This window comes from Gobius niger (genome assembly GCF_951799975.1).
Source record: "Gobius niger genome assembly, chromosome: 4".
Lineage (NCBI taxonomy): Eukaryota > Metazoa > Chordata > Actinopteri > Gobiiformes > Gobiidae > Gobius > Gobius niger.
This window is the reverse complement of record NC_136855.1, coordinates 35,415,359-35,559,537: the sequence shown is the minus strand read 5'-3', so window position 1 is coordinate 35,559,537 and position 144,179 is coordinate 35,415,359. Positions and strand designations below refer to the sequence as shown.

Sequence of the window (144,179 nt, the reverse complement as noted above, 5' to 3'; positions counted from 1 at the left end):
CCAGGGTATGTACATGTTGAGTTGAATTGTGCACAGGAAACTGCATAATGTTTCATCACGTATCGGATCTTGCCCATTTTTTCCCGAATCGCAGATGCCTATTCACAAGTTATCACAGGACTTCGGAGTTCAGCAAAACACAGGAGGTAATTCGCAGGGAATTTTTACTTTACAAAACACTGACGGGGCCGATTCGCATGGGATCTCACAGACATTCTCCGCAATTATTACAAATTGCATGTGGTCCCTTGGCACAACTAAAGATGTGCTAGCGGCTCGAAACACGACTGCAGGTCTGTTTTTGATAGGAGAACAAAACTGCAACAAGGTAAAAAAAAAAAGAAAAGTATATTGTGCACAGTATCTCAACCGTTAAATAGGCTAGGTCCTCATGCAAATCCATTCTTTGATTACCCACTGCAAAAGTAGCATTTTCTGTGTCTGGCTGGTCACTAGGAGCATGTTGCTGGCAGCAGAATAATCCAAAATGTTACGCAGTGTGCTTTTACGAAAAGTAACAGGCTTACATAGTCTGTACCTTTCTGCCTCGTGAGCAATGGATGGAATTTACCACAAGCCTGAACTTTTTGCATATAGAAAAAAATAAATAAATGAAGTTTGTGTATTATGTAACCGCTACTTAATAAAACAGACAGAACAAAAGGGGTCTGAAACTTTCCGAACCCTTTGTTGTGCATCATACAGACCCCTTGTCCAGACTCAAATCTGCCTTTTACAATTGAAATGCGTCCCTGCGATCTCCCTCCTGCTGACACAGCCTACGTAAGGCATTATAAAACACAGTCACAAAGCTCTGATGTGATGCTGGGCTGACGGCCAGTGAACGCAGCAGGAGCAGCAGTTAGGACCGACGAACAGAGCGCCCCCTGCTGGACTACAAACGCTCCCTGACCGCAGAGAGCTAATTATCCCAGCCACCGCTCCACGGTTTTAGATGTGTTCAAACTGACCGACGCTTTTAACTGCCTGTAAATGCAACACCAAAGAGGAGTTTACTTGTGTTTATGTGTTAAGGAAGGACACCTTTCCTCAGCACAGACTTACACAAGGAAGAGAGATAATAGACAAAGTTTAGAGCTAAGAGGAGACACGGCAGGCAAGGCTGTCTTTTCTTTTCAAGTTTCAGGTTTTGGCCCGGTTTGCTTTATAAATATTCACCTTAAATTATTGCACAGTCACCGTTTCTCCATATTTACATGAGAAATATATGGCAGGGTATTCAGGACACACCACTGTGGATCATGTGACCAGCGGGCATGAGTGTAGTTCGGCAGTAAGTTTGGTCAGTTCAGGGCGAGAGCAGCAAGTGAAGTTGTGCACTCGGGGATTTCGTCTATACGTGACGTCCGGGTCTCCATCACCTCCCGCTGTGAACATGCAGCACACTTTTATTGTACTCACCGCAGTCGCTGATAGCAATCCGGTTCGGGCTCACGCTTCCAAAGCCAGTGTGAGGCAGTCAGAGTGGTCCCCTCCTGACCTAGAGCAGTGTACATGGGACATGGGGCTTTGCTTCCTTAAACATCCCGGTGTCCACTGGAAGTGATGCGTAAAAGGCTGTGTTGGTGTCCATGTGTGCTTTACACGCTGTGGTCTCCTCTGTGTTATCCGCATAGACTTAATAATATTCAGCACATGTGTGGGAGGCGGGACCTGACATGTTTTGATCTGACCTCCCGCAATATTTATTTCCCAGGATGGAAAAGATCAGTCACTCTCTGAATGGCCAGTCGCCCACATCAGCAGCCATAAGTAGAGCTTCACATCAGCTCCACAAGACAAGGCTATTTTAAACTAATCCAAACTCACCATATACCTGACCCTAACCCTAAGGACAGTGAAGTGTAAAAAAGCCGTCTTGCAGGCGTGACCACAGATCTGACCAATCAGGGAGTCGATATGCAAATGTGGCCTTTCCCATCATGTGAAAAGAATGTTTGTCTCCTGCCCGAGGCTGTGTGAATCCTGCCCGATCCCGCGAGATTAGTGGCGGCTCCTGCAAGTCCCGAGGGAGTTCCTGCCCGTTGCAGGTCTCTATCTGGAGAGCCATTTTCTAAAAATGCATTTTTCTCACGTTGTGGCGATAACATGCACTTAAAGTGGGTTTACAGTATCATGCACATGGGGCCCAGAAACAGACTTAAAATTATATTGGGTTCATCAGCACTCAAAGACGCTCTTCACAGAAATAAAGTCACACATACAAACAGCACTAACTGGACATTAAAAACCTTTTTAAATAGGCGTGTTTTGAGTAAATGGGAAATAAGCACCGAAAAAAAAAGTGTTTTTGGGGCAATCTTGTCCCTCAGCACCCCATTACCAAAATGTGTTCCCACTGCTCTGCTCAAAACTTCATGAAATTATGTAAAAAAAACTACTCCAGGTATGTTTTTGACGAGGAACGACGTTATAATAAGGTTTCCAGCAGATTTTGCATGAGAGGTCTCCTTTAATATAGCACATGAACATTTCCAGTTTTGTACTTTTGATTTTAACGGATTTTCAGAATGTTTTTGCAATATCTACTTCCAAGCTTGATTTATTCGGCTTTGATCCCCCCTCAAAACAAAGTGAAATGTGCAAGATATCAAAAACTCCTTCTGACAAAACTCCTTTGTGCTATGTAATGACGCGAGGAGAGTTTATTTATAGAGCACAATTTGTACACAAGGCAATTCAAAGTGACAGAAAAGTACAAGACTTACACACAACTGCAAGAAACAAGATTAAACCTGGCTCTATTCATTATTCAGATTTAGATTTGCCGACAATATTGGCAGGTTTCCATCTGTCATCAGAAGGCAGAACTCGGATCAGGGAAGGCACTTGACTTTACGTTCCAGTTGTCAGGTTGGAAGCTACACATAGCTGGGGAAGTCAGACAAAATATGAACGGTAATAATTATTGTGGCAAATCAAGAGCAAAATTGGCATCCATTTTGAAATTCACAGGACTGAACTATGAAAATGGGACTTCCGGGGACAGTCAGGACAAATCACAGGACTCTGGTGGCGGTGAAGGAAAGACATCAAGTGGCCGAGGGTGAAAACAAATTTGTTGTAAAGGTCCGATTCATGTCAGTTTCTCCATGCAACAGTCGATTTCCTGTGTCTGTGTTTTAGTTTGTTTCCCCCACACACGTATTGATAATGTCTCTGGAGCCCCAAGCAGTTTTTTCGTATCGATTTGCTCGAGGACCTTGCAGCAACTGTGTGTTTTTCTCTGTTTGCAACATGTTCGACCTGGGCGCACAAATGCTGGCTGAACATCGCATTGATCTGTGTACAGTATTTGCTCGTGTTGAAAACAGGAGGAAAATTCAACCAAGATTTCTTTGGAATCAGAACAGGGTCACCTACCAGCCTACCACCAACCAACCAAATACTACCAACACTCCTTGGCTGGAGAGAGAGAAGGTCAGTTTAGGGAACAAAGGGCGCAGAGTTTCATGAAAAGCACTTTTGTCCAACTGCTTCATGGGTGCGGATCGATCATCCTTTGGGTTCGTGTCGCAGCCAGTGGCACAGGGAACATTAAAGGGCAGAAAGAAGAATGGATTCATGTAAATCTCTACAAATTCCAGAGGTAAACAGAATACCATCTGTGAAAAAGCTCATGTTAAAATACAGATGGCTTCTACGGATGGATAATGATCGTAAACAGGTGCAGTCTGAAGGTTTTGCCGTGGCCTTCCCAGTCTCTTGACTTAAACTGAAGATCTGTGGACCTTCAAAGATCAGTGCGTGTGTGGTGGTCAACCAATCACTGCTAGATCCAATTCTATAATAGGGGCGCATTTCACCTTCATCTACTGCCAAATACGTCATTCAGTTGCACAATGTGTAAGGCAGCGCTTTTCGCTCATTGATTAAGTAGGGACCGGTCTGTCCTCCTGTTTGTATCATGTTGGCGTCTTCTCTGATCTCACGCCTCTGCCGTATATCTGCTCTATACCTCCTGTACCCGTGGGCTGTGGCAGGTATAGAACACCCTGCTGTGTGTAAAGCTCTGCAAAGCGGTTAATCAACGGTATGTTTCCGCAGTGTTTCCATTGAACTCATTTGTGAGTGCCCATTCCTCTCGGTCATAAACCTTTGGCCGGGGTCATTTTTCGTACATTCTTTTTTCATTGTGGTGTCATTTGGAGGGAGCAGGCCACAGGTGGCTTCACACGGCCGCTGACTATGGGTGGTGGAGGACTTTTTCTGTTGTCTTTTATATATATATATAAAATAAAAAAAAACTCTTCCTCACCCTCCGCGGGCGGTCTCTTTTTTCCTCCCGCTCGGGTCCTCTACCAGAGGCCTGGGAGCTTGAGGGTTCTGCGCAGTATCTTTGCTGTTCCTAGAACTGCACTTTTCTGGACCGAGATGTCTGATGTATTTCCTGGGATCTGCTGGAGCCACTCCTCCAGTTTGGGGGTCACTGCCCCGAGTGCCCCAACGACCACGGGCACCACTGATGCCTTCACCCTCCAGGTTTTCTCCAGCTCTTGGGTTCCTGTACCCAAGCGTGTCCTGGTCTGATGAACTGATTCCTCCTCAATCACAAGTTAAGATATTGGCCAATAGTTTGGCCTCATCAAGTATCAAAAATGTCTTGTATTTTATCTATTGCTTGAGTGACTGCTGGGGCAAGGCCGTGGGAACCCAGGGTGCTGAAGGTGCTGGAGCACCTCCTGGTCAGTAGTGTGTACATTGCAAACAAAAAAATAACAGGGACTAAGCTCTAAAAAGGTGTTTTTGGGGGCAATCATACTCTTCAGCACCCCCTAAACCATATGTTCCCACAGCTCTGTGCTGGGGTGGTGCATAAACTTTAATAGATTTTAAAGTAGAATAACTCAAATTCAAAATATATATATTTTTTTTTATGAAAGCTGTTTGACCTTTCCAGCGTGGGACAAACTATAACTTGGGCCAAAATCCAAGGCACCATTGTCGATTAATAATTCAGTTGTGAAAATTGTGGGTTAATAACGCCTCGGCTGCGACTCTTCGTTCTGGAAGACATTTGTGAAGAACAAATCTATCAGACTAGAATTGAAAGACTCTTAGCTGCCTCGGAAAGAAAAGTGTTTCAGGCGGGGCTACGCATTAACTCTGCAGGGCGCCCAAAGTTTAGTTGTGTTTTTTTTCTTAGTATGTTCTTTTGTAAATGCAAAAGATGAAAATTAAACCAGATTTTATTTGAAAAAGACATTTTTAAATGTCATCTGTAACTTTTTGGAGATCATTCCTTCTTCCCGTTGCTTCTTTGTTCACATTAATAGAAATTTTGGTCCAGGCTGCCTAAACCTTTGCACCACTATATAAGTTCAGATGACGCTCAGAAGAAGACTTCTACCCACCTTCCTACCTACTTAGCTACTTATCTACCCACTACTTACCATGTACTGCCGACCTCCTGACTCCTTCCTACCTACATAGCGTTGAGCTGCGTGCTCATTTGCTCAGCGTCTTTGTTGCCTCCTCGATGTGTCATTTCTGCAGGAGAAAACTAGAACATAGAGCCATTTCTAACATTTTCCTTGATTGTTTTTGACTTGCTTTCTTGGGAGCTCTCAGACACAGGCTCAACATACTCATCCTCGCAAGCGCCTTCTATTTTCCTCTTAAGAAGATGCAAATAGGTGCTGGAAGCTTATTCTTTTAACCCCAGTAAAACTCTGGCAGCTCTGTCCTCACGTGAACCTCCTCACAGCAGCTCCCTCAGAGCGCTGCACATGTATCACTGCTGTGCGTGATGGATTATGCATTAGCCAAGCAGCTAGGCGCCTCTGGAAACACAGATAGGGACGAATTATTGACATCCGTCCAACCACAGATGTCTCTATTGTCCCAAAAGATTTGTCTCACCAGTGCATAATGTTTGGGCCCCAGACGGAGCTCCCCACTGCATCTCCGGCTGGTGCGAAACCGCTGGCCAGCCCCGCGTGTGTCCACCAGATGAACGCGCTCTGAATTAGACACAAACAAGTTGGGGCAAGCTTCAAAGTCTTATTTTGTGTAATAATACGCTCATTCTCATCCTCACTCTCAAAGCAATTTGAAATGGCTACTGCTATGCTGCTACTTTACTGAGGAAATTAAATCCAGCCTCACCAAGGAGATGTGGTGGGCGTTCCTTGACCTCTGCAAGGCTTTTGACACAGTCAGCCATGATGTTCTTCTCAACACAATGAGAAACTGTCATCTCTATCAAACAATAAACCCGATCAAGTCGTACCACAGTGGCAGACAACAGTGTGTGAGAATGAAGAACACCCTTTCCCCACCTAAAGATGACACCATGGGAGTGCCGCAGGGCTTCATCTTGGGACCTTTGCTTTTTAGTATGTACATCAATGACCTCCCTCGGTCTAACTGCCAATGTCATCACGTACGCAAACGATACAATGTTGTTTGTTCATTGAAAACATAACAGTGATGTGGCAACAAAATTACCTGATGCAAAAAGTTATATTTAGTTAAGTTATATTTGCCTGGATTCACCTGAACTTTTAATTGTCATATTTATTGCTCTGTTTATTGCCTTAATGTTTGTTGCAGCCCTGTGAGGCGACTTCTGTTGTGATATTGGGCTATACAAAACCATTAAACTTGAAACTTGAACTTGAAAAGTATGTGACTGGCTGTGTGAGAACTGTCTGACATTAAATGCTGACACAATAGTTGCAATGTACTTTACAAATGTGTGTATTTAACAAAAAAATGGCTGAAAATCAAACTTGCACTCATGATCAGTAACGGCGTCATGAGGGAGCCGCCGTTCACCTGGAGAACGGATTGGTGGAAAATGTTATTGTCTAATTTTGAATGATAATGTTTCAAACACATCTAAATTAGATGTATGGCAATGATGAATGATGATGTTAAAATGTATAAAGCCATGGCCACATACTCATTTAGAAACAGTTTTTGTACAATAACATCAACCTAACCAGGGACTACAGGTGTAAATGATCATTTTTGCAATAACCTGGTACAATGCATGTTTCCTTTTGGTCAGTCTGAAATTGTGCACTGTTCCTGTCTAAATAATTACCATACCATAGACAGACACATTTTCCAGACCTTTTGATAAAACCCTAGTGTGACCAGGCAGGACAGCCTCAGGTCCCACTGAAGCGTGTTCCAGCTGGAGGGAGAAAGGCCTTTTTCCTCCGCTGGTGCTGGGTGCAGAGGCTGCGATGGCTCGCTCTGCGTGTAAAGTAACATAGTAACAAGTATGATGGCGCTAGATGGAGAATAGATTTTGTGGAGAAGCTGCCCAAGACCCCTCCTGGAAGCGCCACCTTAACCTGGTGGAGGGGTTTGAGCGCCTGAATGATCCTGGAGCTCTGTTGTCGGGGACTTCGTGCCCCTGGTAGGGTCTCCCATGGCAAACAGGTCCTGGGTGACGGGTCAGACAAAGAGCGGTTCAGAAGCCCCTTATGAGAGATCAACAGGCCTGAGAATCGTGAGGCCGTCCTTCTGTGGACCCACCACCTGCAGGAGGAGCCATAAGGGGCTGGTGCAATGTGATTTGGGCAACTCCAACAGCTGCCCCCACGACCCGGCAACGGAAAAGTGGAAGAAGGAAGATGGATGGATGGATGGATGGATGGATGGATGGATGGATGCCCGAGAGTGATCAAAATGGGCAGGCACTCGACAAAGAGTAAAGTTCTGTTGTTTCTAGAGCAGTGTTTTTCAACCTTTGTTGAGCCATGGCACACATTTTTTTCATTGAAATAATCACGAGGCACACCACCAGCAGAAAATGTTCTCATCAAAGTGTCTTGGCTAGGAACAGCGTATAGTCAATGTCAATGTCAATTTTATTTATAAAGCACATTTAAAAACAACCATTGTCGACCAAAGTGCTGTACAAGAACAGCAACAATATGTACAATAAACACAATAAAAGTTAAACACAGGTCATATAAAGGCACAAACTGTGTCTGGTCTACATGGAACCGAAGGCCAAAGCAAAAATATGAGTTTTTAATTTGGTTTTAAACTCCTCTACAGACTGAGCCGAGCGCACATGTAGAGGAAGGCTGTTCCAAAGTTTAGGTTCCACCACTGAGAAGGCTCGGTCACCTCTGGACACACGCTTGGATTTAGGAACAGACAAAAGGAGCTGGTCTGCAGACCTTAGAGCTCTGGAAGGACGGTAGAGTTGCAGCAGTTCTGACAGATACTTAGTCTCACTAGCCACAATGCCTCAATACATCACTAATTCTCTTGTCTCAAGGAAATTAACTACCTGATATGGAAGAGTATAATATGGTTACTCTGCCGAACACTAGACAGCATAGACACACGAAAACGGTACATTATTTGTGGATAATAATGCATTTGTTTAAAAAAAAAAAAAACAACTAGGTGAGATTGGATAATTTCCCAAGGCACACCAGACAATATCTCACGGCACACTAGTGTGCCACGGCACAGTGCTTGAAAAACACTGTTCTAGAGTACTTGCACTGGAGAAAAATGTCCGAAGCACCTCTAGTAATGGAGCTCATGTTTCCATTCGGTTCGCACTGAACCTGAAGTTAGTTCCACAGACCGCTCCCCGTACTCTCACCAATCCGACTGCAGGATGGCAGAACCTTGTGCCACAGACTCACTGTCCAACGGCAGTTTGCTAGGTCATGGACCCACATGGTTTCCGGATCCTTGCACACAGCTACAATGTACAGCACTGACTTTGACTGCTCCAACTGCACACTGCTACAGAGGACCATCTCTCGGTTCCTTCACTCTGCATCACGGTTTCCTGATCACTCCATCATGGACACAGACCCCATACACACTGCATTGCCGTACTTCACGTGCCTCCCGTTGGTCCTTGGAATACGGATCTTCTGATTCAGCACACAGTTCCTTTTGCCTGGTTTCCATCTTCTCTGCCTCCCACAGGCCTGGATCCCACCGCTGCCACCACAAGCTGATCACTCATGGCCAGCTTCCCCACAGATTTGCACATAAACAAACCCCAGTGCAAGAGCCTGCGCACGTGTAATGAGGGCCACTTTACCAGCGCGTACAGGGTGCAGTGATGAGTCGGGTTTTTACTGTCTGTGATAAATCTTGGCGCTCCATGGTACACAGCATCCATCATACGCAAAGAGCTGAGTAATTTATGTAGCCAACATCTCCATAGTCTAAAACGCTTATGAAGGTGGCAGACACCAACTGTTTTCTGGCTGGAAACCAAGTTTTTTCAGCAGGCTATCAATGTGTCCCTTGAAGGCCAAATTATCATCAATACGAATGCAGATGTCCTTTTGGGATGTTTCAAAATCAATAGGCTGTCCTTGTTTTGCGACAATTTTAGGTAGAGGTGAGGGGACCATCTTTCTGCTAGCAAAAAACATACCTTTAGTCTTGCCCGCAAACAGCGACCCAAGTTATGAAAGTCGGGACTGAATGCTGTCGAAGGAAGACACCAGGTATATACAGTTCATGAGGAACCGGAAACCAAGACCCTTTGAATGAGCTGTTTTTCTTATTTTTCTGAACAGCAACATGTTAGTGATGTATTTGAAATGATTACCAAATTCCAGTAAACGCATAACACTCTCATATTAAACTGCTTTTCTTCAGGCCATGTGCTCTCTGCAGGCAATAATAACATTTCTGGGATCAGTTGCACGTCCTAATAATACAATAAAATAGTGGGGTTGTCGCTCTTGTTAAAGTGTTTTGGCACTAGATCCAGGTATTTAGAAACACAGCAGTTGAAGTTCCACTGCTCTCTTGTTTGAATTGTTATTTCGTTGTCAATACGAGCGATCGCTGTTAGTGTTTACTTTAATTTTCGCCGGATGTTTGGTAGGCAGCTGATGCATACAGGCCTCTAACTCGGTTTTATAAAATGATAGATCTGTCACAGCGCAAGAGAAGCAATGCCCTGTTTATGGACATTGTTTTTGCTGATTATAGGATTTTAATAAAATGTTTATCAAATATGAAAATGTAAAATGCCTGCCACGGCCAACGGATGTGACGACATCACGATCGCTCGTATTGCAAAGGCTTTTCCCCCATGACATTATAACATTTGATCACAATAATTGCAGCCTAAATGATGATCTTTCGAGTTAAGCAACACTGAATGCCGAGGTGCACATAATGTACAAGCTTCACTGATGTTTAAATACGACTGCTCTTATTTAAAACCTTCACATGCCTTCCTCAGATTTCTCGGAGTGTGGATGGGCTCGGGGTTTTAAAAATTCATTCCAGCGTCTATCTTCCCACCTCGCGTCTGTCTTTCCCTCTTACAGCACTTGTTGCTAGGCAACAGTTCTGTCCGCATTAGAATATTAATTGTTACTTAAAAACAATAGTGAGCGCTGAACGGTCTAATGTGCTCTGTGATGAAGGTGCTGGGATCCTGCTCTTGAGACCTATTGATCTGCGCTGATGTTTTCCTGCCCTCGTTCAGCCTGTTTGGATGGTAAATATGGAATGACACCGCGGGTTCAGAAAGAGACACCGCTTAGATTTAACAATGCACATCAGCCTCCCATTGAAAGAACTGGCCTGCCCAACCAGAATACACCCTTTACCTATTCTTCACAAAGACGTGGGTCTGGGATCAGGGGGGATTTCTTTGAACTCACGATGGGCGTGATTGACAGGCGCATTGACCAATCAGAGAAGAGCTGCATATGGCAACATCAGGCGTGTTCGAGATGCAGTTGCTGCTCGCCTGGATGATCGGCGAGAGTAGCCGGCGCAACGGAAGCGGAGAACAAAAGTCTGAAGACCATCCGACCGCTCCACATGCAGAGAACAGCGAGAGCGGCCTCAGATCACAGCGTGATCGCAGCGTCTCGTTCAGATATCGTGTTAATTTAGAGTTTATCCTAAATAAAAGTAATTTGCCTCCTGCTCTGTTTCCTTTACTCCAGAGACATCATTCTTCTTCAGAGAAAACGTGTTTGTTTGTTCAAGTTCGTGAGATAAAATATTTCCTTTTAAGTCATGAGTTTGTTCTGAAAAGCATCAAACATGAGCTCTATTTTAGGGGGCGATACATAACTATAATAGTTTCAGTCATAGTTTATTTGTTCAGCTCTGAAGAGGAGAGAGGAGGGGGCGAGGAGCACGTCTCTGATCACAGCAGACTCGTATCCGATCACCTGAGCGTGAGCCGCGGACAGGTGGGCGTTTTCCCATCATGCACGGGGCCGTGGAGCCGCTGCAGGACCTTTGGAGAGATGCAGCGGCTGATCCAGTCGGCTGCTCTCGTTGGGGTCTCACGATCTTTCCGTCCCCCACGTGCCCGTGACATCAGAGCCTCTGGAGCAAGTCGGACAGAAATCTAACCGGCACCGAGAGTCTGCAGTCGGCTGTAAAAACTGCGTCCGTCTGGCTCATCTCGAACACACCTAACACCTATTTCCATCAATCAAATCTAAATCAAATCGTTGTGTCCTTGGGCAACACACTTCCCCCACATGGCCTCCAGTGTCTGCGTACATTGGTGCATGAATGAGGGTGTACACAGGAGAGTTGTTCTTTGCTGTAAAGCGCTTTAGGCCTGATGTAGAAAAGTTCTATATAATGCCTTAACTCCTACTAATTTGAACTAGATCATTGATTTGCGCATTTTTCACACAAAACACCGCCCACTGAAGTATTGAAAGAGCTTCACTGCAAAAGCAGATAATTAAGTTTTTTCAACTTTGACCTTTTTGCTACTGGACAAGTTACACTCTGAAAGCTGGTGTGGATTTAATTAAGAACAGAGTGTCTGTCTATTTCTGTCCCACCACTGTTCTTAATGACCACCCACCACTATGGTCATGATGAACAGTGGAGCAAGAACAAAGGAAAAAACGGAGGGAGTTGTTACATTTGGAGCTCTGAGATTAACAGGGCTGAAACTAGATCTATAACTGGACTTAGATTTACATTGCACAACATTAAAGCACAAATAACTGTCAATAGCATTAGTCACATTTTTAACATTAGATTAACAATGACCATTTCAAATTTAGCAGATGGCTTCCGGAAACAAACCATCACAGAATACTAATAAACCTATGCTACGATATTAGTGGTAGATGTACCACTGTTTGAGAAAGACGATCGATGCCATTTCCATTTTAGAATCTGCCTTTTCCTTCAAGGAAGAAAAACATCCAGTGATGGAATGACCTTGTTATCAGCTGACCTTAGCATTAACAATTCCCATCTTCTAATACAACAATAATAAGATATCTTGGATCATGTTTGCAGAGCTTGTTATAAAATGAAATAATATAACTATTCAAGCATGTCAGTATGACTTTCAGGTGGAGACTTGAACGGTCAGACTAGACTCTTCGCTATTCTCATATTCACGTCTCCTGATCCCGCACTGATTTGTCCTCTTTCCTCTCGGACATGTGTGTGTTCAGTTGGCAAATGGCCGTATAATAAGCGGGATAATGTATAGAACGTGTCATGTCTGGTGTTGGTTAAGTTCTTTTTTGTGCTATTTGGTCATTCTGTTTTATTTTGAAATCTTGCCTTGTTTCTCATTCAGATTTCCTTCCTGCCCTTCCCTGTTTCCCCGCCTGTGTGATTACCTGCCTCTCCATTAATGTGTGACACCTGTTGTCTTTGGCCTCCCCGCCCCTTTAGTATATATTGTCTGAGTCTCCGGCTCCTTCCGAAACCCTCAGATTGCTAAGAGCTCTTACGCCAAACCGGATGTGCGTCAGCGTCCGCCATGGCAAGTTGCTTCCGAATTGGTCTGTCAGTTAGGAAGTAGTTAGGAAAAGGAGCCTTGATGCTAACTATCATGGCCACTTTAGCATAGGGACCTCTGATGCTAACTAACCGGTGATTAGGAGCTATGTGCCATCCCACAAGCCACTGCGCCAATCCCCCCCACCCCCCTCGCCCCCACCCTCGAGTGATTCATGCGCAACCACTGTTGATTGACAGGAGCACATTTAATAATAAAAATAATAATAATTAAAAAGTAAGATTCTGCACAAGCCAAACTTTATAAAAGTGATAAATCCATGTTGTCGTCTCCACAGCTCAGTCACATGTCAGTGTTAAAGAGTAAACTCAGGAAACAGATTAAATGCTTTTATTTTCATTTAGTAGAAACTTAAGCCACATGGATCATTTGCATAATGTAGCTTTATGAAACAGCTGTTGAGATCAAATAACACTAAAGGGAAATGTTTGGATCATTTGGATTTATTTTTCTCCTTAAATGTCTTTGTTTGGACACTATGTTGTTGTTGGACACTGTACAGTAGGGGGCGACATGCACTTTTGTTTGGCCTCACTCCACCAATAACTTTAAATAAGAAGAAAAGCAGCTGTTGGTGATGTCACTTCCCCTTTCCCCTGTTTAAGGATGGGCGGATTGTGCAAATTCTGCTGAAGGTCTAGTTCACTAACTGCATAGAGGTCTAACAGTTGACCCCATGAAAGGTTAAGGAGTTAGTTGCTAGTGTTAGTGCTTAGAGGCTACAATTTGATGGTTTCGGATTGAGCCTCCCCCTTTGTCTTTGTCCTTATGCAGGTAATCATGTCATTTTGTTCTTGTATGTTTTACGTTTTTGACTGTTCTGTTTTTGGTCTTTGTCCTTGTGCAGATCTTGTGGGAATTCTTTGTTATATCTCCTTGTTTTTGACCACATTAAATAAAAGATTCTGAGCCACGCATTTGGGTCTTCTGTGCTGAGCGTGATAGAACGCCGGTCATTATCGGGAAAATAAGAAACTTCAGGGCGACACGACACCCTTTTGCTTCGCGTCGGGGTCCGGTTCTATACATTATCCCATAAGTAGCCGATTACTCGCGATTTAACTCCAGGCTGAGTAAATGACCCCCTTAGTGGCAGAGGATTAGCATTATACAGAACTGCAGCCTGCGCGATCTGCTAATTGTGTGACCATTACAAGAGCCAACTCTGCAGGTGACGTCACGCATTACATCACCAAACTAGACAAACTGCACGTGCACATGTATGAGCTGACTTACCTTCAGGTGACGGGTATCATACGCGATTTCATTGTCACTTAGAAGAGCTGTGGGATCTTGTAATGATGAGCCTCGTCGTGGCTTAGATCTGTTAACCCCTTAACTCCCACCTGAACCGAGCACATTTTCTACCCCAGTCCAAAAGCTCCTGGAAAAAAGCTGAGACGAAAACAATGATGGAAATGGGACAAAAAAGTGAGAAAACATTGACAAAATAGTGACGAAAAATTGACGGAAAAGTGGCAAAAATATCACAAGAAATTGACAAAAAATTGACGAAAAAATGACAAAAAATGACAAAAATATGACAAAAAACAAAACAAAAATGTGACAAAAAAATTGACAAAAATGTGATAAAAATGTGACAAAAAAATGACAAAAATGTGACAAAAAATGACAAAAATGTGACAAAAAATGACAAAAATGTGATAAAAATGTGACAAAAAAATGACAAAAATGTGACAAAAAATGACAAAAATGTGACAAAAAATGACAAAAATGTGACAAAAAATTGACAAAAATGTGATAAAAATGTGACCAAAAAATGACAAAAATGTGACAAAAAATGACAAAAATGTGATAAAAATTTAACAAAAAAATGACAAAAATGTGATAAAAATATGACAAAAAATTACAAAAAATTGATAAAAAATTTGACAAAAATGTGACAAAAAAATCACAAAAAATGTGATAAAAATATGACAAAAAATTACAAAAAATTGATAAAAAATTGACGAAATAATGACAAAAATGTGACAAAAAAATTTAAAAAATGTGACAAAAAATTACAAAAATGTGACAAAAAATTACAAAAATGTGACAAAAATTGATGAAAAAATGACAAAAAAAGATACAAAAATGAGTTGAATACCCAACAAAAAAATGATGGAAAAAAAATGTGATGACGTGAGGAAAAAGATCCTCTCGGTTCAGGCGGGAGTAAAGAGGTTAAAAGCCTTTTTTGACCTTTGTTTGGTTGAGATGTTCAGCCGGGTCTTCTCATTTACATCATTGTTTCTGCCTCAATGACTCCACATCTGAGAGCGCTGCCAGTATCGGCTCGTCATCCTCAGACGTAGAGACGTTTCCCCCCAACAAATACAAGTGCCCTTTATCTGCTCCATGCGAAAGTCGCTCGTCCACATAAATATTTTCTTGTTCGTTTTTTTTTCTTCCCCCCATTCTCTTCCCAATAAGCGAATTGCACATCTCGGGCCGGGCGGTGCACAATAAAAAAGGTACATGTTTTAGCTTCCAAACAACCCTATTCACAGATAGCGAAAAGCAGTGAAGAGAGCTATGATTTGTTCCATTTCAATCGCTGGAAAGTTGATGATTATTTTTCTAGTCTCCAGGAGTTTTCCTGTTAAAACCAGCACTGCGCGAAAAGAAAGTCAGAAACGGATATAACGAAGAGAGATGTTCTACCTGTCCTTGTTCATAGTTGGAGATAGACACATTTGAAACACTTGAAGGCGACTGATCGGATGTTGGATGCATAATTGTAATAATTGTAACTGTATAATTTTGACCTGAACTATTTCGAACACGGTCTAAAGCTTGATGGAAAAGATGGCGTTATGTCTGCTGCTGTCATGTTGGATCGTCAATAAACATTTTTTTAATCCGTAAACAAACTACAAGCTTCCGTATGTCTTGCCTCGTTCTGTGATTGGTCCCAAATCCATGCGAAGAGTTCGGCCATGGGCCCCTGGCGGCTGGGCAGATAGAAATGATTTGTAGGAATACCCAGCGCAGCATGGGTCGTCCCCAATGGCCGCTGGCTGCTCTGCTTTTTGACAACGACACTAGGGGCCGCCATTGCTGTAGTACCTCTATATGGCCGCTAGTTCTCCATTGGAATGCATTGGACTTTAGGCACGTTAAAAACAACTTTAAAGCCTGGTCCCAATTTTTTTTTTGAACTATCTAGAGCTAGATATTCCTTCTGTGATAACACTGGTTTAGTTACAATTAAAGAGACCAGGCTGGTTTTTGTAAGAACATTTTTTGAAATCTTTACTAATGAGGGTCGGACAGTTAGCATTGGAGCTGTGCGAGCTACACGTCACGCAATTGCCCAGTCTACAGTGAAGATCCCGTCCTCATGCCCTTTTTAGGAACATGCCTCGTCAGAGCTGGGTAGAGGGAGTCCGTAAACCTGCCATGATTTCCCCATCGAGCGTGGTCATTGCGGTAAACGGGGAGGAGCGAGCAGGAGACGTCCATTATATTTACAGTCTATGGTGTTCCCAGGCTACCTATGATTATTCTCTTGTGGAAACTCAGCACAGAGCCGGTGTCTCGTACCGGAGTACATCATCTTTATTTATCTACTGCCAACTGAGCTACTGTTATTTACGAATAATTAAACAATCACCTTTAAATCATACGTGTTTTGTCCGTCCAGGCGCAGCTTCAGTGAGGACGTTCTGAGTCTGTGCTATGTGAAGTCAAGTGTCTCGTGCGCGTTGCCGCTCCCCCCAGTCCGCCATTTATCAGGTCTGCACTCGGCGGAACGGAGATCAATACAGTTTCTACATGTTAGCGTGCAACATTCCTTACGGAGAGCTCTTATTATTCATTTCCTTGAAGAACGGCTTGAATGGAGCTTATTCGTAAGAGGCAAGGCAAGGTTATTCACAGAGCACAATTAGCTCACAGTTCTGAAGTCAAAGTGCTTAACAGAACAGGAATGTATTTAAAGTAGGTTTAAAGTATAGGCTACATAAATTACAACAAGGTGATAAAACACTCTCAGTTCCCATATGCACAGTTAAAGAGAAGCATTTTCAGCCTGGATTCGAACTGTCAGAGATTAGCTCATGTCACATCTTCAGGAAGACAGTTTAAGCTGTGTAAAGCTGAAACACAGCCTCATCGTGTTTAGTCCTGACTCTGGGACCAGCAGGAGATGTCTCAGTTCATATGGCTCTAACATGTCAGAGATGCACTTTGGCCATAGACAGACTTACACAGACGCAGAACTGATTTATAGTCTATCTGCGCTTCAGGAAGCCGGTGCAGAGGCCTGAGCACTGGACTAATATGGTCCAAATTCCTGGTTCTAGTTGTGACAGGAGACAAACCGAAAGAATTTTCCTTTGAAGTTGAGTTTAGACACTACTCTGTACGCTATATTCTAATTTTTTTTCCTCTAGATCCACAGCATGCGTATGACATGGTGACATCACGGCCTCAGTGTTCGGGCAGACGTCCATGTTTTGGTCAGATATTTTTGCAAATATATCCTTTGATGTGTGAGGAGGAGTTTCAGGGGATGTCCACAAAGGCAGCGCGGCAGTACAAGGATTGAACGACCTCACTTACTTAGAATGACCGTGTTAATCCGAGCTCACGCAGGACAGTGGCTACTGCTGCGGCTGTACTGAGAACTCTGCCATTAGATCTTACAGAAAGGGGATGTTTGAGTTGTGACGTGAATAAAAAATGAATGGGAGTGAGTGGACTGGGGAAATGAGTTGTGAGGTTGGAGTGGGCTGAGATGACAGATGTGTGACAGCGCAGTTGTCACAACGCATCCCACTGAAGTAACACACCGTGGCAGACCACCGACCAGCAGTCAGTACAGTGAAACATTCAAACGTGCACAAATCAGAGGTTCTAACATAACCACAGCTTTATTGTGGCTCAATAGCCTCACATATATTGCCTCACACTAAAATGTTATTAAAGTTTTAACTGTGTGGAACTATGAAACAGTAAAAACATTACATTTCTGGCAATAGATGCAGACGGCACCTCGTCATAGAAGGGGGCGTGGCCTCACCAAGGGGAAAAATAGAATATTTTGGGAAACACAATTTTTCACTCTTTTTAGCCATTTTCTGGCAAAATACACTTATTTATCACATACAAATAAAGTCAAGTCTAAATCGGACCCATTTGGATATTTTCTCACAGCAGATTGTTCAGTAGAAGTAAAAAAAACGGCAGTTGTAGCCACCGCTAGCTAGCCGTTAGCATTAGCACGATGCTAACATGAAGCTTCCTGTTAGCATTCTCCATTATTTATGTATTTATGGGCTGTTGAACCACTTTGCTCCTCTCCATGTCTTTGCATCTTTATTTAGTAGAAAACTATATTCATAATTCAGCATTTGTTAAAGTAGTTTCCTCCCACGGAGCCTGAGGGCCCGTCGGCCGCGCTTTGGGGCGCCTCTGCACAATACTTTTGATTCTGGCAATGTTTTTTTTTATGTCAAAAAGCTGCTGATTTATAGACTAGAAAGAGCGAGAATGTTTTGGTGTGATTTGTTTTACACAGAAGCAAAAGAGTCTAAGACTATAGAAATGGCTTAAAGGGACTATACAGAGTTCAAAAATGTTAAAATTAAGTATTTTCCTCCCCCTACATGTTTCAACAATGTCCTAAGGTGTAGAATGAGCCCAGACCTGTTCACCACAACTGCCTCTAAAATCCTGCACTGTCACTCAAATAGGTGTTAATTTGGGTCTGAAGTGCCGTCATGCACAAGCGTAATATAGAAGGTGCAGCTACACGTATGACCTGAGGTGGCAGTAGTGAGTATCAAATGGCTAATTTGCATCTAGCCCCTAACTGGAAACACAAGAGAAAGATTCCTTCATTTACTTTTCAGTTTAGTTTGTTTTGCTATTGTTTTAATATTCTTTTCAGCCTCGTTTTGACAGCATTTGATGAAGAAAAAAAAAAAAAAAGACTCACACAGACCCAGCAAAAAAAAAAAAAAAAAAACAGCTGACAAGACTGCACTGCACACTAGTGGGCTGAGGGGGGTGAGGAGGGACTGTGGCAGCCCAGCCGTGAGCAGATCTGAGCGGCTGCCAGCCCGGCTCACAGCCTGGAGAGCGGAGCATGAGGAGAACATGAGAAGAGGAGCCAAGCAGCCTGTCACAGCCACTATAACACCTGTTCAGAGGGACAGGTGTGGACACGGGCCAACGCTGCCACCGCGGCGGAGATGGAAAACAAGCGAAGAACGTCTAATCCAAAGTAAACAGGGGCTGCCAGGTATCAAGAGATGAGGAGGCGACCGAGCACATGAAACCAGTTACGTACAAGCACCACTTTAGGTGTAAAAATACACAGAGTTCATCCCCCCATTGATCCCTATGTGTTGAGGTTTTATACTTCAGTTTTTTTTTCAATCGATGACACTTAAAGAGGGGCTTTATGCTCTTTGCAGGTATTTGGGGATAATCTCAAGTACATCTCGATCACTATTTTACATTTTACATGTCATATTGATCTAAAACTGCTTACACAAAGTAAGCCCCTTCCCAGAAGTACTTGTTTTAAGTAGAAGTACTGATCTACTCTGGTAAAAGTACTGCTGTAACTCATTTACTTAACCCTCCTGTTATGTTCATTTTTGAGGAACATCAATGGTGTGTGACCCGGTACATGTTTAATGATCCAAAAGATGTCTGAAACCAAAGAAATCCCAACAAGCAATCTCATTACAAACTCCATTACTAAATATTTAATCAATTATTATTGAATCTGGCATGACCAGCTCAAAAGCTGACTTGATGTCAGTCACACGACTCACTGCCATCCGAGCAGCGCCGGCTCCAAAACAAACTGACTGAGGGTGTGTTTGAGTTCCACAAAGCTGCAACTATCATGCAGATTTATGCCATTAAAATATATTGTGATGACACTAAAACTGAGGGTGCAATCATTTCAAAGTGAGGTTGCAATGCACCTTTTATTACCCCTGCATCCTGGTGGGCCCTGGCACCATGTCTTTATTATGTTTTTTTGCAGACAGTTATGCCTGACGCACATCTGGGGATGAAGACCACTGTATTTCACCATTTTGGTGCCCATGTGTTTGTTTGGAGTGAAATATGTTGAAATATGAACTTTTTGACACCCTTTTACCCCCAGTTTGACTGCTGGGTCAAATTGACCCAAACAGTATCTATGTGATATAAACATGCAGGGGGTGGTTACAAATATGTGAGATGAACCATTTTCATATTATCTGTTTATTACACTAAATAAGGCAAGCAAAAAAGTTTCATACTGAAAAAAGACTTTTAACAATTTTTCCTAGATCTTCAAACTTTAAAACGGGTCAATTTGACCCATAACAAAACAGTAAAGTACAAGTACTTCATCATAAATGTACTTGGTAAATGGTCTCAACTTATATAGCGCTTTTCCACCTACATATAGGCACTCAAAGCACTTTACAGCAAGGATCCACTCACCCATTCATACACCAATATACGCAGACACTGGGGGCAATGTGGGTGAAGTGTCTTGCCCAAGGACACAACAACTGTGTGCACTATCAGGAGGTGGGATTCGAACCCCCGACCCTCCGATCCTGAGACGACCCGCTCTACCATCTGCGCCGCTGTCGCCCACTTAAGTAAAAACAGTCAACGCTGTGACTTGATTAAAAACATTTCTAATTAAATCTGGGCTTTGTATTGAACTATTGTAAATGAATCTGACTTTTATTTTAATGCATTATACACTTTTATTTATATATTACTCGTCGTAGCTTGTTCTTTAGAGCTGATTTAAACAAAGTGAAAACAGCAGCCTCTGTACTATTATAGTGTTTAGGTCGATTTTTCCTGCCCTTAGGTTTGGCACATGCTTTTCAAACCTTGATTCTTAAAAAGCTGTGCTTCTGAGCCCGATGTGGGGGTTGTTGTTAAGAATCGTTGATATCAGCCCATGGCCTGTATTCGTAAACAGCCTTTGATTCATATTTGCAGAGATGGAAAAGGCAGATTAAGTCCCAGAGCAGCTGTGATCTCACTCTTAACATCGCAGCAGATCACAGTCATGTAATGTTCATGTACGTGTGAACAGCAACACTCTTTATGTCTGTGGTCATGAAGTTAAGGTGGTTATTTCAGCGGCGAGGCTTCAGTCACTAAACCGAAACCAAAGCCCTGGCATGAGACGGACACACACTCCACAGAACATCGATTTTGCATTGAACTCCCTCTAACCCTAACCCTAACCTGTCAAATATGTCTCTTGAACACAATTCATGGTGTGCACATAGTTCCCAAATCTCTCTTTCACATCACTGGGCGCATTTTCACCTCTTTGAACACTTTCGTCACGAAACTCCAGACACAAAAAGTTAAAGAGGGGGTATTATGCTTTTTTCAATCACATAGCACCAGTCTATATCACACTACAATGATGACCAAACCTTCTGTTGGTCTGTAAATGCAGTAAATTAGAATAACTGCCTTGTATAAAATTGCTCTCTCAAAATGGCTGTAGTGAATGTCTTGAAATAGGTCTCTGTCTCTTTAAGAACCTCTGACCCTTTCCGACACGCCCCCTCCACAGCTGTCTGTGGCATCAGTGGGGAGGGGGTTCTGAGGAGCAGTGGTTGGTTACTCGGCTGGTGACGAAAGCTCGGAGGCGTCTCCAGGAGGTGGGGGCGTTCCTAGGAGGACTCAGGCAAACCTATCCCTAAAATGGCCGCCATCAGAGTTTTTACAGATTACTCAAAGATACGTGAATGTGCCAAGGCAACACTTCAGGCATGTTTTTAATGAGGGAATGACATAATAACATGATGTAAAGCTTGAAAAAGTCGATTTTGCATAACACCCCCCCTTTAAGAAATTGCTGACAAAAATTCTCTGGACACAAAGATGGACCAGTGTTCTGTGTGTTAAATCTCCCGTGAGTGCAGATCGTGACAACAGCGTTCACGCTTTTAGAACAAAATGCGCTTTTGACTCTCGCTCTTGAAGCAGCACTTCAGAAGGAGATCAAGACGTGCCTCCTACATGTGTTTGGTGTTCAAGTGTGTCACGTACTGTTAACACTCCGCACCAACACCTCTGACAATCCTCGACTGCCTTTGAATGAAGAAAACAGCAGCTCTTAGAAGTCCCGCAGAACCAAAGTCGGAAAAACTTGTTCTTTGTTCGTTTCTTCCAACATTTCTTAAAGGGCTCATTATATTCTAAATCGGGTCCTTTTCGCCACCTTGGAGCTTTTAAGACGACTCTCACTTCCTTTGCTGGTAGACTGTAACTTATATAAGAGGACAAAATGTATTAGTAGTCTATATTTTCAGTGACTAAGTGTAAATAATGGATTGAATCAGGTTTTATTTTGTTGATATTAGTCAGTTCAGCATCATGTTTAGTTTTTAGAGCTTTTAGCTAGGGATACACCGACACCAATATCAGGTATCGGGCCAATACAACATGCTTGTACTCATACTCGTACTCATTCATCAGGTCCTGATACCAGAAACTGATACCACTTGACGTGTGGCCGGCGCTCCTACAGGGCGCACCTACGCTAAGGAGAGAAAATAGCAACAAACTGGAGAATTCTTTAGTGGAAATACAATATTCCACATAGAGCTGACTTTATTACAGACGACACTCCCTAAATCAGAGTCTGTGCTGGATTAAACCAGAGCTAAATGTTGCCAATGTTGCTAACTAGCCGCTAACTCGCAGCTAACACTTCTGGCCGTTTTATGCCCAAGAGTTTATTCATCTGAAAAACTAACCCAGTGACTAAAAAGTACTTGGAAAATCCAGCTTAAAGAGATACAGCATGTTTATATTGAGTGAAAATGAGCTGCAGCAAAACAATCAAAATGCTGTCGCAACTCGCGAAGTTGCTTTAAACACACGAGAAAATCCACACAGAGCTGAAGGAGAAAAGAGACCATTTAGCTGCAGTAATAAGAAACTATCTCAATACTGTTGTTAAATAAGAAATAGATACATGAATAAAACACAAGCATTGAAGAGCTTTTGGACATGAGCAGTTCTGTCTATGATGGACAGTGCAATACAAATTAAAAATAATATTGAATGAAAAATATCTGTACAAATCAGATATGACTTCTCTTAAAAGTGTAGTCTATACTTTACTCAAGTAAATGAGTAAATTAACTAATTACTAACCAATCTGCTGTGAAAAAGTCAGTCTATAAACCGTCTTTTCACTTCAAAAAGTATGTTGAAGAAAATGCCTTGTACTCGTATCGGTATTCGGTATCGGCAAGTCAATCAAAGTACTCGTACTCGTATCGGTTTTAGAAAAAGTGGCATTGGTGCATCTCTACTTTTAGCTGTTTAAAAGTGAAATAAAGGCAACTACTAAAGTGGAGATTGCAAGAGAATGAGGAAAATCTTTATTTGAAAAGGTTTTTTGCACATGCCCAAGTACATCTCTGTCCCCCATCACCTTATTTGGATTACTCAGTCGTCTCGATCGCCTTATGCCCCGCATGGATAGCAAACGTGTCAATATTTCTGTGAATGGATCCTCGTGGGAAAGACAAAAGGCGCTGTTGTAGTGATTGTAGTGAAACACCAGCTTGTGAGCCAACTAAACATCTTAAAAGCATCATAAAGAGTGAGAGGATTATGTTTTCACCGTCTCTTCTGGAGAGAAGGAGCCGCTTGTGGGCACTAGTGTTTTCTCGGGGATGTTGGTAAATTATCTTGTAAATTATTGCTTAGTTTCTCCAATATAATGTTCACTGCAATCTTCTTTTCTGCAGGCGAATCACAGGACGTGGTGAAAGGGGGAAAACACAAATCCAGGAACAGGTTGTTGATGAAAAAAGCAACATTATAAAATAGTTAAAAGCTAAACATGTTGATTTGTTTCGTGAACAGCCTCTCTGTTGTTGTGGATGCGGCCGCTTGTGTTTTATTCACAGCAGTTAGCTTTAACCACGGCCCTCATGTGATGGATGATCTAATAACCAGCAGATTAATTACAGCTAACAGAGTCGCATCTGCTACTCTCATAACCATGTGCACACGGACACGCTTGTACACACTAATGCAGTGTTTTGTTACACTTTTATTTATTAAGGGATGATTACATAAAGACCATCATCATTATCATCATCCGTGTTAACAGGCTCAAGGGCCTTATAAAGAAAGACGGGTTTCAATCAGTTTTCCCCATGTGGAACGTACGTTATTCATGATCAACAACTGGTTTGGAAACTTTGGTCAAATAAAACCCCTAAAAGTCTAGTTAAGACTTATAAGGGTCTTTTCTGGATTAATAAAACACTAGATTCCAGTGACTGCACCAAACGAATTGAACATGTTTCATTTTTCATCAAAACGTTGAACACTATACGAGCGGTTGCGATGTCGTCACATCTGTTGGCCGTGGTGGGCATTTTGCATTTTCATATTTGATAAAAATGTGATAACAATCCTATGATCGGCAAAAGCAATGTCCATAAACAGGGCGTTGCTTCTCTTGCGCTGGAAAAGATCTATCATTTTATAAAACCGAGTTAGAGACCTGGATGCATCAGCTGTTGCCGACCATTCACCAAAACATCCGGCGAAAATTGCGGAAGTAAACAATAACAGCGATCGCTCGTATTCATGAAGCCTAGGCGTTAATTCAACCTGGGAGACTAATTTCAGCATCACACACCTCCAGCCAATGATCGCTTCCGAGAGGGCCACACCTCCACCTCAGCCGTCAGTGTAAGAGCCGGACCTCCATAGCAGCCAATCATCGCCCTCAGTCGCGCTTTGTTTGTTCGTTTGTTGGTTTGTTCGCTTCCCAGCTGCGTTGCGACCCGCCTCCGCCCCATCTCCGCCCCATCTCCGCCTCTTCCGTCCACGGCTTCTCCTTGCTGCATCTTCACGGGTCTTTCATACCACCACCAGTGTCCAGGCTCCGAGGAAGACATCCCTAACTCCAAGCTGTTCATCCATACTGACTTTCATACATCGACGTCTACCCCCGGGGTCTGATTACCAAAACCAATATACATGTCAATTAATCTTCCTAATCGCTGCATTTGTCTGTTTGCAAACCATTTCAACCTGGATAGACTCAAACAGTTCTCAAAACTTCCACTATATCTTTGCTATTGCACTGGGCACATGTTTGCTCTTTCGAATGGAGATTCTTAATCTCTGTGGATCGTTCCTGGCTGAAAAAAGGTCAGATAAATGTTTATCATTCACATCACAGGTAATGGAGAGAAAAAGTCAGCAGTATTTAAAAACAATAAATAATGTGCAGTGTTTGGGAAATGTTGTGTGCTGTGTCAGTTATGTCATAGACAGACGAGCTGTAAAACAAGTTGCTTTTTGCACATTTCTCTAAACAATTCATACAAAGAGCAAAACACAATGTATTAATGAATGTATTCAAAGTATTGTTTTGAACATTGCCATTAAAATGCTTTCTTTTCATTGTATAAGAGACACCTCTAGCTACTATTACTTGATTGCACATTTCCTGTCTATTTTGCCCCCCCTGGGTGTTTCTTAAGAGCTGACGGAACAAGTGAATGTCTCCATTGTGAGATCAATAAAGTCTTATCTATTTACTGACACCATTTTACTGAACTATTATCAGTCTCAGCTTATGCTTTGCTGTAGCAGATCTGGAAAATACCATCTGTCATTCTCCTGATGAAGCAAATAGGTTACTGTAGTTCACTTTTACTATATATAACAACTATAATGACAGTAATGGACTAATGCTACAGACCCTTCTTGCAACAAACCTGAAACATGCAAACTATGGACAATCTCAAATGGCATTTTCATTACAGAAACGCACAGCTGCAGGAATAAAAGAGCATCTAAAACAATCAGCACCTCGGCACCAACCTCTGCTTTTGAATTCACTCAAAATACTATGTAGTGGAGGATCCTGGAGGGACAGAATAGTTCGTAATTTGGTTTCCGGCCTTTTGTCCGTGATAATGTCCACTGAGTCCAGGCTCAGGATCACGGAGCCAGCTTTTTTAATCAGTTTGTTCACACTGTTCTTGTCCTCCACAGCGATGCTCCCGCCCAACACAGAACCACAGACCAACACGCTGGACACTGTGCCTTGATAAAACACATTTATAGGAGCGTCAAAAGATCAAAGCTTCCTCAATCTGGACTGGACTTTTTCAAACACTGTTCCTCTTACAGTTCAGTTTGTTGTCCAGATGTAAATTACACCTACGTACTTGCATGTTTCCACAATCGGCTGATCTTTGATGACCACTGGAGAGACTGATTGTTTTTTCCTTCTAAAATTAATAATTAGCTCCTGTGTTTTTCCCACATTGAGCCAACAAGAGCCAATTTGGTCTCTATCTGCTTTGTCATCACCCTGAAGAATTAGGCCCAGAAGGCGTTGTCTTTGGCCCCGTCTACACGTAGCAGGGTATCTCACAAACTGAAGATATTCTCCTACGATCTGATAAAAACGAAGGTTTCTAAAAACTCAATAACCGGAGTATTCGACCACGTCACTCTCAGCGTGCTGCGCATGGCCTGTGTTTACATCAGAAACAGCATGGACGCCTCCAAACTGTGTTGGCTTTAACGCTTTTTGCTAAAGCTCAAGTCCTGCTTCATGTCAAAGCGCAGGTGAAGGAGCGCTTTACAGTCAGTTATTTTACGCCAAATAACCGTCCCACGTCCGACATGTTCCTCAAAGACATAACAACGGGGGTGCATTTCTCGGCAGTCATGCAGTTTGCGGCGTAACACCGGACTTCTGCAGGGGAACTTTGAGATAACGTTGTCCTCCCGGAGGAGACGGTGAGACGAATAACACAGTCCTCGCTGCTGCCGTTGTTGGAGTTATTACGTGTCAGGTCAGTCTGTCAGAGATCAGGGCTGAGTCTGATCAAGAAAGTTACTCGCTGTACTAGCCTATTTAAAAAAAAAAATGGCAAATGCCTTTGTATATGTCGTCCCACAATTGTTAGGCAGGTCTGTGAAGCTATAACGGTGAATACAGCTGCATAAAAAATTATGTATGTGCCGTGCAGAAACTTGTGGAGCGATTTGAACAATTTATGATGAAAAAATGCATATACGCGATTAAAGCACTACTAAGTAACTCTTGCCCCTAGAGGCCATAAGCACAACTGCAGGTATCGTAGCAAGTTACGATTTTTTTAACTTATTGATTGTCTTGGAGAGTATACTTCGCTGACAGGAAAAGCGAAGGGAGAGAGGGATATTGTGCATCCAATTATACAATGGAAATAACTTTTTTCACTCAAACTTGCTGTAAATACTATTTAAAGTGACGTTAGCCCGCAGTTAGCTTTGCCCGTTAGCATGTTAGCTTCTTCTTCGTAATTCCATTAGTGTGTATTGGTGGCTCCGGACCAGTGGCAGTCAAGTTGCAAACATGGTTTTCTGGCCAGAGACAGAAATGAGATGAAAGACCCTCCAATCATCCCATAAACACTTGTATTACCCCCAGAGGGACTACGGAAAGGATTTATTAAGGTAAACATGTTACTTAGTACTGCTTTAAGTGTGGATGCTGTTTTTTTTTTTTAAACCAAGGCTGTGTGGACTAAAATGTTTTTCTAGGCGGATTTATAAATGCTCTGCCTCGTGTGGACTCGGCCTTAAGAAAAGAACAGTAGTCAGCCATGTACAATGTGAATAGTAAAAGGGATAAAACAGTTCCTTGTGGAGTTCTAGTCAAGATCATTTCAGAACATTTGTTACCAAGTCTTTCTCCAGATATTGTAAGGAGATGGACTGTATTGTTTGGCATCCTCCTCCAAAGTCCTCTCCTACAATCTCAATACTTGTTATATGTTATCCCGTAATACTATAATGAAATAAATGTCAAAACACCACATGCCTCACATTACATGACACTTGAAGCAAAACCTAATTGTTTTGATTGGTCCATTTAGCTGAAAGTAGCTGTAAAAAACACCAGAACATTGACAGAATCATTTGAGACAATGCACCATTTGTTTTCTTTTTTAGCAAAACAGAACAAGTAAATGACTTTTTGATCTGCAAAAAAGCAACACAATCATTTGGAAGTTGAACAATTACACTTGAAAGAAATGTGCCAAAGCGATTGAGAACAACTGCGCACATTAGTTAAAACTACCCTGAGTGGGATTACTGTTCCAAATTCGAGACATTTGGAGTAAAACAGATCCCATGCCTGTCTCTCCCCGGGCCCTTCCATTTTGTCCCAGAAATGATGTGTGCGTCCCGGGCCCCGGCAGACAGAGATGTGGACCAGCCGCGTGTTGACAGAGAGGCATTTTATTGCATCATTTGTTCAACATCTCTCCATCTGTGTCCGCCAATTTGTCTGACGCTCTTCAAAGCTCCAGACGGGCTTTTCTTCTCACAGAAATAAAGCGGCGCTGCGGACATTCCAGCTTCCCTTTGACTGTCACTTTGATTGTAAAGGACTGTGTCGATGGGAAAAATGTGTGTCACTCCGACCGTCGATGTTTGTTAGTTTTATTTTAAAGACGTTATTATAAAGTGTCAAACTGTGGCGAAACAACAAAGTGCTGAACTAATTGGATATTCAGTCGAGAAAATGTCATTTCTAAGTTATGTTATAGTTCCCGCTTGGCAGAGATGGTCAGCAACAAAGTATATTTACGGATGTACTTTCTACTCCATTACTTCTATAAAGGCTCTAAAGTAAACAGGTACGGCAAGACGCTGCAGGTGAATAGGGAAAATAATAAAATTTTGTGATATCAATTTGAAACTGCTGTGATTTACTGACATAAATATGAGGAAAAAATATATTGCAAGTTTCCTGTACATTTATGTTTTCATATAAAATGGTCAAAATTGCCTATATTGTCAGTGACGAAATCTAAATAATGGATAGACCCAAGTTTCAATAGTTCTATTGTGTTTGTATATTAGTTAGTTATTAAGTTACTAAGATTTTTTTTTTCCTTGTTTAGTTTTTGAATAAGCTATTCATAGTGTCAATGTGTCAATCAAATTTCGCCTTGTTTTTTTGTGCTCAAAGCTTCATAAATCAGGGTAGGAATTCGATATTAAAAAATCCCTCTGAAAACTCATTCAAAATATTGTTAAGTCCAAGACTGGAAACTTTGGAGTTCTAATGTGGCTCGTTGCATGAGTGGAACCAAAACCTAATTTTGAGAAAACCAGGCTGAAAATCTTGTAACGTGTGCACATGTGAGGTTCTCTCAGGAAGGAAATGACCATATATGGATTATAGCGTCATCTCGGGGACCCTTCGTTGGACACGTGGCTATGAAATATGTCAATATTTGTGAATAAATGTGCTGGGAAGAGAAGTGATATTGTAGCTATACTTCCCGGAGATCTCTGCCTCGTCATAAAATAAGCATTGTGTGGGGTAAGTTGTGTCTTTTTTACTCTCTGATGTAAAGGGAGAAAAGTAGCTAAAAATGTGAACATTGACCACTGTGTGAAAAATCGATGTTTTGACCTGCCGTGTCTCGCCTTAATTTGCCCATGTGTTTTGTCCATTTTAAAAGCCTCATAATGCACTCTCCGGAGCAGTAGGTGGCGCTGTGCAGGTATACTGTCAAATGCCACTGTCTCACAACAAGGAAGAAGTTTTGTCCCCGTCGCGTTGCCATACAGACGGGCGCAAATTTCACGTTTTAAGCAGCTAAAACAATAAGTCATTTGTGGCAACGTACAATATAAGGTTATTTCATGATATTAAAATTATTACGTTATTTCGTGATGCCAATTCATTTTTTTAATTATGATTTCATAATGAAAAAAATTCAGGTTATTTCATGAGACCATGATGCCGAGGTAGCAGTTGTGTCTTAGCCAGTTCTGGCTTTCTTGAGGCACAGCTGACTGGCTGGCGCCCCGGCTGTTCTTGCCCAGAATGAGCCATACACATTAAATCAAGTGTTTATTGTAAGTGTCAGTAATCCGGCAGTAAAATCATTACTGGACCTGAAGTGGACACGCGGTGTCTGCCCCACAACAATCACAACAGGTGCGGGCAGCGGCCAGAACCTGCTGTGGCGTGATGCGGTGCATCCTCTGGCCTAATAACAAACAAACAGCGAGTTAGCCACAAGTTTTGGAATAGATACTTGGTTTGATTTCATTCTGCAGTTTGTCATTGTTGATTGAACGTAAAAAGTGCAGAAGAAGTCTACAACGAAAAGAGAATTTGTCTGTATTAAATGATCCTGTCCGCTCGGCAGGCACTCACTGGTGTCACTATAGAATCATCACATCCACTTTAAAACATTAGGCCAGAGTCCTGAAAGAGGTTTCAGACTTCAGTTTAGTGTCACAGCCCTGTGTCAGTGAGAGGACAAAGGGCCAGAGCACAGGCTGCAGAGGACCAGGGGCTGCGCCTCCACTGAGAACCACAAACACTGGATACAGGTTTTTATTACTATTGTTCCTGATGATTGACTTGATCATATTATATTTGTATGAAAATAAAGATTTCATTTGTTGCATCGGTGACACAATAAGAGGGAGATATTCATACAGCTCTCACTCACTCATGACCCTTCTGCACAGTAGGAAAGCAAAATAAATAGTTATAACTGTCATATGCTTTGAAATACAATTATGCCACAATCTGATTAGCATATTATAAATTGACATAACAAATAATCTCTCATCTTGAATGTAATTTTACAATTATGTTGCAATGTAATTAGTTCCTCTAAATTGCATCAAATTACAGGAAATTGCACAATTTTCTGAGTGAGAACCCCTCGCCCTCCCCCTTATATATTTATTTATATATTTTTTGGTACTATTTTCTACAGCAGTGGTTCCCAAAGTGGGGTCTGAGGCCTACAAGGAGCCCTCAAAACGTGTTCCTAATACTAGTACATTGAAAAAAATATATATTGAGAAAGAAAAAAAAGGCGTTTGCTAAAATGTACGACTTTAACCCAGTATTTGGCCTAAAGTCATAACTCACTGTTGCTTTTTATGTCATTTTAGCTGTAAAATCATAACAAATTCCTTTGAATAGAGCAGATATATTATAATTGGGGGGGCCCCGAGAGAATTTCGAATCGATAAGGGGCTGCAGCAAATACTTCACTACTTTCATTTCATAACTTGCCAGAGCAACATGTACTTTGAGCTGTAGTGTCTGTACTTTTACTCAAGTACTGAATGTGAGTGACCGCTGTCTCTTGGTTTGTGTTGATTTGCTAATTACCATGTGGAGGAGTGGAGACTCCGAGGTCACCAAATGAAAAGAGTCTTTTATCACTGATTAGAGTTTCGCAGCGCCAGCCTCTCAAAAGCGAAACATTCATCATTGGTTTTGAAAAATATCACTTTTCCATTTTGCTGCCGGTAATGTCGGGCACTTTTCTTGCAATTATGCACCGACGACGACAGCAGCAACTGACGGGAAACTCATGCAAATAGCCGCGTTTAACCAAAAAGCTCATGATTAACGTTGTGTTCCAGAGCGTTCATGTGTCTTTTTCCACTGAGACAACGTTTCCCTCGGTTTCTGAGCTGGATCACATGAACGCAGCAAACGCGAGCGGCAACATTGCCATGGAAACGAGCTGATGATGTCCCCGCTCCGGGCAAAACTTCAGGTCAGCCAGGTCTGAAGGGAGGAAGGGATTATGTTTTTGTGCTATTTTCCACCAATAAAAGCACCCCTAATGAGTTAAATGTTATTGTTTACTGGTTAAATGTTCCGCAACGTGGCTTTACCCCCCGCCTTAACCGAGAACACTGTCTCTAAAAGCTTCTCAGCTGGAGCTGACAGCCTATAGGCCAGAGCAACACCTCATTTGAAAGCTAAGACCTACAAAACTGATAGTAACTTTTTGTTGCATTGTCACTGAGTTCATCTCTTTTTTGTAGTGATGGGCGAGTGAAGCCTTGTAACACTTTGAGGTTTTCCTGCAAAAAAGTGTTGTAGCTTTGAAGTCTCTGAGCCGTTTCATTCTGTTTGAACACTGACCTCTTGTGGACAAACGTTGTTATTGTGACTTCTCACAAACACGACTGAAGCACCAACACAATCATGTGGAAGAGAAGTTTCAAACAGACGTGTGGCAGTTTTATTATTTGCAGCCTGATATTGATGTTTCAATGATCAAATCAATCATAGGCTGATAAATAAGAGTCATTTTCTTTGTAGCGTGGTCTGTGCTTCATGGAGCTCCAGTAGGCGGGGCCTCAGTGGGCGGGGCCTCAGTCACCTGCAACTGCTGCTAAAGGCAGAACATCAATCCGCAATCTTTTTACTTCATTCAGTCAGAGCTAATTTTGGCACTATTTGCTGTAGATGGAGCTCTTTACGTTTCCCTCGCCTGATCAGCCCCACACCAAGCAGGACTTTGTAAAGAATAAGAAAATATGGTTACGCTTTAGAATACAGCCCGCAAGTTCCAGGTGGAAGTACGTGTAACAAGAAAGTAATTGCACATGTAAGTACAGGTACTCTTACTAAGTGTCACCAAGGGGAACAATGTGTAACTTTGTACTTCCTTGTTACACACTTTTCCCCCTTGTTATACCATGGTCTGGGTAAATACTCGATTCTGATTGGCTGGTGGGTGCTAACAAGCGTGCATTATTTTCGTATAACCGCACACGTAGTCCGGTAGTTAAATCACTGGGATATCACTCCGCTGTGGCGTCGCCATAGCAACGCATGACACAGCTGAATCAGAGAAACACGTAATTAGTGACTGACAGGAACGTGTGAGATGGATTTTGTTTAATTTCAACGTTTTTGGCCAAAACAAAATGTTTGATAAATGGGAAGTAGAGGAGAGTGAGCAGCTAGGTTAGCTACTGTTAATAAAATATGAGCTTTCCATTTCTATTGAAAACGGTTAAGGCACTATTCATGATTTTCAGGCGTACATAAAATGATCTTGCATTTAAACATATTTGGCAGATTAGTAAAGTCAATCATAAAAGTTTCAGTTCGTGGGGCCCAGGTGTGAGCGACTCCACCGCAGCTGTTTCCATAAACAGTTGAGCTGGTTGAGCTAGCTAGCTAGCTTCAGGTTAAACAGCGTAAAAGTGAAATAACTCCTGCCCACGAGTGCCGCACATCGGTGTTTACTTCCACGGAAAAGTGCCGGGTTAGTCCTGTTGTGTTGTGATTCTGGCGATGCAGCGTGTGCTTATGTTGTTTTGTTGCATCTGACTGAGATCTTGACTCCGCGTCGTGCATTATAACCGTCGAATGCACGGCTCCTCGTTGTTTAATCCTTACTTATACGTTGTAAGAGTACCTGTACTTACATGTATAATTACTTTCTTGTTACCCGTGCTTACACCTGGAACTCACGGGCTGTATTCAAAAGCGTTATATATTTTCCATAACATATAAAATGGCTCACGGCCACTTTCTCCACATGAACATGGTTAAATGGGAAATGGGTGAAATACATCACATTTATTTATCTATCACTAATGATTTGCATCACTATATGGATGAGGAAACATTCGCTTTTTAATTCTGTTATTGTTGCTTTTCTGGTCCGTTTTTGTCGCACTTTTGTGGCTAATTTTTTTAGTAGTGAGGTGCGGTGGCTAAGCCTCGGGGAAGTTTGAAGCCGGTGCCGACCATCAGGGCCGAGTCGTGACGAGAGAGTGCGTCGATGTTAAGATGTTAAGCGGAGTTGGCCAGGTCCCTAAGTCTTGGATGGCGAGCTGTAGATAGGCCTTGAGCCCGAGCCCAAAGATCTCCACCTCTCAACATCTGATCTCGACCTGCTCTGGTGGGGCTGGTAGGTGGCTCACAACAACTCTGCGGCCCTTGCATTATCCCATACACAGCATTTCCACAAACTGAACTCTCACTATGAACTGTTAAACAAACCCTCACCCGTGTGGCCGTACGAACTGTGACTGTTACAGATGAACTGTGACAGGTTTTATGAACTTTTCCATGAACTCTCGACTGTATGAATTACATACTAATGGACTATCGAAGTAATGAACTCAACCAGCATCTTTTTGTTGACTTTTCTTATTTGTCTTTGTCTATTTGATTGGCCATTCCCGTGCTGTTTTTGTCCAATTGTCTACTTGTTTTATGTCCACTGTAAATAATGACACCAGTAACATTTATAAGTGATTGGTGGTCTCTGTCCTACCTCTCCGAGAGTCGTAATCGAGACTTCTGATTAGCCCAATAATAAGAACTATACTAGCTTAAGTACCTGTTCCATAATGCATTGGTTTTATATAGCGCTTTTCTGGAGAGTCAAAGACACACTCGGTGGTGGTAAGCTACTATTGGAGCTACAGCTGCCCTGGGGTAGACTAACGGAAGCGAGGCAACCAGTCTGCGCCATCGACCACCACCAACCACTCACTCACTCACTCACTCACTCACTCACTCAATACATTCACTAGACTTCCTGGTGTTCCCAACAGGTCTCCCATCCAAGTCCTACCAGGCCCTTCCCTGCTTAGCTTCCAAGGTCTGACGGGATCGGGCAGAGCAAAGGCGGTCTGACTTCTTCATCACTTTTTAATTGTGTTTTTGACGCTCTTTTGCTGTATTTGTAATCCCACTTTTCGTCACTGTTTTAACGCTTTGTTCAAGCTTTTATATGTTAGGTTAATGCCGCACTGGAGAAAATGTGTTTCCTTTCAGGTGACGGTTGAGAGGTATGGAGTCCACGCTGTGAGTTGGGAACAGATCTGCCGCCTTACCTCACGCCTCGCCGTGTATTTTTAACTTCTGCGCAGGAGAAAAACCAAGAATTAAAATTCATATTTCATCAAAGCGGCCACAAACTGCTGATCAGAGGGAAGCTATGAACTGTTTCATGTTTGCTAATGAAAAAGAGTCGGAGGGAAGAGAGCGCACGGGAGGAAGAGTGCGCACGAACAAGGGGAGAGTCCGCACAAGCGAAAGAGTCGACATGCAGGGAACAGACGGAGCTGTGTGGACATGGGGATGAGTGTCCACGGGAGAAGAGTTGGGGCCATTGGGGGAAAAGAATTCACAAAGGGAAGTGAGCTCATAGAGATGACTGTGTGTGAACGGAAGAGTGCGCAAAAACATGGACGTTGCATCGCTATTAGCAACTGAGGCCTAATAGGTACTGGTGGCTCTGGAAGTTCCTTTTTTCTCCCTCCTGAAGTCTTTATTGGACACAGGTCTGTCACTCTCACCTCCACGGGTTTGTCAGGTGAATAGACCCTTTAACTGCTGACACCATCAGTGACATCAGCTGGAGGCAGGAAGTGATCAAGAGAAATAAGATTAAACTAAAACTAAAAAATGTGGTCCTGTTGTGACTGAAGGTGCAAGAAAAAGAAGAACGACATTTTAGATGATAAAATAAGGTTTATCTGATATTTCCAAGAACAGATAGACATTTGTTTATCGTTACTATGACAACAGCTACAATGGAAATGTAGATTGGAATCTCACTTCCTGCCTCCAGCTAAGCCTGGAATGTTTACAAACAATTAAAGAGTCTATCAATGCAGACGGAGTCCCTGGAATTGCCCATATATGGTCATGTTTGAAAAGAGTTAAGGGGGAAAACACAAAAATCTAAACCTTTTCTAATTCTTCAAAAACTACTGTAGCAAATGCTGAATTATGAATATAGTTTTCTACTAAAGAAAGATACAAAGACATGGGGAGGAGCAAAGTGGTTCAACAGCCCATAAATACATAAATAACGGAGAATGCAAACATGATGCTTAATGTTAGCATCGTGCTAGTGCTAACGGCTAGCTAGCACTAGCTACGACTGCCGTTTTTTCACTTCTACTGAATAATCTGCTGTGAGAAAATATCCATATAGGCCCGAGTTACACTTGCCTTTATTTATGTGTGATAAATAAGTTTATATTCCACCAGAAAATGGCTAGAGCTAGTGGATTTTTTTTTGTAGATTCATAGATATCAAATTGAAACTTTTGTTGAACAATACTGATATAAATATGCCGAAAAAATAGATTGCAAGTTTTCTGTCATTTTATGTTTTCATATAAAAACATGGCCGCAACCCAGACAGCACAATACATTTATGCAGGATCTGGGCCAGACCTAGCAGTAGATCTGGCCCAACTCCGTTATCCCAACCTGGGCCTTTGTCTTCTTTTCCAATGGACCAATACCGGCAAGAATCTGTTACGGATCCGGAGGGAAGCTGGGCCAGAGCTGCCCTGGAGCTATGATTCTTATAGTGAGAGTAAGATCAGCTACGAAACCTAAATAATGGATAGATCCAGATTTCATTTATAGTTTATGCTTTTATTTTGCCTGACGAGGGCCACTGGCCAAAACGTTGCATTAATAAAGGAACACTGGTGTTGCAAGTATACAGTGTGCGAGAGATTGTTCCTGTTCTACGTTGGCCTCCATGCCTTCTCTTACGCACCTGTTTTAAACAAAGAGATGTGCGAAGTAAACCTTCTTTAACGTTTGGTTTTATTTTGTTGAAATACTAGTAACAAAAAAATGTTCAGAGGGGGATTTTTGATATTTTGAAATAACTAATTATAAGTGAAAAAAATCTGTAAAAACTCAAATGTTGCCTTTTTGGGGGGCTTCAAAGCTCAAAAATAAATCAGGCTGGGAATTAGATGTTAAAGAATCCCTCTGACACAATCTTCTGTTATACTGGGTGTCTCGCAGAAGGAAAAATACCATATTTGGATTATAATGGCATCTTGGGGACCCTTCACAGGACACGTGGATGTAAAATCTGTCAATATTTATTAGGGGTGTAACGGTACGCTAAAATTGTATTCGGTTCGGTTCACAGTTTTGGAGGGCTCGGTTAATTTTCGGTACAAAAAAATAAGAACTAACACAATTTTTCTTTTGAAAAGCTGCCAATACACACTAGAATTCTTGCATAAAATAAATAAAAGCGACCCATTTGGGTGATATTTTAAATAAATTGCACTCTTATAATGAAATACACATTTTGTAACATTTAATTAGATTTAAATACTGTAAGTAAGTGATACAGTAAGCGCACTCAAGCGTAGCTTGTTGACCACATCAGTTTGAGCTTTTTCATGAAGTGCTGGTATAACTTTTTGGCAGAAGTGCAGGCGCGATGGGATGTTGTAGCGAGGCTCAAGACTTTTAATCATGTACTTAAAGCCAGCGCCTTCAACAACTGAATATGGGCGCAAATCCGTAGCGATGAATACACCTATACCATGCGTAATTGCTTTTGCCTGATCTGAACTACTTGACAGAGGTTGTTTGAATGCCGACGTTAGCGGTGTTTGCACAAGGCTGCTTTTCTTTAGTAGACGTGGTATTCACATTCGGATGATGCCATTTTAAATGCGTTAACATGTTTGATGTGTTGCCTGCTGCATACCCGATCTCCGTGGAACAATGTCGGCAACAACTTTGGATTTATCCACTCGTCTGTCCCCGTCATGAGCTTTAACCGGAAAGCCAAAGTGTTCCCAAACAGGAGACTGGAGTGATGTGGCAGGGTCTTCAAGCTCTGGCTTCTCTTTCGCTGTTGCCATGATGCCGTTTCTCTCGGCTACTCATGCAGCTTCAATGTACGTCACTCAATAGCGTCCGTGCGGAAACTCGCGTAGGAACTTTGTTTTGCGGCACTAAATATGACGCTAATAATAAATTTACATTATTTAATGAAAATAATACACCGAAACGGTACGCAAGTGGACCAAACCGAACAGGCCGAACCAAAACGATTCAATACATCCCCGTGAACCGTTACACCCCTAATATTTCTGAATGAATATGTGTGGGAAAGAGGGCTTTGTGAAGTATAGTTGCTACTTCCGGGATATCTCCGCCTCGCGAGAGACAAAATGGCATAAAATAAGCATCGTTTGGGGTAAGGTTTGTCATTTTCATACTCTGACATAAAAAGCTAAGAAGTTAAGGGGGGGAAAAAATCTCCACTTCGACCACTGCGTGAAAAATCAATCGAAGAGAAGATTGTACAAGTATGGAAGAGTCTGCATGGAGAGAAGAAGATTGCACAGTTAGCGCTTGTGCTTCACAGGTAGAAGATCCCAGGTTCGATCCCCGGCTGGAGGGAATGTTCTCCCCGTGTCTGCAGAGGTTTCCCCACTAAAATCATGTACAATAGGCCCGTATGAATGAGAGTGTGAGTGAGTGGTCGGTAGGGGTTGGAGGGGCCGATGACGCAGATCGGCAGCCTCGCTTCAATCAGTCTTCCCCAGAGGTGGCTGTGGCTATAGGAGCTCACCTCGAATGAATAATGATACATTGTGGTGCTTTCAGGAACACAGGCTTTAAAAGAGCATACAAGTGCAATTAATATTGTTATGAGACAGTGTATTAAAGACTGTGCGTGAGGAAAAAGATATACTACATATATGCTTGCAGGGGAGATCACTCATGTAGTCTGCTAAACTTAACTAAAGAGTTGGTATTTAGTTGTTTGTTGTGCTCAAAATAAAGCCTTAAAGGTGCATGATATTGGACACATTTTTGGTGAAAACATAGTACGGAGTTTAAAAATGTTAAAATGAAGTATTTTCCTCCCCCTACATGTTCCAGCCATGTCCTAATGTGTAGAATGAGCCCAGACCTGTTCACCACAACTGCCTCTAAAATCCTGCACTGTCACTCAGAAACTTGTTATTCAGGTCCGAAGTGCCATCATGCACGAGCTGAACATAGAAGTTGCAGTTACACGTATGACCTGAGGTGGCAGTAGTGAGAATAAAATAGCCAACTTGCATCTAGCCCCTTTAACACAATTATATTTAAGATTTTGCTTTAGTCTTTAGTCTGACATTTTTTGTCATGTTTCACTTCCTTGTTTATTACGATTTTAGACTGTTGCCGTGACAACCATGTTTTGTCAATGGGTAATGAGTCAAACTGCTCTGGAACTTTATCTATATCACTTCCTGTCATTAGCTTAAAAACAATTAACTTAACTGCCCAACATTTCTTGGTGCTGCTTCACTGAAATACTTATAATTTACTATTACTTATAACTTACAACACAAAAACCTGTCATACACACGCACTTTAAAGGTGCGTTATGCAACTTTTCATGTGGAAAAAAAAAGTTGTATTTGACCTTGTAGTGACCCAGCGGCTGTATGAGTGGTTATTATGGTGTCTTAAGGCGAGACACGGCAGGTGAAAGTATTGATTTTTCACGCAGTGGTCGAAGTGGAGATTTTTATCTATTTTCCTCCCTTTACATCTTAGTTTTCATGTCAGAGTATAAAAATGACAAAACTCACCCGCATGATGTTTATTTTATGATGTTTTGTCTGCGAGGTGGGGGCAACCCGGAAGTAGCTGCTGCGCCGCGTAGAAAGTCCGTCTTTCAAGCGGGTTTTCATTCATAAATATTGACAGATTTTACATCCACTTGTCCTGCTAAGGGTCCCCGTAATGACGCTTTCACACAAATATGGTATTTTTCCTCCTACGAGATGCTGGTGCGGAAGAGACGAAGAACGGGCCGCGCAGTCGCTACAAAACTTCAGGGCGGGTTTTCTCTGAATGAGAGAAGCCGCACTCGGGCAGAGCCTGAGCCCTTATAGAAGCTCCCACAGACTCCAAACTTTCCAGTCTGAGACCTAACAATATTTTGAAGGTTTTTTCAGAGGGATTTTTTAATATCTAATTCCTAGCCTACGTAGCTTTCCACCACCGAGTGTGGAGTGAATGTATAATTGTCTCATGTAAAGCGCTTTGTGACTATATGTCTGTGAAAGGCGCTATATAAATAAAGATCTTCTTCTTCTTCTTCTTCTTCTTCTTCTTCTTCTTCTTCTTCTTCTTCTTCTTCTTCTTCTTCTTCTTCTTCTTCTTCTTCTAGCCTGATTTATTCAGCTTTGAAACCAAAAAAACAGGCGAAATTTGAGTTTTTACAGATTTTTTCACTGATGATTAGTTTATTGAAAAACTAAACAAAATATCCAAAATCCCCTCTGATATGTCAATAAAATAAAACCATAAAATTTAGTCTGGCTCAATTCATTATTTTGATTTCGTTGCCCAAAATATAGGCAATTTTGGCCATATTTTTTGGCCATAATGCTCAAAATGCCTTATTTTTTTGTGAAAACATAAAATGACAGAAAAAATGCAATACATTTTTTTTCTCATATTTATATCTGTAATGTTCAGCAAAAGTTTCAAATTGATATCTCTACATTTTTTTTTTTTTCCCTATTCACCTGCAGTGTCTCGCCTTAACTTAAAATCACAGAGACTCCGGATGCTTTAGGATCAATTGTTTGGAAGGTTTTTCGCTACTGTTTTCCAGAAAACCAACAAAACAATTGATCGTGGAGCGTTGTAGAGACAACCGTGATGGAAAGTAAAGGCGCCATGGTGACCACTCTTACAGCCACTGGGTCAAATACGCACACATATCAACTCTTTTCCCCACATACTGTTAAAAGTTGCATAATGCACCTTTAAACAAAACAATTCAAACCTTTTACAGCAAAAGATTGAAAATACCTCGTTTTTTTATAATAACATTCACAAAGTATGCATACTAGAGCACACATAAGTACACCCATACACCTTTATGTTAGCGGTTAGAGGCTCCACTGTTGGTAGCCGACATTCACTGAAAGAGCCAACCCACCCAGACAACGGGAGCACATGCAAACTCCCGCCCCAGAGAGCAATGCACAGTCACGGTGTGCAAATGTGTGACCGAAGCACATTAGCTCGGCCACGTTTCAGACCGCTACAGCCGTGCACTGCTGCCGCTCTGAATGTTAAATGTTAAACGGCGCTCTTTATGCGCCCGCTGAGCCTGTATCTTTCACCCGGTCTCCAAAGCGCCATTATCAGCGAGATCAGGAAGAGAGAGGTGACTTTATTTTATTATCCTCCCACTCTCTTCTCCGAGTCTGAACTGCAATAGTTTCTGCCCGCCCCAAATGTCACTATTGTAAAAGTCCCGATAGTTTCATGGAGTCGGAAGTGTCTACAATTGTTATATATATTGAGGTTAATGTCTCTGTAATAACCGGGCACATCAACATGAAACATATATCACAGCATTCAGAGGCTTTTTCTGTCAGTGAGTGTGACTGTGTTGAGACAATCACGTTTATGTGTTTGAAGGTTTATTCTTATTCATTGGACTCGTCTCGTGTTCTAGGCACTTTGCTCTTTCCACGTTCTGATTTTCTGCGTACGGGGAAAGGTCAGCGCTGGTCCTTCCTCACATTAAACTGTATATTTTCTCAGACCCAAAGCCTAAACATTTCCTGTTCCTTACCCTAACCGTAATGTGCACCATCCGCCCCCGACCATCCTGTAAAAGGAAAATTGCCGCATAAAGGACTTTACAATAGTTATTAATGAGCTAAATTAGGTAATGATCATGAGCCAAACTCTGTAGCTATAGGAGCTTCATGGAAACTGTCCCATTACTGGACTCCCCTCTGGCCCGTATGATCTGATAATGGCCTACAATACTTGCTCTAAGTGCACAGTGCCCTCCGCTGCTCCACAGCGGCTGTTGGTGCTTGTTTGTGGTCTGCTGACTCTCTCGGATGACTGGAGAGAGACTAACGCCTGTAGGTGGCAACCATACCTCATCATGCACCCAGCGCGCGCACACGGCCGCGCAGACACGTGCACAGGGCAGCCAGTTTTAATGCTATTGATCCCGTATAATTAACGGGAATGGCTGATTGAACGGGCAGATGGACGCCGGGGAGAAGTGGGCAAAAGTGCTCCCCGGATGATACTACGCGCACGGGAGCACGCCTACATGCGCGCACACGCACGCACACACACACATAGGAGCACTCACGCGCAGGGCTGAGCGGAGAGACTTTGATTTGCTTGCTATTTAAGTCAGTCATGGACTGCGCAGCGCGGGGAAAGCATTAGGAGCCGGTGGCACAAGGACCGGGAAGAAAAGGAGCGTGAATGCAGCATTGGTGCCGCGTCTGCCGCCTCCGGACACCGCGCGGACACTCACAGCGCGGAATTATTCCTCAACAGCTTATGTAATCGATAGAGGACCGCTTTGGGGAACTAGCAGCGGAGGGTGAGTTGGACATGCACCGTGCGTTTGGAACAGCCCACGGCACCATCGCTTTAAAGTCCTGACGCGACGCGGCGGCTGTTGCGGCGTTGCCCAGCATTTGACGCCTCGTTCTCTCATTTGGACCCCGCTATCCATCGACACGCACGGATTCCTTGTTCCATTTTTTGGGGGGGTGGGTGGTTGTACGCCGTCTTGAGCGGGCCTGCGCTGACTTAATCTGCTTGAAGAAGAACTCCTTCCCTGTTCATTTGGATTTTGTGGGCACGTTCTGGCATCGTCAGTGCCTTTTTTTTTTCTTCCAAGACGGCTATTTGGGCTAATTGTGCTCGGAGCATCCCTGACTGGTTCTGCTCGTCACGGAGCGGAGAGACCAGAGAGAGGAGGAGGGGGGGTTGGGGAGCCTAACCGAGCACTGCAGCAGCCTCCGAGCCCCTCACATGGAGCTTTGGGCTTGGGTCTCACCGCAGAGCTAGCTTTCCCACAGGCTGTCCCCCTTTTCCATCTCACCAGCTGGACACATTCGACAAAATGCGTAAGTACCCCGCAGGATTTAGTCACGTTTTAACCCGTTGCGGAGCTGTGGGGTGCACTGTTCCATTTGAAACGCTGTGATTTTGGCTTCTTTTTTTTTTTTTTTTTTTTCTTTCTTTCCTTATTGCGCCCACTTCCTTTTTCGCACACTGAGCTCTGGCACGTTCGAGGTTTGGGCTTTTTTATACGCGCAGATGAGGACAAATATAGAAAGCGGAGGTAGAGTTTCGCGCTGTAACAAACTGTAGCCCTTTTTTTTTTTTTTTTTTTGGAGCCTGTTGCCAGTGAGCGCCACACGGAGATCGCCGACGTCATACGGTCATTCATATTCCGCTCAGGTGCCGCGCGGCGTTTGCAGCAGAGAGCGCGGCGGAGTGGAGGGCCAGGTGTGGGTATACGGGGGGGGGGGTTGTGTCTCGGTGTGCGTGGGTTTGTGGGTGTGTGTGTGTGTGTGTGTCTGTGTGTATGTGTGTGTACGTGTGTGTATATATATAGGCCACGGACGGAGCTCCAGGTCAGGTTCGTCTGACACGGTGCAGGTTGCATCCGTGTGCTCTGACCCGTATGTCTGCAACTGGTGCGCCTTGGAGGAGAGAGGGAAGGGGGTGGTGGTGGTGGTGGTGAGGGGGGTGGAGGGGTCTGGTATAAGCGACGTGTCAGTTACACCAAGGATGCCGCGCAAAAGCCACTTGATCGCTCGTTCTTTATTTGGAGAGCGTTCCAATCGGCAGCCTCATTCAGCAGGATTTTTCATTCATTTTCTTCATGGGTGATGTCCTCAACCAATTAGAAGTCTTCGAACAAAAATCAAGCAAGCAACTCTTTCATGGTTTCGAAAGGCTCCATTACATTTGAAAGTTTAAATGTAGTACTTTCTACTCCAGAACGGTAAAGGCTTCAATGTAAAAAGTCACTTGTGGTGTAATAGTGAACACTCCAGAGCAGTAGGTGGCGCTGTGCAGATGTACAGCCAAATGCCACTGATTTACAACAAGGAAGAATGTTTGTTCCCGCCGTGTCGCCGCACAGAGGGTGAATTTGGGCGCCGTTTTTACGTTTTTGAAGCGGCAAAGTTATTATTTCTTGCATTTATTTTAACAGACTTGGACCTTCTTCTTTGAAAACTCCTAAGTATTCCTTTAATACTTTAGTACATTGACTTGAGTAGCAATTTGACTGAGCCAATTGTACTTGTATTGGAGTAATAACTGACCACTATCCGAACTTCTAATCAAGTGATGGAATTAAGTGCAGGTATTTGAACAGGCTTTTTGGTTTTGACCTAGTGTCTTTCTAAAATGACCTTAGAAGAAGAAGAAGAAGAAGAAGAAGAAGAAGAAGAAGAAGAAGAAGAAGAAGAAGAAGAAGAAGAAGAAGAAGAAGAAAAAGAAGACATAATGAATGTAGTATAAGAAAATAATGCTTTGTCCACCACTGGAACAGACTCAAAAATGTTGATCCAATCCCGACAAGTTTCATCCAAACACACCTGTTTTTTCATCATCACTTTAACTTTCATCCAACATTTTTTTGTCGCTTCCATCCCTCAGAATTTGGCGCGTTTAGTCACGTTATAATGTTACTTCCTCGTCAAGAATCATACCCCAAGTGGCGTTTTGCTTTATGGCTCTTTCAAGATCTGTTCATAGAGAAAAAGCCGCTCAAAAGACTCATTCTTATATTTATATACTGTGAAGCCACCCAACAAAGCATTGTCTTTGAGCTGAATGGCTCAGATGCATTTTGATTGAAATGACTAATGTTTACAGCGGGATTCATTCTAACCTTTGAAAATCACATAAATACAACTTTGCCTTAACCAAGCACATTATCTCCAGTTCGGCATAACCAAGTCTAAAAAGAGTTCACAGCCTATTGGCCAGAGTAACGCCTCATTTGAAAGCAAAGATCTACAAAACTGAGGGGTCATTTATCAAGGCAGGTGCTAAATAGCGAGTGCAAGCTGAAATCAATCAATCAAAGTTTCAATCAAAGTTTATTTATATAGCACTTTACAGCAACACGAGGAGGACCAAAGTGCTTCACAGAAAGATACACAATATATATGAAATATACAATATTCTATGTTGTGGGCATGTTTTCACCAGTATCACAGTACTTGGGCTCCAAATTTGATATGTAAATGAGAGACTGCTTCGTATTTTGGAGGCTGTTCATCGCTTTTATGATACTTTTTCATCACTTTGTTGCAGTGTTAATTTTGACAACATATTTTAATTTAGTTTTAGTCTTTTCACTTTTTAAAAATGTAATTTAATTTTAATCGAGATTTAGTCAAAAAAATCTTTTCAATTTTAGTCTAGTTTTAGTCGACTAAAATTGCATTTCAATTTAGTCGACTAAATTTAAGACTAATTTTGTCAACTTTGCATTTATAATATTAATTATAATCATATTTAATCTTGTTCTTCTGCTTCATGGAGCTGCTCCACATGAACAAAGCTCAGAGCTGATCCTTTGGCAATTTACATGATCTGAGGCTCTTTCAGACGGTCAATAGAAGTTTGGCTGATTTTAGTCTCTCCTTTTCATTTTTATTTAGTCTTATTTTAGTCGACTAAAATATCTGGACATTTTAGTCATAGTTTTAGTCTCATGAGAAACTTTTAATTTAGTTTTAGTCCAATTTCAGTCGTCAAAAATATCACTTTGACTAAAATTAAGACTAAATATTTTAGTTGACAAAATTAACACTGCTTTGTTGAGATTTTGTTGCTTTCTCATGCTCGTTTACATCTCGTTTTTATCACTATTTTGACACTTTTTTGCAGAAGCCTCTAGATTTGTCAAACTGGAGGAAATGTGTTTGGTTATTGTGCGAGTTAAGAAGGTTAATGGAAAAGCGGTTACAACCTTTCACTTGTGGTTTCGGCTCTGCTCGGGTGCTGTTTCTTGTGTGTTTAGTGTAATATTTATCTCGCTCCCTCCCTGTCTCGCCAGACCTCACTCCGATATTCGCCACAGGGAGGTTTTCGGACCCAAACTTGTCCTGAGTCTTTGCCAAACTCCCTTCAAACATACTGACAGGCATGTTTGCCAGTACAAATCTTTTGATAAGTTTTGTTTTTTTCACGGCCGCCTCTTGAGTGGAGCACACAAGAGGATGTAGTGTAAAAGGACTTTACAGCATCTTATAACCTATGGGTATTTCCCAGAGGCATAATTTCAAACTGCAAAATGTGCCAGTGCTAAGGTGCCTAAAGGAGCATTAAAAGTGTGAATAAAGCGTAGGACCTTAAAGGCAACGTCTGGATATTTTCCCTGGGATTTTACCGTCCAGCAGTGTTGGGGAGAACACTTTAGGCCCTGTCCACACGAAGTCAAGCTGAGGACCAAAGATAATTCATCAATCCAGTGAATCGTCCATACGAGCCCAGCGTTTTGGGGGTTTGTAAACGAACATTTTCCAAACTAGCTCCCAGAGTGGAAAGATCTCAAAACGCTGTTTACGTGGCTCGATTGTAACTTTTACTAAAACGATGACATCACAGCTCCAGAGTGGAGTCTGTTATCCATAATCTACTGACCTTATAATGAGTTTCACTCATGGATCTATGATGGTTTTACTCCGCTCCTCTTTGCTCCACTGCAGTCCACAAGCCACAGGTGACAAGTAGAAAAACACGGCCGAGTCAGTCTGTGTTTTTGGACTGACAGTAAAAGTCATTGACAGGTTTTTCTGAGGAATAAACTCGCCTCCTCATCTCTTCTGTAGATCCTAAATCCTTGAATCAGTTTCATTTTCACTGTTTACATTCCACAAAACTGCTACATCTTGTCCTATTATCTGTGTTAGCGTCACAGCGCCTCACACAGGCCTGGAAGATGAATTGCTCCGTTTTCACAGACCTCAGTCGACCCATGTGGACGCTCACATTTACTAAGCCGGCTTCAGGCTTACAAAGAAAGTGTCTGAAAATATAAGCATTTTGTCTTCTTGTGGATATGGCCTGAGTTACAAAATACTGAACACTGTCCTTTAAATGTATTTCGCAACATATTCCATCACTTTGTCCAATCAGAGCTCTGTATTCTGAATACCAAGAACACTTTCACAATGATTTGCATCATAGTTAAGTTTAAATACGGCATATGAGTAAAAACATGGAGCTACGCCTGTTGTGAACGCCTGTTGTGAACTTATTTACCACTAATTAGGAACATAAAAAAAAAACACTTTGCAAATGCAGCGCAGCAGATCACAGCACATCGCTTAACACGGAGCATGTGCACTGTTGGATGAAACTGAGATCAAATGAGTGAGTTCTCCCATGCATTCCTTTGATTTAAGGAAAGTAACTGTATTAAAAACCCTCAAAGGAAAGAGTAAATAGGCTACCGGAATACAGTTTATTTATAGGTTGTGTTCATGTTCTAGAATTCTATTTCAGTAGGACGGCGGGTGCCAATACAACTCAATGGGAGAGAAACAGTTTTTGAAAGATGTGTTTCCCCCTGATCATTATCTGCTCGTGACTGGATTCACAAACCTGCCTTTCATTTCCACTGACCGACATCACGCACGTGTTTTTCAACATTCTCTCCACTTTTAGACGCCTTAATGAGGAAATAATTAGACCATCGTTCATATGTGCTGGAGGAGAAGACTTTGAACTTTGTGACAGTTTTTCTTTCGTGTCAATTACAGAGAAATTAGCAACACACTAAGACTAGAAATCTGCATTTTGACAGTTACCATAGTTACCGTCATGCAATTTTCAGCTCCTCAGGTTTACAGTGCTGTGATGTCACGGAGGTTATGTTGATTCTAAACCCATTAAAGGTGAGACACGGCTGGTGAAAGTATTGATTATCTTACGAAGTGGAGATTTTTAGCTTAACATCTACCCATAACATCTTAGTTTTCATGTATGACTAACCCTTAGGCTCATTCATACTTCACATGAATGCTCTTCTTGTTCTTGCACCCTGAGCTGCAGAACAGAATGAAGTCACTTCTGCCTTGTAGCCATGGAAACGTTTTGTAAGTGACGACAGTTCCATGGCGACATGGCAAAGGTGACATCATTCTGTTCTGCAGCTCAGGGTGCAAGAACAAGAAGTTTTTGCGTCTTGTGAAGTATGAATGAGCCTGTACTGAAACACCTGGGACGGAAAAGCAGGAGAAATGTGTCGTTCACACTTTAGGGCTGGTTTTCTCAAAATTAGGTTTTTGCTCCACTCATGGAACGAATATAAAAAATATATGATCAGTGTTTTTAGGTTTAGGTTCATTAAACATTGACATAGCAAGGAAGAATGACATTTTCAACCTGAAACGGATAAAAACAGCAAAAGAAGAAAAAAAAACCATCTAAAAAACAGATTTATAAAACAACGTTAAAGCTCGTGGGATAAAAGATACTTCATGTTTTTTTTTGTGTGGCTCTTCTTGGCTGCATATGGTCTTCAGCGCCTGAGCTGGGATCCAAAGGAGGGGTCAGAGTTATGAAGGTGAGCAGAGGAGAGGAACTGTCCTGGAGTGTCTGCAGTGTGGCCATATTGGATGTGTTTTTGCTTTCGAGCTGATGCTAAATTCTTGCAAGTAGAAGTATGTTGTGAATTAGTGACACACAGCGTTAAGGGGTTTGCAGCGCCTACGGACTCCAAACTTTCCAGTCTTGGGGTTAACAGGATTTTGGAGTTTTTTAATGTCTAATTCTCGGCCTGATTTATTCAGCTTTGATTTAGCTGATTAAGGCTCTTATCTGATCACAAAGAAATACTTTAACTTCAGATTTTCTTTAGTAACGCTTTTCTGACATTAATTATTAGATTATTTTCCACACACACAATGAAGGCTTATTTTAAATGTAAAAATATCTTCATGTTGCCTGGAGAACTGGTGAGATGTATTATTCAAATTAGGAGTAAAACAGTGTTTGGTTTTTTATCTGCTGTTATTATGCGGCTCTTCATGATGCAAGTAGAACGCTCTATTGACTTGAATGGGATTTTCCACCATTCTACCGGTCATTAGAGGACCTCTGAAAAAAATAATGACCGCTGCCAATGGCAACAGAGTTCGTGCTTGTAATACAGGTCTTTCATATCACTCCGCGTGTAGTAGCACTTTCTCTGCCCCCGTCCTGTGAAGTTAGCGGGAGTCTGACTTTCAACTTACCCCGAGATTCACCACCATTTCTCCAACTGCACCTTCAACTAAGTAGCTAGCAATAAGTAGCTAGCCTTGCTGCTACAAGCCCAGCCACACTGCCAAGCAACGCACAAACCTTTGGGAACTGTTTGCCACAGAAATCATTAAAGGTCCTATATCATGCAAAATCGACTTTTTAGAGCTTTTAGCCATGTTGTTTTGCTATTTCCTTATCAAAAACACCCCCAGAGTGGTTTGTGGCTTCATTAACGCAGCTCTCAGTAATCCTCCTGAATCCTGCTCTCTGAGCAGCTGCGCCTCCCTCTCCTGGTGAACGACTGAGTGTTCAGTTGTGTCGACACAGCGGAACGGAAGTGCTCGACGTCTGTAATGTAATGTCTTAATTCTATGCTTACGGACGGATTTTAATTTGTAAAACAGCTTTTTCATTATTTCTGTCGTAAGAGAGAAACAAAGAGAAAAAAAAAAGAAAAAAGAAAAAAAGAAAAAAGGATGTGCCCGAGGTGCTTCCAGGTCAGCTGAGGCCAAAACAAACACATCCCTGAGCGTCTGAACAGATCAGTCATGTCTGCGCTGCAGCTGTGAAAATGGAGCTCGTTATAACCTATTCTGGACACACCTGTTCTTTATTCTTACCTAACGATAATGTCACGGACGGAGAAAAAGAAGCGCGTTTGGCTACGAGGACGGGAGTTTGTTCAACCTTTTTCAAGAAGAGGCCACTCGAAGTTGTTTTTTTCTCCGGGATTCGGCGACTATCACCAAAATATTGTTTTTCTGTGACTGTCACTGATGGATGTTTGGTGAACCTTCGCCTGAATCAAAGTGGATTAACTTTTATAACCAACGCAAGTCCCATAATGTAAACAGCGATGGACCAGAGCGGTGAGTCAGTCCAAACGCGGGTTAGCATATTAGCATGTGTGTTAGCATATTAGCATGTGTGTTAGCCATTTATGAAGCTGTGTTGCAGATGTCAACTCTGTATAACTGCATTGTGAAGTATCTTCACTTATTGCTGTTTATTTATATTACGGTAAAGTATGTCCGGAGAGAGGGGGCGGAGTTAACTGAATCGAAGCGTTTGAAAAATACTCCCAGAAAACACTTATATTTATCACAAAAATGAGTGCTCAATAGCGGTAGAGGTACAATCATTCATATAAATGCCTATACTTAACTTTGGAATGGCTTTAATAGCATGATATAGATCCTTTAAATAAACCTTTCGGCCTTCATAAAAGTGTATGAAGTTTATGTTGTGTGTGTTCAGTTGGCAAATAGACTTATAATAAGCGGGATAATGTATAGAACGCTGGTCATTATCAGGAGTATAAATACCTTCAGGGCGAAACAAGACCGCTTCACGTCGGGGTCTAGTTTGCCCTGTTGGTACTTATATTCCTGATAATGACCAGCGTTCACATTATCCCTTACTTATTTCAGCAGGAGATTCAGATAAAGTTCTTTGTTGTGTTTGTCAATGGAGCTCTCAACAGTATAGACCCGGACGTAGCTTAAACGTATTGTAGAAATAGCCACTCAGTTTTCCTTTGCTGTGCTGTGACATCACACACATAAATGTATCCCATTACTTCCAACACTGCCCTCCAGCATGTGACGGCAAATGACTTTTAGATCACATACAAATGTCTAGCTACCTGTTTATGGCCAAAAAATGTACCTGAAAATGTATTTGTGAACGCAGTCGGCAAAAACGCTGTATTTAGATCAGCTATCGTTGTGTCCTCAGGCAAGACACCTCACCCACACAGCTCTGACGACAGTATATCTTCAGAGACATTAACCAAATCAGTCACCAAGGCACGGGCCCGCAGCGCCGACCTGCGATTGGAGATATTTAATTACAAAGTTCCAGTGGAAATTAATGAAAAGACTGGTTCCAGGCGAGACGTCACACTTGTTCTTTTCGCTGCTGTTACACACGGAGTCTAGAATGAGCTTTGCACAGTTAAGGCACTGCAGGTGAATAGGGGACATTTTTAAATTCAGAGATATCAATATGAAACTTTTGTTGTAGATAACTGGTATAAATATGAGGAATAAATGTATTGCAAGTTTTCTATCGTTTTATATTTTCTGTGACTAAATCTGAATAATGGATCAAGGCCAGGTTTAAATGTATTGATTTAAACCTTTGATTTTGTTAATATAATAGTTACAAAGACTTTTTCAGAGGGGATTTTAGGTATCTTTCATGAGCTGTTTTTTGTGTGGAAAATCTTTAAATTTCACCTTTGTTTTTTGTTTTTTAATTCAGGAATTAGATATAAAAAAATCCGGGGGAAAAAACCTAGATACTGTCACACCAATGTAATGACAATTTCCCGAAAAAAAAAAAAAAAAAATCTATGGAGAAACATTTAATCAGGATTATAATTTAACATGCTATTGTAAAGATGCGTTATTTTAAATAAATATCTTCTTCTTCTTCTTCTTCTTCTTCTTCTTCTTCTTCTTTTCTTCTTCTTCTTCTTCTTCTTCTTCTTCTTCTTCTTCTTCTTCTTCGTTCCCAGGTGAAAGTTTATTATATTTTAACATTTGTTTTACCTCCCCGTATTTTCAAGTACTCTCTCTCTCCTTTCATTCAGAAAATCCGCGCTAGCCTCCGTTGCGCCTTTATACTCGCAATATTTGAGCATCTTATAAAAAGTCAGTGGTAAACTCTTCTTGACCCTGAAATCTGAATAGGTTTCTGAGAGAGGGTCGTCCGTGGGAGCTGTCCGCCAGACTGTGGTGCTGAACCTGTCCCGCTGTGGTCAGCACTGGACAGTTCCACCCCACTCTTTCCGGTGGAGTCCTCAGGCAAACTCATGCATATTCACCGCTAACCTCGCCGTTCAACAAATTGACTTATTAGATGTTGATCGATTGGGTTAGTCTCTAATCCCTTTGGACTGGATGACAGGTTCTCTCTCAATTTCAGGGGATGAAAAATCAGAGATATTTTGTGAGAAAAGTGTTGGAATGCCCCTCAATCCAGGCATGTGTGACCTGTGTTTGTGGCTCTCTCTGGACCCCATTTTCCAAGAGAATCTGCCCTTTGGATCCGAAACGTTGCTCCTGATCCACCACACCGATCCAAATGTGCTTTAGTAACATTTAAGGCGAGACACTGCAGGTGAAGAGGGAAAACATTTAAATGTACAGATATCAATTTGAAACTGTTGCTGTAGATCACTGGCATGAATGTGAGAATAAAATACATTGCAAGTTTTCCGTCATTTTATCTTTTCATATAAGAACAAGGTGTTTTATGCATAAAAATGCCCCAAATTTCCCATCATTTCGGCGACGAAATCTGAATAATGGATAGAGCTACATTCAAATTTATGGTTTCATTTTATTGATGAATGAGTTACCAAGACTTTTTCAAAGGGGATTTTGGATTTCTTGTTTAGTTTTAAAATAAGCTGTTTTTTAGTGTAAAAATGTGTAAAAAATTAATTTTCGCCTTATTTTTTGACATTCAAAACTCAATAAATGGGGCTAGGGATTAAATAATAAAAAATCCCTTCGAAAAAATCTTCCAAATATTGTTCAGTCCAAGGCTGGAAATTTGAAGTCTTTAGGTCCGACTGACGTGGACATAGTGTCGCCACAATGTCAGAAAAATGTGTTTTGAGAAAAAAGCCCTTGAAATTGTGTTCTCCCATATAAGTCTATGGGGGAACATTGAATCAGCGCAATATTTAAACATGTTTTTGTGAAGATTAGGCATATTTTTGGTTTCCGGGTGAAAGCTTATATGTTCAGAGACCAATTTGGCCCAAAATCTGAAAACTGAAAACATTTAGTTTTGCCTATAGTGTCTCCCCTTAAGTTTAATGTATTTATTGTCATTATAAAAAACAACCAGATTTAAGGGCACAGGTAAGAAGTCAATAAAAACACAACTAAACACATTACAAATACTGCATAAAAAGCTAGAAAAAAACATAGCGAAAAAAATAAAAAACGTGTATGCTGCTGCACGAAAATACAAATACAAAGTAATCATGCATATAGTTAGTCAGAGGAAGGTCTTAGACTTGCATTCAGTTGCTGGATGGCTTGAGAATAAAAAGTGTTTGCTAGTCTTGCAGTATCTTGTGTATTTGATGCTTTTTAGATTCTCTTTTGCTGGGTTTTCATCCTCACTTGTGTCTCGTTTTTGTTGCTTTTTTGTCACCTGTTTTGCTGGAAAGGAGTCATAAAGTTTGCGATGATAGCGAAGCATGAGCTGTAACTTAACCTCTGAACCCCCACCTTAACCGAGCACATTTTCTCCAGTTTTTCTCCAGGTATCCAGAGCATCAAAAAGAGATAATGTTTATAGATCTTATAGGTCTTAGCTTAGCCTTACACTGGCCTATAGGCTGTATAAGATCATAGCACAGGTAAAGACAGTACCTTCTGCACAGACTTTATTTTAACATAAATTTCATCAAACTCACTCATATTATCTTTGAGGCCACCAAAACAGCCACATGTTCCGGTAAAGCAACATTCACCTAACTGTATCCCTCCTGCTCAGGGAAAACCAAACCAAACATAAACATGTGGCTTCAAAGCAATCTCCTCTGTGACAAATGTTTACAGCTCGTCGGCTCCTAGACAGTTGTTTATTCATTTTCCAGTCCCTCCAGGATTTCACGGGCATTGTTTGCGAGGAAAAGTTGTGATTGTTTTTTTTCTTTGCCTTTTACATCAGTTTTAACCAAAGAGAGTCTGGGGAATAATAAAGTAGCCATTAATTAATAACCGCTTTAAATAGCCGAACCATGTGGGTCCCCGCTCCCCCCCCATCCACTGCTCAGCTGCACAGTGGGCGGGGCAAACGGGCACCTGCCTGTTGCTGTGAGCGCCAGGGTCTGACTCCACACAAATCTGATGAAATAGAGCCCTGAATGAGACTCAGAGGAGAACACACGAAAGGACGAATGTCTGTTTATTTCACACACTGACATGAGCTTCAGCTCCCATTCAAAAGAACTGTGACTCCTAAAGTTCGTGCAGTGAAAGCACCAGCCCCTCACACAAACGCCACCGCTTCATCGCCTATACCGCCAAATAAAGATCCAGGAGGAGAAACGAAACTCGGACAGAGCGCGGTAGGATCACACAGCGGCTGTGAGAGCAGAAACTTCAATCAGAATGAGTTAAAGAAGAACGAAGTGACTTAATAAATACTTTCCTTAGTCCCTGTGGGGGTAATACAAGTGTTAATGGAATGATTGGAGGGTCTTTCATCTCCCCCGGTGTCTCTGGCCAGAAAACCATAATTGCAACTTTCTTGCCTACGGGTCGGAGGTCCCAATACACACTAATGGAATCACAACAAGAAGCTAACAGGCTAACGGGCAAAGCTAACTTTGGGCTAGTACCCCTTAAAGAGTGTTTACAGCCAAGTTTGAGTGAAAAAAAAATATCTCTATTGTGTAATTGGATGTACAATATCCCTCTCACCTGTACCGTAACATGCTACGACACCTGCAGTGGCGCTTAGGGCCTCTAGGGGCATGAGTTACTTAGTTCTGCTTTAAAGGACTTCCTACATGCAAATACAGCTATAGCAAGTCAAATTGATATAATTGATCAGAAACTCACTTTTAGTTGTGCATAGGTTGTGGAGTTAAAGGGACTATACCGAGTTTAAAAATGTTACAACTAAGTATTTTCTAGGGCTGCAACTAACGATTATTTTTTCATCGATTAATCTATTGAATATTTTTACGATTAATCGATTAATCGCTTGGCTGTGAATGGTGAAGGAAAATTGGATTTAAAAAAAAAAAAAAATCACAAAGCTAAAGTGGTTGATGGAGGAAACTTAAAGTAAATGTTTTTTGGAGGCTCTTGGCCCTAATTCTGATTCTGATTGGATGAGACACAGACGGATATTTATGAAATTTACAGTACAAAACACTACAGACCGTTAGTATGAAAAACAAAGTAGGTTTTCATCAAAAATACTACATTTTCATGTCATTTTTGCTCTATTTGAGTCTGTGTGAATCAGAAAACGATTAATCGATTACTAAAATAGTTGTCGACTATTTCAATAATCGATTAGTCATTGATTAATCGATTAGTAATTTCAGCTCTAGTATTTTCCTCCCCCTACATGTTCCATCCATGTCCAAATGTGTAGAATGAGCCCAGACCTGTTCACCACAACTGCCTCTAAAATCCTGCGCATTCACTCAAAAAGTTGTTACTTCGGGTCCAAAGTGCCGTCATGAATGAGCTTAATATAGAGACTGCAGTTACGTGTAAGACCTGAGGTGGCAGTAGTGAGTATAAAATGACCAGCTTGCATCTAGTCTCTTTAAGGAATAAACTCGTTGCAAAGTAAATCATGGATGTTTGAAATAGTTGCGGGCTTATGTACAAGTTGCAATGTCGCACTGATTTTCTGCAGTTTGCTTGATTTTGCATCAATAGTTGCGATCGCAACATCGTGAAATCCTGGAGGGACGGATTTATTAGGAGTTTTATTTCACAAACCTGTTGGTCGGGGACCTGCTGCCCGGTGGAGATGACCGAGGCCGACTGAAGCGGAGGTAGTAGGCGGTGATTTTGCTGGCCGCGCGTGTAGAACATGTGGAATCTGGGGGTTAGTCAATAGTTTAGCGGTAAGAGCTCTTGACTCACCGTAAGAAGGTGTACATGAAGCCTTTGGTGTCTGCATGTTCTCCCTCGCCTCTGTAGGTTTCCTGTTTCCTTCTGTAAGAGTTTCGGTGCTTGTATCACAAAGACAACTCTACTATCTCACTGCTCAGACACAGAACGCTCAGCTACATCCTCGACTCGCACAACCTCACACACTCACACTCAGACCTAGCCCTGTCTGGCACATGCTGGGCTGACTCACGCCACACACCGGTGCCTCCTGTACCTCCGCACTGAAGCCCACAGCTGGCCTCTCCAGGGCACCGTCACACCAAGCAGCACTGGCAAGCTTTCAATACCTTCAAGGATTTATTATTACAATGAGTTTGTGGTGTAAAACAAAAGCATGCTTCATTCATTGATCATCTATTCCCCACCGTCTCATCTCACATGACAGTGCACATGTGTAATCTCTGGGTGCTACAGATGGATATTCTTCTACTTTGTGTAGAACAGGAGTGGGGAATTCATTTTCACAAGGAAACCTGAGTTGAGTCAGGGGGGCCGCACCTACAATAACTCAAATAGTATTTCTCCGATTGTACATAGCACTAAATTGTGTATTATGAATAGCTGATGCTGGTGTTTGGGAGAACTGTTAATCTGTAAATATTTAGGCCTAAACCATGGATAAACCAGGCCAAAAACAGGTCTACTGCAGAACTAAACAAGACCAAGGCTGCAGAGGAGGATTAAAGGAACAGGCCACCGTTTTTCCATACTGAGATATGTTCTTACCTGAGCTTAGACAAGTTGATGCGCACCTGTCAAAGAGGTTGCATTTGGCCTCTCACAGTTTTTTCCCATAGCTTCAAACGGGGTGAAGTTAGAAGCGACCAAGATCTTCCACGGGCACAAAGACTAGACAGGTACTAATCAACTCTAAGCTCAGGCAAGAACATATCTCAGTATGGAAAAACAGTGGCCTGTTCCTTGAAGGTCCTCAATCAACACCTCTCGCTCCTACAGCCGTGCGGACAGAGGATGAGCAGCACCAGTCTGTGGAGCTGCTGTTTTCCAAGTCCAGACTTTATGTTCATGACACTGTGGGCCAGCTGTTGAGCGATGTGCGTCAGCCACTTGTGAGAGGGTGTGGCTCATAAAAAAAGTGGTTGACTGAGCGGCACTGAGAACGTTGCTCTGATGGCAGCCTCACATTCATTTCCTCGTTTACATCACGCCGCCTTGTATTCTTTCTTAAGCATTAAAGATTCTCACAGGTCAAACTAAAAACTTTATTAACCCCATCGTGAGCTACACAGAGTCTGTGTCCCGAGAAAGAGCTGTAGCTACAGCCGCTCCCACTGTGGCGCGGGTCGGCACTCGCTCGGCCGTAATTGCGTTAACGCGACCATAACAAAAGCAAATGTTCACTCCCCACTCTTCCACAACCCCACAACCCCTCTCCCTCGTCCGGTTGGAGGAAAAAGGCTGTTGTACGTGACACCGCCATTGGTCAGGTGTGTTTCTCTACTCCACGTACTTAAATGTGCCAATTCTGGAGTGGCAAGATCTCAAAGTGCGCTCCTGCTAAGTGTAAAATGCTACGCTGTACTCTGCGTTTAGAAGCACAAGATCAGGCCCATTCTGTTGTCACACGGGCCGCTGCACCCGATACATCTCCACAGTCTGGACCAAGTTATATAGACAAAACATATATTATTTATCTACTCTACATATAAACGCTAATGCCTTTCTAACTCTTTCTCTTCCCTTCTTTACTCACGTGGACACGTCTCTGTCTCCGTTGGATTGGACTGCACCAACTTGAACTAACACAAAGGGGTGTTCAACTTAAACGCCTTATCCCCCAACTGAACCGAGCACAAAAACGAGGATGAAAACGCAACAAAAGGGAGACAAAGACCCAATGAAAAAGGGACAAAAAAATGAGACAAAGAGGCAACAAAAGAGAAACACTTAATTGCACTTAATTTACATTTCAAACAGCAGCCCAATTCATTGTTTCATTCTGACGACCCAAAAGTGGAAACGTCCGGTCTCTCCCGGTTACTCACCACGCCGCTGGTTGAGGTTCTTTTGTTGTGTGTTTTTTTTAAAGGTTTACACATTTGTTTCCCCCAGATTTCGCACAGTAGTGAGATCTATTAGCGGGAGCGCCGTGTGCCGGCTTTAGCGAAACGGCACTTAGCGCGGCGCGGCAGTGCTAATGGCCCGGTGCTGGGGAGAAGGAGGAGCACACCTGTTTGAGATTAACAAACCGCCCTCCAACCCCCCCCCTCGCTCCACATGTCCAACCGAGTTCTGGAGCGGCGGAAAGTCCAAGGAGCAGATAGTTTGTGAAAGGGACAGAATAGATGAAAAGAAAGAGAGAAATCTTGAAAACATTACAGATGAAAGTTAGTGTGTTAGCGTGTGTGCCTTTATGTCGGATCAGAGGAAACACTTCTGAAAGGTACCCTATTTTCATCGGCATTTTGAAGGTTGAGCTGAATCCGAAAGATTTTTATATTTTCTACCAACTGCATTGTTGTAGAAAAGAGCAAGTTATTGTGCGCACAGAGGCTGCAAACTGGATTGCTCTGTCATTTTGCTCTGCAACCTTCAGCATCAAACGCCATGAGGGACATCTTTTTCCTTCCTTTAGTTCTGTTAACCTCCATTTCCTCGAGTTCAGCTTTACCCAAATAAATCTCCTAAACATCAGATTTGAGCGGAGAATATTTTCCCTCTGTACAACGGAAGTGCCGAGACAAAGCAAAAACTGGCAAAAGTGGGCGGAATAAGGTGAAAAGGCGAGTGTAGCTCCTCATTTGAAAGCTACGACCTAGAAAAAATGATGTAGATGGATTTTTTTCCTCGTGCTGTTGCCGTGTTCACGTTCATTTTCGTCACATTTTTGCCACTTTCTTGTTGAGTTTTTGTCACCTTTTTGCTGCACTCTCATCGCTGTTTTGTCACTCTTTTGTCAATTTTTTGTGGCGAAATAGTGCTCAAGACAGAGTGAGTCAAAACAAGACTTAAAATACTGTAATTGATTAATTTTATGTTGATGTTTTATTTTATTTTTCTTATATTTTATGCTGCTCTAACTGTGAAGCACTTTGAATTGCCTTGTGTATGAGTTGTGCTCTACAAATAAACTTGCCTTGCCTTGCCTAGTAGTGGGAGTTAATTACAGGTCTGTAATTAATTAATCGCAATTAATCGCATTTTAATTGAAAACCAAAACCAAACATTTTTTTGCACCTAAATTATTCAGTAATTCGATTTACAAATGAGTGCATTTAGTTATTTAGCTTTCAAGTAAGTTTGCCATAAAACAGCCCCTTTAAGTGTTTAACAATTGCTGTAAACAGAAATCAAAATGTCATGTCTTACACTGACAAGGGCTAGGGTTATTGTGGCTGAGAGTGGGCGTGGCTGGAGCGTTTGTTTGAGACTAGCGCTAACATTAGCATCGAGGACGTCTCTGTGTTTGTCCAACATGTTTTGCATTGAGATGGTATTTTAGACTTGAGTAACTACAGTGGAAGGAGAACTCTTTTTAACACAACCTGCACACAGCAGTACAGCTGTCTGTCGTCCCATTAGGACGTTTTTAAAACTAAACTGAGTCCCCAACGGGCCGAGTGAAGCGTCTCCGCCCATTGCTGCTGTGGGCGGATGTGCGTCAGATATACGGGCGTACCAGAAACACACAAATAAAAAGGTTCCGGCTTGGAGGGAAATCAGGGGAAATACGATTAATGTAAAATGTCCCACCTCTGATTTTGTTGTTCATTTGTGGCTCTTTTTGTCAGTTTTTTGTTGCTCTTATGAGGCTTTTTTGTTGAGTTTTCATCCTTGTTTTCTTCTAGTTTTCGTTGAAGAAGCTTTTAGATTTGGGTAAAGCCAAACTGCAGAAAAGGCGCTCAGCACCGGTGGGGATTGAGAAGTTTAAACCAATCAAAGGATGTTATAACCAGCCCCAGCCAAGGGACGGTTTCAACAACATTTCTGTCATATTTTTTTCTAAAAAGTGAACTTGCATATCAAATAATAAAAGAACCTGTATGTAGCATTTTATAAAATGTCACCAACGCACACTGTAGCTTTGTGGACCAAAATACATTCACAAACTAACCCCAGTTTCCCCCTAATTGTTGACGGAAGACATTCTAAAGACGATATCCTTCGGCAAAACCATGGCCGAGGAATAAAAACTGACCCGATTGAGCAAAACCAATGTGATTTTTTTAGCAAAACAAAATATTCAGTCTAATCCCTAAATAAAACGCATGGGGTGATAATATGCAGAGAGTGATAACGTGTCACCACATATAACCTGGAAAGTGCAGTAAGTGTGGCTTTAGGTTGAAAAGAAAATCCGCCGTACAAGTTTACTGAAGCATGTAAGTAAAAGTCTCATTGGAAGACGCTGCAGTTTTCCACGGTTGTCTCCGGTCCCTGGAGCAGGTGTTAAAAATAGCGTTGTGTGGGAAGGATCCCGGTGCACATGAAGTAGCTCTGTCCTGGTTTTCCTCCTCGCTCTGACTGTGGACTGAGTCTGTGGTTCAGTTCCTCAGAGAGAGAGAGAGAGAGAGAGAGAGAAACAATCTGTCCGCTCAGCAACTTTCTGCAAAGGCCACCATTCACAGTCCAGGGACATATCTGCGCGCTGTTTCCAGGTGTCTTCTCTCTCTCTGCGAAATTCTACATCTGCTCGAGCTTGATGTGACGATAGCTCGGGCCGTTCTGATCCCATTTATACTGATCGACACACCAGCCACCAGGCCCATATACACGGCTCATTATGCATATAAACAAAGGGCTTGATTCTTTCAAAGTTCTCATGTTGGGGAGTTTATAAAAATCATACTGGATCAATAAATGGATTACATTTTGCACCCTCTCAGACCGTTTCGTCGACAAAATACAGTCTGAGCCTATAGCTCCACCGTCTGGGCCTATAGCTCCACCGTCTGGGCCTATAGCTCCACCGTCTGGGCCTATAGCTCCACCGTCTGGGCCTATAGCTCCACCGTCTGGGCCTATAGCTCTACGGTCTGGGCCTATAGCTCCACGGTCTGGGCCTATAGCTCCACCGTCTGGGCCTATAGCTCCACCGTCTGGGCCTATAGCTCCACCGTCTGAGCCTATAGCTTCACAGTCTGAGCCTGTAGTTCCATCCAGTCTGAGCCTATAGCTCCACAGTCTGAGCCTATAGCTTCACAGTCTGAGCCTATAGCTCCACAGTCTGAGCCTATAGCTCCACTTTCTGTGCCTAAAAACGCCACGGTCTGAGTGTATAGCTCCAGTCTGAACCTATAACTCCATGGTTTGAGCCTATAGCTCCAGTCTGAACCTATAACTCCATGGTTTGAGCCTATAGCTCCACTTTCTGTGCCTAAAGCGCCACGGTCTGAGCCTATAGCTCCAGTCTGAACCTATAACTCCATGGTTTGAGCCTATAGCTCCACGGTCGCTCCAGTCTGAGCCTATAACTCCATGGTTTGAGCCTATAGCTCCACGGTCGCTCCAGTCTGAGCCTATAACTCCATGGTTTGAGCCTATAGCTCCACGGTCGCTCCAGTCTGAGCCTATAACTCCACAGTTTGAGCCTAAAGCGCCACATTCTATACTGCCTATACTGGTCTGATGGGAGCACCGCTGACTTTCATTTCCTCATTTACATCGCGCTGTCTTGTGTTCTTCCTTAAAGGGGCTAGATGCAAGTTGGTTGTTTTTATACTCCCTACTGCCACCTCAGGTCTTACGCATAACTGCAGGTTCTATATTAAGCTCATGCATGATGGCACTTCGGACCGAATTAACAACTTTTTGAATGACAGTGCAGGATTTTAGAGGCAGCTGTGGTGAATAGGTCTGAGGTTATTCTACACATTTGGACATTGCTGGAACATGTACGGGGATTAAAATACATAATTTTAACATGTTTGAACTCCGTATAGTCCCTTTACGTTTTTGTTACGCTAGTCTGCGTTTTAAAACACAAGATCAGGCCCTTAGAGTTTTCATCGACTAAAACAATCCCATTTAGAAATGACTAAAACTAAGAGGGCTGCCAAAAACAACTCTGGAGGATATGTCTGCTGAGCCTCCACAGTCTTTATCAATATGTTGGTTTGGTCTAAAGATTGTATGGCATTCTATATGTTCACCAGTGCCAATGTTCCCAATGGACGGAACACATTGGCGGCTTCACATTCAAACAGCAGTGTCTCGTGTTGCCAGTACATTTTAATCACAAACACGGCAATTCTACTTTACTACTTGACACTAAAATGCAAAGTAGTCGAGCAAAATGACCGCTTTCGTGATTGAAAACCATATGTGTGCTGCTGTTCATAGTTAAACTGCAATTTCCACCGACTACTGGAAGGTTAGCGCCGCGATGAAAACTAAACTGTGCTTATCTGCCGGGCTTTCATTCCTGCTGCTCCCCGTGGACCCAGACCTCGCTCTCAGGTTTCCTCCAGGTGCTGCCCACTTTACTGGCTTTTTTTGGACATGTTGAAGCAGGGGTCTGACCTTTTTTTTTACTCTGTGGGCTATTCTTGTGTAAAACTGAGAGAGGGCTTTCGCTTTGATGTGACCGTTGTGTAACTGTCCGACTTTGGGTGGTTGTTTTGACTGTATTCACCGAAAAGTCTGGAGATTTACAACAAAAAGAAAGCAATACATAGTGTTTCGGATCGTTATGTATATACAGACCCTTTCCAAAAGATTAGAATAACATGGAAAAGTGTATTTATTTCCATAATCCTACTAAAAACGTTAAACCTCCATAGATTATAGATTCAGGGCTGTGATTGCAGGAGCATCAAACCAGGTTTTGGTGCTCCTGTCGGTATGAGCAGGGGCCAGGTCGTGCTGGAAGATGAAATCTGCATCTCCATACAGATCCTCAGCAGAAGGAATCATGAAGTCCTCCATAACACTCTGGTAGACTGATGCGGTGACCTTGGATTTAAGAAAGCAGAGTTTACCAACACCTGCACGGGACTCAAGCAGCTTGGGTTCTGTTCCTCACACAACTTCTTCTAAATCCTTGGACCTTGATTCCCGAATGAAAGGCACACTTTACTGTCATCAGAAAAGAGGACCTCCAACAGTCCAGTCCTTCTTCTCCTTCGCCCAGTTGAGATGCTTCCAACGTTGGCTCAGGCTCAGAAGCAATTTGACCCAAGCCAGTCTGAATGTGGTGGTTTTTGAAGCTGTGACTCCTGCCTCATTCCACTCTTTCTGGATCTTGGCCAGATTCCTGAATCTTCTCTGTTTGATAATCCGCTGAAGCCCACGGTCAGCTCTTCTTGCTGGTGCATCTTCTCCTGCCACATTTTGCCCTTCCACTAGACTTTCCATTGATCTGCTTGGACACAGCACTCTGTGAACAGCCAGCCTCCTTAGCTATGAACGTTTGGAGCGTATCAATGATGATCAAGTCTGCAGTCTTCCCAATATTGATCCTAACTGAGACAATTGAACCAAAGTGAAGCAAGTGAAGCATTTAATGACACCTGGGAAAACCTGTGCCGGTGCTTTGAGTTTAGTAGAGTCGTGTGTGACACTCAGTTTAAAACATTCATGCCCTGTAAAGTTTGGGCTGATTTCTTCACAGTATTCAAATTTTTAGAAATTCCGTCTTCATGGGTGGGTTTTGTGAGCTGGAAGCCCAAATTATGTACAAATAAACAACTAAATACTTGAACTTGAACCCTGAATCTATAATCTATGGAAGTTTAACGTTTTGAATGGAATTATGGGTAACACTTTACATTACGGGCCGGTAAGTCCTTGGTAATTCGAGATACTTATGGTGGTACTTACAGTGGTAAATACTAGTAATAATAGTGGTACTCCGAGGTACTTACCGTGGTACTTAAAGGATATTATAGTGAGAATTACAAGGTATGCACTTCTACAAACAGTGGTAACTCTTAGTAATGAAGGTTGTACTTCTTGTTTTCCCTAATGCTGTTTTATGTTGTTTTATAGTCACACAATCCTATAAATTACTTCTGTTTGTAGAAGTACCTCATTTACTAATTATGAATTGCTGCTGTAGCATCCTTGAATTACCAGTAAGTACCATAGATACATTATTGTAACTACTAGAATCTATCACTTAAAATACCACAGTAAATAGAAGTACTTCATTACTAAGAGTTACCACTGTATCTCTTAGTAATGAGAGATACAGTGGTAACTCTGTGACTCCCTAACCCTAACCCCAAGTACTAGTAATTACCACTTTTAGTACCACAATAAGTACCAAGAAGTACCACTGTAATTACCACGGTAAGTACCACGGACTTACCGGCCCGTAATGTCAAGTGTTATCGAATTATGGAAATAAAAACACTTTTCCATGATATTCTAAGTTTTTGGAAAGGGTCTGTAGTAGAAGACAGAGCATTTTCTCCCCTCCCGTGAGCCACTTTTATAAAATAAAAACCACAGCTCCTCATGTTTGGATGACACTTGAACTCTTAATGCTTTTCTATATTCATCGAAATGTTTGCCAATTGGGTTCAGCTTGTTCATGATCAATCATTCTGTGCACAAAGAGTAAATGCATCAATAAGTGAGTTGTTTTGACAAGGCTGTAATCAAATTTGACTTCTCAAAATGGAGAAACTATAAGCAGCGACTTGGAAAAAGGCTGGAGACCTAATGCCGAGCTGAAGGCATTGATGAGTGGGGCAGAGCAATAGTTTGAATAATTTCGAACCGCCGCACTCCTAAATGTTTGATACGTGTTATTTATCAGAAGGAGCTAAATCGCTGACTGATGATGGACGCGGCGTCAGATGTGAAAAATACGCTGTCACTCAAACGGCCCCAAAAATACGAATTCAGAATGTTTTCGGCGCCGTGATTGATAGATGTTTGGCTCGGCTCATGTTTTCCCGAGGCGTTTTTTTTAGTCTTTTCCTGGTGGGTGTATAGTCTAAACCAGCGATTCTCAGAAATGGGAGAAAAGGCACAACTTTACAGTAGGGTTTGAACAGGACTTTGGCATCTGCTTCCAACTATTAAAGCTTTACCAACCAGTGAAGCATGGTGGTGCCACAGCAAATGTGTATTTCTATGTGGTTACAGTAACGAAAGGTTGACCCACTGGTCTAAATGATATGTGTTTGGCAGAGGTGGGTAGAATAGACAAAGTAACCAAAGATATTTATTCAGCAAAGAATAATCTTACTAGCCTATAGATACAGACGGCATTTCTGGAATCGCCCCATATATGGTCATGTTTGAAAACAGTTAAGGGGGAAAACAATTTGGAGAAAAATCTAAACTTTCTCTAATTATTCAAAAAACTACTTTAACAAATGCTGAATTATGAATATAGTTTTCTACTAAATAAAGATACAAACACATGGAGAGGAGCAAAGTGGTTCAACAGCCCATAAATACATAAATAACGGAGAATGCTAACATGACGCTACATGTTAGCATCGTGCTAATGCTAACGCTAGCTAGCACTTGCTATGACTGCCGTTTTTTCACTTCTACTGAACAATCTGCTGTGAATAAACATCCATATGGACCCGGTTTATACTTGACTTTATTTGTATGTGATAAATACAAATATTCCACCAGAAAATGGTTAAAAAGAGTGAAAAATTCTGTTTCCCAAAAGATTCTATTTCCCCCCTTGGCGAGGCCACGCCCCCTTCTATGACGAGATGCCGTCTGTATCTATATAATAACTAAATTGCTAATGACTTAAAGTGCATATGACACATTAGACCCAATCTTTGCTAAAACATAGTTAACCCAATTATATTTAAGATTTTGCTAAATATTTTACCCAGTTTTCCTTTAGTTTGACCATTTTTGTGACTCTTATAAATGTGTTTTACTTCCTTGTTGGACGACAGGAAGTGACGTAGATAAAGGTAAACAATCTGCGTCGGTGGTGCAGTTGGTGGAGCGGGTCGTCTCATGGGTCGCCTCGTGATCGGAAGGTCGTGGGTTCGAACCCCAGGTCACGGAAATGCACACTGTTGTTGTGTCCTTGAGCAAGACACTTCACCCTACTTGCCTCCAGTGTCTGCGTGTATCAATGTATGAATGAGAGAGTGAATGGGTGACCGGTTCCTTATCGTAAAGCGATTTGGGCCTGGTAAAGGTTGAAAAGCGCTATGTGCGGCACGGTAGCATCAGGCTAATGCTAACGGCTAGCTAGCGCTTGCTACAACTGCCGTTTTTTCACTTCTACTGAACAATCTGTTGCGACAAAATATCCATATGGGCCCGATTTACACTTGACTTTATTTATGTGTGATAAATAAGTTGATATTCCACCAGAAAATGGCTAAAAAGAGTGAAAAATTGTGTTTCTCTAAAGATTCTATTTTCCCCCTCGGCGAAGCCACGCCCCCTTCTATGACGAGATGCCGTCTGTATCTATGTCAATGGAAAATGAGTTATTGAACCTCTATCTATAGCCATGTCCACAAGTATCCTGATATCTCCACAAACGCAGACTTTTCTACACCCGTATAAAAAACTATCTCCGTCCACACGACAGATTTTTTTGCAGAACTGATGACGCAACGTTCCATCTCCATGGGCTCATTTATTGGTCAAACTAATAACGTTGCCACGGATACTTTTATCTGGATGTGTGTGAAGGCCCAAACGCAGACAAATATCTGAGTTTATTAAAATATCTAAGTACGTGGACAGGGCCTATGTCACTTCCTGTCAGCAGCTTAAAAAAAAAAAGTTTTCTGCCTAACATTTCTTCATTGAAATAGCTGCTTCACTGAAATAAAATGATCCTTATTACAACAGATGTTATCCATCCAAATAAGTCATATTTTCAACAGCATTAAAACCTGTCATATGCACTTTAAGTAGGAGCAGATAAAATAAAAGCTTTGCTGAATGATGTGTAAATAGGCAAAGAGCCTGGGGCACACTGACTAAATAAAAGTCCTTTATTCATTACAGATAAGCACCGATGAATCAAGAACTTTATTGTCATTATACAATTATGCAATGAAACTGTGTGGATCAGATGATGGGTTACTCCTGAGTCGCTGTGGGCCAACCTGACCTGCATGTTTTTGGAGGAAGGGGAAACTGTAGGAAAGTTACACAAACACGGGGAGAACATGCAGGTCTCACAGCTTGACATCCTTCATGATGACGGTCTTTGAGCGGCATTTGAGACCCATAAATCTGCAGATTTCTTCTTTTGAAACACTGAAGAGGCACTAAGAATCCCCCACCACGCATTTAGTAAAAACATTTTTTTAAAATAAATACTACTCGAGTAAAGATAAGTGTTTGGAATTTGAAATTGTCTTAATTTATATGGCACTTTTCAGCCTACATTATGCACTCAAAGCGCTTAAGTCGAGGAGCCACTCACCCATTCACTCTCTCATTCAGGCACCACACACTGGTATGGAGGTGAGGTGAAGTGTGCACGTGCAGGAGCTGAGGTTCGAACTGCCAACCTGTGAGTCCCAGTGGCTCACATTTATTTATCTTTAAAAAAATCTGATATTTCTTAATGACACACTGTTCAAAATGACAAAACAAACACTTAAAAGGAATCCAAAAACATTGTACAACATTTCACTTACATTTACTCTTACATTTACTCATGCAAAGTAAGCTTTTGTCATTTGTAAATTCACTCAGACTATTCATGTTTCAAAATAACATTACTTCAATACAAGTAAATAGAAGTGTGTCATGAAACTACAGTATTCTTATAAAATACAATTTCTTCAATGAGTTACTGAAGTAAATGTACCTGTATATGTATATGTATATGTAGCCTACCTGATTACCACCCGCCTCTGTGTAAAAGAGTTAAATGAATGAAATGTGTCACTTTACAGTATATATGGCACATTAAATAATGGCTCCATTACAGTTTATATACAGCCAATTCATGGTTCCCAAGTGTCAAATCATTAAAATCATGGAGTGATAAGTTGGTATGCTGCTGTCGTTTGCTTTTTACTTTATTCTACTTTGCTATTATTTTTTTAAACTGTAGGTTGAATGCACTTTGTTTTTAGCAGGTGTTACTAGGCTAAAGATTTCATTTTATCTAGGATTGGTAAAAAAAAAAAAAGTGCAGGAAACTACACAATAGCAACGTGTCTGCACAGTATGGGAAAACAACTGAAACATTGTACTATGGGTAAAAGAAAAGAGTATTTCTTCCACCCCACGCTCTTGTGAAAACGCCTTCAAACACCACAACAACCACAACAAAAAAAACAGTTTTCCCCGATAACTTGAACACTGCATTGGTGAAACCCTGACACTGTCCTTAGTCCCATGGCATTATCACTCCTAGACTTGACTGTTATGGATAACACGGATGTTAATTTGTTGCATAGCTAATAGCCTGGTTGCATCTATTACCCACTATTTCCCTATTTATCTCACGCTCCTCCCCGCTTTATCTGCTGCCAGTTCATTTAGCGCGTCTTTGATGAGCAGATCCCGGAGCCCGCGGAGATGTTAGCTCTCGGAGAGGGGGGTTTTCGCGCCGCAGAATCCTCATGTCGGCATGAAAGCCCCGGTCCGTTTGGGTAATGGGGCTGGTGCGCTGGCTCGTCGCGGAAGCCGGGGCGCTCCTGATTGGGTTAATTGGTGGAGATGAAAAGATGTCCCTGGCTCGCACTCAGACAGAGCCCAAAGTGAGCGAGATCTTACAAGACTCTTTATGACAGCACAAAGCGAGGCGCGGGAGCTCCTCTCTGGTGTCTTCAGAGCCAGAGTATACAGTAATTGGTGCCACTTAGCGCTTGTTAGAATGTGTTTTGTCACATAAATGTAAAGGACGTCGCAGTAACACGATCAAAAGTGAGGGATATACTCTGTATACACGTTCGGAAATAGAAGCAGGTATCCAGAGCATAATATTGATGTTTACATGTGCTCACGCGTCGTGGTTACAATCACATTAAGGTAAAGGTTAAACACAAAATTCTCTGGCCTATTATTTAAGTGTTTTGCTTTTGACTATTTTCATGTAAGTGTAGTTTCCTGATTTATGGCAACTAATGAACTCTATAGGCCGGTATAGAGATGGAACGAGCCTTGCTGAAGGAAATGGAAATCTGTTTTGTTTCCCTCGATGTTTTCTGGCAGACTATGAGCAAATTTTGCGCACACAAATAAAGTCAAGTCAGCCTCGGAACCATATGAATTTTTTGTATCATTCTTGCATGAGAAAATTAAGCAGATTGTCTAGTACAGGGGCGTCGAACTCATTTGGGTCGTGGGCCGAAATCCAGCTTCCTCGGCAGATCGCGGGCCAAATATAATGTTAACATGAAAATACTAAAAGGACAACATGTTCCAATATATGTTTAATAATGAGCTGAGATTTTTTAATAAAAGCCCAACAGTAATAAATAATAATAGTGTCTTATGCTTGTATTATGCTTTAAAGCCTGTGTCACAAGTGTCTCAGAGTACACTGTAGTCATTATTCATTCACTCCACACTCTGTGGTGGTAAGTTGCTATTGTAGACACAGCTGCCCCGGGGCAGACGAACCATTTACCACGGGACTATAATGTGTTGTTTATATCCATCCATCCATTCATCCATTTTCTTCCACTTTATCCGGGGCCGGGTCGCGGGGGCAGCAGTCTCAGCAGAGATGCCCAGACTTCCCGATCCACTCACACCTCCTCCAGCTGTTCTGGGGGGACCCCGAGGCGACACCAGGCCAGCTCGGAGACATAGTCCCGCCAGCGTGTCCTGGGTCTTCCATGAGGCCTTGTCTCAATACGGGAAATACGGAGAAACAGATGCCCTTGCCAACTCAGCTGGCTCCTTTCAATGTGAAGGAGCAGCGACTCTACTCCGAGCTCCTCCCGGGTGACTGAGCTCCTCACGCGATCTCGAAGGGTGCGCCCAGCCACCCTGCGAAGGATTGGTTGTTCATATCCTGATCTCTTATTATGTCAGTACCTTCTGCTGGACACGTGTGGAATTCTTTCTTTTTTTTAGATTTAAGTTGCCCCCTAGTGGCTGAAATGAGCATACTGGTTATTTCCTTTAAAAATTTCATATCTCCGCACAGGAATGGGCTAGAGACTTACTTTTTATTTGACATACTCAGGAATATCTGCTCTTTAAGTCAGGGGCCGGGTTACATCACCACGCGGGCCGGATTTGGCTCGCGGGCCGCCAGCTTGACATGTGGTCATGGTCTTGTAGAATTGAAACTCCGGCACTCGCAGTTAGCCGTTAACATTAGCATTCTTTGTTATTTATGTATTTATGGGCTGTTGAGCCACTTTGTTTCTTTGTTTGGTTGAAAAACTCATAGATAATTCAGTATTTAGTTGTGGAGCAGTCGGTGAAAGTTTCGAAGGTGACCATTTGTTGTTGTCCAGACTTGGTGCGTCCCTACTGTATGTTCCCCGGGTCCTGTTTTTTTTTTTTTTAAGTTGAGTTGGTACATCAACCAATCACAAGTCTCACAACCCTGCCCCAGCCACTAACCTTAAGGATAGTGAATTGGTGCCTAATCTTAATCAATAGAAGTGGGGGAACATAGGGCTGACCACGTCCAGACTAGCGCCTACTGTCCAGTGACTAGAATATCACTGTTTTGCATCACTGTCTAATTCGGCCACAGTTTCTATTGGCTGTCTAAACTACTGCTTTTGTATTTCTTTCACTCTTCATTGTGTTTGGAGCTGTTACAGTACGCCAGTCTTTCATGATAACATTGTCATTCTGTTTAAGAAACAAGCAAAAAGCTGTGTCTGAGCAACACGGCTAAGGTGTTTAGTCTTCAGCCGTCATCTATACAGGGCGCATGTAAACATTAGTCACAATATTGTCATAACCATGATGCTTTTACTTCAGGTAACTTTTCACAGAGAAAAATCATAAAGTTCTGCATCTTGAATTGCCATGTGTTCTTGTGTGGCTTTTTAAAAGAGTCCACAGAAAGATGTGGCCACACGGAGAGAGAGGGGAGGACTACAGCCTGAGAAGACAGGTCTTTTTAAGCCTTTGGAGCCTTAAAGAGACTCTGGCCCCTGAAGAGCACTGTGGAGTAGTGCAGAAAAAGCAAAAGGACTAACATTTTCAATTTGATGCAAAATATAACCGGAAGCAACTGAGGTGTTGATAAAACGGGGGCGGTGTGGGCTGTTGTGGGCGTTACATGTCAAAATCCTGGCAGCAGAATTTTGTAGAATATAAAGTCTGTTGAAAGTTGAAATCGAGAATTGCAATAATCAATATGAAATGAGAATCAGTTCTTGATCGGATTTGATAAAACTTTCTTGTTTTCTCCTCCTCACACTTCAGAAAGCCTTCAACAACCATGAAGTTGTCTAAATTACTTCTCCTATAAGTCCTTAATATCCTATAAGTCCTTAATATGTTTTTTCCCTCATGTTTATGGTGGAAATACGACAAAGCTGCATTGCACTGTCATTATTTGACCATTCACCCTGCACCCCTCACCTTAAGCTCTGATGGATGTTGTAATCCCAGGTATTGAGTACAACCGTGTTCATAAATGTCATGTGTGAGTCATATACCGCCTGAACGCAGCATCACCGGCTCTTAACCTGGGAGCACAATAATTCAGCTGCTCTAGGGGGTTTCTACACCGACAGTGATAACAGCACCGGTGTCACTGCTTTACCGTTTGATTATTGTGAAGAAACGTTCAATTGATTTCCACCGTTGATAACACTATAGATTCAGACGGCAAATGGTCACGAGCGAAGCAGCCAGTGGAAAAAAGAACAACCATTTCACCTACAACAAATGCTGAATTATGGAGATCAAATAAAGATACAGAGACTATATGGAGAGGAGCAAAGTCTTGTCGCCATAATGTTATTATTGTGTTATTAATACATTAATAACAGAGAATGCCAACCATAATCCGAACATTGGCTTAATGCTGCATGCTAACGGCTAGCTTCTGCTGGAGATTTTCTAGTTCAAGATTGAGACAAAACATCCACAAGGATCTGATTTTGATTCATTTTTTTGTGGGTGATAAATTTCTCTGTATAGTCCACCAGAAAAATGGTGATTCTCATAACAATCTTCCTTCTCTCACGGCTGGTATCGTGAGCGTTGCTGGTGGCGTTGCTCTCTGTCTGACCTATGAAGCATTTATAACACGTTTGTAAAGCATTTCCACATAGGCTATAACATCATATGTGCAATAATCTCTGTATCAGCTGCACTTTATTAACTCTGAGTGATCTTCTTGAACGCCGACTGTAACAAGTGAATTTCTCCTTTGTGAGATCAATAAAGGATTATCTTATCTCTTATCTTATCTTATATACCAAACATTTACAAAGCTCATAATTTCCAAGCACTTTAATTGCTGGGTTGCAGGTTCTAGAATATGATGATGTCACCAGACCCAGCGGAGGCAGGAGTCAGTTTTTCCTATTAGCAGCATTACACTTTCACAAGTCGTAGCTAAAAAGAAAATATATTAATTAAAAAAAAATATCATTAATATCTGGGTCCATGATCTCTCTGTACAAGACCAAAAATGTCCTCCATATAATAGTACAGGCCTTTGGAAGGCTGTGATGTCACCTGCAACCCAGCAATAAATACAGACGGCATCTCTGGAATCGCCCATATATGGCCATGTTTGAAAACAGTTAAGGGGGAAAACAATTTGCAGAAAAATCTAAACTTTCTCTAATTATTCCAAAAAACTTTAACAAATGCTGAATTATTGATAAAGTTTTCTACTAAATATAGATACAAAGACATGGAGAGGAGCAAAGTGGTTCAACAGCCCATAAATACATGAATAACGGAGAATGCTAACATGATGCTAATGCTAGCGCTAGCTACGACTGCCGTTTTTTCGCTTCTACTGAACAATCTGCTGTGAACATCCACATGGACCCGATTTAGACTTTACTTTATTTGTATGTGATAAATAAGTTCATATTCCACCAGAAAATGGCTAAAAAGAGTGAAAAATTGATTCTGCTTCCCCCCTCGGCGAGGCCAAGTGTAGTGTGTGTTGCCATAGTAACAATGCGCCCCATTCCTGTGTCTGGTTATGGTCGGGAAAAGGGTTTGGATCTTCATGGTCTTTTTAGCAGTTTTATCATCAGTTTTATCGTCTTTTTAGCAGTTTTATCGTAGCAGTTTCAGGCTGTACAGGGTTTAGCTGAAGAGAAAACCGGGTTTAGCTGAAGAGAAAACCGCATTCTAGTGATGTTTATTTATCAGAAAAGTGCAAGGAAAAGTAAAATGCGGCCTCGTTGATGCCTGGCCTCTGTTGTTTATGACTCTCTGGAGGCGGTGCACTGATGTTGTATTTTGTTGATGAGACACAGGGATCCTAGAAACAGCGAGGAGAGGCTCACCCTGCGACTAGCGTTCCAAAATATCAGACACTGCCTGATGTCGGATCTTTGCCCCAGTCTCACTGTACAACCTACGATTTTGAGCACGGACCGGAAACGTTCATCTTGATGTGTGATCGTTCGTCGCGCAGTGGTGCACCCGGCTTTAGTCATCATGTAAAGTCTCAAGTTGTAAATTTACAACTCAAGTCTGGCTCGAGTCCGAGTCACGGCTATAAGTTCACACCTCAGTTCAATGAGAACGTTGTAGTCAGACTCGGCTGCTCCAACCACATTTTCCTGTCACAATCATAGCTGTGGTTGGTTGCAACAAGGTTAAAAATCTCTAAACCGCATGTGAAATATTCTAAATTGCTTGATATTGTACTGATACAAATATTACTAAAGCGAATCCTGAAATCCTTTCTCAGATACAGGCTGTTTCTGCTCCATATTTGGCTCCTGTGTGCTGACTGGTGATTACACACAGCCTGCATGCTCCCATTTCATATTCATAAGCCAAATGGTGCGTGCTGTAATATTCATGAGAAAATTAGATGTTGAGAACAGCAGTGTCTGAGGAAGTCTCCCAGCCCCACGAGCCCGGCCTCACTCACTTCTCTCACTGCTGAGTCAGAGGTGGCAATGCACACATGGGGAATATGTGCAGACATGGGCAAAGCATATGTATTTTCAAATTAGATTTGATCAATTGGAAGCTCAGAAACAGGGCCGATGCATAAAAGTGGCAGCAACAAGCCACTTTGCTTTTTGAAAGGTGTGAAACGAGCTTACTCACCCTGTGAAGAACCGGGATGTTGGAAAAAAGCCAGGTAAGTTACAGTTCTGTGACGGCGGCCATTTTTTTCCTAACCTATTTTGTTAATTTTTTAAACCTGTAAGGCAATAAACTACACTGCTTTACAAATTGTTATGCAAATTGTATTTCAGTGTATATTTCAATACATTTTAATGAAACTCATGGATGGTATTGTGTTTCAGGGCTCTTTGAATCACTGACATCAATCTCAGACGCCTGAGATGATTCGTTTTCTGGTTAAGCCCAGTTAAGGGAAAAACTACTGAAAAAGGACATTCCACATTATTAAGCAGACCATCATTTTCAAACAATATGGGAAAGAAAAAGGATCTCTTTGCCTATGAAAAGAGTGAAATAGTTGAATGCCTTGGACAAGGTATGAAAATCTTCAATATTTCACAGATTAAGCGTAATCATCGTACTGATAAGAAATTTGTGGCTGATTCAGAGCACACACGGGTTTGTGCAAATAAAGGCACAATATGGACGGTTTCTGTCAGACAAATACATCAGATTAAGAGAACAGCTGCTACAAAGCAGCAAACAGGTATTTGAAGCTGCTGGTGCCTCTGGAGTCTCTTGAATATCCCTCCAGAGGCTGCAGTTGTGCATAAACCTATCCGGCCTCCCCTAAACTGTTCATTGAAAGCTCATGAACTGAAACGGCTGCAGTGGCTCAGAAATACATGAAGACTCATTTTCAAACAGTCTTGTTCACTGATGAGGCCGTGTAACCCTGGATGGTCAGATGGAGTGAGTAATGGATGGTTGGTAATTGGCCACCATGTCCCAACAAGGCTGCGACGTCAGAAAGAAGGGGGCGGAGTCATGTTTTGGCCTGGAATCATAGGGAGAGAGCTGGTCGGCCCCTTTAAGTTAGATACACGAGTGCCATATACGTTAAATATGTTCCCTCCATCTTATAACATAAAACATCGGAACGTCAAAAGTGATTTCTTGGCCCTTCTTCAGATTTTTTTCTACTTAAAATCTTTTTATGGCATGGACATAAAATCTACTCGAGATCTCTTCAAATGCAATCGTGTGACAGAAAATGAAGAAGAGTAAACGGCGGAGCTTTAATAGTGAGTCCAGCGGCCAATCCACACAAGGTCCCTGTCCCTCCCTTCTGCAGAGGCCATCGTGTGCACAGAAATAAAAGGAGAAGTGGACAGTTAGCAAGCCAGCTGTTAGCATTAACCATCAAACAATACAAATTATGAAATATCCAGAGGTTTTCAGCTGTCGTCGACCCATCGCCCACATTTAGGAGAGTTCAAAGCCGAACTAGAAATCATCAATTAATGTACAGACAATTTTACATTTTACCAAGGGTTTGAGAGTAATGTGATTTGTTTGTCTCTTTCTTTCTTCTTCTTATGCAAAAAAAATATACAGTCTAACAATCATTAACTTACATTTGAGCCTGCGCATGGGATATAGTTATAATGCATTGTGAATAATGGGGACAGTCTGCTCAGAGTTATGCTAATGCCCCCTGATTGTATTCAACAATCACATTAGGAGCCACATGCACACTTAGGATTACGGCTGTCAATCTCGCTAATGCGCCGGATCTCCGCACATTGGCCCGCTTTGGTTTGGAGAGGTGACGCCTCAGCGCTGGGGCTGCAGGTCATGACAAACGACTTACAACAGAGCGAGTCCCATGGTACTGCACAGATGTGGTAATTGCTGTAATGTGAAAAATACAGTATAGCACTTCTTCTGCTGCAGGAGCGCTCCATTCTGTGGCTTTTCTGCATAAAACATTTGACATAGAAGTGTCCCCACATATTTCTAAAGCCCTGCGCTCAATTTGTTCTTTATACACGAAACTGAACACTGAGGGGCCCAAAAGCAGGTTGTGCCTGGTATCCTACCACAACTATGCAGATGACAGTCAGTATGTGTCACTGATGGCAGGTGAACATGGGCCTGTAGATACACTCTGTCAAAACCACTTTCTCCAACTATACTTCTACAGACAAAACTGAGATCATTGTTTTTGAAGTATAGACTCAAAGAAAGAAAGAAAGAAAGAAAGAAAGAAAGAAACAAACAAACAAACAAACAAACAAACAAACAAAGAAACAAAGAAACAAAGAAACAAAGAAAGAGTTATCAGTCACCTCGAGTCTCTCTCTCTAAAACCAAAAAAAATCAGGATAGAAATCTAGGAGTAATCATGGACTCAGACCTGAACTTAAACAGCCACATCAAAGCAATAACATCAGCAGCTTATTTACCATCTGAAAAACATTTCCAAGATCAGAGGAATAGTTTCAAAACCAGACTCAGAGAGACTTGCAACAGCCTGCTCACTGGCCTCTACTGCAGTGCATCCAGAACGCTGCAGCTCGAGTTCTGACAAGAACCAGTAAACGCGACCATATTAGTCCAGTGCTCCGGTTTCTGCACGGGCTTCCTGTCACTCAGAGAATACAATTTAAAACAGCTCAGCTTGTGTAGAAGTCTTTTAATGGTTCAGCACCAAAGTACATCTCTGACATGTTAGAGCTGTTTGAACCATTTTGGGCCCTGAGAACTTCAGGGAGGGGTCTCCTGGTGGTCAGGACTAAACACAGTGAGGCTGCGTTTCAGTTTCATGCAACAAAAATCTGGGGATGTGAATGACGAAGTGAGACAGGCCTCAACTCTGACAATAAATCCAAGCTGTAAACAGTTCTTTTTACCCGTACATATGACACGAAGTATTTTATCTGCACTCTTGCCTTTTACTGTAATTGATTAATTCATTTTTTATGTTGATGTTTAAGTTGATTTTATCTGTTTTCTTAATTTTATGAAACTGTGAAGCACTTTGAATTGCCTTGTGAATGAATTGTGCTTTACAAATAAACTTGCCTTTATTATGCCAATAATAATATAAAATGCTACTCCTAATAATAATAATAATAATAACTAGAAATGCAATGGCTGCGCCATTGCGATTGACTGCGGAAATGCGGGAAGCAAATGCAGAAATTGCATAAACTCTTCAAATTGCATAATCAAATTTGCATAAACTGGTAAAATGCATAAAATGTCATGTTGCATAAACTGTATAAACTGCATAAAGTGGTAAAATGCATGAATGGGTTAATTTGCATAAATTATGTAAATTGCATAAACTCTTTAAAATTCAAAAGCCCTAAATGGCATAAACTCTTAAGTTGCATAAACGCTTTAAAATGCATTAACTGGTTAAATCCCATAAAGTGGTTACTTTGCATAAATTGTTAATATTGCATAAACCTTTATATTCCATAAACTGGTCAAACTGTTGAAAGTGCTTGATTGGCAGAAGCTGCACAAATGGCTGAAAGGCCTGGAGTCTCCCCATTGGCTGGATTCCCCCCATACACACCAATGCAACAATTTCAAACTCTTGTATAAAAAAACTGGAAAACTGCAGAAGGCCAGGTTTTTCTCAAAACCCACAAGTTGCAGAAGCTGAACATGCACAAAGTGCAGAAATTGCAGAAAATGCAGAAAAAAGTGCAGAAAAGCATGGATTTGCGGCAGCCCCATTATAAGTCAATGGGAAAAATCTCCGACATTTTGGCCGATTGCGGAAAACCATAAGTTGCAGAAGTCCCAAAAGTAATAGCACCCTTCTCCTCAACATGCGGAACGTTTTGATGCATAACTTGCATAAATTGCACAAAGCATGAAGGTGCTGAAAGCTCTAGAAAATCGGGAAAAAGATGGAAGAGGAATAATAATAAAGAACATGAAAACCAATAATTGACTGCGGAAGAATTCCGCAGTCAATCAATAATAGCATATACTTGTATTGCTCGAACATGTAAAAAAGAAATAATAAAAAAAAACAGATACTCCAATGTCATGAAGCTGCATAAGTCTGCACAGCTCGCGGACACTGCAGCGCTAACCTCCAGGGACCACAGCAGGCGCTTAGTGCTGTCCAGGCGCTGAGCCATGGGCATGAGCTGGAGGAGCCTGTTATCTGACTGTCAGCGTGAAATCTTCCCACACCTGCCGGGACATTGAACACAACACAAGTCAATGAGAGGATCGATGTGTGTGATTAAACAAATGGGGCCCGGTTTCTGAGAGCAGGCGGCGAAGAGGACAAGGAAGACACAGATTATAGGAGAGACACACTCTTTGTTTTAGCGTTGAGGACGTTTGGCCACACACCTCAGTAGGCCTCGTCAGCAACTAATGATGTTTTAGTAACAGGCTGTGTAGTGATCCAGTAAAGAGGCGTTTACGTTGTTATTGGCCAAGCAGCTTCATTCTAAATTTAGCTTAATGGTCTTGTGGCTTTGAGTCATTTCCACAGGCAACCAAACCTTTCACCTTGACAAGAGGTCGAACTTTGTGCAAGTTTTTGTTTCATGTGGATAGGCCCATTATTTAAAAAGAGATAAATCATAAACCAGGTGAAAACATCCGCATCTTGACATTGTCGAAAATTCTACCATTGAATTCTGGCCCGACCTCCAACTCAACGCTAAACTATTTGTTTTTAAAAAGATACAAAATCTACGCTTGAGCCTACAGCAAAAAAGGTCACAATAAATCTTTTAATATTTTTTTCTGGGTACTCTACTTTCCTCCACCACTAAAAACATGTACAATAAGATAAGATAAGATGATACTTTATTGATCTCACAGATGGAGAAATTGCATTCGATGAGAGAGCATCCAGCAGCAGCACCCATTCAGTGCGCACCACTCTTTTTCCACTCTTTTTTTCTATGGTGAAAGATCGTTGTGTCGCGGCCGCCGGAGGAGCACTGGTTATAGGTCAGGATGAATGACAGTGTTTGAGAGTGTGTGTGGACAATTTGGTGAGGCGTGTTTTCATGCATGAGTCCCTTGTGTGTTATTTAACATGCACTGTCCCGATTAAATAAACAATAAACTAAACTTTAAAAAAAAAGGTTAATAAAAGAACTCCTAAGCTCTATCGGTGGGTTGCAGGTTCTAGAATGTGATGATGTCACCGGACCCAGTGTGGGCAGGAGCCAGTTGTACCTCTATATAGGCCTTTAGAATGCTGTGATGTCACCTGCAACCCAGCAATACAGGGACAAGAATCCGTTGCGTTCATGTTCTATAATGTGATGATAATCATAATCTCAGATATGATATATTAGTGATATGACATTATGATCCTGAACTCTACATTCTTAGAATGTTGTGATGTCACGTGAATGTCCATGTAATAGAATTTTATGATGTCATAATCTCTACATTTCCCCTTGAACTGCCAGCGTATTGGGGTTGTTTAAAGGGACTTCACGAAGTTTAAAAATGTTAAAACTAAATATTTTCTACATGTTCCAGCCATGTCCTAATGTGTAGAATGAGCTCAGACCTGTTCACCACAACTGCCTCTAAAATCCTGCGCTGTCCCTAAAAAAGATCGGATCCGAAGTGCCGTCATGCACAAGCTTAATATAGAGACTGCAGTTACGTGTAAGACCTGAGGTGGCAGCAGTGAGCAGAAAATGACCAACTTGCATTTAGTCTCTAGTCTTTAAGCACCCGAATGATGCTTCGTGCCCATAGGGCCTGGCTGAGCTCAGGGGCCGGAGGGGTCGGCGCAGTGAGGACTGGGTGGTAATTGAAGGCCACAGGTCGTCACACACAGTTTCTTGCTGTCAGAACTTCTGGAGGGCATTGGGAGGAGACCCCGGGAAGACCTAAGACCCACTGAAGGGACTATGTCTCCGAGCTTGTCTGGGAACATCTCCCCCAGAACAGCTGGAGGAAGTGTGCATAGAGTGTGGATAGAGACTGCTCAGACTGCAGCATCTGCGACCCGGCTCACGATAAACAGGAACCTCTACAGTATAACTGTATGGGAGTTTTCAAAGACATCTCAAATCAGTAAACGCACAAATGTTGACCCTGAGTATTATGTGGCAGTAAATGGGTCCCCGAAGCTGCCATATTAACCTTGTACCTGAACGCCTTTTTACCAGCATCAAGCACTTATTAATGAATACTGCCACCGCTCTTGGAGGCTTTAGTGAGAAAATAGATCAACCTTGTTTCTTCTGTATGTGCTGACAGGAAAGATGGTTACCATAGCTACCACCATTTTCTTCTCAGATGCCCACCACCTTAATGTCAAACTGGGCTCTCAAGGAGGTTGCAAGGTCACATGAAAGCAACCTTTAATGTTCTTGTGAGCCAGTAAGAACAGCAATTTATTTCTTACGCTTGGAGAGAAGAAAATATTCTGATTCACACAACAGAGTGTGAATGAACTGAACACATGTGAAACTGGAAGTCATCCTGAGCGTCTGTGTTTTCTTCTTCGGCAGAGATCTTCTCCAGGACTTGAGCATGGAGCTGTGAGCACCGCGGAGCACAGGAACAAGACTGAAGAGCCACACCATGAGCAAGAGAAAGGTAACGCTCTCACACGCTGTCCCACACGCTGTCCCACACGAGTCACTGGTTACTTAGCACAAATCAACAAGTGTGAGGAATGAGTGCAGATTTGTCAGGGAACACATATCCAGGGGTGAGACTGATGGTTTTGCTGCCGTGGCTGACACCGGGCAGAGGAGGGTTGCAGCCGGATGAAGCAGGGGACAGTCAGAGGCAAAATCTGGCTATAACATGCTCTATAACAGTGATGAATTGGCTGAAAGGACATGGCAGTTGCACAGGGAGTCGCACATAAACTCACGGGGTTCACGTCATATGCTCGCTATGGATAATATTTGACAAAGAATATGAGAGGAAAACCGTGCCCTGGAGGTAAGATCATGGAACAGTCCCCCACACAGAAGGAGGGACTGGGGACCCTCCATTTTTATTCATGTTGAAGTTGATCATTAGGCTTGTTCGAGATGATCCAGACGGATGCAGTTTTGACAGCTGCCTGCAGATACACGGTGCACACTGGTAAGATTTCTGTTCGACTTGCCGCCTGCCGCCTGGGTCAGGTGCTGCAGTTCTCCAAAAGCTACTGCAGTGGCTCCATGGCCCTGTGCATGATGAGAAGACACCCACCTGTTAGAGCAGGGGTAGGCAACATCAGGACCTCCAGCACACAACCTCTGGCCCCCAAGATGATTTTGAGAAATATTATTGTGCAAATAAGAGATCAAATACCTGTTAAAATAGTGTCAGTATTTTAATGTCCTTTCAGAACATCTCGCTTGGTCATATACTAATGATAAACAGTGATTCTCTGCTGGTGGGTCGGGACCCAAAAGTGGGTCATGGAACCATTTTCAGTGGGTCGCGAGTCTATAGGGAACTTTTATTCAATATTTTCCATCTGAAACTGCATGGAAACACTAACTGTGTCTGTTAAAAAGATGTTATTGGGTTGTTTTGATCATAATTTCAGTCTTAATCTACTGCTTGTTCAACAAAAACGTATATATATGACAAATGACAGTTTTATTTGGGTCCTCAGCTTGTCATCCAAGGGCAATGGTGGGTCCCAAAGCCACCTGAGAACCACTGATGTAAAACATTGGCATTTGCAGAAAATAGTTCTTTACTTTAGGCTACAATGTTGAGGTTCGGCCCTTGGGTGTTTTGGAAATTATGAAAATCGGCCCTCCATGACACAAACTTGCCTACCCCTGTGTTAGAGGCTCACGCTCAGGTGTTTGGATTCGAGTCTGCTGTGATCAGAAACGTGCTCCTCACTCGGATGTATCCCCATCCTCTGCACTAAGTGCCATAATACAAGATGACAGTATTATACTACTATAAGTTGTGTATTCCCCCCAAAATAGGTGAGTTTTTTTTATGATGATGAATGATGTCGCTGGAGTAAAGGAAACAGAGCATTTATTCAGGATGAAATTGAAAATAAAAAAACGAAATATCCCAATCAGACGCTGCATGACCTGAGGCTGCTCTCGCTGATCTATATATGTGGAGCGGTCCACTGGACTTCAGACTTTTTTCTCCGTCCTCGTTGCGCCCGTCTACTCTCGCCGATCATCCAGATGAGGCGCAGCCACATCTTGAACGAGCCTATTAATTGGTTGTGACTGGATTCACAAACTTACTATAATTTTTTCTGGCAGAAAGTCCTTTCTTCTGGCCAACATCAAGCAAATGTTTTTGAATAATGTCAGCGCTTTTACACACATTTATGAGAAAATAATCGGGCCTTAGTCCACTGAACATTGTGACTGTTTCTGTTTCATGTGGATTGTCTCAATAATGACTGAGATATTAGCAAAAGAAAAAAGAAATCTGCATTTTGACTGTTGCCATAGTTACTGTCATGGAATTCTTACCTGCCCATCACAGGCTCTTTAGAATGTGGTGACGTAATGTGAACGCAAACTATGGCAACTCTATAATCGCCCATATATGGTCATGTTTGAAAACAGCGAAGGGGGGAAAACAATTTGGAGAAAAATATAAACTTTCACTAATTATTCAAAAACAACAACAAATGCTGAATTATGAACTAAGTTTTCTACTAAATAAAGATACAAAGACATGGAGAGGAGCAAAGTGGTTCAACAGCCTATAAATACATAAATAACGGAGAATGCTAACTTGTTACCATCGTGCTAATGCTAGCAAGCGTTAGCTACGACTGCCGCTTTTTTCGATTCAACTGTGAATAAACATCCATATGGACCTGATTTAGACTTGACTTTATTTGTGATGCATTCGCCAGAAAATGCCTAAAAAAGTGAAAAATTGTGTTTCCTAAAAGATTCTGTTTTCCCCTCGGCGAGGCCACGCCCCTTTGATGACACAATGCCGTCTGTATATGAGATACATTACCTGACCAAAAAAAGTGTCCACTGTTCTAATCTGGGGTTGCTGCAGTTGGTCGGGTCTATGTTCAGAAACACTATGAGTGCAGAAAAAGTGAAAAAAAAGTTACAAAAAGCACTGGCCTATAGGCTGTAAACTCCAGTCGGTGTTAGAGGTTAAGTTGTGTGTGACCTCATTTTTTATTTATTTATTGGTTTATTTGGTCGGGACAGTGCAGCCAGATCGCGTAGAATTTTATGGAATAAATACAATTTAAATGCAAGCATTTATTTTATGACAGATATTTTGATCATTGAAAAATATCTCACAAACAAACATTCAAGGGTCTCACCCCTCCTAAGATATGACTGTAAACTTTACCGGGGGTGGGTACGTCTCCGGCTCGTCTCCATGGAGATGTGACTAGCAACATTTGAGATTTAAACAGGTTAGTTTCTCATCAAAATCCATTCTTTTATTACCCACTGCAGTATTAACATTTGCTGTGTTGAGCTGGTCATCAGGAGCATGCTTTGTTTTGCCGCCAACACTATAGTCCCAAATGTTACGCAGTGTACCTTTAATGAACATACATGGGTCTCATGCATGTAAACAAGCCAGGCCGGATTGTAGCCTTGGGCAAATTTCCATCCGTCATCCCCCATGCACACTCTCAAACTCAGTAGTACCTGGAGGAAATCTACACAGACACGGGGAGAACATGCAAACTCCACACAGAAAGGCCCCGTCCAGGAGGGAATCGAACCCGGGACCTTCTTGCCACTGCTGTGCCACCGTGCCACCCTTTTTGTGGAAACTTTTTTATATTTTGGTCAGGCAGTGTAGGTTAGGTCCTCATTCAAACCCATTTGAAATCTCACTGCAATGAGTATAGCTGGTCATTAGGTGCATGTTTTGTTTTGCTTCCGACAATATATCATCCATAATGTTTTGCTGTTTGCTTTGAAGCCAATAATGTTAACACAGCAGTGGAATAAATGTCTGCAGTCGTGTTATCTTTCCATTTCTAAAGCTGTATTTCAGTCGAGAAACATTTCTCTGACATACAGCCTTGACCGGGCTGGATGTTATTTCTCTGCACATGGTGTAGATCACAGACTGGCACGGTCCTTCATGAGGCGGGCGGATGATTGAGAAGACGAGCTGGTCCACTCTGCTGCATTAGGGAGATGTTAGTTTCCATAACAACAGTCCTCGCGCTGCATGGATCACAGACGTACCATATAAAACATGTACATCTCGTTCTCACATTGTGCCAACAGTGGATTGTAGTTTAATACGCGCTCACACGCAGAGCCTTTGGAGATGAAGACACAAACGTATTATGTGACAAATGAACGGAAGGAAATATGATTAATTCACTATTTATTCGCTTGGTTCACTATGCTCCTTTTGACTGTAACACTGGCATAGGAATCAATACAAGATTCACATGACTTTCAGGACATGTTAAGGCGAGACACACACACACAATATTGAGATTTTTAACACTGTATAAAATTTACCCTTTATTATCCTTATTTTATGACGCTTTCTCCGCGAGCACTGTGGTTCCCAACCTTTATTTGTTTATTTGTTTATTTATTTGTCCCCTCAGACCCTTCAGAGGTTTTCTGTGTACCCTGTATCTCAATGGCATCACTTAAAAGTACTATTTGTTTGTAAAAAATACAATGTGTACAATAGACCTCAAATTAACCATACATTTCATCACAAAAATATAGCTTTTCCTTTCAGAATTATGTTCAAATAGTATTCAATTTCACCTTCCTTTTCAGTCTGAAGTAGTTGCAAGTTAAGTCCTTGATAAGATAAGATATGATAAGCCTTTATTGATCTCACAATGGAGAAATTAACTTGATGCATCAGCTCCTACGAAACACTCAGGGTGTGCAGAATAGACAGGGAATGAGCAAACGAATATAAGAGCTTATTGGGCAAAAAAGTATAAGTAATAAAAAACTACAGACTTTAAAATGTGGAATATCAAAATGTTAACAGTCATAGTGCAGGTGGTTGATAAAGTGACGCTGAAACGGCACACGGCGCAGCAGTTAGCTTCACAGCTAGAAGGTCACGGGTTCGACAGGGCCTTTCTGTGTGGAGTTTGCCTTTCTGTGTGGAGTTTGCATGTTCTCCCCGTGTCTGCGTAGGTTTCCTCCGGTTTCCCCTACCACTAAAAACATGTGCAATAGGTGAATCCTCCAACCAGGTGATTCTGACCATCAGCCTGGCTCCACATCATGGAGACTGGGTCCCCGGGCGCGGCACTGCCGTCGACCACTGCTCCTTACGGGTCGCCACAGCGGCATCGAAGGATGGGTTAAATGCAGAGGACAAATTTCCCTACAGGGACAATAAAGTAAACAAACAAACAAACAAACAAACAAAACAGAGATTATCGCACGTAGTTTAGCACAGTTTTTTGAGTCGCCGTGAGCCTGGTTGGGAAAAGCTGTCCTAGCAAGCCATATTGACATGTTCCAGACTCTGGAGTCGCCCCTATATGGTCATGTTTGAAAACAGTTAAGGAGGAAAACAATTTGGAGAAAAATCTAAACTTTCTCTAATTATTCAAAAACTACTTTAACAAATGCTGAATTATGAATATAGTTTTCTACTAAATACAGATACAAAGACATGGAGAGGAGCAAAGTCGTTAATACATAAATACATAAATAACAGAGAATGCTAACATGATGCTCCTACTGAAAAATCTGCTGTGAAAAACATCCATATGGACCTGATTTGCACTTGACATTATTTAAGTTCTTATTTCACCAGAAAATGGCTAAAAAGAGTGAAAAATTGTGTCTCCAGAAAGATTCTGTTTTCCCTCTCGGTGAGGCCACGCCCCCTTATATGACGCAATGCCGTCTCTATTCTCAAAGGGGCTAGATGCAAGTTAGCCATTTTATACTCACTACTGCCACCTCAGGTCACATGTGTAACTTCTATACTAAGCTCGTGCATGACGGCAATTCGGACCCGAAGTAAAACTTTTGAGTGACAGTGCAGTATTTTAAAGGCAGTTGTGGTGAACAGGTCTGGGCTCATTCTACACCTTAGGGAAGGAAAATACTTTATTTTAACATTTTCAAACTCTGTATAGTCCCTTTAAGTAGGGAATATCATTCGTACCTGTGTTCTGAGTTTGGTGAATGCCAACTTGGAAGTGCGTGTGTGACAGTGGTGTTCGCTCTGCGTTGTGCTTTAAAAGAAATGACCTTGCGGACGCAGCGTTCAATTTGGAGGCGGCAAAAAGGGCACTCACACCATTTATTGGGGCAGTAAGACACATAAAACAAATAATTAGTCCCTTCTCCTGGCCCTCGCTGCTGTCATGTCCGATGTTCCATCTGCTCTGCCCGCCAAGTAAAATGCCTCCCCAGACCATGTGCGTCGCCGGCGAGGTCACAGCGACTCCTGGTGGCACAGCAAGAGCAGCGCGCAGCCAATTGGCAGGGATTTAACTAAAAAATGTCCTTTCAACTCTAACGTGCGTGTTAGTACTAAGTAGCATATGTTGCCGCCTCTTTCACCATATAAGGACAAATATTAAAGAAGGTTTACTTCGCACATCTCTTTAAACAGGTGTGTAAGAGAAGGCATAGAGGCCAAATGTAGAAAAGGAAAAATCTCTCACACACTGTATACTTGCAACACCAGTGATCTTTAATTAATGCAACGCTTCGGCCAGTGGCCTTCGTCAGGCAAAAAACCATATAAGGGCAAAAAGTGCTGTTCGCAACTGTCAGCCAGAGGAGCATACAAAGGGCAAAACGTGAATCCACAACTGATAACCAAGAAAACCCCAAAAGAAAAAAACCTCAGCCATCGCGTGCTCAAGGTCCCACCTAAATCTTTGGGCAAATTTTCTCTCATTACAAAATGTTTAAATAGTACATCCCAAAAATGTTTTGCTTCTCTTCTCGTGTGCCAGCTCCTACACTAAATAGGAACGGCGGCGGTGCAATGTCCTACCCACGTAGCTCAACGAGGAGAGCGGACAAATTGAGTTTAAAAAAAAAAAAAAAATGAAACCAGACACTTTAATACACCGTATGTGTGATTTTGGTAGCTCTGTGATGAACAGAAGTGAAATAAATGATGATCAAAAACATGTGAAAAGTCTGGACATTTCATTTATATTTTTGCGTGTCTTTTCTTTTTTTTGCTACGCGTGATGTTGCGTAGCAAACAGCTGTCTCTCTCGCTCTCTGGAGCACGTTTGACAAAGCAGGGCAGCTTCCCATGTACAGATCGAAACAGTTGAGATTTCAACATTTCTCTGAGTTTTTAAATGGTTACAATCGGTCCAAGGATGGCCGAGAAACATCCTGTTAAAGTCTTCAATCCGAGAACCAGGCTGTAAAAGCGATCGTGTTTCAAAACGTGTCAACAAAATGGACTTGAAGCTGAGATATTTGGGCATTTCCCTCTTCCCAAAACGTTAGTGTCCGTCCAGAGAGGAGAGTTGGAGAGAGGAGTTAATCAGAAAGGAGAGTGTTGCAGAAAACCCATTTCTAGAAAAAAAATCATTGATTTTGATCAAAACTAGCCTCTGATTAGCTTAGATTTCTCAGGAACCAAGGTACATAGAAACTGTTTTCACCTATGTAGAGCTTAGAGTCTCCCCTTTCAAACGAGCCATAGCATGTGTCCATAGCTATAATACGCTGTGGTGCTACAAATATAATGAAAAATGGTCTGGATTGTTAGCATTCAATGTGTTCAAGGTTGCAAGATCGAGGCCGACGCTCATCTTTATCAAAGAACGTTAATGCAATAGTGCTGTTTATAAGCGGCGGCATAAAAACGTTAAGCAGTAATACATTAGCACTTCAGATGCTCCTTGTGAGAGACCAACAGGCCCAGTTTGAATTGTGAGACCGTCCTTCTATGGACCCACCACCTGCAGGAGAAGCCATAATAGGCTGCTGCAATGTGAGACCTGGAAACGGAAAAGTGTAAGAAGATGGATGGACATTAGCACTTTACTTGCCATTAATAAAACTAGTATTCCCAACTCATTTCTGAAGAACCATTATCTGTAATTTCTTAGAATAATATTTACATGTTTTCTGCAATTCATTTCCACAAGATTTAATAGACCTATGTAAAAAATATACATGAATCAGAATGTCAGATTCCACCAGGAGCAGGACTGAGAACAGAACTGGAGATTTGGAGACTGGAGACAAAAACCATAAGAACACATGTGTGTAAGAATGTGTCGTGAATGAGGCCCAAAGTCCTAAGCGAGCAGGTCCTGGGTTCGATTCTGGGATTGTGCAGGCCTTCGTGTCAGAGCCACCTTATCCAACGGGCTAGCAGGGGCTGGAGCCCAGGGGCCTACCACATTCAAGGGCCTTTTTTTCCTTAATTCTGATAATTAAAGGGACTATACAGAGTTTACAAATTTAAAAATTAAGTATTTTCCTCCCCCTACATGTTCCAACAATGTCCGATGTGTAAAATGAGCCCAGACCTGCCTCTGAAATCCTGCACTGTCACTCAGAAAGGTGTTAATTCGGGTCTGAAGTGCCGTCATGCACAAGCTTAATATAGAAGCTACAGTTACACGTATGACCTGAGGTGGCAGTAGTGAGTATAAAATGGCCTACTTGCATCTAGCCCCTTTAAGGAAAATACAAAACTATACAAAACCATTAAACTTGAAAAAAAATATAATTTTGATTTGTTGATTTTCATGTCAATCACTTATGTGTGTACCTGGAGTAGGCCTGCCCTACCTGGCCCAGAGGGAAGCATGTAGGAGTAGCAGGGTTAGGGTTGTTGTGGGATTTAGGGTTAGGGTTATAGGTTAGCGTTAGGGTTAGGCTAAGGGTTTGCACTGAGGGTGGGAGTGGCGGCCTACAATACTGTTTAAGCCCCATGGGCAGGGGCGGACTGGAACTGAAAACCAGCCCTGGACTCTGGCCAGCCTGGCCCAAATTAGCGTAAATGCGACACTTTCACAAATACATATGTTACCCTCTTACCCCCCGCCTTAACCGAGAGCATTTTCTCCAGTTCGGCTTTGAAAGCTAAAATCTAGAATAGTGATTGTTTTGAAAAGTGTAGTGTTTTTATTGCTTTTTGCTGCTTTTTCATGACTTTTTTGTAGCTTTTTTGGCGTGTTTTTGCTACTTTTTCGTCACTTTTTCGTTGTGTTCATTTTTTTTTCATGTTATTATTGTATTTTCATCGCTTTTTTCATTGCTTTTAGTTCGTCACGTTTTCATCACATCTTGTTGTGTTTTTGTCACTTTTTTTGTTGCTTTTTCTGCACATTTTTGTTTTTGGATGCTTTTCTTTTAAGCTTTTAGATTTGGGTAAAGCTCGGTTTCGCCCGGGGATAAGGGTAAGGTAAAGTGAGAGGCCAGACCGGTGGCCCTAGAGCCAGTGGCCCTTCTGTGCTCTTCCAGAATGGACACATGGCCAGTCCGCCCCTGCCCATGGGTACATCAAGGTGGCCCTGCTTCGTGTGCGCGTTCTCCCTATAACGTCTGCGCCGATTTCCCCCCCTTCTGGCTTCCCCTCGTCAACCCATTGTTTGGACCGCTCACATAAACCATTGTGGTTGGTGCTTGCTCTTTCTGTATTGTAAATAGGCTCCGCTTTGTGTTTATAGGTCACGCCGCGCATTTGCATCTCTCTGTTTCATTGTCATCACCTCGCTGAATTTCTACAGCATTAAAAAGAAAAAAAAAAACAACAACACACACAACCACGCCACATTCCCACAGATACAGCCCCATAGCGCAGCGCTCCAATGCTGCTGCAAGATGCTCCCTGGAAAAAAAAAAAGAGGGTGAAAAAAAAAAAGGCTCCATCATAACTCATAACGGTCTGGAGCGCTGCCTGCTTTTAATTACCATCCACGCTGAATTAGCTAAATGAATTATGAATGCTTCCACACGCTAAGTGCTCTGACTGCTAATGTACTCCTCTCCATTCTCCCGGCCGGCGCGCTCGCCTTGAAAAACCGCCGCAAAGTGATACAGATGCGATTTGATTAGGCCTTACCCGATGTGGAGTTATCGGCGACGGGGGCAGGACTGGGAGAGACAGGCCGGAGATAGACGAGGGGGGGGGGGGAGATTACGGAGGCGCTTCGTAAAAAAAAAAAAAAGAAAAAGAAAAAAAAAGTGAGAAATCAGCGCGTCGTCTGGGGATGATGGGAAGGGCTGCAGCGCCGGTGAGGGAATCTTAAATCCAATCGTGATCTGGATTGCACGTTGCAGTATTTAATCGACAAGTCTACAGCAGATCCCGTGGCGACGTTAAAGGGTTTTGGGAGTGGAAGGCATCGACTTCTGTTTAGGGTGTCTGTGTTCATAAACCTTATTAGTAAACGGTGTATCTAATTTAAAAGGAATCGAGCTGAACATTGAGATTGATGAGTGAGGAAATAAAAAGTGAAGAGCCCAAAGCCTGGCATTGCACAGACGTAGTTAATCTCACAATAAAAGTACAAGAAATATGGATATTACGCATGATAGAGTCATTCATGTCGCATGTTTGAGTAATCTTTGACTCTTCTGCGGGAACCGGTGGCGTCCTGAGTGATGGGGAGGGTGAGAACGTTTTCTGTTGGGCTGCCAGGTGAAAATATTGATTAATAACAAAGTCTCACTGTCACTGTTTATAAGCCTATAGACATGTAACTGGGCTGCAGCAAGTAGCTAATGTTTACAATAATTAGTTGAGAGCCATTAAAGGATCTGTATCAGGCTATTTTACCCATCCCAAAGTAAAGTATAGGCATTTATATGATATATTGTACCTCTACCACTATGGAGTACTATTTTTTGTGAGAGATATAAGTATTTTCTGGGGGTATTTTGCAAACTCGGAAGACAGTTTTGATTGACTCACGGCTCTGTCCTGGCCGCTCCATCGGGTGTTTACGTTATGGGACTCGTGTTGGTTATAAAAATTAATCCACTTTGATTCTGGCGAAGATTCACCAAACATCCATCAGGAGACAGTCACAGAAAAACACTATTTTGGCTGATAGTCGCTGAATCCTGGAAAGAAATTTCAACTTCTGGCCTCTTCTTTAGGAAGAATAAAGTCCTCGTAGCCAAACACGCTTTTCTCCGTGACATTATCGTTTGGTAAGGAAAAAGAACAGGCGTGTCCAGAGTAGGTTAGAAAGAGCTCCTTCTTCACAACTTTCAGTGCAAACATGACATCTGTTCAGACGCTCAGGGGGTGTGTTTGTTTTCCCCGTGGGGGCAGTGTGGACGCCTCAGGCACTTCCTTTTTTTTTTCATTTCTTTCTTACAACGGAAAAATGAAAAAGCTGTTTTATAAATTAAAATCAGGCCGTAAGGCATTACGTTACAGACGTACATTACGCCTGTTTGACACTATGACGTAAAAAACGTCATAGTGTCACAAGTCAGTCGTTTTCCAGGAGAGGGCGAAGCAGCTGCTCAGAGAGCAGGATTCAAATCCAAAAACTCGATTTTGCATGATATAGGACCTCTAAAGGACCTATACCTGACTTTTTTTCCCTATTTGTAGGGAAACATTACTTTGCCCCAAAAAGTATTTGTGAAAAAATCATCCCGATGTGTGAAGTTTGCATGATATTATCATGTGCGGGGGTTATTGAAGTTACACAAAAAATTTTCATGTAAATTTATAGCTAAGGAGCCAAAAAAGGAGCAAAAAAGGTGCGAAAAAGCCACATTTCGGTCCAACAGACCTTCGTCAAGCTTCATGTAAATTTGCCAAATAATGTCCGAGGTGTTGAAATCTGACCGTAGTACTTCTGCAACAAGGAGACATTATTTTGACGTTGAACACCTCCCTGCACTAGTTCAAGTCGTCCAACTCTGCTCTCTAAACAAGAATGCGTCAGCTAGAGACTGGTACAAACATTTTTACACTCAAACTTAAAGGGACTGGATGCAAGTTGGCCATTTCATACTCGCTACTGCCACCTCAGGTCATACCAGTAACTGCACCTTCTATATTAAGCTTGTGCGTGACGGCACTTCGGACCCGAAGTAACAACTTTTTGAGTGACAGTGCAGGATTTTAGAGGCAGTTGTGGTGAATAGGTCTGAGCTCATTCATTGTTGGAGCAAGTAGTGGGTACATTTTTAAACTCCATATAGTCCCTTTAAAGGTGCATTATGCAACTTTTTATGAGAAATGGTGATTTGACCTTTCCGTGTCCCTGCAGTTGTATGGGTGTTTAATGTGATGCCTTTACTTTCCATCTCAGTGGCCTCTATGACGCTCCAGGACCTTTTATAGGGTTTCTGTTGGGCTACAGTATCTCTGCTGATGGAACTAAAAAAAACTTCAATAAAATTGGTCCTGTAAAATCACAGAGGCCACTGAGATAGAAAGCAAAACTAACCACCCATAATAACCACCCCAAATTAACCTTAATGTAATATAAATACAGCACCGGATTCAGGTTAGAGAAGGCAAATGTGTTTGACTCATACTGATCTTACATATATCTTTAGATAGCCTACTAGAAGGTCTTGGCTTTCAAATGAGGTACCACACTGACATAGGCTGTAAACCAGGGGCACCAAAAGTGCGGCCCGGGGACCAAATGCGGCCCTCAGACCAATTATTGTTGGCCGTTACCTTTCTGGTTTACTTGGCACACATCGCCAGAGATGGTACTTTAATAATTCCACAAACAAACATTTCATTGTGAGACAGAGCGGGCTTTAAAGTTCAAAGCCAAGATAAAGGTGCGAGGAACGGTTTAAACCTCTCATTCAGTAAATGCACCAGTCGAATCGCTGAATTGAGCACGGATCTGTGGCCCTACATGCACTTAAAGAGGGTAAAAGTTCAAAATGTGTTTTTTTTCCTGTCTTCTCCCTCTTGTCTTGTTTCCCCAGTCAACCTGAAACATTTATTATCTTTGTGAACCTTCCTTTTGTGTTTGCATATTTTCGGATGCCGAGCGCCTGACTCCCGACGCCCCGCGGTCGGGGTTAACGCGGAGATGATGGCGTAATTTCATTGCTTGCCGAACTCCGAGCAAAAGGTTTACAGGCTAATTAAGGACCTCAAAACCTGCGTGTAGTTGGGACGTTTTATTCATTCGTCTCACAATAAGAGGCTTTATGGGGCTGTATTGAATTGCTCGCTTGACTGCGTAAGCCTCCTATCATGCCTAATTACACATTATTAGACAACGATGCCAAAAAGAAAAAAAGTTTTCCCCGACATCTCCCCAACAGCGCTGTGGGGCCAACTTCAACTCCGCTAACTCTATTCTCGCTGAGCCCGACTCCACAAAGATTACACCAAAACAGCAGCAAAGTGTAAAATGGCTGCCACAGTTTCTTTATGCATAGTTACCTCGCCTCGCAGACCACTTTGCATAAAATGTCCACAAGCATCATGTTTGCGTTTGCTCTGTGATCGCCGTGGCTGGTGCTGACATATTCATGAGCCGATATTTCCATAACTCGCGCGCGCCGTAGCGAAGGCGCCCGAGTGAGGAGGGTTTAGCCGCGGGACGCAAACATCCCCGGGCTATCCTTCATGCTAATGCTAAAAATGCTAATGCTCCACATTCGCATTACAGTCGGCGGCGCGAGCCCGGCGTTATGGCATGAGACGCACACGCGGAGACGCCAAAAGAGTGTTTAAACTGGGAAATGGAGAGGAAACGGAGTAATAGGTGTTTGCAGCGGGTTCCAGTCTGATAATAAGCGCATGCAAATTTATATTCTTGGCTGCGTTGACTGTTCCCGGCATTGTGTCCACAATGAATCATCCGCCGTCATCTCGCTCCCCTCTTCGATCTTACTCTGTGCAGTGGTGCAGCTTTCCAACAGGCAAGTTCTCGGGGGCCCCAAAGTTAATGATGATGAACAATAATATCGGGATCTTAGCTTGAAAGTGCAGATGACACATTAGACTAATCATTCACTTGATCATAGTGAACATAATTATTTAAAAATGCCCTTAAAACTTGAATTAATAACGAGCGAAATGAAAGTGAGTGTTTGTAGGATGGTCTTTCTGCTTTAATAAAGGCACTACAGCTGAGCCTTCTGTGCACAGGGCATTCCTCATTTGAAAGCTAAGAACCTCCAGAGTTCAGCCACAGAGCTTTAACAACTGGAGGCTGAATGGGAGCTGGGATTGAGGAAGTGAGAGTGCTTTTATGTTCACTTCATGACTGGTTTAAAAAAAAGGAACTGGCAACAATAATGATAATTCTGCTTTCTGATTGGATAATTGTCCTAAGACACAGAGAGATCTTATTTATGAAATTTACAATGTGCAAAGCGATCGTTTTTCCATCCAAAATACTACCATGTATTTTTTTGCCCCTTTTGAGTCTGTAAAGAAAACGATTATTAACATAGTTTTACATTTCGTTTTACATTTCATGTGTTGTGCAAGTTTTGTAGGTTGTTCTTGACACCTCAAGAACGAGACCAAACGGCTTGTGTCTGATGATCAGAGAAAGGATGCAAATTCATTCTCTTCATATCTTGCAAAACCCTCGACCTTCCGGACAGAGAGTCAGAGCGAATAATAATCATTTGGCTTCTGTTGCTCGCCAGAGTTTACAGGCAGAAGGAAGTATAATTTAATGTTTTTTAATGCCAAAAACACATACAATGATTTTAGTATTTTCAATTAACTTTTACAGTAAAAAATGTCAAGCAATATCATAATTTTCCAATAAATTTAGATTTAAAGTTTGAATCCAATGCCTTAATTTGGCACAATTAATTTAACTACTTTTAATGCCCCACAGAAACCGGCTCACTGTCTCCATGCTGGAAAGTTATCTGCATAACCTCATTCTGTGAGCTCCATGGAACTTTCCCTCTTCCCATGTCACAAACATTGTTCAACATTAAATGTCAACTTTCTTCTCAGAACTGCCAGTTCACTGGTGTAAAACTATGATTAATACTTAATACATAGGCATTATCCCATCAAACTAAGTAGAAACCGTAAAAGCCTGTCAGAGGCACTTCAACATGAACGCTTTGTACCGATCTCATTTGTTGCCGGAGACAGATCTTTTTCTTCCTTTTTCATAAGCAATTTTACACCTTCAAAAACAAGTGTGTTTCGGTGACCAGGCGATAGAGTTGCCAAAAGTTCCCTTACACACACATATGCACGCACGCACGCACACAAGTGCACGCACACACACACACACACACACACACACACACACACACACACACACACACACACACACACACACACACACACACGCACACACATGCACGCACGCGCACGCACGTACACAAGTGCACGCACACACACACACACACACACATGCACACACACACACACACACACACACACACACACACACATACACACATGCACACACACACACACACACACACACACACATGCACACACACACACACACACACACACACACACACACATGCACACACACACACACACACACGCGCACACACACACACACACACACACACACACACACGCACACACACACGCACACACACACACATGCACACACACACACACACACACACACACACACACACACACACACACGCACACATGCACCTCTCTACTTTTGCCACATTTGTTTTGTGTTTGATGAAATGTGTCCAACCCTCAGGGTTTGTCTCCCATTTCCTCCAAAGCATGAGGCGTCTCTTTTATTCTGCTCTTTCTTTATCACAACCATTCACAGCTTCCACAAACATAACAGGAACTACATCTTAGCTTCACCACACCTCGCTTCATGGCCGTGTTTTTGTGACATCCTTGAGGAAAAGTACTTTCTGTATGATACCACTTTGTGTATTATGTGTGTATGTCAGTGTAAAGAGGCAGTATCTTCCTTTCCTTTGTTGCTTTGAAAAATAATGCTCTTTGCCTTGAGAGCAGATTCATTTCATTTAAACACAAAAACGCACTTGTTTCGCTGAGAGATATTTACTTGGACCTTCTAATGGCAGAGAGACCTTGCTGGAGCGATACTTAGTTTTATCCGAAGTGCAGCCAGCACAGTGTTCCATTATGTTGAGCTGGTTTGTATTTAGTCATTATATTACTAAATAATGTCTGAGTTACATGGTTCGGTCCTGCTTTTATCTACATTCACAAACAGCCTTTATTATTATTTACCGGAGAGAGTCTTTAATGGCCACGAAGAAAACAACTTTTTTTAAAGTATACACTCAGCTATGAGCTAAAGACATTTGAGACCTACAGATTTCTTCTTCTGAAATACTGAAAAGGAAAGAAATGGAAAGAAAAAACAGGCTAACAAGGAGGTATCCAGGCAAGACTCACAGCTAAGCCACACAAATCTCCTACCACTACTATTGTTCTGGCTAATGTATGTTCACTGGAGGATTATATTGGTCTGCTACGCTCCTCCCAGAAGATGGTGAAAGACTGTTGTGTTGCCGGAGTTTCACAGGTGACCCTCAGGTGAAGGATGGCGTCAGAGTTAGGGAGAAGGTGAAGATGAGAAAGAGTGAGAGGAGATGGAGGGAGGGAGCTACGCCGGAGGAGGAGCTGACCAGTGCAGGACACCACGCTCTGAAACAGGGACAAACCCAGATGGCGGTGCATTGGTTTCAGGGGATCAGAGGAGCACTGAAGGCGGTTCACCTTTCGAGGTCTCGCTGTTTTGCAGATTTATTTTTTGTTAAATTTTGCAGGCTTTTTTACAGCGTATGAACGCCATACATGCATTGTGTTCTGCGTCCTGATTGGCTAGTCGCAGAGTGAGCCCTCGTCTCGCTGCAGAGAGGATCTCTGTGGACCGTCAACACATCAGCACACACCGCACAGGCCGGCCATGAGCGGGTCCGACTCCGAGTTTACTTTCTCCGCACTTTTCCTTGAAAATAAACGCTAGCATGAAGCCTGAAACTGCTGTGATAAAACTTTGGTCATAGCTACGATTGTCCCTTAGGTTGAGCAAGTGCACAGTGGAGACGAGAGCAGCTCACGATGTTTCCATCCCCACGTCTGTAATGTGAATCTAAAAATATTATTAGACAAAAAAAATGACACAGTGACACCAGGTATAAGGGAGAACCCGTGTGAACGAGTGAGAAAAGTGTATAAAGTGTGTGGGGTTTTACAGCCTTAAAACATATATAATAGTTAGTTTGCGGATTCCGTTTATTGCGGGTTATTTTTAGAACGTAACCCCCGAGATAAATGAGGGGCCACTGTACAATGATAAATAAAGCGCTTACTCATTTACTCTTCATCTCTTTATCGTAAGGACCACTAAAATCTTAAATTTTTGTCAATGTCTGAAACCTTAATTTTGCGGAAAATGGATTTTACACTTGATTTTTCCGGTTTGTTTTCTGGTTTTTTAATGTTTATTCAAGTCCGATGACTGCACTAAAGCATATGAACAACTGACTTTAATCAAAGATGTATTTAAAAGCCATAAAACAAATACCAGGTGAGAAAAAATGATTTAAAAAAAAAATGCCCTCAGACTGGAATGACTGGAAAGTTTTGGCCGGCAAGCATGTATTCATAATTTTTAGATTTACTTCAGAACTTGGTGCGTTTACCTTACTAAAAAGTGTTTGCTGTACTCTTACTCCCACCCTGCCTACCTCTGACCCCCTTTTTGCACTCAAAACCTCCCATTAACCAAAAGCATAAGCCCCACAAAAGGAAAACATCTCGCGGCAAACTATCACGTAACGCAGGCTTGGAGAACAAAGACGTGTCCGAAGTGTAAACAGCATTGGACAGGACGGAGAGGAGCGTGGCCCGGAGCCACAGCAGCAGCACACGGTGGACAGCGGTGATCGAATCGGAAAAGAGAGGAAAACAAGCAGCACATTAACAACCCCGGGAAGAGCCAATGCTGCTGCTGCTGCTGCTGCTGCTGCTGCGGGCGAACCCACATCACACCCCCGCATCATGTGAGGAGGAGCAGGCTAACGTGTCAGGGAACCGGAGGGGAACGGCCCCGGGAACCCTCTTTGTCCGTGCGCTAAAATAAGGCAGGGTTTGGTCACGCAATGGCCCTGATTTAGTTCTATTTTAGACCTGGTTTTGTCCTGGTTCTGTTCTGATTTTGTTTTGTTCAGACCATGTTTTGATCCTGGTTTGGAGCTTGTTTAGTTCTGGTTTAGTCTGAGTATAGTCTCGTTTTAGACCAGGGGTGTCCAAACTTTTTTCACTGAGGGCCGCAAGCAGAAAAATACACAAACAAATGGGCCCCATTCAGTAGAGGTCAGTTATATACCTTGACCTCTATTAAAGTTAGCAATTTCAATAAAATGTTAACTATGCTTTTTAATTGAATATGCTTAAAGGGATACATGGAGTTAAAAAATGTTTCTTTAATGTATACATTACATACATATACATATACATAATGTATACAAATAGCCAGGGGGTACAGGGCAACGACATGAGATCATACATAAGGGGAGGAAAGAACACCAACACAAACATTTGGTGAGGTGGAGGGCAGCTGAAAATTCCATTGCGGCATCCATGGCAGCGTTCAGAGTGCAGATCACTAGTCTTATTTGATTGCTCATTTCTCAGTAATTCCTGTGTCAAATCACATGAAACAAACACTGTCACAAAGTGCAAAGTTGTCTCTTCCAGCACATATAGGTATGGTACTATGGTTTAACCATTTCTTCACAAAGACATCCAAAAGTGGTGACAACATTCAAAACCATGAGCGTGGTGCTGGTCAGCAGAAAGGACTTTCAGCCATGGAAATAATGTGGCAGGTTCGTGAGTCTAATCACTATCAGATAATTACTGAGACATCAACCAGAAAAACATGGTGTACTTACATGTTCCAGTAACAACTCAAAAAGTTGTTACTTCGGGTCCGAAGTTCCGTCATGCACGAGCTTAATATAGAAGCTGCAGTTACACGCATGACCTGAGGTGGCAGTAGTGAGTATAAAATGGCCAACTTGCATCTAGCCCCTTTAAGGTAAAAAACAGCCTTGATCACAGCTTTCCAATAATGGATTTTCATTTTTTTTTAACAAAAGAAATAACACAATTACTCACCAGCACAGACTGATGTGCAGCTCACAGCAACTTAACATGAATCCCTTAAAAAAAGTATTCACATCAACTGACTGAATTTATCAGGAATTGTGATTATTAACACAGTATCGTTGCAGATTAAACATCTCCCATTTACCTCTGTTAAGAAAAAATCACAGAAGTAAATCGGGCGTCATGTTCAATCTTGCGTTTCTTTTTCTCTGCCATCATTTTTTTGTCTTTTGGATTTTTTCTTGGATTGCTCTGATTTGCCGGTTGCCACTCAAGACAGCAGCGCCACCAAGTGTTAAGACTGAGAATTACATGCAGTCAAGCGCTTGTTTATGTGGGACAAATTAAATTATGCCATAGTTTGGACACCCCTATTTTAGACCTAATTGACCTAGTTTGGTTCTAATTTAGTTCCTGTTTAGCATGGATTTAGTCGTGTTTTAAATTCAAATTTGTCTGGAGTGTTTTCCTTTTCCAACAATAAACATTTTACAGGCGGAAAAGGTTTAAAAAAGACTCCATATTGAATGTTTTGGCAGCTGGACCCAGCGAGAGCTCCTGCCAAATTCGGCGCTCGTTTCACAAATAACCCGAACCTGCTCCTGTGTATCTTGCAAAGCTGAGAGGTTGTGGCGTTGGATAAATACTGCAGACTAATTAACTCATTAACTCGTTATCAAGTTCACCGTTCCTGGATGCGCTTTTTTAGATTAGATTTCCTTCCCATGGATCAAACAGCATTTTAGAGTGAAATTTGGAAATGCTTAACAACTGCGCCACTTTTGTCCCTTCAGACCTGGTATGTGAGAGAATATAAATATAAAACAAACCCCTGTGATTTATGGAAGACCCTTTGTTATTAAGTAGATCATTTACCTGTAGTTGATAAAAAAAAACGCTCCAGCACAAAACAAGGACAAAATGATGGAGAACCATGCAGCCTGCGGAGGATGGAATATCCTGGCATCTCACCAGCCTTTTAGCGCCGTGTTAGCCAGCCAGCTGAGGCCCTCACCACCAACAAACAACAAGACAAGATGGACTACCTGCTGTAGTGTGTCAGTGGGCAGTCCGCATCCATCAGCTCCCATCAGCCGGGCAGAGGAACCAGGCAACAGGGAACATGGGAGAGAGCCAGGAGGCAGGAGCGTGTCTATGAATCTGGAACCTCATTGACCACCACAGATGCCAAACCTGCACAGAAGAAATGTCACTTTTCATTTCTTGAATTCACATTTTGTGCAAAGCCGTAATGCCGGGGTTACGGGGACAAGTCACGAATGCCACGAAATGGAATTTGGGCAGAGGCTTCACACGGCGTCACTAACTGTTGCGAACTGTTAGCACGTGTTACGATTAATGACATGAGTTGTTACAGACAGGCACAAATGATGCCTCTTGTGACGCCCCCTCACAGGTGGCAGAGGTGAACGGCACATATAGCGCCGCCACTCGGAAAATAATTCGCCAAGAGCCTGCGCCGCCCCATGCGCCGCCACAAGATCTGGCCCTAGATGTCTTAAGGCAGGGTCACTTCCGGCATAACCGGCAGCCATCTTGCCACAGGGAAGCTTTCTGGCGAGCACAAACACAAATCCTCATATCTCGTTGAAATCTTCACGGATTTACAAACGGTTTGGTTTCCTACAAACATTATTAACGTGGCTATAATTCTGAATGGAGCATGTTGAAATAATGTATGCGGTGTCATACCTTCATCTCTGAGGTTTATAACAAACCAAACCATTTGAAAGTTATGGTTATTTAAAAGTACATGCACCATAAAACACGATGTTTCGAATGAGCGAGCTCCCTGTAGCAAGATGGCCGCCGTGTGCGGACGTCGCCCTCCATTGGCGAGCAGCGCGTATGAGACATCTCGCCTTTGTATATATCTATGGTGGTACCTATGTATCTAAGTATAAATAAATCTAAATAAAATCGCTCACATTCTCGTTTGCTGTTGATTGTCGGAGTTCATGCAAATCATTCATGTGGACATTTAGTTTAGAAGCGAATACAAAACTACACAAAGCTGCCTTCGTTTAGGCCACATTGTTACTATGATGTTTAAACACTGAGAAACTGTGAGTGGTCCATGACTTTCTTCTGATTTGTCATGTTTAACCTGCGCCTCTGCTGCCAGTGTTGAGGATAATGTAGAACAAAAGTAACAAGTTATTAACCCCTTAACTTCCACCTGAACCGAGTACATTTTCTCCAGTTTGGCTTTATCCCAATCCAAAAGCTTCTGGAATAAAGGTGTGAAAATAGCGACAAAACTGAGACAAAAACAATGATGAAGATGTGACAAAAAAGTGAGAAAACTTGGACAAAAAAGTGACGAAAAAATGACAAAAATGTGACAAAAAATGACAAAAAAGCCAAAAAAAGACAAAAAATTGACAAAAAAATGACAAAAAATGTGACCAAAATATGACAAAAAAGTTACAAAAATGAGTTGCTTACCCCCCCAAAAAAAAGATGGAAAAAAATGTGATGACGTGAGTAAAAAGATCCATTTAGATGAGTTTTTGTAGATCTTAGCTTTCAAATGAGGTGTTACACTGGCCTACAGGATATGGGTAAAGCTGAACTGGAGAAAATGCTCTCGGTTCAGGCGGGAGTTAAGAGGTTAAATATATTATATTTTTTCAATAACTAAGGAATATAGTAAGTAAGTAAGAGCTTTATTGTCATTGTACAAGTGTACAACGGAATAGTGTTCAGCATGACCTTGGAGGACGGGGAAACTGTAGCACTCGGAAGAAACCAAACCTGTCTGGCTGCCCTCAGTGTCTTCTGATCCTCTGAAACGGTGCACCGCCTCCTGGGTTTGTCCCTGTTTCAGAGCATGGTGTCCTGCACTGGTCAGCTTCACCTCCTCCTTCCTTTTCGTCCTGCAGCTCCCTCCACTCCACAACAGTCTTTCACCATGTCCTCGTTTGTCCCTTTTTTGTTTCCTGTAGCTCCTCTTGTGACGCCTCCACTGTGCTGCAGATGTGGGAGCTCTTGGTGCCTCTTCAGTGTCTCAGAGGAAGAAATGTGTATGTCTCAAATGGGTTTGGCTGATAAGAAGGTCAGCCCTATGTTCCCCGGTACCTATGTTCCCCCACTACTATTGATTAAGATTAGGCACCAGCCCTCTATCCTTAAGGTTAGTGGCTAGGGCAGGGTAAGGGTTTAGCTGGTTGATATATTTATGACGTTTTACTCATGATTTGTGATTGGTTGATGCACGAACAATCGATAAAAAATCGCACCCGGGCGCTGATAAGCCAGCAATTTGTTCACCTTTAAAAAGCTGCTTTCTTCATGACCCTTTTGGACTGTCAAAATAAAATGACATATTACTTAAACAAAATACAGTAATTAGTCATTGCACATCAAATAACTCGAGTTACAAGTGCATTTAAGTGCTGAACGTGGGTTTTCTATCAATTTGAGCTCGCGCGTGAGAGAAAAAAGGGATTCCTACACTACGAATGCTGTAAGAAATGCTCTCACACTGAAACACAAATCACCACAAGTCATCACGAAAGGACACGCTCGGTTTCGACCTCCACGACTTGAAGATGAAGGAGGGTGAATTTTGACATTCGTGAAAGAACACAAATGTCACCAAATGATGCGCTGTGTTAAGAACCCTATTAAGATGCATTAAGTAATGTTACGAATGTCACGAATGACGGGAAAATGCCATTCGTAACGCATCCTATGTGTAAACCCAGCATAAAGCCGGCCTGGGTGAGTCGGCTCGATTGCAGGACGATTTTTGTATTTGTGACTTTTCAGCTCCAGATGACAAAAGGACAGGTTTGCTCAGCTTTATTTAGACCGAGGCGCCCACGCTGACCGCTGCACGCGCCATTGAAACAACAATTTTCATTCATGTCACTTTTACTTCTATTTCTATTCTTCTACTTCTCTATTCAGGTTTTAGAATGTGATGATGTCATAATGTCAGATAGATACAGACGGCATCTCTGGAATCGCCCATATATGGTAATTTTTCTTTAATTATTCAAAAACTACTTCAACAAACGCTGAATTATGAATATAGTTGTCTACTAAATAAAAATACAAGACATGGAGAGGAGCAAAGTGGTTCAACTGCCCATAAATAAAAAAAAAAAAAGATTGCTAACATAATGCTACATGTTGGCATCGTGCTAATGCTAATGCTAGCTGGCGCTTGCGATGACTGCCGTTTTTTCACTTCTACTGAACAATCTGCTGTGAGAAAATATCCATATGGCCTCGATTTAGACATGACTATTTATGTGTGATAAATAGGTTCATATTCAACCAGAAAATGGCTAAAAAGAGTGAAAAATTGTGTTTCCCAAAAGATTCTATTTTCCCCCTCGGCGAAGCCACGCCCCCTTCTATGACGAGATGCCGTCTGTATCTATGGAGGGCAGGGCCAATACAACTCTATGGGAGAAATGCAGTTTTTGGAAGGAATCTCCAAAAACGAAAAATGACAAATGTTTTTCCTCATCAGTATTTGATCGTGATTGGATTCACAAACCTGTGATTTTATTTTTATGCCTGAAAGTCCTTTCTATTGGACAACATCACGGTCATGTTTTCCCATATTGTCACCACTTTTTGACGTTTTTTGGAGAAAATAATTGGACATTAGTTCATATGAGCTGACAGAGGAGACGATGGACTTTGTGACAATCTATTCACTTTATTCCGGAGGTTCGCGTGGGCGCCACCATGAAATGTGCCCGCCCCATTTCTCCTATGTGTTAACATGGGACTGGAGAAGTCCACACAAAATCAGTCACTACAAAAAGTCAAAACAAAGCCGTTTTTAGGCCGCGCAGAGAAACGGTGCAGTGTTGACATGTTGGTGTAAATGAACATTGGCCATTTTACACAAATCAATCGACTAAACATCAGATTTGAGCGGAGAATATTTTCCCTCGTTCTCCGTTTAAATGAACGGGCTTCGCGCTCGACCGGAAGTGTCTGGACAACGGAAGTGCCGAGACAACGCAAAAAGTGGCAAAAGTGGGCGGGGCGGAATAAGGTGAATAGGTAGCGTTCACGTGACATCACAACATTCTATGGTAACTACGGTAACTATGGCAACTGCAGTAACTGACAAAATGCATATATTTATGTCTTTGTTTTTTGGCTCATATCTCGGTGGAGGAATCCTCTGTCCGAACATATGAACTAATGTCCAATTATTTTCTCTGAAAAACATCAAAAAGTGGTGACAATATGCGAAAACATGACCATGATGTTGTCAAACACTGAAGAGGAAAAACATTTGTCAATTTTCATTTTGGAGATTTCTTACAAAAACTGCATTTCTCCCATAGAGTTGTATTGGCCCCGCCCTCCATCTGACATTATGACATCATCACATTCTAAATAGTGAACGCCACCCCATTGCTTGGTTGCAGGTTCTAGATTGTGATGATGTCATCGGACCCAACAGGGGAAGGGAACCAGTTTTTCCTATTAACAGCATTACACTTTCACAAGTCGTAGCTAAAAAGAATATATATAAATAAAAAAATATATCCTTAATATCAGTGGTCCATGATCTCTCTGTACAAGACCAAACATTTCCTCAAAAACAAAATAATTTTTCCTCTATATAATAGTATAGGCCTAGACCCAGTGACTGATATTAATGATAATTTTTCTAATCCATACATTTTCTTTTTAGCTATGACTTAGCTGTAGGAAAAACTGGCTCCTCCCCCCTGCTGGGTCCGGTGACATCATCATATTCTAGAACCTGCGACCCAGCAATAGGCTCTTTAGAATGTTGTGATGTCACGTGAACGCAACCTACTGCTTGTCATTTTGTAAAAGGAGAAAAGATTTAGCGCCGATTTAAACCAAGGGGTCAAAAAGTCAAAACGTATTGTCTCCCCAATACCTTAACGTGTTTAACAATTAGATTTTAATCACTGATTTTCCTCTGCTCTAATTCTAAATGAAAGACAAAGCCATCTGTGTAATCCTGATTGTTCCCCTTTTGCCTCGCCGCATTTGTTTGCCATCATCATTTTGATCTTTTAGCGCTTGTTTTGATTGCTCGCAGGTGACGGCGCTTACGCTTTTGCAGGTGACAGTTTGTTGTAAAAACTGTTGACAGTGTTTTCTTTTTCCCTGCAGCTGCTCTGTTTCGTTTACGTCTGAGGCTGCAATTCTTTGAACTTTTCTTTTTGGAACTTTTCTGTTTTTTTCCCCTTCCATTATTAATACAAGTTATACAAGTTCAAGGCTTGGAACATGGAGGGGGGGGAAAAAAAGAGAAAAGCTTATCGACCCAAGGCCCACATGAAAAACTCCAAAATATCCCTTTTTTTTTTCCTCTTTTTTTTTTTTTCTTTACTGTTGCCCTCTGATCCTTTTGAAGGCGGGAAACAGAGCACGCCGCAGATTTTCATTTTTTTTTATTTTTTTTGACGGGCACTTGAATAATTGCATTTTCCCCGCTTTGATTCGGGAGTGACTTTAAGATGGCCTCCCGCCGAGCCCCGTGCGGCGGCACTGGAGTTATCAAGGCAGATTAGCGCGGGGAAGAAAAGGCGAAGATGAGAGGATCGCAACAACAACATGCCTCCGCCGCCTGCGCGTCCCATTCACGCCGCTTCGAAAAATATGGTTATTTTTGAGCGGGCCATAATCCCTCGCTCATCGGGAGGCACATAATTATAGTCATCTCCTTTGATTTTATTCAATTTTCTCGCAAATAAATTGTAGCCGAGGACTGGACCTGTTATTTAAGTGAATGCTGCGTTAAAGGACCCAGTGAATAGAAGAGGAATGCACGGATTGATCGGAAAGGGTTTTTTATTGTGAAGCTCAGACTGACTGGGTTAGCGCCTCCGCTTCACAGAAGGTCCCGGGTTCGATTCCCACCAGGACGGGGCCTTTCAGTGTGGAGTTTGCATGTTCTCCCCAGGTTTCCCCTACCACTAAAAACATGTGCAATAGGTGAATCCTCCAGCTGATTCTGACCATCAGCCTGGCTCCAAATCATCATCAATCACCACTGCTCCTTAAGGGTCACATCAGCGGCATCGAAGGACGGGTTAAATGCAGAGGACAAAAGAATACAAACAAACAAACAAAACATCACGAAACTGTGTAAGGAGTGAAATGAATTAACCTCTTAACCCCGACTTTAGTAGACTGCATTTTCTCTAGTTTGGCTTTACCCAAATCTGAAAGCTTCTTGAAAAAAAGCATCAAAATAGCCACAAAAAGGAGGATGAAAATGCAACAAAAATGTGGCATGAAAGTGACAAAATATGTATAAAAACACAACAAAAGGAGATAAAAAAAAAAGTGACACTGGCCTCCAGTCGAGAAGATTTAAGATTTTGGAGAACCCCCACCTGAACCAAGCACATTTTCTCCAGTTCGGCTTTACTCAAATCTAAAAGCTTCTTTAGAAGAGCGTCAAAAACGTGACATAAATGTGGCAAAAAACATGCAATGAAAAAGCAGCAAAAGAGTAACTGGAAAATGGCAAAAAAGCAATGAAAAGAAATGTAAAATATGTGTTGACAACACGGCAACAACGCAAAGAAAAAGATCATTTTATATGAGTCAGTATCAATGGGCGAGGATCGCGCTTCTGTATGGTTCTTAAAGGGACACAGCGTAACATTTTTGACTATACCGTTGCCATCGGTAAATAACATGCTCCTAATGACCAGCTCGGGACATTGCTGCAGTGGGTAATCAAAGAATGTATTTGGATGAGAACTTAACCTATGTAAAATCTCAAATTCTGCTGACTTTAGTCACATCTCCATGGAGACGAGCTGGAGACGTACCCACTCCCGTTAAAGTTACTGTCATGTCTTAGGAGAGCTGAGCCACTCACTTGCCACCCACTTGTTTCTGCATTTATGAGGTATTCTTCAACTATGAAAATATCTGTCATAAAATAAATGCTTGTATTTAAATTTTATTTATCCAATAAAAATCTACGCGGTGTAGCTTTAAGGGAGCTGACATTGCTGTAATACCAAACCCTGGTGGCCACGGGCGACTCCAAGAGACACTTGGGTGCATTGATTCTAATGGAACTTTAAAGTCCCAAGAACGGCTTAAAAGTCTGGCTCCAAAGAGTTTTTCTTTTTCTAAAAATCACTATGACCCATGTGACCACGCTGGTGGAGGTGAAATATTTTTAACCACGCTAGTTTTTGTTTATCTGCCCGAAATTTGGAAGCATTTTCAGTACATTGACTGGCTCCAGATTCTGTCAATCAAGCTCTGGAGCTCTGTGGAGGCTCCGCCCGCCCCACGAGTGCAGGGCTTCCCGCCTTTTTGCCCTTTTAAGGAACAGGCTACGTAGGAGGAGATAGAGCGGCCATTAAGGCTCGAGAACCTTTTTCAATGAATGGGGCTGAAAGGGACCCATCTTTATTATATTATATCTATGGTCAGATGTAAGTAAGTGCTTTATTTGTCATCACAAGGAAATTGCGTAGATCAGGTGTTGGGTTAGTACCTGGAGGAAACCCGGCTGGCTGCCTTCAGTGCTTCTCTGATCCTCTGAAACCGTGCTGCACCTCCTGGGTTTGTCCCTGTTTCAGAGCGTGGTGTCCAGCACTGGTCGGCTCCTCCTCCTTCCTCTCTATTCTGCGCAGCTCCCTCCGCTCCATCCGCCTCCTTTCTCTTTATCTAATCTTCATCTTTGTCCTCCTCCTTCTCCCCTGGCTCTGACGCCATTCTTCACCTGAGGGTCACCTGTGAAACTCCGCCTTACAGTTGCAGATAAGTTCATTTTCCAGTGAGCGTACATTGGCCAGAACAATAGTGAGTCTTGCCACGATACCTCCTCGTCTGTCCCTTTTTTGGTTTCTTGTTAAGTTTCGATTTAAGGCGATAGGAGGCAGGTGAAAACATGGATTTTTCATGCAGTGGCCAATGTTGAGATTTTTAGTTAGTTTTCTCCCTTAACATCTAAGTTTTGTTATTATTTCATTAGTGTGTTGTCTGCTAGCGAGATTTACAGAAATTAGCTACAACAGTGATGGAGTCGCTCATCCTTCACACGCATCAATATGTTAAATATGTGAATATTTGTTAATAAATTCCCATGACATGTTTGGTAAAGGTGACCGAGAAGACGCTGTAATCCAAATATGGTCATTTCCTTTCTGAGACACAGCAAGCTGATATCCTTATTCACCTGCCGTGTCTCGACGATCTTCTGTTGCTTCCACGACGCTGCAGAGATATGTGGGCCTGTTGAACAATGAGATGAATGCTGCATATAATGGCCATTAGTCCGTATATATGGACCATATTCATGTAGTCTATATTTTGTCCATTAGCCCCAATGTAAAGCTCTCACAAAGGACCTGCAAATGTACATCAACAGCCTGAGAGCATTTCTGCTTTTCCAAACAGAGATTTGTTAATGCACCGCCAGCTGGCAGTGGAGTGCTGCAGACATGTAGTATATAATGGAATTCATTATTGATGAGAAGATAATTAGAAACCTATACATTTGAGTTCTCCACATGGCGCAGATCGTGTCCAAATGCACTCATTATAGCGTACTCAGCATGCATATGAAATGTCTCTTAAATCCATGCGCTTATGCACTAATCTCATGATAATGCCAAGAAATAAACTCGTGGTTTGTGCAAATGAACCAGACATTATTACATAGAGGTCATGTCAAATGTTCTGATATGTAAAGGAGAAGCTATGACCCCATGAGTTGTAGAGCTTCGCACGAGAATCCAGCGTGTGCAGCAGTTCAGATTTGCTCAAGCAGCAGCACTGCTGAATGTTGCTCAATATGGACTTGTTATAGCCCTTCGATGCATTAAGTCCCTAAGCTGGAAAAGCTAAGACTCGGCAGACCTGTTAGCAGCTAGTTAGCACCATTAACCTGTCTTGTAAACACTGCAGACCCAGCGCTGTGGTGCAATGAAGGTGGATTTACTCAAGAGTAACTTTATGTTGAGATGATTATTCATATAGCAGGGCTGGGCAATAAATCAAAAGAATTCAATTAATTCATGCTTTTAAAAACAGACGATTTGGAAAATGGCTAAATCATAAAATCCGCCGCTCCATGTCTCCCCTTCGTGCGGCCAATTTAGCAGCGTTTTCGACGCTCCGTAGAAAAATGACACCAGCGGAGAAGCAGCGACTTTCTGACGATCTGCTGCTTCACAAAGGTGTTGTGTTTTAAAAGGACACAGTGGAGTTTTCTTTCCCACTTTCCTCCGGTCTGCTCCTGAGCCTTCCATTTAACTCCGCCCCTTTCCCTTGAGTCTCCATGGAGACAGTTGTCAACCACAGCAGAGGCATGAAGACGATAAAACTAAAACACTTTTGAAAACTCCATGGCTTATTAAGAGGCTTTACTTTTGAGAGCAGACGAGGAATATCTAAAACAGAATAACCATTTTTAAATAAAGGGTTATGTTATGTTATGTTAATTGTATAATTAATGGGCCTAGATGTAGCTACATTATGAAATATGAATGAGCAGGACTCTGAGCAGTTTTCTTCATATGAAAGGTCAGGAGACTTTTTAAAGTCTATTTCAAATTAAATCGATCAAAATCGTAATCGTCCAAACTGAGTAAAATAATTGAGATTTTATTGTTTGGCCATATCGCCCGGCCCTATCATAGAGTCACCAAAAATAATGACTAGAGAGTAAAAGAGTAAATGCGGAATATGCTACTTACTGTTTGAGCGTTTGAGTTTCATTTATGATTCAGCAGTGGCATAAATTATGAGAAACAAAAGATGAAATGATGTAAAAAATAAATAAAAAATCTGTGTCAACGTGAAGCTTTTCCCACCTAAAGATTCACTCACTGTGGAACAAGTAACTTCCACAGTAACTTCATTATAATGTTACTCAAGTAGATGTACAAAGTACCATGTGGTAAAACTACTCTAAGAAGTACAATTACTTCAAAGAGTCACTCAAATAGCCTGCATGTACTTTAGTAAATGTAACTGAGTACTACTCGCCTCTGCAATGACGACAACATTGAGCAGGTTAGTTTTAATTCAGCCCAGACTCTGCTTTGGGGAAAGTCTGTAACAAAGTCTGGTCTATGTGGAGAATTGTAAAGCTGAGAGGTTGGGCCACATGACAAGTGGAGGCAAACGCCGGCCACTCGCATCGGCACGACTCCTCCCTGACCTCGGAGCTCAGATTCCGATCACCCGTATGCTCTGAAAATGGCTGCGATACACTCAGCACATGTCTCCCTGGAAGTGGGCTGTCAGAGCTGAGCAGAGATCAAAAACCGCTCCGCACAGCGTCATGTAAGCGCAATGTCGCCGTGCCCTTGAGTCCGCCGTCCCCTGCTGACAGCGGCCTCTGGAGACGACCTCTCCCTCTGACCTCCCCACAGGGACAGAGCCGCCGCGGGGATCAATGAGCACATCACAGCCACTTAGCGCCGCATTCAAGTCACTTCAGCAGTTTGGGACAAGAGGCTACAGAGCGCGCTAATCCTCCGGAGATATGCAAATGTCTCCAGCATGTGGCGGAGTGAAGACACTGTTCTCTTTGTCCCCTAAGTCACCAGCGCGCTGCGTGATATTGGACAGAACTAATATTAGCCTGAAAGCATGACCCTTTGCCGTTTGAGTAAGTGATGTTAAAGCGGGCCGCTCCAGGTGGAACTCTAGGAGTTTAGAGGGGAAAATAGTTACGGTTTTGTGTCCTCTTTTGGGATAGCCCTTAAAGAGGGGGTATTATGCTTTTTTCAATCACATAGCACCAGTCTATAGCACACTACAATGATGACGAAACCCTCTGTTGGTCTGTAAATGCAGTAAATTAAAATAACTGCCTTGTATAAAATTGCTCTCTCAAAATGGCTGTAGCGAGTGTCTTGAAATAGGCCTCTGTCTCTTTAAGAACCTCTGACCCTTTCCGACACGCCCCCTCCACACGCTGTCTGTGGCATCAGTGGCGGTTCTGCTGAGGAGCAGTGGTTGGTTACTCGGCTGGTGACGAAAGCTCGGAGGCGTCTCCAGGAGGTGGGGGCGTTCCTAGGAGGACTCAGGCAAACCTATCCCTAAAATGGCCGCCATCAGAGTTTTTATAGATGATTCAAAAATACGTGAATGTGCCAAGGCAACACTTAAGGCATTTTAATGAGGGAATGACATAATCACATGATGTAAAGCTTGAAAAAGTTGATTTTGCATAATACCCCCCCTTTAAATCATGCACAATAGGGTTCTTGGGGGGAGGGGGGCAAGACTCCCCTGAAAAAGATATTCTAAAATCACACTCAAATGCAAAGGTCAAACACAAATGACACACGGATGATTTCGTACAATGTGCATCTTAATTGCGCGAACAAAAAACATAAGGTAGAAGGCCCATTTGGACCAGTTCGGTTCACCTGAGACCGGTTCATTTAGGGAGGGGCAGCGCCCACAAGTTTGTGTTTCAAGTGTCTTTAGTGTAAAGTGGCCTGGGTCAAGGACATTCATATGCATGTGACAGGCAACAACCACAGTGCTTTAATCCTGCATCAAAACACCTTTGTATCTGCTACATGTGGCCATTAGGAGGGGCAGAGCTGTAGTGTTTCAACAGTTTTCTAGCGCCAGAGGAACAGTTATTGAGAAAAAAGAAAAGAAACCACAACAATGCCCAAAACGAGTAAAGCTATTATTTTAATTTCGACAAGTGAATTCTAAAACAAAAGAGGAATGTATGGGAAAACTGTGCAAATCAAACTTGAAAACTTGAGCAGTAGATTACTGACATAAATGTGAGGGAAAATATGTAATTTAATTGAATGATTTCACATCAAAATCGGGCATAGGCTATGAGTAGAGATGGCAAAGAATGCCTATATTTTCTGTGAACCAGTCATGATAAAGCCTTGTGAAGAGAAGGAAACTTTGAATATGCAAGCTGACTATCCTGACCAATCACAGTGGTTACAAGCTCCTCTCCCCTTTACCCCCAAACCGGTCTAGTTTGCAAACCGCTCCAGACCCCATGGCTGAAGTGGTCTGGGACTGGAGCGGTTTGGACCCCCCTTTCGGAGCGGAGCAGTTCACTTTTGGCTGTGGAAACACCTTCGGTCCGTTCCGGTCTGGTCCTGTCGAAATAGGGCTTGACTTGCATAACTTATAGTTGTTTCAGCACCATCTTTTCAGACGGTGTTTCTGTTTGACTTGTGTCTTTATGATGTAGTAGAGGCGGTTATGTTCTTCCACATTCCACATTCACCCAAAAAACACACATACAAACCGCTCCTCAGTTATACGTATATGCACACATACATATAAAGAAATCTAAATATACACACATATACAGTGGGGAAAAAAAGTATTTAAGTTTTCCATAGACTTTCTATTGGATTTTCGATATCAAAGTACTCCAAGTGTTATTACGCCTCACAATATAGTGCCTCTTTTTATCCGCTTAGAAAATCGACATGTTTAATTTTGTGTAACTAGACTTGGATCGTGTAAAGTTTCACGTAACCGTATTTAAATAGGGGAAATGTGGAACAGCGTGTCTTTGTCTCTTTTGTCTTGTTTTTGTCTTGTTTTCGTAGTCTGTTTTGTCATTTCTTGATCGAGCGTTTTTAATGCTTTTTTTTTTGGCTCTTTTTTTGCTTTTTCATCACTTTTTCATCATTTTTTTATCGCTCTTTTGTGTCTTATTTAGTTGTATTTTCATCCTCGTTTTCGTTGCTGTTTTGATGCATTTTTCGAAAAGCTTTAAGATTTGGGTCAAGCCAAACTGGAGAAAAAATCTGCTCTGTTCAGGTGGGGGTTAAGCTCTTGCAAAACTGACCCCTCTGTGTGTGAGATGTGAAAGTGTGACCTCTGGAAATGCCTTTGAATAAGTTCTGCATATGGACAGACTTGATCAGAGGAAGACACAGAGCGTAAAGTAACATTCGGGAAGGTAAATGGTGTAGTGGGCAAATCCACAGCTGACTCATGAGAGAGAAACCATCCAAGGATTCATCACGTCTTCATCATATTTAAGTAACATGTTTGCAGATTTATGTTGGATTACTCATACATTAGTCTCTGTGTGTTAACATGATGACTAATGTGTCTGTTTTTCTGTAGTGTATTCAGTTGCCACACTGTCAAGTTTCTGTCCCTCCACCAGGGCCGCTTCAAGCTTGATGAGGGCCCTGTAGAAGCTGCCTCTGTGGGGGCTGCAGTAATTCCAGATACCCAAAATAATCCCAGCGTAGTGAGCTATTTCAGTGATGCTAGACACGAAGACATAGGGGAGTGTGTTTAGAGAATTTTTTATACAACTGTTGGTGATTGGATTATTACATATTTTGGGGGACCCTACAGTAGGTGACGGGGCCTCTATGCATTTGCAAAGTCGGCTTTTGTATCCTTATCCGACACCTCCATCTTAAAGAGGCTAGATGCAAGTTGGCCATTTTGTACTCACTACTGCCACCTCAGGTCATACGTGTAACTGTGGGCTCTATATTAAGCTCGTGCATGACGGCACTTCAGACCCGAAGTAACAACTTTTAGAGTGACAGTGCAGGATTTTAGAGACAGTTGTGGTGAACAGGTCTGGGCTCATTCTACACATTAGGACATGGCTGGAACGTGTAGGAGGTATGTACATAATTTTATTTTTTTTAAACTCTGTATAGTCCCTTTAAAGACAAAAACACAGCTTTGACTGTGAGGAGAAAATGTGGTTTGAAACGGGTGTGACAGAAGCCATTTTTGCGACAGAAGAAACTCCTGCTCTAAATCGTAATGGCCTCAGAACCGACTTGTCCTGTGTACAGGCAAGTCTAGACGCCCATTCCAAGGGCAGGTTAATAAATCATGAATGGACCCAACTTTACGGTGAGGCACGGTGAATGAATGTTGAAAATTTTAGCTAGTTTTCTCCTTTAAAGGAACACACCACCATTTTTCCATACTGAGACATGTTCTTGCCTGAGCTTAGACGAGTTGATACGTACCTGTCTAGTCTTTGTGCCCGTGGAAGAGCGTGGTAGCTTCCAACTTCAACCCCGTTTGGAGCTATAGGAATAGATTGGGAGAGGCCAAACGCTAACAACATCTTTGGTCGTTATGCGTGACTGAGCGCACGCACAAAGACCAGGAAGGTACGCATCAACTCGTCTAAGCTCAGGTAAGAACATATCTATATGGAAAAATGGCGGCCTGTTCCTTTAAGGTGAGGCGCGGTGAATCAATGTTCAGTTTTTTAGCTAGTTTTCTCCTTTACGAATAGACCGAGCTCACTCTTTACAAAGCATCTTTAATGATGTTTTACGACAGTGCAGCGCTCCCTCCTCTTTCCCACAGTGATCCATTAACAAATATTGACAAGTTTCGTATCCACGTATTGTGCCCGGCGACCAAGATGATTATTATCCAAATATGGTCATTTCCATGTGCTGACGTTATAAAACCTTAGATCGTGTTTTCTCCAAATGAGGTTTCCCTAACACTCGTGCAACTTTTTGGTTTTGTTTTGTTTTTTTCTCTGAGGGATTGGTTAAGTCCTCGCCTGATTTATTTAGAATCCCAATAAACAAGGCGAAATTTCAATGTAAACATATTTTCTCACTAATTCAAAAACTGCAGATCAAAAATCCCCTCTGAAGAAATATGTGTAAATATTATTAATTTCAAACCTTGCTCAGCCCATTGCTTAGATTTTGCTGCTAAAAATATAGCAAATTTTGGCATTTTTTTTATGTATGTCTTCTTTTCTTAGGAAACTCTCTTGTTTACGTCTCGCCTTAATCCAGACAGAACAGGTGCTTGAAAGTTGCCTCAAAACAAGATCTGCAGGAGGCAGCAATGAGGCCATTTAAAATGCGCCCGAAAAACATCTTTAATAACCTGGACCACGAGCTGCAAAACACTGCTTGTTTTAGGAAACCTCCTATTTACGAGAGAAAAACACTTTCTGAAGAGATGTTGCGAGGTGCTTAAAGGGGCTAGATGCAAGTTAGCCATTGTATACTCACTACTGCCACTTCAGGTCATACGTGTAACTGCAGCTTCAATATTAAAGCCGTACTAAGTAACGTGTTTACCTTAATAAATCCTTTTTGTAGTCCCTGTGGGGGTAATACAAGTGTTTATGGGATGATTGGAGGGTCTTTCATCTCCCCCTGGTGTCTCTGGCCAGAAAACCGTGTTTGCAGCTTGGCTGCCACCGGACCAGAGCCACCAATACACACTAATAGAATCACGAAGAAGAAGCTAACATGCTAACGGGCAAAGCTAATTGCGGGCTAGCACCACTTAAACAGTATTTACAGCAGGGGTAGGCAAGCCGCTGATTATTAGCACAAAGTAAAGCACAACACTGGAAAAATTACCATCTTAAATGAAATAAATGACTTAAAATTGCTTGAATTAAAGTTTTTCTATGTTGAATTTGAGTCGGTTTGAACTAATCCCAAGATAGAGGTTTTATCTCATCTAAGACCAGACCAAATCTACTCAAACCTTAGATTTACTCTGTTAATTTTATGTCATTTATTCCTTAAAATGATTATTCTTTTTGCACTTCTTTCAAATGCCAGTATTGTATATAATATATGACTTAATAGGGTGTATTGACAGTATTTCTACCTTGTTTTCTCCCATTTAACTCTAATAAAATGTATGTAATAATGTAAACTAGAAATGCAATGGCTGTGCCATTGCGATTGACTGCGGAATTGCGGGAAGCGAATGCAGAAATTGCATAAACTGTTCAAATTGCATAAATTGCTTAATTTGCATAATCTAATTTGCATAAACGGGTAAAATGCCTAAAATGTCATGTTGCATAAACTGCATAAAGTGGTAAAATGCATGAATGGGTTAATTTGCATAAATTATGTGTAAATTGCATAAACGCTTTAAAATTCATAAATCCTAAATGGCATAAACTCTTAAGTTGCATAAACGGTTTAAAATGCATAAAGTGGTTAATTTGCATAAAGTATTAATGTTGCATAAACTTTTATATTCCATAAACTGGTCAAACTGTTGAAATGGCCTCAGTGCTTGATTGGCAGAAGCTGCACAAATGGCTGAAAGGCCTGGAGTCTCCCCATTGGCTGGATTCCCCCATACACACCAATGCAAAAATTTCAAACTCCCGTATAAAAAAACTGGAAAACTGCAGAAGGACAATTTTTTCTCAAAACCCACAAGTTGCATAAGCTGAACATGCACAAAGTGCAGAAATTGCATAAAATGCAGAAAAAAGTGCAGAGAAGCATGGATTTGCGGCAGCCCCATTATAAGTCAATGGGAAAAATCTCCGACATTTTGGCCGATTGCGGAAAAACCATAAATTGCAGAAGTCCCAAAAGTAACAGCACCCTTCTCCTCAACATGCGGAACGTTTTGATGCATAACTTGCATAAATTGCATAAAGCATGAAGGTGCTGAAAGCTCTAGAAAATCGGGAAAAAGATGGAAGAGGAATAATAATAAAGAACATGAAAACCAATAATTTCTTCCGCAGTCAATTATTTGCAGCCAAGTGTGAGTGAAAAAAAAATATTTCCATTGTATAATTAGATGTACAATAGCCCTCTCTCCATTTGCCTTTCCTGTCAGCGTAGTGTTTAGTCTCCAAGACAATTAATAAGTTAAAAAATCACAACTTGCTACGACACCTGCAGTTGTGCTTATGGCCTCTAGGGGCAAGAGTTACTTAGTACTGCTTTAAGCTCGTGCATGACGGTGCTTCGGTCCGAATTAACACTTTTCTGAGTGACAGTGCAGGATTTTTAGAGGCAATTGTGGTGAATAGGTCTGGGCTCATTCTACACATTAGAAATACATAATTTTGACATATTTAAACTCTGTATAGTCCCTTTAATATCAATTATAAGTCAAACCCCTTTTGCTGCCAATACAATATAATTTGTCACTGAATACTTTTGTCCACATTGCATAGAAATGGAAACATCAGTCTTGGTTTGCGTCATTCACTTGATTCAGTTCGGTGAGGCCGTTTTCCATTTGAAAAGTACAACGGAAACCATAGGGGCTTATAATATTCGCACCCACTGCTCTAATCATTTCCACGCTTCATATTTTAGCTCCACGTTGTCAATAGCCGCGCCGTCTTTGCCTCCGCTGTGAATACGCTCCATACAATCTTTCCGAGGCTCCCCGCCGCTAGCTTATACAGTTAGAGCCAACGCGGGTAATGATTAAAAGTGCTGCTGTTGTGAGCGGCTGGGACAGAAATAGCCCTCTTATGTCTGAATAAGTTGAATTACGAATTGGCGGGAATGAGAATACCTGCTGCGCACACCGCCCTGTCAAAGCTCCTCACTCTCAAGGACTAACGCGGGAGCGCATACGTTCCCCTGACGCGACGGGGGGGCCGGGGGCTTTGCGCAAATGTGCCCATATGCATCCACTCTAATGTCGACTGTAATTACCTGACTGCAATCAAAAGGTTCTTATATGTTCTTATATTATATATAATTCATTGTGCCGTCGGTACAAGTGATTTTTTGCCTCGTTGTGAAAGTTCCGTGTAGGGATTGGTGGACGCACGCACTGCTTTACGTCAGAATGTTCTCCCTGAATCCCCTTCATGTATTTTAAGCACCAAAGATCTTTAATAGATCTCTAGATAGGACATGACGCTCGGTGACGCGGCAAACGTGGCAGCCGCCTTGTGATTGGCCGGTGAGGCTAATGCTAATAGTCATTGTTTTTGATTTGTTGTATCGCTGGCAAGTCTGTGTGTCGTAGGTCAGACATTTTTACTCACTTTTTTACTTACTTAAAAATGTGTTTTGTTTCTTTTACCCTCCTGTTATGTTATGTTTTGTTGCCTGAGCTTAGACGAGTTGATGCGTACCTGTCTAGTCTTTGTGTGTGTGCTCAGTCACGCACAACGACCAAAGATGTTGTTAGCATTTAGCCTCTCCCAGCATATTCCTTCAAACGGGGGTGAAGTTGTTACAAATTGTCCTGTTTTAAAGTTTGAATATCTAGGAAAAATAGTTTATATATAGTATGAAACGTCTTCTGCTTGCCTTATTTCGTGTAATCTACATATGAAAATGGTTCATCTCACAAATACTAGAATTGCAACCACCAACTACAAGCTTATATCACATAGATACTGTTTGGGTCAATTTGATCCAGCAAAGTCAAACTGGAGGTAAAAGGGTGTCAAAAATGTCAGTGTATTTCTTTCTTTGCAACTGTCAGACATATTTCACCGCAAGTACACACACACAGGCACCTATATATCCTATAGCCATTAGCATTAGCTATCAATCATCACCTAGGTAGAATAATTTTACAAGAACATTTTCAACGGTCGGCGGTTTGAATACAGCAGGTGCACACTGTTGTTGTGTTCTTGAGCAAGACACTTCACCCACCTTGCCTCTGCGTACACTGGTGTGTGAATGAGAGAGTGAATGAGTGCCTGGTTCCTTGATGTAAAAGCGCTTTGAGTTCCTAAAGCAGGTAGAAAGGTTCTATATAAATGTGACCATTTGCATTTTGTCGATCGGATAAACCTCCAGTGGCCACTAAACTTCATCTAAAAAGATGTTAATGATAAAGAAACCACATACATTATATAAATGCCATGTTGCAGATTTCCAAGTGTGAGAACGCCCTTTCTAAGACACACCATTGTAGAGGTCAGCCACATTTCTGTCAGTCAGCTCCACGGCGGCTGTGGCCAGAAGTAACTTGCAGTGCACAGCACTTTGGATACGTGGCATTGTTACAAGTGAATTTCCAGAGGACATCTGTATGGGAGGCCTCGTCCTGTGCGGTCTCTTGTCGACTTACCGCTGTTAACATTGTGACCTGCTGCAGCATGAATGTTTTATGTCTGTTCTCCATCCAGCGTCCTGAAAGTGGGGCCCAGAGGAATCACTGTGAGAGCGCGGTGTCTGTCCAGGACACAAACAGGGCATTGACAAAAGCAATTCATACGTCTAACAAAGAAAAAAAAGAGTGTGCGGTATGAAATGGGGGTGAAGGCAGTTATCAGGGCCAGGAATACTGCTATATCCTGGCATAAATGTTGTGAACTAAAACCATGGCCATGTTTCTGCACATCACTGAGGCAACTAACTAACAATGATGAGTTTCTGTTCATTCTCATCATTTCAATAAGTCGTTCAAAAGACGAGCTCCTTTAATTTTGTGTTTGTTTATGAAGCCAGTCTGGTCTTACTATCTGAGAAACTAATCGCTGAGAGACACAATGTTTTAATTAAAAGCATCCAAGCTTACAGCCGGACTGGGCTTTTACCCTTGAAATATGCGAATGCAAATAAAAGTTCGGCCACATTCAACACAGCAAACAGGCTACTTGAGATGTGCAACACCAGATACTGATTTGGATTGCATTCATCACAGTCACAGATATTGTTTTTTTTCCTGCATGTGTTCATTAATCTGTTCAAGCCACATGCATAGATGTTGAAACTGTCATACTAAGAATTGTTTCTGTGCAACTATATCCAGTCCACCTTCGTATTGCTGCTACTTTAGGCAGCAATTCTTTCAGTTAAGCCACTGTGCTGGAAAAAAGTCCATCTTATTTCAGATAATAATGACTTTTTCTTGCCTATTCCCTTTTTTGTCTTTTTTTTTTGCCGTGTTTTGTCTTGTCTCTTATTTTAAGGAAATTCATGCTGTTCCATTGGCAAATGTATTTCAACCTGAAAGACTCGCCAAAACAAAGCGGCTTTAGGAGGGTTTTATTGGACATGAATCATGTTTGGCGCTCAGACATCAGCGGAAGACAGTGGATAAACGGTTTGAAATACATGAATGAATGTTGGAGAGTCTGGACACTGGTGGTGGTGGATGATGAGGTCTGAGGCGAGGAGTGGAAACGAGCCTCGACGAGAAGGGCAGAGGCAAGGCCAGGCGGAGGAGGGGCGGAGGAGGGTCACAGCACGCTGGGGAAAAGGGCGAGGCAGTGAACTGTCACTCAAAATCATCAGAAATTGTTTTAATTCAAGCACATTTATTTAAAGGAATAGGCCACCGTTGTTCTTTGTTCTTATCTTAGCTTAGATGAGTTGATATGTAGCTGTCTGGTCTTTACACGTGCGCTCAGTCAGGTAAACAGAGCACAGACGGTGTTAGCATTTAGACTCTTCTATTCTCATCTATGGATCCAAACGGAGGTGAAGTTAGAAGCGACCAAGCTCTTCCTCGTTTTCCGTATTTAACCTCGCCTTAACCTCGCACATTCTCCAGTTTAGTTTTACCCAAAAATCTTCAAGGTTAAAGCCTTTAGGTCTGTGTGATGCTTCATTTGAAAGCCATGACCTACAAAACTCGTATAAATGGATCTTTTTACAGGCATTGTCATCACTTTTTTGACATTTTCGTCCCTTTTTTTTTTTGTCGGGTTTTCCGCACATCGCTTTTCATCAGATTTTGTCACACATTTTTGTCTTTTTTTGTCTTTTTTCATCGCTTTCTCGTCACGTTTTTTGTTACCTTTTTAGCACTTTTCTATTGCTCTTTTTTTACCTTTTTTTGTCACTGTTTAGTCACTTATCATCGCTTCTTCCTCATGCTTCTGTCGCTCTTTTGTTGCATTTTCATCCTCGTTTCGTCTCATTTTCATCACTTTGTTCAAGAAACTTTAAGATTTGGGTAAAGCCAAAGCGGGGGTTAAGAGGTTAAATATGGTTTGCCGTGAGCTTTTACACAATCCAAGTATTGTCACACAAATACATGTCGATTTTTCAAGCGGATAAAAAGGGGAACTACATTAATCTGGAAGAGCTTGGTCGCTTCTAATTTCACTCTCATTTGGAGCCATAGAGGAGAGGAGAAGAGGCTAACGTTTACGTGACTGAGGGTACGCATACAGACCAGACAGCAACACATCAACTCGTCTAAGCTAAGGTAAGAACATATCTCAGTATTTAAAAACGGTGGCTTATTCCTTCAAGATAAAATGGCATTTTTTGGCATGAAAATGATCAATACTCAAAAAGATGTGCCTCTTTTTTACAAATGAGATCATTTTTCTAAGAGCTGTGAAGAGAGTTCATTCTTTGATGAAAATCTCATTGTACTCTCTGGGTCGTTTTAACAAAAACATGGACGTCACACCAGCTGCAACGAACAATTACTTTTGCAGGCGCTCTTGGAAATTCACCACAAAGCCATTTGTACCCACACAGCTTCCATTAGGGCCCCACCTTTCCACTGCAGCTGCACACTATAGATCGTTTAATGTCGACAGTAATGTAGGTTGACTCAAACATGACATTTCCATAGCACATGCGAGTGCGTTGGTGGCAGCAGTCACAGACAAATGCACAATAGCAGATCGGCGCGTGTGGCCATCTGTCGCCAGGATCTGCCACAGTGATGAAAAAGTCCCCAGCTCCGCGGAGACCAGCCTCCGACTCGGCCCGGCTCAGCCAGTCTGCTCACTCCGGCCAGATTTTCCCGCGAATGTGTGCCATCGGAGAGGGGGCTCTCCAGTCAGCTAATCCTGCGCCTGTGCCAACGCCAACCAGCAGCAGCAGCGGACGTCAGGGCTTCAGAGGCCGAAAAACCTTCATTCTGAAATAGCCTGTTTTCCTGTAGGAGGATAAAATTCAAAATCTACATTGTAAACAAAGTGTTGTGAAAGAAAAAACAGACTGCGTACGCTTTTAACAACCTATGACTTTCAGAGTATCCGTATCCGAAGCAGTGTCCTCTGTTCACGCTATTCCTATTTTGTGCACTATACCATGGTCACGCCATTTTGTAGTGGTTTCCAGAGAGAAATAAGTAGTGCACTCAAAAAGTCCCTCCATGCATTCTGAAAAGTAGTGAGCTGCGATGGGTTAATATGGACCACAATGCATTAGGAAAGTCGTCGGAGAACAGGCAACAGTGACAGGTCTTTGAACAAAACACAACGGGAATGAGTGAAAGCGTCTGTTTTAATCACGTGTTGTGTATTTGTCATAAATACACCACTTAAATATAAACTGTTACGGAGAAAAGTCACTGACGTTAGCTTCTGACCTTAAGCTCGAGCTGTTAAATGATCGATAGCTTCCTCTCTCAGGCGAGAAAGGCAATAATCCAAGCCGTTTTCTTCATTCGCGTAAAATCCACGTGGAACAAAACTGATTTGACTTATATTTCTCCATAAATATGAAATTGTCTCTCGAATTTGGTGGGTCTTACTCGCAGAAATCCATTAATGCTGAAGTTTCGGACACGTGGCTCGATACTTTGTCCACGCTGCAGTACATGACATGCAACAACCCAAAGATGATCTACAGGGAGGAGAAAGCAGTGAGTGGCTTGTCCAAATCGCCAACAGAGTGAGTCTTTATAGCCTTCTGTAAAGTGTGGCACTATATAGTCTCTGTTTAGGGGCAGGGCGACTATTTGTCTGCTCACGTCTCCTCTTGTCTTATCTGTCGTCTCACCTGCTCAGAGCAACATCTGCACTGGAGCGACCTGAACCCCAGACCAAGCCCGATAGCTGCACACTGCACATGCTTATGTTTGTAGCGTATGTTTTAGTTGTAAATTGTAACAAAATGCCTCAGTCCCCGTTTAAACGCGGCGTGGCGATCGTCTCAGGCGAGAGAATTGTTTTCTCCTGTGTCCCGTGTTATTTCTGTAAAGGTCAACAAGAAGTTGGTATATTAATCCGGCTGATCAAACAACGCGCAAAATTAGTATGGCAAAATTAGCGCGAGGGATATAGCCAAAAAACACTGCAGAAAAGCTCTCCTTCTAATATCCAGTTGATTCGCTGACCAGCCGATCACACTAGGCTAATCACAACTGTCCTAGTGCACAGGGAGGCGCCGATTTGACAATCGACTGACTGTGCCGTCCACCCAGGCCCACCTTAATGTACCCAGAGGCCCCGGGGCTTAAACAGAATAGCGCAAACCCTAACCCAAACTCTAACCTATAACCCTAACCCTAACTCCCACAAAAACCCTAACCCTGCTACTCCTACATGTATCTCTCTGGGCCAGGTAGGGCGGGCCTACTTCAGGTACAGACATAGGAGCTTAGTGCAATCATCGCATATGGTTAGTCATACTGCAAAGTGAAGTGATTGACTTGAAAATCAACAAATCGTCCTTCCTTTACTCTGATAGGTCCTTGACTATGGTAGGCCCCGGGCACCAGCCTCTTCTAGCCCATTGGATAAGGTGGCTCTGCGTCCACCCCAAACACACACGTCCCGACGACGGCCAAGACCTGCCAGACCAGGAACCGACTGCCAGATATCACAGTGTTGTGAAAGGGCCTTAAATGAAGACACTGGAAAAAAAAAATCATCTTAAAGGGACTATAAAAAGTATTTCCCTCCCCCTACATGTTCCAGCCATGTCCTAATGTGTAGAATGACCACAACTGCCTCTAAAATCCTGCACTGTCACTCAAAAAGTTGTTAATTCGGGTCCGAAGTGCCGTCATGCACAAGCTTAATAGAGACTGCAGTTACGCGTAAGACCTGAGGTGGCAGTAGTGAGCATAAAATGACCAACTTGCATCTAGTCTCTTTAAGGAAGAAATGACATAAATTTACTTGAATTCAAAGATCAAATCTAAAGTTTAAGCAGGTTTAGTCTGGTCTTATATCAGTGGCCAATGGAACAAGCACATTATTTTCTTAATTCTGATTATTTTGTATCATGTCAAGTGAAAAGGAGATATGTTCAAATGTAAAAGTGAATTTGTTTGTTTTCATTTTGATCTTGTCTTAGCTCATATCGACAAAAATCAACACACAGTACCTTAAGTCAAGCGATTTTAAGTGATTTATCTAATTTAAGATGGTCGTCATTCCAGTGGAGTTCGGGTGGACATTCGGACACAACCCAAGACTAAACGGTAAAACTTATGCAGAATCGACTTTCAGGATCGTTATAATGGGACGTGTTTTGTATATATTCCGACATTATCCTAAGTTAACTACAAACAATGTCAAGCCCAGAAGTATTTTAAGCGATATCCGCGCTCGGACTAAAGCTCGCCTGAAGTGAGCCTGAACATGATGGACTTTCTGGCTCTGCGAGAAACTGCTCCTGAGGCCATTTTAAGGCAGGCCTGTTGTCTCGCCGTGGGCCAATCAGCGGCGGTGTGTGGCCGAGAGGAGCGAGCGGAATACCAATGACACGAAGACAAGCAGACAACCGGAGAGGACGTTTAACTCTTTTATCAGATTGTGTCATTCGCGAAATAACGAATAAACAAAGGTGTGTGGGTGAGAGGACGGCAAGGCAAGCTTATTTGTAGAGCACAATTCATACACAAAGGCGATTCAAAGTGCTTCACAGTTGCATAAATACAAGAAAGCAAGTAGAATCAATAAAAACATCAACATAGAATTAATCAATTGCAGTTAAAGGCACACTGCAAAAAGTGAACATCAAGCATGGGCTTAAATGACTTGATTTGAGGAAATGTATCTTGCTTTGAGCGGTTTTCACTCATTTAGACACTTTTCCTGATCGGACCAAGTTTACTTTGCTTGTTTGAGGACAATTCAGACCAGTTCTAGGGTAAATCTCGCTTGAAATGAGAAAGTAAAACTGCCAATGGGACAAGACCATTTTTCTTACCCCATTGGCAAAGAAAATGACCTGAAATAAGGACGAAATGTATTGAAACGAGTCAGAAACATCTCAGAACAAGTGAAATAATCTAGGACAAATGCCCAAGTACTTCTTAACTAGTCACAACAGCTAAAATTTTGATTATTGTGCTCAAATTGAGATGTTTATACTGATCTAGTTAATTACTTTTTGCAGTATGCACGGGCAAAAAGAACTGTTTTCAGCCTGGATTTGAACATTGTCAGAGTTGAGGCCTGTCTCACATCCTCGTGAAGACTGTTCCAGATTTTAGCTGCATGAAACTGAAACGCAGCCTCACCGTGTTTATTATGGACTCTGGGAACCACCAGGAGACCCCTCCCTGAAGTTCTCAGGGCCCGAGATGGTTCATACGGCTGTAACATGTCAGAGATGGTGCTAAACTATGAAAAGACTTATACACAAGCAGAGCTGTTTTAGATTCTATTCTCTGAGTGACAGGAAGCCAGTGCAGAGACCGGAGCACTGGACTAATATGGCCGTGTTTCCGTGTCAAAACTCGAGCTCTGTTATGGATGTTCTGCAGCTGTCTGACAGTGAGCAGCCGTTACAGAAGTCTAACCTGCTGGAGACAAATGCATGGATAAGTCTCTCTAAGTCTGGTTTTGACACTATTCCTCGGATCTAAAGAAAGGAAGGAAGGAAGGAAGGAAGGAAGGAAGGAAGGAAGGAAGGAAGGAAGGAAGGAAGGAAGGAAGGAAGGAAGGAAGGAAGGATGGAAGGAAGGAAGGAAGGAAGGAAGGAAGGTCTATATGACCCACACATTCTCTGCAGAGGACAATTCAGCGTGGGATTTTGATTGGACTGTGAATAGTTAGCCATACTCGAAAGCAAACTCCATTTCACTTGTTTTGCGCGTTCGTTTTTTCTTCCGTGAGTCCTGTACTCTCGCTTTCCGTCTTATTTTTTTGCCCATTAGGAAACGTGTCCTCGATTGTTGCTGTCCGGTGGTCCATTGATCGCATAGTTATCTTCCTGCAGTTCTTTATTTTTTAGTTGCTAATGAGCCAATGTCTGTGCCAGACTTTGGGAAGTCTCCAGCTGTCCACTTTTTCCCTCCCCAAACACACCGATGTAATTCCTTTAGATGTTTTCGGATTTAAAGTTTGGAACACATCGAGTCGACTTAAGTCTGTTATCGTACTCTGGCCAATTTATTTTGATGTATTATTTTTTGTCTTTTACATCAAAGAGAGGTAGAATAGTGGAAGAGTGGATAATAAAAAACTGGGTTCAAACCACGTGCACCGTTCAGAGAGCTGGAGATTTGATTTTGCTTTGATCACTGATTTACTGGTCCCGGTATGCAAATTCCATATCATTTTCATGCAAATTCACTTTTTTCTAGCTTGTAGCCATGTTATAATGTTATGTTATATCCTCATCGAAAACATAGCTGGAGTGTGATTTGTGCGTTTCATTTTTCTTATTTTTTCTTATTTTTATTTAGTAATGCAAATCCACGTAACACTTACAGACTCACAAGACAATACATTGACATGAGACAGTAAAGGAAATGGAAAGCGTACATACTATAAGTGACTGACATGACGTCTCTTGTGATTTTAGATACGTTTCCTTTAGTTCTGAACATGTTGGACACACTGTAAAGGTATGGCTCAGTACAATAAGATGTAAGACAAAACTCAAGTCATATGTTTGTTTTTTGAGATGTTATCTTTGCTTCCACTTTGATCTTCACTACCTCTGCTGTTAAATGGTTCTTGTTGAGATTCTTATGCAGACTATGATTGGATTTTTTTATTTCTTTTTCCCCCCGGTACCAGTGTGATAGGGGAAAGAACTGATTTTCCCCTCAATGTCCACCCATTGGAGAGGGGGAGGACAGCAGTGGGGGTAGAGCCTCTCTCCTCCCAAGTCGCCCCACACAGTGGAGGAGGATAATTGTTTTGTGTGTTTCGCTCACATTCTCTCTTTTGTATTAAAGGCAAGCCCACACGATATGCAAAACTGATGTCTTAGAGATTTTTTTATTATCATGTTACAATGTTCTCTCATCAAGAACATACGTGGAGTTGTGTTTTGGTAAATGGTCTCAACTTATATAGCGCTTTTCCACCTACATTAGGCCCTCAAAGCGCTTTACAGCAAAGGATCCACTCACCCATTCATACTCTCATTCATACACCAATGTACGCAGACACTGGGGGCAATGTGGGTGAAGTGTCTTGCCCAAGGACACAACGACAGTGTACACTTTCAGGAGGTGAGATTAGAACCCCCGACCTTCCGATCATGAGACGACCCGCTCTACCATCTGCGCCACTGCCTTCCTCACCTCGCCATCGCTCCCTAACCTTCATCCTTTAACCCCTTTACCTCCCACCTGAACCAAGCACATTTTCTCCAGTTTGGCTTTACCCCAGTCCAAAAGCTTCTGGAAAAAATCTGTGAAAATAGCAATAAAACAGACGGAAACAATGATGGAAATGTGACAAAAAAGTGAGAAAACATTGACAAAAACGTGACGAAAAATGGATTAAAAAGTGGTAAAAATGTCACAAGAAATTGACTAAAAATTTAAGAAAAAATGACAAAAATGTGACAAAAAAATTACAAAAATGTGACAAAAAAAGACAAAAATGTGACCAAAATTTGAAAAAAAAAAAAAATTACAAAAAATTGACAAAACAATGACCAAAATGTGACAAAAAATGACAAAAATGTGACAAAAAATTGACAAAAAAAATGACAAAAAAGTTACAAAAATGAGTTGAATACCCCACAAAAAATGATGGAAAAAAAATCTGATGACGTGGGGAAAAAGATCCTCTCGGTTCAGGCGGGAGTTAAGAGGTTGATTGCGGTGAAAAAACACTTGAAAATCAGGAATTGACTCTACTAGAGCAGGTGGTTAAAACTCTCTTCCATTCATTCTCAATGGTAAATATGGATGCTGTACACTTTTTGACCACAAGCGTCAAATTGGGGGCGCTGTTTCACTCCTTTTGGAAACACAGTTGTGGTGTCTTGGTATTTATTAATCACAGTGTTGTAGCATCAACTTTTATTGCAAAGGTTGTTAACATCGAAAGCAGGTTTGCAGTGCACCCTCTGCTGGCACTATGTATAACTACACATAAAAACATCTCTTATTCTGGGGATATTTTCCTTATCATTTTTTTGTACTACAAAAATACCAAAGAAGGCGTCCAAAAGCAGTTTAAAAGCCTCACTAAACCTTAATGTAGGAGCTCTAACAGAAGGAATCAGATACCAAACCAAAATAATGTAACACAGTGCTATACTACAATATTTGACGATACAATTCATTCAAACATACAGTGATACCTATTGAGGAATTATGTCTAGGTATGGACTGTATTTTTGTTGCGCTTACCTTTGCCGTTGTATCCAAACACCAAATATTGTGTTGGCTTTATATTCAGCTGCTTATCACAGCTTTCTTAACACCCGACCAAAGATGTGTCAGCCAGAATGATGGTCCAAGTCTTGGTAGCATGTTCTCCAAAATCATCACGGTGAGTGGGCAGCGGGAAACATGCTACCTGTGACTAAAAAAATACTGTATTTTTGTGAGTGCTGGCAAAATTGTAATAGGAAGAACAAGTCCTTCATAATCCTGAGGTTGTTTCCTTCTGAATAGAAAATAAAAAAGCAGGAAAACACAGTGAAGTCCTCTGTTTGTCATAGCTTCATTTAAATCAATACAGCTTTGGAGAATTAGCCTCATTGTCCTGCTGCCAACATTAGCGACGTGGTTTTTCCGCCTTGGCCTTAAGACACCTTCTTCATCCCACCAACACGTGAAGTCTTTATCAGATTTAATGGCTGTAAAAAGGGGTGAAATCCAAAGGGAGTAGACAAAAGGCGTAACTAATTAGCAAATCGCCAAGACAGGGATACGAGAAGTCTTTACAAACAACAGAATTTCCTTTCTCCTTGTGATGTGTTTAAAGATGGGAACTATGCTTTTTGCAAGTATTTGGTGATAATGTCAAACACATCTTTATCACAATACCTCTATAGACACTATTCCTCTGATCTTGGCAATGTTTTTCAGCTGGTAAAACACTGCTGATGTTATTGTGTTGATGTGGCTGTTTAAGTTCAGGTCTGAGTCCATGATTACACCTCGATTTCTAACCTGATTTTTTGGTTACAGAGAGACACTGAAGGTGACTGTAGGCCAAAAACAATGATTTCAGTTTTGTAAAGCAATAATGTTTTACATCCACAATTTGACCTGTTGGATGTAGTGACAGAGTGTATCTTCAGGCCCATGTTCACCTGACGTCTGTGAAACATAGATCTGAGTGTCATCTGCGTAGTTGTGACACATTATTGCTGGTATTAGCTGACCCAATGGAAGCATGTACAAGTTAAATAAGAGGGGTCCCAAGATTGACCCCTGCGGGACTCCACAAGTCATGGCAATTTTGACAGTTGCCATTTTCAACAAAGTACGCCCTGTCCTGTTCAAGTCCTCGAGACAGGACTTTAACCAGTTTAGAGCAGTACTACCAGAGATTCCCACCCGGTTTTCTAACCTGTGAAGTAAGATCCCGTGGTCCACAGTGTCAAAGGCAGCGCTCAGGTGCAGCAGAACTAAAACTGAGACTTTGCCTGCATTGATGATCCTGCAAATATCATTTGTCACCTTCATCAGATCTGTCTCAGTGCTGTAGTTGGGCCTAAAGCCTGACAGGAAAGCATCAAACACATTGTTAGACAGGAAATAGTCTAACAATGGAGTACCAACAACGTATTATTCTGTAACTAGCATTTACAGTATACTAATCTAAGGCAGTGGTTCCCAAACCTTTTTTGTGCCCATCTTAAATCATTCATTTATGCTTCCATGTCATGGATTCTGCCATTATTACACAGTGACCAACTAAACTAAGATTATCCAGTACTTTGTAGTGAGTTATTCTCAAAACTAATGCTAAAATACTCTCGAATCTTTTACTGAAAAACATCAAACTAGCGTTCATTTGAAAGTAATGATTGATATGTGGCTCGAGTTCACTGAAATATGCCGTTTTAAATCAAAGACACATCATATTAAATGTCAGAAATGTAAAAAATATTGTCCCATTGGCACATCTAACCTGAGCCGTAATTAGATGCGTTTTACAAAATTAGGCCGCCTTTCAAAAAAACCCTTGCAAAACCCTTCTGCTCGTGCTGCCTCCTCTGCCGCTAAGCCTTTTCTCGTGTTCGTTAACATATGTGTGCAAACGTCCAGATCTTCCAAAGCCTAAATAATCCGCGACATGTCTTTATCAGGCGTGTGATTCCAGCGCGGCCTCCCTGATAACCCGCCCTTGTCTGGTGTGAAGTCCCTGTGTGCACCATTCTGCTCCTACAGTGAGGCGGCACAAGGCTCTCTTCTTAGCGCCGCTGTCATGCTAGCAGCGCTCTGAGCCCGACGCGCACGGAATACTAAGAGTGCCCTCGAATGCAGCGCACAGCCCGGAGCGTGTCTTAATCCCCCCGCAGCAGCAGCAGCAGCGGCAGCAGCAGCAGACAGGCCTTGGCACGACGCGTTCACGTACACACACCTCCTGCGCGCTATTTAGGCCGTGCAATTTTCATAATGGAAGCGACATCAGGTGATGCGTGCGCAGTGATTTCCTCCGAGTGCTTTGCTTAACCTGTGCAGGGGCTGTCCTAGTAAAGTGGATTTGCACAGGAGCTGCCATTGTCTGTGCAGTAGTATTTATAGTGTGTCTTACAGAAGCTCGTATGAAGCTGCGGCCGGACTCCATTTATTGTACAGAGTAAGACAGTCAGGGGCTGATTGTCATTTCAAAGCAGGACAAAGAGGAGTGACATCAGACATGTGCAGTGTTGAATACTTTGAAGTTGTATTTAGTTACAGAATACTGAATATACATTGATTTGCATTATATTTATGCATAAATCAGGCATATGATTAAAAACACGCTGACTAAGTTTGTTGGATCGCCTGTGAATTTATTAGACACACAAAAAAGTGCCTTGCAAGTGCAGCAGGAGCAGCATCACAGCACCACAATGTAGTCCTTTGATACTAGTAAAGTAACTGCAGTGTAGATAACCTCAAATGAAAGAGTAACTGTACTGGAATACAGTTGTTCAAAATGAGCATTCTAAATATATTCTGAATACAAGTATTGAGTTACCAACTAGGGCTGAAAGATATATTGTATTGATATCAAGATATGCACATTCAAGTTATTAATATCGAAAAAGCAACGATACATTGTTATCGTATTGATATCGAGATATGAACATTCAAAACATTGAAATCGAAAAAGTAAGATATAAACTATATAGATTTTCATCAATAAAACTGCACTTGTTTGTATAATGTTTTTATTTTTCTGAAAAATGCTTGGTTTTCACCTAACCCATAGTTATATCGTATCGATATCGATTTATCTGGCATGAATACTCGAGATATGAAATGTGTTCTTATCGTTCAGCCCTATTACCAACACTGGGCATGCAAAGTGCCACATTATTCATTCACACCATACTGAATGGTGGTATTGGGGTAGACTGACGGAAGCGAGGCTGTCAATCAGCACCGTCGGCCCCTCGGACCACCAACCACTCACCCACACTCGCATACATTTTAGCCTATTGTACATGTTGTGGTAGGGGAAACTGGAATACCTTCTCAGACACGGGGAGAACATACAAACTCTACACAGAAAGGTCCCATACGGGATCGCACCCGGGACCTTCTACCTGTGAAGCACAAGTGCTAACCGCTGCGCCCCCGTGCCTCCCAAAGTCTGTGTAGGAACTGATGTACCACACTGATGTTGCTCTGACTTTTCCTGCCCGACCAAAAACAAAAAGAAACTGTTCTGATCTGGTGCTTCTGCAGTTGGGTTTCGGTTCAGCAACACTATGAGCCCAAAGAATGAGATCAGCTGACCACCCTGAATGACCAGGTTATTCCATCAATGGATTTCTTCTTCCCTGATGGCACAGGCATATTCCATGATGAGAGCACCAGGATTCACATTGTGAAAGAGCGGTCCAGGGAACCAGCAGGAGATGGACTGGCCACAGAGTCCAGATCTTAAAGGAATAGGCCACCGTTTTTAGTGGGATATGTTCTTACCTTAGCTTTGATGCTATAATCCGCGCAGTAATATCTTCACTTTACTGTGTGGACGCCGAACTACTCCTGGTATTATTACGCCTTACAATATAGTTCCCCCTTTTATTCGCTTAGAAAATCCACATTGTTTAATTTTGTGTAAATATACTTTATAATGTAACACTTCACGTAACCATATTTAAATATGGAAAACATGGAAGAGCTTGGTAGCTTCTATCTTCACCTCGTTTGGAGCTATAGAGGAGAGGAGGTGAGGCTAAATGCTAACGCCGTCTGTGCTGTGTTTACGTGATAGAAGGCTCCGTGAAGACCAGACAGGTACAAAAGAACTCAGAACTCATCTAAGCTAAGGTAAGAACATATCTCAGTGTGTAAAAACGGTGGCCTATTCCTTTAACCCCATTAACAATCTTTGGGATGTGCTGCAGAAGCCTTAGTGCAATGGTCACGCTCTCCCATCATCAATACAAGATCTCTGTGAAAAATGACTGCACCACTGGATCTTCTGACCTCTTAGAAGCTTATTGACACAGCGAATGCGTGCTGTAATCAAAGCTAAAGCCGCTACAACCAACCATTAGAGCGTGTGACCTTTTCTTTTTCTGCTCAGTGTATTCGGACTTTTACGCGGCCGAGTCTGAAAAGAATCTAAGACTCAAACGCTCACAGTAACCTGAAAATCTTATGGTCAGCACTGCAACCAAGCGCACAAAGGTTTTCAGGCACTTACAGGCTACTTTTTTTTAGCTGCCTGAAGACTATTTATATGGTATGATCTCAATTTCGTGTAGCGCTTTCCCACCTACATTGGCACTCAAAGCTCTCTTCCATCTAGGAAACACTCACCGATTCTCACTCATTTTAACACCAGAAGATGAACGTTATGTTGCACCTGTAAGCAAAGTTGTTGTTGGCATATATGCATAATAAAGCTAACTTTATGTTTTAAGATGTTGCTACTGTATATTGTGTGCTGTACACCCTGTGGTTGTAGTGATCCCTGCTGACTTTCATTCCTTTTGGAGTTTGACTATTGTTGGATTAGTAACCAATATCAATATGGCTGTTTGTAGGATTTTTATCTCGTAATTCTCAATTTTGGCTCCTGAGATAATCCAGGCGGAAAGCAGAGAAAGCTGGGCGACCCACAATCCCCCTGGGATGACAAGCCGCGACACAAATACAACTCACTCCTACCCATTTACATTAATGACTCCGTCTGAGAGAAAATCCATGATGGCTGCTCAGTCTCCTCCCATAGAGCATGTTCCAAAAGGGCGGAAAGCCTCGGGAAGGGGGACCGGCTGATAAAAAATGTAGGGGGAAATTCGGAACTCATGTGGACAGTGTTTATTTTTGGGGGCAACAAAGCGATATAAATTAAAGGGATATTTCAGGATTTTTGACATAGGGTCTCATTTCCTAGTTATCCAGAGTGCCGTTGATTTCTGGAGATATTTTTTTATGTATTTCATGCAGTTCTTATATTTGAAGAGTTGAGTGGTATCAGCTAGCCTGCCATACAAATGTCTATTTAGATAGAATCATTTTTGGAATATAATTGACCTTGCATCACATGAATCGCATTTTGAGGGACTATTTTCCAGCAGATCCCTCCACGCGTAGCTTATACAAACACGAGGCTGATGCTGCTCAAATATAAGTTATTTTAAATGCAAAATGGTTAAAATTATTCTATGGACACAGACATTTATATGGTTAGTCTGGCGTTATAAGTGATTTGCCTCAGGTGCACTGTGGAGCTGATGCCATAGAAATGCGCTAGCCTCGCACTAGCCTAGCGCCACGAAACTCTTCAAATACAAGAACTGCATGAATTACAAAAAAAAATATCTCCAGAAATCAGCAACACTCTGGATAACTAGGAAATGAGGCCCTATGTCAAAAATCCTGAAATATCCCTTTAAGATGTTTGCAGCACATTTTTGCATATTTCTGATGCTTTTCGGAAATATCGCTTCATCTTCATTATCGAAAGGGTATTCATTCAGATATGCATATTCACTCTAACAATTTATCAGCTAATTTTTTCCCCAGTCTAGATAATAGAGAGATATTTTGCGTTTTATAGAGAACATTTGTATTTGAGGCTTTGTTCTGGCATTCGTGGGAAGCACACGAAGTCACAGTTTCTAAGTCAATACCGGTTTAATTGTGTTTTGTGCTGGTTCACTGAGTTGGACCAAAATATAATTAATGTAGGAGCTTATTCAGGTACAAGGGAATGATTAAAAACCCCTCCAGTGTGAAGTTGCTCCGAGAGGATTGTGACAGTAACTTGGCTGTAATAAGTTTGCACACACTATACAATGTTGACTCAAAAGTTGTTCAAGAAAGTGGAGATGTTGTCCATGGTGCTTCCTGTATTTGATAAACATGAACTATTTGTGTCCCAGTTTGACTATAAACAACCATATAACTCGGAAACGTCAATTTCGCATAATACCTCATAATACCCATTTAAAGGTTTTAAAACAAATGGAGCAATAAGTGTGGTACCACCTACAAACATATATATTTGATTTTCATAAGGTTCCACATGAGAAGCCTGACTCTAGCCGGACGGCCACACCCACAACCACTCAAACATATTCTGCTCAACTTAAACCTATTGTACATTGCACTAAATTGTGTATTTTGAATAGCTGATACTGTTATTTTTAGTAGGACCATCATTTTCTGTAAATAATTTAGCCATATCAAGATAAGGACTAAACCACATGCAAACGAGGCCAAAAACAGGTCTGCTACAAAACTAAACAAGACAGAGGAGGAAGGTCTTCACCAAGACTTTCAAACAACACACCTCTCGCTCAGCTTTGCGGACTGTGGAGTCTATCGGACACTACGGGGGGCTAACTTCACACAGGTGAAATACTGTGCTGCAAGTCCAGGCATTACGAAAGAAAAATTACACAACTCATCATGACAGTAACACAATTACATGCAAACAGCATGAACGTGTGTGTATCGTTAATTAGGCTTTTCAACTGTTTATCCTCATCAACCTGTACCATCGTACTGAAGCACCTCTGCGCTTCCCTTCAAACGGAGTTTGTGGGAAATGAAGTGATGCTCTATATTAAGACACTATTTCATCCGCTTTGCAACCACATTCACAAAGGCTGTCCCTACCTTGAGTCGCTGCTTAGCCCCATTTAAACTTTGAAGAGATGCGCTGTCCACCGTGTGCAGATACAGGAAATGCCTCAGTGATGTAGCTCATCCCCAGCACAGACTTTAAACAACACGATGGTCCTTACCCTTTCTCTTTTGTGACATCCGTCATTCTGTCCAACATAGTTTAGCCTCGTTTGACGGAGGCAGAGTCATGTTGAGCCCGCTGACCTGTGGTCACGGCGCCAACACACCGCGATTGCGCCGCAAATGCATCATCAAAGCGGTGCAGAAAATGCTGAAAAAAATAGGCAGGTGGAAAATGAGCGGCGGGCCGGACTAAATTGCTTGGCGGGCCGGCCCCGGCCCCCGGGCAGCGTTTGGCCCAGGTCTGGTCTACAAGGTTTCAGGTAGAAGCAAGTCACATTTAATGCCATTTTTAATGCCCACATACTACATTTTAATGCCACAAAGGAAAAAGAGTTGCAATCGTTTAACAAAATGTGCAACTTTTTAGCAAAACAAGAAAGAAAAAGGTCAATTTCAGCCAAATCTACAACTGAATATGTTTTAGACCATTATTTCGGTATTTTTAATAAACGTATACGTCACAATGTTCCAATACATTTAGATTTAATTTCAGTTTGAATCCATTTGAATGCTTTTCAGGCCTTGATTTTGGCACAGTTAGTTCTAAGTACCAAGGCCTAGAACTAGATCAAACCAGGTCTAAAACGAGTCTGAATTGGACCAATAATGGTCTAAATTATGTTTAAACCAGAAAACACTAAACTTCAATGCACAACACAACCAAATAATTAGTGCCAATAAAAATTAACAAAGTCTACAACTGCAGATGACTCTGAGTTCACTCAAATAGTAGTGAAAGTGGGACAGGTCATGTGATGCGGTGGGACAGACATGAGAAATTCAAACTTAGATTAAAGGAAGATCAGCATTGACGCATTTCCTTTGCTATCATCGCCTCAAATCACACATACAGAAAGAAATAGGTCATAAAATCTTCTAATTTAGATTCAGATGCATCTGTGGAATCGCCCATATATGGTCATGATAAAAAAAACAGTTAAGGGGGAAAACAATTTGGAGAAAAATTGAAACTTTCTCTAATTATTCAAAAACTTCTTTAACAAATTCTGAATTCTGAATATAGTTTTCTACTAAATAAAGATACAAAGACATGGGGAGGAGCAAAGTGGTTCAACAGCCCATAATTAAATAAATAATGGAGAATGCTAACTTGATGCTACATGTTAGCATCGGGCTAATGCTAACGGTTAGCTAGCGCAAGCTACGACTGCCGTTTTTTCACTTCTACTGAACAATCTGCTGTGAGAAAATATCCATATGGGCCCGATTTACACTTGACTTTATTTATGTGATAAATAAGTTCATGTTCCACCAGAAAATGGTTATAAAGAGTGGAAAATTGTGTTTCTCTAAAGATTCTATTTTCCCCCTCGGCAAAGCCACGCCCCCTTCTATGACGAGATGCCGTCTGTATCTATTGAGTGTGACAAAAAAGATCATTTTCGTCACATATTGACTATTCGGGTTGATCATGAACAACATCAACTTATGACTACTTTTAAAACATACTTTTATGGGGCAGGAAAAAAAATACCAGGTACTGTTCCCTTTTTTTCTGCTCATGCTCCACAGTTTGAGAACCACTGTCTTTGTTCATTTCAAGCCAAATTAGCACTGTTTACGCGCTAATATAGGTTGTCAGTGCTGCCCGGTCGGCCCCCCGCGGTGACGTGCACGTGTCCCTCAGGTCTCCCAGCACACGCTCCCGTAGTCTGCGCCGCCGCTCAGCCTTGGATGTGGAGAGGCGGGCGCGGGAGCCCGGGGCATGAACAGTGCGAGTGGGAGTGCCATTGTGCTCCTGGCGCGGCTCGTGTGTCTGCGGACGCGGATACACGAGAGCATGACTACAACACTAATCCACTCAGAGAGACAACGCACCGGAATTGGCTTTTCCGTGTACATTATAATGTCTCTGGATGTAATCCCATTCAAGAATCAGCTCGTTTCCGTGTTTGTTTGTTATAACAGCACAGTATTTCAGATTATCTCCAGGCTTTCAATGAACTGGAAGGTCTGTGGACGTAAAGAGGTTTTTACGGGGGACCTCCGTTTAGGTTTAAATTAGTGGTGGGACTGGATTCAAATTTTTAATCGAGTTAATTACAGGTTAATTCATTGTAATTAAACACGTTTTAATAATAAAAAATATATATTTTCATTTCAAAACCCCTTTTTGTTATAATTATTGAATAAATCAACACATGAGCTCAACAACAAATATATTTATTCATCTGTTAAACAATTGAACAAAGAGATTGGTGCAAAGTGCTATTAAACCAGAGCTATTCAGGAAATCCTATTTATTCATGTCACTTGTAAACAGTACATAAATTAAGCAAAAGGGGAATAAAATATTATTTGTTGTTGTTGCTGCAAACGATCCACTGTGATCCATTTTGCCAGGGAGTTGTTTAATTTTTCACACTTAGACTAACCTCCTGGCTTCCGAACGGAAAATCACATTGCACCAGCCCCCAGTGGCTCCTCCTGCAGGTGATGGGTCCACAGAAGGACGGCCTCATGGTTCTAACCGGGCCTGTTGGTCTCTCATAAGGGGCTTCTGAAATAAAAACTCATAATCTTATAATATAGAGCACAAGCGCCTTGCTGTTTCCAGTGGACTTAACGTTTCTCAATGTTAACGTCGGATAAGGTGTATATCGTGGCATGTCATTACCATATATAAAATATGTCCATGTTGTCTGGAGAGGAGGATGTGGAATGTTTCTCGACAGCTTGTTTAACTTTGCTGCAGAGGTCACGTCAGAGTGGAACGGTGGGGACGTGCTTGGCCCGACATGTTTTGCATTGAGATCGTACTTTAGACTTGAATAACTACAGTGAAATGTGAACTCCTTTAAGCACAACTTGCACACAACAGTACTCCTTTCTATCAGGACGTTTTTTAAAGTAAAAATGAGTCCCCAGTCGCCAAGTGAAGCGTATTTCTCGTCCATTTACTGTTGTGAGCGGATGTCGCGCGTGCCTCATATTTACGGGCGACCCCAAACCATGCAATGGAAAGGGTACAACTCGGGACGTTTGAATGGGAGGAAAATCTTTGTATTTAATGAATAGAATTTAAAGCGCTAAAGTTTCAGCTCTAGTTTAAAGGGGCTGGATGCAAGTTTGCGATTTTATACTCACTACTGCCATCTCAGGCCTTATGCATAACTGCAGCTTCTATATCAAGCTTGTGCATGATGGCACTTTGGACCCGAATTAACACCTTTTTGAGTGACAGTGCAGGATTTTAGAGGCAGCTGTGTAGGGCTGTGCAATTAATCTAAATTCAATTACGATTTTGATTATTACAATAAACTATAACAAAATTAGCATAATAGGAAAAAAAGGTTTCACGTGCCATGGCTCATGCTTTCGACATAAAAACATAAAAACGCTGTGTGATGATGTCATCAGGGCACGCTGCTCAGTTTACCTGCGCAGGTGTGAGGGCTGGCCAGCAGGGGGCAGGTGTGAAACAGAGACTTCTACCTAATCGAGACAAACTTGAAATCATTTGTACTTTTATGACTGTTCAGAAAACAGAAAATGATCAGCATAGTTTTTTTTATTAATAAATAAAATAAAGACTTAAAAGGCAACAAATAATTGTGATTTCAATTATGACAAAAATAATCGTGATTATTATTTTTTCAATAATCGAGCAGCCCTAGAGTTGTGTATAGGTCTGGGCTCATTCTACACATTAGGACATGGCTGGAACATGTAGGAGGAGGAAAATACTTAATTTTTATATTTTTATACTCCGTATAGTCCCTTTAAATCATTGTCCATCTTCTTGAGCCATGATTTTGGTTTCTCAACTGGTACACGGGTCACTCCGACTTAACAATTTGGATCAATGGGCCTTTGCCAATAAATGTAATTATTTTGATCGTCAGCCTTGTAATGATGCTTGAATCAATGGGACCATGTGAGGAAATAGTTTAGTATCCGAGGTCAGAGTGAAGGTGAAAACATCGATTTTACTTGTAGTGGTCAATGTTGACATCCTAGTTTTAATGTCAGAGTAAAATAAATCAATCAAGCTCACGCTTTACGCTGCTTCTTTTATGACGTTTTGTTGACTAGGGAGACAAAGTATTTCAGGAAATCACGACAACATCTCTTTCCTATATTAATTCTAAAATATTGACATGTTTGGGATCCACGTGCTGTGCAAAAGGTGACCGAGATGACGCCCTAATCCAAAGGTCATTTAAAAAAAATCAAAGATAAAAACGTGTGGGACGATGTTACAAAAGATTAGGTTTTCTTTACACTCTTACAACCTCTCACTTTAACCGAGCGGATTTTCTCCTGTTTGGCTTTACCCAAATCAAAAAGCTTCTTGGCCAGTGTAACGGCTCATTTGAAATAATAGTAATAATACATTTTCTTTGTATAGCGCTTTTCAAGACACTCAAAGACGCTTTACAGAAAACAAGAATAAAATCACACATAAAATGAGCACATTCAAATAGAGGGCAGTTACTCGACATTAAAAGCCTTTTTAAAGAGGTGGGTTTTGAGTTCTTTCTTGAAGGTGGGGAGGTCAGAACAGGCACGGAGCGGTTGGGGCAGTGAGTTTGGGGGCGGCGATGAAGAAGGCTCTGTCTCCCCAGGTTCGGCGCTTGGTCTTACAGGGGAGGGACAGGAGGTTGGCGTTGGAGGAGCGGCGGGAGCGAGATGGAGTGTGATGGCGGAGGAGGTCGGTGAGGTATGGAGGGGCCAAATTATGGAGGGCTTTGAAAGTGATGAGGAGGACCTTGAACTGGATGCGTTGAGGGATGGGGAGCCAGTGGAGGTTCTGAAGGACAGAGGTGATGTGTTCACGGGAGCGAGTGTGCGTGAGGAGGCCGGGCAGGGGAGTATACTGGAGTTTATTGAGGGTTTTGGATGGTGAGCCGTAGAGGGCGCTGTTGCAGTAGTCAATTCTGGATGTGATGAAGGCATGAATCAGAGTATGAAAGCTAAGACCTGCTGAAGTTTTCATCTCTTTTTCATCTCTTTATTTGTTGTGTTTTCATAGATTTCTTGTCGTGTTTTAGTTTACATTTTCATCGCTGTTTTTCATTCCTTTTTGGAGCTTTTTTTTGTGTTGTCTGCGTCAGTTTTTCATCGCAGTTTCGTGTTTTTTTTGTTTTGTTGCGTTTTCATCCTTGTTTCCACTGCCATTTCGCTTTTTTCAAGACGGCTTCAGATTTGGGTAAAGCCAAAAAGTAAATGTGCTCGGTTCAGGTGGGGGTTAAGAGATTAATATCTAATCTATAGCCAGATTTATTGAAGTCTGACACATACAATGGCAAAAAACTACAGCAAAAGTTTCAAATTGATATCCCCTTTTCCCTATTCCCCCGCAGTGCCTCGCCTTAAAAGCTGAAATGAATGCTTCTGTTTTGGTTTGGGATTGTAAGAACAACTGTTTTAGTTCGATGGGGGAATCTGGTGCACCACAGGGAGAACATGCACACTCCACACGCATGATCCAGGAATCCAGCACAGCTCACAGTTTTCCTTTTTGCTGCGAGGAGAGATTGATAACTAGTCAACCTACAAGTGCAGATACTGTAAATTATTCTGAAAAATCCCAAGGCTACGGGTTATAAAGCACATGAGGAAGCCTGAATATTGTTGGATAGCTGCAGTAGTAGTACTTGTATTGGTAGACGAGAGGTTGGTTGTAATTTCAGTCGGAGCAAACATGCCAAGCTCTCATGCGTTCTCCTGCTGTACTCATCCTCTCTGACAGAACATTCTCACATCCACCCACTGCTTCCATCTACTCATCTCTGCGGCTCACAAGACTACACTCTGACTAACGACTCATTTTGTTTTCACAATCTGTTGGCGTATCGGAAGCTTCGAGGACATAGTGTTCAGGTTTTGGAATTTTTATGAGATCCTGCGTGAGCGAAATGTAGCAGACAATTCATTTATTTATCATAACTAAGCCACAGTTTCAAATATCTCCAACCAGTTTGTCCTGACCCAACCGTCACCCACGGCTTGAGGGTCACCTGGCAGGAGCAGCTTGTTTTTGTTGTTTTATTGTGCCTTTCACTTTCTCCTACTTCATCAACTCGTATCACGTGATTAAATCTTCCCGTTTTCAACATGATTCGTGTTAGATCGTCTGCTCAGGAGGGACTGTCAGCTTTTAAGACACAAATTAAGGTCATGGCCAGGGATATGGTTAACCTTAAAGGTGGATTATGCAACTTTCTTTGTGCGTTTTTGGCCTTGTAGTGACCCAGCGGCTGTATGAGTGGAGCTGACCTTTAACCAACCAGGAAAGTCTTGATGAGTCCAGACTCATGTGCATGTATGTACAATTGTACATGTTTTTAGTGTGAGGGGAAACCGACACAGAGAGAACATGCAAACTCCATCACAGGAAAGCTGGTCCGAGAATCCAACCTGGGGCCGTTTTGCAGTGGGTGAACACACTAACCTTCGTGCCACTGTATTTGAAAGCATGATGTGCAGCGTTCACCTCATAGATTCTCAAAAGCAGCGTTTGGCTTTTAGTGGGTCTGGACTAAGTTTCATCATGGTCTGTCTACATGGATCTAAAAGGTTCTATGTAGGCAATAGAATTATTCATGACATGATGAAAAGGAGCTCTTACTCCAGCCGATAACTAACGTGCCCTCTCCTTTCTTCTTTCCTAGAGATCCCCATCATCGGATGAACTATGAATGCTGAACACGATGATCACCCTCCCGCGCCAGACAATGAGAGGTGCTAGGCTGAAGGGGGCGCTCTCAGACCCCCTGTTCATGCTGCTCTTGGCTCTTCAGATCCTGGTGGTGGCTGGACTGGTGCGCGCGCAGACCTGCCCCTCCGTTTGCTCATGCAGCAATCAGTTCAGTAAGGTCATCTGCACGCGCCGAGGCCTGCGAGACGTCCCGGACGGCATCTCCACCAACACGCGCTACCTGAACCTCCAGGACAACCTCATCCAGGTCATCAAGGTGGACAGTTTCAAGCATCTGCGGCATCTGGAGATCCTGCAGCTCAGCAAGAACCACATCCGCAGCATCGAAATCGGCGCGTTCAACGGGCTGGCCAGTCTCAACACTTTGGAGCTTTTCGATAACCGTCTCACGACAATCCCCAATGGAGCATTCGAGTACTTGTCCAAGCTGAAGGAGCTATGGCTGAGGAACAACCCCATCGAAAGTATACCTTCCTATGCCTTTAACAGGGTCCCATCGCTGCGGAGGCTGGACCTGGGTGAGCTGAAACGCCTCTCGTACATATCGGATGGCGCTTTCAAAGACTTATCCAACCTGCGCTACCTGAACCTGGGAATGTGCAACCTCAAGGAGATCCCAAACATCCTACCTTTGGTGCGACTCGAGGAGCTGGAGATGTCCGGGAACCAGCTCACCATCGTCAAACCGAGTTCATTCACCGGGCTCGTCAACCTGCAGAAGCTGTGGATGATGCACGCGCAGGTCCAGACCATCGAGAGGAACTCCTTCGACGACCTCCAGTCTCTCGTGGAGCTCAACCTGGCCCACAACAACTTGACGTTTTTGCCGCACGACCTGTTCACGCCGCTGCACCGTCTGGAGAGGGTGCACCTTCACCACAACCCCTGGAACTGTAACTGTGACATCCTGTGGCTCAGCTGGTGGCTCAGAGAGACGGTGCCGGCCAACACCAGCTGCTGCGCGCGGTGCAACGCCCCATCGGTCTTCAAAGGCCGCTACATCGGAGAGCTCGACCACAGCTACTTCCAGTGCGACGTCCCCGTTATCCTGGAGCCGCCCGCCGATCTCAACGTGACCGAGGGGATGGGTGCCGAGCTGAAGTGCCGCACCAATTCTTTGACTTCCATCTCCTGGCTCACGCCGAATGGGTCGTTGGTGACGCACGGCGCTTACAAGGTACGCCTGGCGGTTCTTAACGACGGCACCCTGAATTTCACGAGCGTCACCATGCAGGACACAGGGACGTACACTTGCATGGTGAGCAACACGGCGGGGAACATTTCGGCCTCGGCTGTGCTCAACGTCACTTCGGTGGACAACAGCGGCGTGACGTATTTCACTACCGTCACTGTGGAAACCACCGAGACCATTGGCGACGAAAGCCATACGCCCCTGCCCCCCTTCGGCTGGGTGTCCTCCTCCACCACCAAAGGCACCCCCATCACCGTCAGGACCACGGAGCGGACTTACACCATCCCCGTGCTGGACGTGGACCGCGAGGGCACCTTCACCGGGCTGGACGAGGTCATGAAGACGACCAAGATCATCATCGGGTGCTTCGTCGCCATCACGCTCATGGCCGCAGTGCTGCTGGTGATTTTCTACAAGATGCGGAAGCAGCACAACCAGCAGGACCCCGACGGGCCGGCCTCGTCCATGGAGGTGATCACGGTGGAGGAGGAGCTGGCGGGGGTGGCGGCCATGGAGAGACACCTCAGCCTGCCCCCGCTGGACCACTACAACCACTACAACACGTACAAGAGCTCTTACCACCACGCGCCCATGCTAAGTACCATACACAGCTCGGTCACGCAGGAACCTTTGCTCATCCAGGCCTGTTCCAAAGACAACGTCCAGGAGACCCAGATATGAGCCGGGCCGGAGCTAACACCACACAAACACACACACTTTTGGAATATATTTGGTCCATTCAGCATTTCAATGTAAAACAGATCCAAATGACAGAAAGATGATGTCGATAATGACAGTAAAACAGCATTTGGGAAAGGGACGTTAATGATACTTTACCAGGTGTCTTTCTCAAACAAAGATTATTTATTAAAAGTATGTCTAGTGGCTAAATGAAGACATTTTTGTGATAGCTTTTTAGCTCATTTTATTTCTCTCTCTCTTTCTGTGTAAAACTGCACGGGGATGAAGAATGGTTCGCTCTCTGGCATTAGCAGAACGTAGGAAAGCCAAGACAGTGCATTCGAACGGTTGCCATGAGTCATTCTTGGCTTTTGTATTTCATCAATGCAGTGTATTTGCATTGCGCTAAGCCGTTTCGATTATTAAGATGCCATTTTTCTAAAAGCATGGAGCTATCCTTGTTTAGTGACTCAAAAGGGATCCACAAATTAATTTCAAGTCTAAATCATTTATCCGTTTGACGCCATTTTTAATGTTCTTGTTACCTTTAACTTTGTAAACTGTTTTGTGTACGGTATTTATAAGCAGTTTTCCTTTTAAAACGTCCAAACAACAAAGGTTTTTACACCCCCTGACTGAATATTTTACTGCCTCATTACAATCTTTGCAGTTTGCTCATTTCATCCTCATCATTTCTTTTCATAGCGATTATTTGCGCAGCCCCAGATCTCGTTCTTTCCTCTTCTGCTGCTAACATGCCCTACATCCTTCACCATCTTTCACACTCGAGCCTCGACCGCAGTCCCGTGTCCCTGTGGCTTCATCCTTCAGCGCGGGACACCAGAATATTGCTCAGAAAGATGAAAAGGAGCATAAGGCCGCCTTGTGTAGCTGCCCCCTTTAACCCGGTAATGGTGTGTGTCCAGTCAGTGTAGCGTTACCCCCCGACACCCAGGGGTCAGCCTCGCCCCGCCGCTGATCGGACCATCTGTTTGCGGAGGTGAAGAATTAGGCCTGCTTTGTTATGTACCGCGGTCCTGTCAGAGGAACAGACAGGAAACATAACATGCTAGTTATAACGGGCTGAACAGAAATACTTGTTAAGGCCATCATGACTAGCCTGTATGTTTCCTGTGGAGCAACATTAGCCTTGGCTGATTGTATCTGTTCAAAAGCAGGACAGTCTGGAACTTTGCTCACAGCCAGTCAAATGTCTAAACGTTTTAAATCGATACAATCACAGACCACATTGTCACGACAGGAACCAAATTAAGTAAGGGACAATGCACGATGAGGTGTCCATTATCAGAAATAACTATGCGTCGGAATCTTGCACCACAAGCGGCTGCAAATGTCTGGCAAATCCTTTTTAGTGCATTTAGCTTTGACTTTAGTGCAAAAAGCTTTCACTTGTGTCGCCTGCTCCATTGTTGGGCTGATTCTGGGTAAAATGGACTGAAAAAAGATCTGTCTCTTTTCACAAATCGAGCCATTCACCTCAAAGATCCATTCAAAAGAGCCGGTCGGTCTTGAAC

The 144,179-nt window shown here is 42.2% G+C and overlaps 1 protein-coding gene across 1 annotated transcript; it reads left to right on the top strand.

Annotated features, from left to right (window-relative positions):
* The first annotated feature begins 41,344 nt into the window (after positions 1-41,344).
* On the top strand, positions 41,345-143,960 carry LOC306961803 (leucine-rich repeat-containing protein 4C-like). Its single transcript, XM_079554711.1, has 3 exons — positions 41,345-42,331; positions 79,597-79,684; positions 140,725-143,960. The coding sequence occupies exon 3, from the start codon at positions 140,752-140,754 to the stop codon at positions 142,642-142,644; it is 1,893 nt and encodes a 630-aa protein (XP_079410837.1). The 5' UTR covers positions 41,345-42,331; positions 79,597-79,684; positions 140,725-140,751; the 3' UTR covers positions 142,645-143,960.
* Positions 143,961-144,179: the final 219 nt, after the last annotated feature.

What these genes read in the sequence shown, in the direction of transcription:
- LOC306961803 (XM_079554711.1), top strand. Translation starts at nt 140,752, where the DNA reads ATGCTGAACACGATGATCACCCTCCCGCGCCAGACAATGAGAGGTGCT.